Below are 144179 nucleotides of genomic sequence, written 5' to 3'. Positions count from 1 at the left end.
GCAAAATTTTCACACAATATGGTCTAAGCTTGACATTTTGGGTGGTCGCTTATGGGAGGTTTGACTGTAGGTCATTTTTTTACTGAAGTGGAATAATCATACTAATCTAAACTTGCTTGACCTTCTTACACATCAATAACTACAGTCCAACCTCCACTAATGGCCACCTCCCTACAACGGCTACCTCCCTACAATGGCCACCACCCTACAACAGCCACTTTTTTTCATCCCGGCGCATGGTCCCTCTATGTACTCTTATTTCAACTTCTCTACAGTGGCCACCTCTCCACGATGGGAACGGCCACTAAAGCGCATCCCAAACTACTAAGATAACCTCTCCACAATGGCCAGTTAATCAACTACTGACGAATGGTGTTTACCCAACCCCATGTTATATTGTAAAAGATCATGAAACTTACTCTGTACAGTGCATCGTTGGTCTCATTTTCAGTTTGGTTTCTGTTTTATTGTGTAAGGTATTTCTATGCTACAGTAAGCATGTTTTAAAGATTAAAATGTTGTACCCCCCCAGAAAAAAATAGCTGTCATATTACACCCCTACCTCCCCATAATGGCCACCTCTCTATAATGGCCACCTCTCTGTAACTGCCATTTTCATCTGTCCCCAAGGTGGCTACCCCTGTTGTAGAGAGATTGACTGTGCAGTGATCATAAGCTGGGAGGGCATGGCAACACAGCTTCTAGGTTTTTATGTTGCACTCTCGTCAGAACTGCTACTGCCCCATTTGCTGAATTTCTTGGATCCACCTCTGTAAATTTTACTTCAAGGGTGATTTAGAGGCTAGGACCACTTTAGGATGTATTTAAAGGAAGTGCATGAGTAAAGATGAGTAGCAATGAATAAAGTGTTGTTGTGCTGCTTTTTAAAATATTGAGTCTGTTGCGTGATGGGAAAGGAAATATTTCATCGGTATTGCTTTACAGCACACCCAGGGCAGATTGTATCTCCAATATTTGTTGTCCAAGGTTGGTAAAATAGAAATTACCTAGATACGCTAGTGTCTGTTTTAGGCTTTGTGATCTGGCTGCTATTGTAATAATTTGAAACATTTCATTTCAGTGTGTTTGTCATCTCAGGGAGTAGAGATGTTGCAGTGATGAGAGTACCCTTTACCTTCCTTCAAAGTGGGCTGGGCTTGATTGCGGATCAGAGTTGAGTTTGTTGATGGTTTGAGTGTTGTCCTCTAGGTACTCCCGTTTTCCTTCTTTCTGAAAAACCCACATTCAATAATTATTCAGTTCATTTCAATCACCATAGAGGACCTACATGAAAACCAACTAAGGCTGATATGGCTTCCTGTTTATATATTGTAATAATATTATTATATTGATTTACTTACTAAATATGGGCTAGTATATTTCTGAAATTATTTTATTTATTCATGCTGTTACAGACACATGTAGTCTACCCAGTTGCAACAGGTCAGGACAACATTAAGGTAATTTGTTTTTTCTAGGTTTGGTAAAAGTGAGGAAATTCTGTTAAATCAGCTCAGGGAAATTCTACAGTTCTTAGCAAAGCCAGGGAAATTTAAGTAAGATTCCTGTTGGTGTCATGTATAGTAACCATCTACTGATCATGCGATAAAGATAGTTTTCTGCAGAAGTGTTATCAAAGATCAAGATTTAGTGTAAAGCCACATGGGTCGCAACCATGGTTCCAGTTTCAACTACCTAGTCGACAATGTGCTTATTACATACTGTAAGGAAGAAATCACATGTTGATAAAAAATAAAATGAAGAGTCTTTCTGTTTGGAGTTTCAGTAGCCTTAAGGTTAGTGTGGGACTCTGGATCCAGCTTTCTGGGTTTGAGCCCTGGCTGGGGTTATTTTGTTTTGTTCTTGGGCAAGACACTTTACCCTCTTGGTGCCAGTGAATATAATGATGGGGTACTTTGCAATGGACTATCATCTTGTGCTGGAGGTGGGTGGGAGGGGGGGGGGGGGGTAAGGTGTAGTAATACTCCTTGTTACTTGATTCTATGGAAACCAGGATAAGCTACAGCAAAATTTAATTTGTCGGTGGCCCAATGTAGAATTTATTTTTCGATTAGATGTTTTTCACATATAACTGATAACTGATGGGTGGTTTCACCAACAATTATTACTGAATAAAAATACATCTAATTACCAGTGTTTTGATGAATTTTACTTGGAAGAAAAATAGGAAAGTTATTAGCTAATGAACATAATTGAACTCGTGTTATCATTTACAAGTACCGGTAGTGTTAAGTTTATTTAGGACAACCTCTTTGTGTTCATACATGGCTACAAGAATGTATAAAAACTTCCAGTCCTTTTAACTGTGAGGGAGCCAGGACTGTTATTAAGGTTTGAGTTACCTATTGCTTTGGTTTTCACACCTGGAACAAACTTGTTGTTTTGTAGGTGAATTATATCAATGACAGGTAAGCTCACCCATAACGTGAAGGGCTCATCAACTATACACACCCGTAACAGGTGTTATGGGTTACAGTCCTTAATTGGCAGCCATGGGAGCCATACATTCTATTTGCTGATTCTGTAGTTTACCTTTGTTACCCAACAACAGACAACCCAGTCACAACTCCTATCGTTGCTAACACCATAGAAGGGATTTGGTTGGCCTGCATTAAATCAAAGAAAGGCTTGAAAAATATCAACAGCTAAGCCTCAATGCCCTTTTAATCCATGTCCCACTATGACTGCAATTATTATATTTTTATTGCTAATGCAGTGGGTTTAGGCTGGGAATTAGTGTAAGAAACACACAGTGTCTACAGCTGACATTTAGTTACTTCTTATGAGATAATAGCGTGGAGGTGGCTCCATCGTTAGTGCTCTTGTCTCCGGATTGACTGGTCTGGGTTTGAGCCCTGGCCAGGGACATTGTGTTGTGCTTGTGGGCAAGACACTTTGCTCTCACAGTGCCTCTCTCCACCAAGGTCTACTTATGGGTACCAGTAAATTTAATGCTGGAGGTAACCCTGTGATGAATTAGCATCCCATCTAGGGGGGTAGAAATATTCCTAGTGGCTTCTGATGCTTCAGAAGCCGGGATAAACTCCAGCCTGATGGGCCACTTGGCTCGTATGCAGACTTAACCTATGATATAATGGTGCTGTATTTGTAGACAGACATATCACAGTCACCTTGCTTCCTCTTGTCCAGGGTTCACTGTGGAACTGACATATGACACCTGTCGAACCGGTTTGAATCACAGTGATTTATTTCACACCTGTCCCTTATTTCAGATTAAAGGTCTATATGTGCACGGCCATAGTCATACACAAAGGAAACAAGTGGAAGCTAAAAGTATGGATCAGGCCTTCTTTCTGTTATACAATGCTTTACTCGCCACGGTGTTGTGTGACAGAGAGAGGGCTAAAATTCGGTGAACATGTGGAAGTTGCTCACAGTAAACAGAAGGTATAGTAATATAAAAGCCACTTCAAATTTTATCAGTAATCAGCAACTTTAGTCACAGGTACTTGAAGTTCCTCAAAACATGTTACTGTAATCGAAGTCCATGCCGTGGAGAATAGTGAATGAGAAATGTCTTATCCAGCTAGTCCGTTAATAATAATGATAGTCAGTGATCTAATAAAGACCAGAATTGGTGTTACTTGAAAAAAGCGATATATGGAATAGGTAGGGAGAACTTAAAGGTAGCGCGAAACTACTGTGCTATAATCCCTTTTATTATAAACTGTCAAAAGGCTCATTTTGTTAATCAATTGAAATAATAGTATTCTCAAGTGGGAGGCGTGAATACTCAGGTGGGCAGCTCACCTGTACACTGTCCTTTAGACACTCATTGAGAGGAGGACAGATTACTTAGCATGTTTTTGTTAGAAACGTGATTATAAATGCCTGAATACCAGGCGTAGATTACTGGGTCTGTAAATATCCTTACACCACTGTAGTTTCTAAAGTCAACTTCGCAATTACTTTATGAGTAGCCTGGTTCACAGACAGAAGTACAAGTCAGGCTGCATCACAGGCCACGTTTTTGTGTTTCTTTCTGGTTTACATGACTGCGTTATTTTTAGCCATTAGAAACGGATTACAACTTCATTTTTTTTATTTTGTTAATCCTGTGGTTTACATTTTTCTGTTTATTTGTTTTCGCTACAAATCAGTTGTCTATGGCTGACTGGGTCTTTACCTTCTTGTAATGGTAATTCAAATCAGTATAATCAGGCTACCATAAATGATTTCTCTGACGAACAAACATTTCTTCATACCGTCACGTTCGTTTGTGTTAACCCGCTAACCCTTTCTATTTTTAGTCAAAAATTATTATTGCAGATGTATTGATTTCTTAATTTCGTTTAAGTTTTGTTTTTAGCCTGAGTTTTTAGCGTTGTCATACACCTTATTCAGCCCAATGGGGCCGAACTATCCGTTTGTGGCTGCTTATACTCAGGTTACGTCTTCGAAAAAATTACAATTACGCTGTCCACTTTGTTACATTAATGTTCAATGAAAGTAAAACAATTCACTTATGTCAATTACAAACTGAAAAAGCTAAAACAGCGATCTGATTGCACTAAAACAAAACAAAACTGAAAACTTAACTAACAATTTGACTAAGGTAAGAGAATTATCCATCTTGCTTGGTTGGTATTCTCTTTTCGAAAGCCGGTTAACGCTAACCCAGGGTTAATTAAAAAGTTAACCAAAAAAAGTTTTTGATTACTTATGTTTTGTGTAGTTTTAAAATTACTCTACAATTTAGCTCAAAAGTGAAGGACAAACAACTGAATAAATAAATATCTTAATTGATCACTTCCTCAATGAGGCTTTTCAGGGCCAATGGAAACAAACGATGAAACATATAATGTAAATGAACATAACATGGTTTAAAATACCAACTGGCAACTGACAGGAAGCAGACCAGTTAGCTAAAACATCTTCAGCCTTTCAACTCTCCAAGACCTTGAATTCGTTATATGGTCAGTGCAGTAACTCTAACAGAGCCCACATGCTTTTCCTTGTGGTTTCAAAAGCTAGATGCAACTTTGTGCACTTTAATGTGTGCTTTTACCAGACATCCCACGTCCATTGAAATCAGCTTAGGATGTGTTACCTTTACTCAGCTGCTTTCTACTACCTCTGAGGTAATAACAGGGCTGATCCAGAAATAGTTTAATCCGTCCTTTTACCATATGATGATATGCAGTGAGGTCAAAGTACCTTTTTTCTGCTGGTGACAACTTAACCTTACTTTCTCCGTGTTTTGTCTCTGAAATGAGTCATTGTTTTGGCCACATCAAGCCAACGCATGTTATGTCTTCTTATAATTCTTCTTATATTCAGTATTTCTGTGTGAAAATGGTGTGTCAGTTGTTATTCAAACCATGTCGACGACTTTTAGACCTCCCCTTATGTTATACCTATTAGTGAAAAATAGAAATTGCTGCGCGAACTTTCAGTGAAAAAGCGCGAAACTTTTACTGAACTCGCAGCTTCTGTTTCTATGGTAGTTACAAGTTTTTGTTCCTTTTCAGCATTGCTTGCAATGCTTAAAAATAACATCAAACAACTGTATTGATCAGCCTGGCGTGTATGCTAATCAGTAAGAACTGTTTTTGCAGGTTTGCGTATTGTGTTTTTTTAAAACTTCTTACACTGGGATAATTCCCAACCGGTTCAAAGAATACTGGAACTTATGTCTGTTTATTTAGATCCAGCAGCAAAGGCGCGCGCAAAAACCCCCGTAAAATTTAATCCAACAACAGTGGCTTTTTTGGGGAGAACGGTGTGTAAGAAATTAAACAGCTGAAACCATTAGAAAATGAAGATGGCAACCAAAGATAGGATGGAAAGTGTACTAGCCTGTGTACATTCGCCCCCTTCCCCCCAAAAACGGGTAGAGATTTTTTTGACGGGAGGGGGCGGCTGTACACAGGCTAGAAAAGTGATACTTTTATAACTGGCATGGATTTTAGTGACTAGAAAAAAAAAACATTCCTAAACTACAGGAAATCTAACAATTACGGCTTCATTGTGGAAAGCTGCACTCGACAATTGACACGTTCAGTTAGGATCGAAGTGAGGCTGGCTAACGATGGACCAAATGGTTATTAAAAGAAATCCGTAAAGCTGTAGACTTGACGCTCACGTTTTCAAGGATTTACTCAGATAAACTTCCCTTTGAAAAATAAACGATAAAAGATTCAAGTGGCCCTGAATTGTCGTTCACTTTGTGTTTCGTTAATGTTCTCTTCTGAAAATATTCCTCGAATGCTGACTTGCCTGGTTATAGGACTTCTGCTTATATCCCTCCCCAGTTATAAACCACCACCCACCACCCCCTCCACTGCTCCTTTCTCTTCCTCTCGCTCCACAGCATGCTTGCCTTGATGGTTCATCTCCAGCTGCTGTGATCTGCAGCAACGGCCTCCCAGCCTGTCAGGTTGATGTCACAAGCCTCGAGGCCACGCCTGCAAACCCCTTTTGTTTGGGAAAATGTGCATGTTAAAATCCACCGTTCGTTACATACAGCTGTCAAAACCGCGATGTCCAACCGAAACGGCACGATGCAAGTCTTTTCCTCGTAGGAAACAATTTTTTTTATTCACGATACTTAGGTTGTTTTGGCCTCTTAGTAATCTTTTGTTAAAAATGGCACAGCTAGTATCTTACCTTCGCGCGAACTGCCGAATACAGGAAACTCAGTTTTGGCACCAAATTTTAAACTTGAACAGTTTTGTTTTTAATTGGTAACAATCTTTTATAGTTTGGGGCATTTTAAATTCCACTTCCCGAATTTTCAATGCTATCCAGCGAAAAAACTGGCCCGAATTAAATGCCCGTGAACATATCTGACAGGACTGCATAGTTATTCCCTCGTTCCTGAATGCTGATAATCAGTGCTGATTGATTAATACAAGTTTTAGCGGCATCGGCCATATGCAAGGCCTGTGTTAGGCCCCTCTCTCCCCTGTCGGCATTTTTCCTTATCTCACTGACGTCCTTACAGAACATTCTACTGAAAATGGATAGAATGCCGAATAATTTTGTAAGTTCTTTCAACTGATCCGCCACCAGAGTCTTAACTCTTAAGTCGTTTTTTGTAATCTAATTTACCAACGGCTATTTATACCGCTTAAAAACCACCCCGTTCGAGTTTGTGACTCGTAGACAAACTCGGAGCACTGTTTTTTGACAACAAGTTTATCACAATAGAAGTGTGCTCTCCTTGTATAATCCTCCCCTCTCCGGTCCCTCCCCTGTTAAATCCAAATGTACAACCGAAAAAGCGGAACTAGTTTCGTCACCGGGTAACGACTCTATCGTTGATTTCTCCTCAGACCCGGAGAATAACGCTAAGGTGGAATGTGATGCCGGAGGACACATGGATTACTGTCGTAGTCCATTTTAACATCAAATGGCTATTTAGCAATTGAATTAATCGCATCGCTTAAGCAGTCGGTCGTCTTGCTCGAATAATCAACCCCGCTCTTGAAGTGAATAATAAAACATCCATATCCAACGCGCGGTCTTGGAATAATTGTTAATTATCGCCTTGGGCTATTGACCTAGGAAATATATCTCTGACGCGGAATTTTGCAGATTCCTGTGGGAAGGAAAAAAAAATCGTTTTCACTCGTGACCTCAGCTATTGATGCTCTGGCTTGGGAACTTTGAAACCATGCATGAAACAATAAATTATACAACAAATAGCTTTTGTTCAATGATACGTTTCTATTTCCGTCGGCTTTGTCGAAGAGCCCAGGAATCGGTTTGCAGTTGTTTCTTATAGAACCTTTTCATTGGTCCGTTTGAATTAGAAGGGATAAATCATAAAAAATCTTTATAAGTGATATCTTTTCTTGAGGTGCAAGCAGTTTTTAGCAAAGCGTGATTCTACAGCTTCGTAGAAAGTGTAATTAAAGTGTAATTACGGGTGCATTAAGATAATGAATAATAACTCTTCTGTACTTATTCTTTTGTCTTACTAACAGGAAATATGACAAATTTTTGCAGGCGTAATCTCTGTTGTATTTCTGGTTTTTTTTTGCTGTTTCATTTGCGCAATCAAGGCAACGTTTTACAAATGGTGACGCAGTAAAGCTATTGCAGTTATTCAGCTAATTTCAGTCATAAAGTCCAACTTTTCCCTTACTTGGCTTTGACTCAGTCATCTTCCTTTGCTGTTCGGAGGTTTTGCGGAACTTTAGCTCTAGAGCCTTTCGGATGAACATAATGAAAAGCCTTTCAAGCTAACAAGGTTAAAGCACAACGGTCGGGCAATTCAAGTGAAAGTTGTTTATGAGTACATTCGTGTTCTCTTACCTATTAAAGCGCTGCCACATGTGTAAAATTGTCTGAACGTTTGAGCCGCGGGCAAAAACCTACTTTAAACCACTTTACTGAAAGTTGACATATGGTAAATGTCTCTATACTCCTCATTATGCTCTTCAAGGGGGCGGATTGTAACGTGAAAGCTGGTGGATGAATTAGACTCGGTGACCGTTCACATGAAATGTTTTGAGCGATACTTAAACCTACATCAGCATACTGTCTCTGCTGGAACAGAGTTTGTTGATGACCCGATCAGTATTTTTTGACACACAATTACAACAACCTTGCGGGTAAAACATCAAATGGTAGATTTTTGATTCAGCATGGGTCATTCAAACGTGTTCTCAATTTTGTCATGCTAATAGATGCTGTGATTCAAATTTCAGGTCTTAGTACTTTTAGTACTTTTTCTATAATTTATCAACTGTCTTGTTTATTGATTTGGACTTGTGAATTTTCAGTTTCTTGAGTCTGCCTTTAAACTACGTTACCCGAATTCTAAGGGTGTGACCGCCTTGCATGTTGCTCGAGTTGTCTAATGAACTTAACTTGGAACATTTGAACACTTCTGTGTGGAATATTCTAGCGCCATCGCGTGATTCGTGGTCATTATCATCGTGCACACCATCCCTTTTCTGACCACTGATTACACCCTAAATGGTCTTGTCGATTTCACGGCCATTAAAACTATCTATTTCTGGAACCATAATTACTCCCATCCTGGTCTTTAACCCATTCTCTCACGTGTAACTAATGACCAGCGATCAGCAAGTCACGAAATGGATATAGCAACGTTATGTAAACACCGACAGCCTACATTGCTTGTTTGCCATTTTATTGTCACTAAAGAAGGGTCTAGGTTACCGAGACGAATTTAGGGGAGGTATTTCCTTCCCACAATGTTGATCAACTGTTCAAATGGGCCCGTATTAAACTGCCTTGCGTAGACATCCATAAGTGAATGACACAGATGATTGGCGCTGCACGCGATGATAAACTGTTTTGGCTTCAACTTACTTCGGGCTATTCTTTTGCTCTCTCAGCAAATGTTTTGTTCTGTTCACACTTCAGTGTCCTTTGAAGTGTTTTCGTCTATTCCGGATGCTCTATTCCCACTGTTACCTTAGTACCACTACTTAACTAACGTAAAAGCACTTCTGTTCGCTCACGAAATGTTTTTTCTCGCGCGTCATGCGTTATGACTTGTAAATGGACTTTTGGCAGTTCCGTTTAGTTTCTTTGCATTTAAAAAGAAAACACTTTAGAGCTTTCTCTTTGTACACCTTTAAGCTCCCATAGACAGGTCTGCTCTCTTGAAAACTCGTATTACCCGATTTCAGGTGAGATTAGTACAAAGTAGAGGGCATAATATGTTCACATCCTGCAACGCCTTCATTTAATTACTTTCCTAGTGAACTCTTTCCGGTGACTATAATAACCAGTTACATGAGACAAGTTTTGAGCTGCGCGTTACAAAAACACTGATTTTCCTTGTCCTACAACCCAAGTCAATAATCATCATTTGCAAGGAGTGTTAATTATTTTGTTTTGACTCCCACTTCCCACCCTATTATGCAGCATGTTTAACCTATGACTTTATCTATTAATTGGCATTGCTCGATCATTCACATGACTTGTATTACCCCTCTACCTATAATCTCCACGTATATGAACATAGTGGACTGTTTCTGTAGAGAATACCTCTTAGTATACTTCGTAATGAACATAATATTGATTGATTCCACGGGTGTATTCGATACTAAGCGATTTTTAGTGGTAACAGACTTCGAAGTTCTATGTTTAGGCGTGCAATCGCTTAAGATTGACGTCTTCTATCCTAGAGAAGTTTTCATTTAGCTTCCTTTTGCTTGATTCCATGGGCGTATTCGATACTAAGCGATCTTTAGTGGCAACAGACTTCAAAGCTCTATGTTTAGGCGTGCAATTGCTTAAGATTGACGTCTTCTATCCTAGAGAAGTTTTCATTTAGCTTCCTTTTGCTTGATTCCATGGGTGTATTCGATACTAAGCGATCTTTAGTGGTAATAGACTGCAAAGTTCTATGTTTAGGCGTGCAATCGCTAAAGATTTTCGTCTTCTATCCTACAGAAGTTTCAATTTAGCTTCCTTTTGCTTAATTCCTTGGTATATTCAATACTAAGCGATCTTTAGTGGCAATAGAATTCAAAGCTCTATGTTTAGGCGTGCAATCTCTTACGATTGACGTCTTCTGTCTTACAGAAGTTTCAATTTAGCTTCCTTTTGCCCAAATCAGTGGGTTTACTAGTTATGTCCAAGTAATGTAGTTATACTCAAATTGCCTTCATTTGTAATATCACCAGTTTATTTAACTCGGTGTTAAAACTCAGAGTGCTTTTCCCATTTGGATACTTGTTCACGTTGCTCCTCAAAGTGATAGAAATCTAAGAACAGTCTTATTATTAGGAAGTATTTGAGTACAATTCAGCAGTGATACATGTCCTATATGGTCTTTTTGATGCATATTAAAAGCTTATATAGCTTGAAACGTTTTACATCTATATCATCTTATACACTTTTATAAGAAACAAGACACCGAAGCAGAATCAATGTTTTAGTGATCACAAGATCACACTGATATCTTTGCTCAATCTTAAACACTGTTTTTAAAAGACTTTTAAATAGTTCTGCTGGTAATGGCCGGATTGCAACTAATGTTTGTTTCCCAGTGAAACGATTCTTATTCACATAAGCCGTAAAAATAAAATCTTAATTTAGAAACGTATCACAGCGAAATTGTAATATTCTTAATACTCTTAATTAATGCTAGTTTGCTTGAACACCGAAATTTATCGTATTCACCCGGCCTTTCCTTCCTATTGTCGGAACTTAAATCATCTAACGTGCTCCTAACTTTTAATTGTCTATTAAATTCTCTGACTTACGACCAGTAAGCATACAGAGAACATCTGAGCAGTATTTACTGTTTATTATACTGTATGTGTGACCCTTTTAAAGGAAACTATGGATCGGTATATTAATGTGGTGTTGTTTATTATGATGTTCGGGGTAAACTGTCTGCAGATGAAACCATAGTCCTTAGTCACTCATATGAATGGTATCAAGGAAGAGTTTCCGGCACATTGTGTTTAATGTGATGCGTCGCAGGGTGGTTCGACTTTTACACAAGGATTTACACATGACTTTACCATTATGTTATTGCTATGTTATGTTATTATTATATCAATGCTCGATGCTAAAAATCCTCAAAAGGCTTCTCTACTATGATCCATCATGCTCATAAAAAGCTAGCATTTATCCTTAACGCTTATGATATTGAAGAATGAGAGTCTCCTAGATGTAATCCTCTACTGGTCCCAACCGTCAACCAGTTTTTGTGACTATTATTCCGGCATAATGCTCAATTCTTTTGCCTTACTATTATACTCAAAATAATGCAGGCGTAATGTGTGAAACCCTATACTTCTAAATCTGAACTCCTAAGGTGTAACCATTCATATGAAAGCTAAAAGCAGTGCGTTTTTACATTTCAAAAACAAAATGTGTCTGTGAATTCATATCTAATGGTACTCTTCTCAGTGTTAAAGAAATATAGAACTAGAATTCCTGTCTTCAAACTTAGGGAAAGAAGAATGATTCTTGTCTGGCTAAGACAAAACTCTAAACTCCCTGAAAGGTCGTCATGGGTAAAGCAAAATAAAGGTCATGAATCTCTGCTGCTAGGGAGAATTTAAACTGTAGTGGTTCAACAAATTTAATTATATCATTTTCTTCATTGCTGCGATTTAATTATTTCCTTAGTTTTCTTAAGTTCTCTTCTAAAGAAAAGTTGAAGAAGAAGGGCGTGGTACATACGAATATAAGAATCTCTTTATTTCCTCAAAAAGGCTGCAAAGATGGGGGATGTTTGTAGGGGCATTTCACTGTAAGTGCTGGGTAGAAGTGATAAAACAACGCGATACTTTTTTGAAAGGCATGTAAGACAAACCTTGCTTGAGGCATTGTTTACACTGCTTGACAAATCTGAGTTCTGTTAGTTCACTCCTGGTAGGTCAGTCGAGCGTTGGCTTGGGTGTGGGAGGGGGAAGTATATTTCGAAAGTCCAGAGTAAAGTTAATTTCCCGGTCTGTCAGCGTGAATCCAATGGTTACTACGGGAACACAGAATCCTCGAAGTAATTTTCTTTTCTTTGGCTCTAAAGAGGCCTGATATGGTGATGTTTATTCAGCAATAAACATGTCAAAAATGACTTGAAATTTCTTTCTACAGACGCAGTGGAATAAATAGTAGGTCAATATTATGCATAATGTTAACTCCTTGGGAGAATTTGGTTTATCAACACATTTACTTCATGAGGTACTTTTAAAAACTTGAGATGAATTCAAGCTGTAGTGAAGTCTCCCTAAATTGAGTCAATTATACTTAGCTAAGAAATCAGCTTAGTTCATCTACCAGATCATGACTTATGTATTGAACTCTTCCAACTTCTAATTCCGTGGGTGATGTCATAAATTGAATTTAATGAAGTCCTATTGAGCTGGACGTTCTGGCGGCGTTCTTCGCGTTTCAATTTTACCTAACCTGAAATTGCAACTGATTTGTCAGATTTGAACTCTTTATAGGTCTGGTTAATGATTCGCTTAGAATTATCAGATATTCGACATCATTCGTAGTTTTCAAGAAACAAAACAAAAGAAATCTTGTGCCTAAACGGTTTAAGTACTTCATGCTATTCAACTTTACCTTTTAAATATCCTGTAGGTTCGGTAATCCCTCAATAATATTTCATTAAACACGATATTTTCTGTCATAGCTTTTGCTATCTCTTTGTTTCCTTTGTCTGTCCCAACAATTAAACATGTCTGGCAGTAAAAAAGATTTTGCTTTTTATAAGTTCCGAACTTTTTGAAATAGCCGCTGCTGGCGCCAGATAAGACTAAGATAAGAAACTTAGAGTGGTTTTAATTTGGGCTTTCGTCGCTTTCAAATCTTAAGACTGCTGTTGCAGTTCGTTTGGCGAGTTTTTAATCTTTTAAAGTGGAGACGATTTCTGAAGGGTTCTGAAATCAGTAAATAATAAGCTTACAAGAAATAACGGAGTAGCCGTTGTTTATGGCCACCAAAGTTTAAACTTTAACACCTGTGGTGGTGAAATCGTGTGTACACATGCCCAGAGTGATAACTGTTATGGAGCGTTGATGTATGTGTATGCCGTTTAGGGGCGCAGTTGTCAAATTGCAAAGCATTAAACATCAAAGACATTTTACATATTCTTTATGTATTTTTATTTCAATCGGTTGATATATTGTTGATATTTCGCTTACTGGTTCGCAGGCAAATTTTCTCGCCGACTCTCTTTAAATTTAACTCTTTATTTTCTGTGAATAATTTTGCTCTCGGAAGTCTGTAAGTAACTTTATCAATGTTTTTTTTTTAATAACACACTTTTAGCTTCTAATTGATCTGAAGTATTTACCTTTATCTTATCAGTCTCAAGCGGAATTATCAAATAAGCAGCTTAAGTACCTTGTTCGAGAAGATTAAACGTTTGTTCTAGCCGTAAAGGTTCACTTTTGGGTTGCTGAACAATCTAATAGAAGTCTTTATCCTATAAACATAATTTACTGGTTCTGGGTTTTGGCCGTAAGTTTTATCTCCTTTCTAATTAACTTAACATGAGTTTTCGGCTGTGAACTACATTGATCTGAAGCTATGGACAACTAAAGTCAGTCACTATTGAACACCTTGACACAATAAACTCTATTCCCAACAAATGTTTTCAGATGCTACAATTTTAAAACTAATGTCAGGGATTTCCTTTTTTCCACTGAATGGGCGCCTACTTAACATATATATAAACATATATCCAGACTTATGCTCACTTCTCTACTCAGTACATGTCACTAAATTTTCGTTTGCAGTGGTTAGCCCCGCCGTTACACCCACAACTAGGATGCAAAACCTTAGACCAATTTTGTTGTATACAGCTGTGAAAGAGATGCTTTTTGATAAGTTTTTGAATTGTCGGTTGATATATCCCTTGTAGATGGCTTATAACTAATAGACCGTGTGGTAAAAGATAAAGGAGCCTTTTCAGATGAACTGCGGAACACTTGTATTTTCTGAAACATCAAATAAACCGTTAACGTGACAAAAATTGGATACTTGTCAGCTCCAATTATCTTGATTTACCTTGAGTTGAGTTCTTCGTTCAAGGCTGCACGAAACGTACGCCTTTAAATAAATGTCAATCATAGAAAACGTTGGGAAACCGTTTGCAAAAAGTCCTCAAATACCACCAAGGCTTTTTTTCTTGGTCGTTTCTGTTGCTTTTGCATCACGTGGTTACATGGCATTTTAGAGGACCAAATACAGACGCTCGACCGCTAAAAGGCTTTTCAAGTATTGCCCTTGACATGTTGTGATCAAAACAAGTTCTAAACGTATTTTGGCTCCACTTCGTCACCCTTGACAAATATGTGAAGTGGATCCTAAGCCTGAACAATAAGGGAGCGCTCCGTAACAGTCTTGTGTTTTATTCTGCAGTTGAATCATTGCAAATAGCAATGGTTTTAGTAGTCTTGCGCGCAAAAAATTACCGAATCCTGGATTCGTGATGGCGCCGTGAAATAAATGATGCCAAGTGGATGATTGCATGTGTTCAATGTTTCATGACCTCTTTGAAGTGTGTCATGTGATTCTGTTGTAGCCAAGTCGCTGAGGCATAATATCAATGAGAAATGCATTGAAACTGTCAACCCATAAAACTTCAAAACTTCAAGTCGCCGTGGTCGCGGCATTTTGTACTAAAAAACAATGGTTAATTGCTCCCCGTCTCTCTTTCTTATGTTTATTCTTTCAACTGTTCCTGATGCAATGCGTTGCATTGTCTTGCAAGCTAGATAATATCAATTCTACTCCTAGTTGCAATTATTTTTACCAGCAAGTTATATTGATATCAAAAGGCTAAATATATGTTTCTTTAGTTTTGCTTACTCACTCTTGTTTACAGGTTTTGTTTTTAAATAGAAGGTTTCGTCAAGGAATAAATATCGGCTTCGGGCGATTAAGTGTTCTCGAGTATACTTTTATCGCTTGTACGTCATAGATACCCTGCTCGTGAGAACTGGACCACTTCCGTGAGCTCTCACAGGAACTGTGGCGCGGTATTAAGTACCGCGGTAGGGTCAACATCACTTGATTGCAAAATTTTCGTGATCATAGCCTAGGTTCCTCGCGAAGGTTCCGGGCGGGCCAAGCTTTATTTTGTCAATAAAACTTTAATTGAGGTTAGAGCAGTGCACATATTGAACTGAACTTTCCGGTTTTGGAGAAGCTTGCGTGCATTCTTTTGTAGATATAATTTTGAACTGCCTGGCTATTTTATTCCATTTTTTTTTTCTCGTGAAATATATTTGTCTTTTGGATGAGAGCAAAAAGAGGCCCAAATATTGGTACAAGGACGAGATGCTTAGTGGCGTTTGTTTTGAAGTTCACCTTTTACCTTGATCATTATGCTGACCTCGATTAATTTTTAGAGGAAAGATGCACCTTAAGCCTGTGAAAGCAGACGTTTTTCCTCCAATTCTTTGCCTTAAAGATTCGGCGATTAAACCGGCTTCTTTTGAAGGCTGGACTGATTACAACCGGTAGAACTGAAGGCGTTTTTTGGATTTGCCGACTTCTCGAGGGTAATGTCAACTATAACTAAATCGTCATTTTTATAAATAATTTTAAGAGGTGACGTCAATTTTCGTTTCAGTCCTATTTGATCAAAACCTTTCTTTGAAAAAATGGAAAACTCCCTGGTTTTCTCCTTGATTCACTAACGCTAATAAGACTACTGATCAAGAAATCATATTCCCGGTAAATTCGGGCTGATTTCAAGGTGTTCCTAGACAGTTCAAACTTGTAAATTAGAGAACAAATTATGTCCTTTAAAAGAGTCAAAAACGAGCCACAAATTGCGATATTTCGTTTGAAAGAAACATGCTATAATATGTACAGCATGAAGTGTATTACCAAGCAATTTGTTCTCCACGTCATGGCTAAATTTGTGATCCTAATATTTTGTAAAAATATTGCTCCCCCTCTCTCACTTTCATATAAATAGTGTTTGCTTGTTCTGCGTTCTTTTAGTTTTTCTGCCATTATAGTATATTTAGGAGCTATTCAAATAACCAAATCCATTCAGTTTCAGTACCGCGGAATTCACTTTTCAAGGCACTTTACCCCTTTTTATTCTAAGCTTAGAAGTAGGATTTACTTCGTGCTGTTTCGCTCATTTCTTAGTTATTTTTTTATTTTATTTTGTGTTTCCTTTTTGTGCATACCCATCGCAGGCCTCTTACGAAAAAGAACCAGTTTCTTAGTCCCTGTTAGAAACGGTGTTTAAAAGCAGTGACAGGTAACGCTATGAAATGCCCGTGTTGAAATGATCCATTCGTTTTAGCAGCGATACAGCGCCCTTTTCTGAAAGAGAACGCGTTATAACAGAAAACCTCTCGACCTTGAGAGAAAAACAACCAGGTCGGTGACGTATAAGTTAGCGTGCGATATGTACGATATTGACCGACTGCGCGCTCCTTCCCACGCCATTTAACTTCAGTCATTCTTAGACAACATCATTGTGTGTCAAGATACTGCGGAGCCCGAGCGATATTATCGCAGTCATGATATTATCTTAAGAACTTCAAGCAATAGATCATCGTTACCGTCATCGTAATCTCCAAACAATCAGTTCTTAAACAACAAGTGCAGTTGTTCCTCTCAAGCGATCTGGTTTGCATGGCCCTTTGAAAGGGAAGTCCATGTTGAATCAATATCAGCCGTATCGTAACCCACCCTCTACCGCCTAATTTAAGAAGATATTTCCGTTCATATAAAAGGCCTGCTTTCTCAGTCACAAACTATTTGTGTTTAAAACAGCTGTTGGTTCGTTAGTGCCTCAGTCTATACAAACGGACAGCTAAGTTCATTTGGTCTTCTGGTTTTTCCTACGACTGGTATTCGCTTCTGGCAGTCGAGCTTCGTCTTCTTTTCCGTGAGTATAAACCTTTAATATTGAAATTTTATTGCAATAGCTTATCGCTTCGATCGACCAACGAATTTTCTCTGATGTATCAGTGTAAGAAAAAAAAAACGCAAATATCTACAAAGGTCCGATTGCAGAGTAATCTCAGTTTATCTTTCCAGAATGTTCGTGTTGCGCGTGCCGAATAGCTGAGAAACATCCTATCATTGCCCGACATGGTAGCAATATATGCTAGCAAATATGGTAGAGATATTCGCTTTGTCTTCTAAGATTCTTAGGCTTATCTTATTTGATGTGCGTTTTTTGATTCCAATTATCGTCCGTTGTTTGCTTTGGCGAAAACACTGCAGGTTAGATCGGCTCGAACGGCTTGAAGATGCCAGTTCTTATTCCGACTGCAATATGCCCTCTCTTTCTCAATACACAGTATTGATTTAGCTGATGGAAAATCGCTTATTTTATTGATTAAGTACGTTGCAGACGTCTTTGTGTTCGGATGTATGGCCGGTATTATTAACTATTTTCTATTTATCACCCTTCTTTACGTCTTTCACATTCTAAGAATAACCTAACGTGGAAGGGAAAACACGGATAAAAAGAAATTCTCGTCAATTAAAATGAAACAGCCATCAACTTCACTATATAAGAACTTAAGGACTTTAATTTTCTTGCACAAAATGTTAATCACCTGTGTTTTTAAGTTAATTATACGGGATCATTTTCCTTTTGAAACGCACGTGGGTTATCTAGGTTCCTTAGAGTCAAAGAAGCCAATCTGGTTTTTAAAATAAACATTTCTTTTCTTCAGTTAGCACAAAGAAAATCCAGCCAAAAGTGATAGGAGCGAGCGATTTCTTTCTGCTGCAGTTTCGTTCTCAGAATTCAAGAATAGTGCAAACGGAGTCGAGATCATATATATTTAATAGCGTAGCTTTTAGCACAATAAGTATTAGCTTTTAAGTTAGAGCCGACCCTGCTGGTTTCTCATGAAATCAAGTCCACTGAACAAGTATATTAAACTCTAAACCGCAATTATTCAAATGACTCCCGATGACGAACAACGAAAACCACTTTTTAAGTGTTTTCCTTGTCCAAGTTTTACACCCGCGGAGTCATGTAATCATTTCCATTTTTGAACTTTTGATTTGAATTTCCTTGCCTTTGTCTCGACCTGTTAATCTCGCTCTCGCTTTCTGTGGCGTGGAGATTCCGTTATACATAACGGCCTGGTATATATGGCTGGTCTTCAATTTCCATTCCATTTGCCGCACCCTAATGCAATAACATTACTTATTTTTCTCATTAAACTTTAGACTCTTTCATAATACTGCCAGGACCACTTAAATTATAATCTGTCTTGCACGGAACCAAAATACGAATATGTGAATTTATTGTAAAGTAATGAAACAAATTGTGCGAGATTACTTTCACTAGCATGGGGCAAGGCATGAGTTTGACTACTTTAAGCAATTTACCACCCATGTGGCCTAACCGAGCAGAAATGTCGATTATTAAAGTCGAATTTTCGTGATTGTCCAAGACGCTGGCTTAAAAAAAGTGTTTTTTTTTTTTGCAAGGTGTACGTTTTGGAGTCGTCAAGAATTTTGACGCTGCCCTGGGCGAAAAATTCGAGCACACGTGTCTTAAGAAATAACGAAGACAAACTATAATTGGACGACCCGCGCGCTAAGCGAGCGCTCGGTTTTGTCTAATCTTCCATTCATCAAAGTGAAGACCACGGGAAGTCAATTTTGTAAGATCACGGAAACAAAAAGTATCACATTCGTAGTATTATTTCATGTATCATAATAAGAAGTCAAAATATAAATACAAGAGAAGGAAATCAGTTTCTCCTTAATATAATTAGTGGGACTGCATGTCGCGATCACTAACGGGCAACAATTATCTGTTTTTTTGACGTTAATAGCGAGTCACGACTTAGTTAATTGATGTAGCTGGATTTAGAACAGGGGTCGTCGTTTTGTGTCTTGGCCTTGGATTGAAGGGAAATGATACTCTTCTTCAGTTTACGATGTTCTAATCACGTAGTTAAATATATCTTCGTGAATTAAATGTTATTATGATGTTCTGTACGCCTCCCGCCGAGCCGCCACTAGGCCATAGGATCCTTGATATTAGTTTAATTAATGTTTAACATCGAAACTACGATTTTTTAGGGTTTTGTCTTCATCATATGTCTTCGCCAGACTGCGCACGAAACATGGTTGTTTATGTTGAAGGGTCGTACTTTTAAGCCGTCATGGCGACTCACATCATGAATAGCCGTTAGCGTGTTAGAACGATCATTAAAGTTAACCGTCTTGAAGAGATTTATTTTCGGTTGAGTTAATTACTGAGCCGTAGGTCACTCGATCACGTAGTTTGACGTTACGTTTTGCGGGAAAACCACCTGGTCGTGGCCACCTTGTGCACCACTCGCCTTCCCTCGAGTTTCACCAGCATCGGTCATACCCAGCGTAAAGGACTCTTTTTTGCACCCGGTCTAATACAAACAGCTAGCCGCCAAAGCTGTATTAATGCTCGCGTGTCGCAACATAACGCTATTGGGCATATCACTTGGTTTCCCGTAGGTGATCTTTGAGCACATAGTGGATGTGGGTCAGATGGAAATACAAATCACATGTTCAGCTTTCCTAAGAAATCTGTTGATTTAATACTGTGTAAACCTTGTTAAAGCCCTAACGGTCTGTCCTGAGTAATTTGCTATGAAAAATACTTCGCGTGATCGCGCGCTTCGGTGGTGATGCGTGAAAAAAATTACTTTTATTTGTTGTGGGAGAACTGTTTCTATTAGTATCATTAATAGACTGGAGTCATCGATAAGGCTATTTATCTTCCTAAGGACTGTCCTCACGTAAAGAAAACGTTTATACATTCACTATCGTCACAGACATGATAGCTTCCGATAAGGCACCATCTTGTGAAATAGACGAGGAATATGCCTCTTTCTATCAAAACAAGGTCGTTTTTAGATCAATCTTTGACCACGCTGTGAGAGTATTTCGCCAGCTTAAAAATAGTCTAAAGTTAATGAGATTCTTCACCACTCTATAATTACCGAATTTTTTTTTAGCTTAGACGTTTTCAAGAATGTCAGAATGAGGCCGTACCCGCAAGGAAATTGAAGAACGAATGGCAAGCAATTCACTAATTCGTTCTTGATTTGCCCAGCGCGTTCTCAGTCGTGCATGTGTACTCTTATCGTAGTCAAGTCTTTACGGCAATTTAGCTAATCCCGTTGAAATGCTTGTAACGGCTTAAAAGAAGGAGAAATTTGGTTGATAATACAGTGGGCGTATCGATTCTTAAATGTTAATTCAAACAAGCCCATTGGCACACCGGCTCGAGTCATTAGTACCAGCTATGACATTTGATTTAAAAGGGTCCCTTATTGTTCTTTATTGGAGTATATTACTGCTCCCAGTGGGATACAGCGTGCAAATGGGAAAGCTTCTAGATACGATGGATGCTTAACAACATTAAACCTTTTGTTGTTTAACATTACGGGCCATTGTCCCCGTACAAAGGGCTTGATAAGCTGAAGGGCTGATTGAATTGCATAATCCTCTGGCTGAATAGCAAGCGGAGCTCTATTATGTCCTATCATTTACATATGACAGTAAAAGCAATTAGGAGCGTAACAAGTGGTAGTTAGTTGTAATAGAACGGCTTGATATTGTGTTCGATATTTTGTCTAATTCCCAGTCTGTTTGTATAGTCATTGTTTAGAAGCAAACCCCCCGAGCTGGGGCTTTTATCTCCAGGTAGCATAGCACGCCCAAAAAACATTTGCCTATTGTTAGCGACTGAGTAAAGTGAACGGCTCGCAAGTTAATCAGCAAACGTTATCTGAAACGATACTCTGCCACTACTGCCGTTCAGAGGTTCTCGAGAGTGAAATAGATCCCATATCAGGCGAGGTAAGCAAATGGTCTGGTGTTCTGACGCCAGCACATTTTTCTAGATTCCACGCTATGTAGGTAAGAACATAGCGAAAGTAAACGTAACCGCGTGGCTGCTTCATCGGTTTTGAGTACAAACAAAGACTTACTTGAAATAGTTGGCCAAACATTAGGCTATCGGGTCAAGCACCTAAACATACAGCCTCGATGCTTCGTGTTGTTTCGCTTCGCCTCTAGTGCTGTTGCGTACACGTTGGATTAGAGAGCATTTACACTCCGGACATTTCCATCTCGAAGCCAAGAAGGATAAATCCACAGTGCTAAGTGAAATCGGAAGTCGATTAACTGAAAAGTATGTAAACATGGGAACATTTAGAAGTCTCAAGCAAACAAGTCAACCACATTTTTCGCAGAAGTTGTCGCAGGAAATGCAAGCTCGAAAGATATTTCTAGCGATGTCGTAAAGTCATGCATTAGGATTAGTTAAATGCCAGCTGATCAGTTTGAGAATTTTGTGAACACTTTTGGACAAAGCTTCCCCGCCCCCAGCTGATTCGTGCTTTATTTTACGGTCGAAAATTCTGTCAAGGTCGTCACAGAGTATTTGTTAGTTTTTGCTCCTCGATCCGAGTCGGTCTGCTGTAGTTGTCGCCTGAGACAAATGGCGATTTTGCATTTTGTCGAGGGCTTTGTAAATGTCGTCACATTTTTTTCGATTCACCTTGCTCAATATAGTTCACCTTCTTCACTAGATTGTTCAGTGATTCGCGTTTGGTATTTCGATTAATTTCGGGAAAAAATGTTTCTCATGCTCAGTTTGCTTTTCAACTTGGCGCAGACGGTTACCAATTACAGATTTCCACGGCTTTTCTTTCGTGTGGTTACCTTAGTTTCAAGGTACATCTTTATTGGCATGCTGTTCGAGAATTGTCTTTCGTGTTAAGATCACTTCAGGTCGGCATCCCTGACGTTTTTCCGCTATCAGAACGCGTGAAACCCTTCCTCGGTGTGAGACACGATCTATCTGTTCCATTACTTCGTCGTTCAATTTGGACATTAAACAATTGACTTTTGGCCTCAATATGTTCTCTTTCAGAAGCCAAACTCCAATTTAAAAACACTGCCATGAATGATTTATGAAAGCGGAAAACAACACAACAGTATGCGTTTTGAAAATTTGCTTGTTAGCGGTGGCGTTGTACTGAATGTTTTCCATGTACATGATTTGTTCATTCTCTGCAATAAGTTTTGACTTTCGTTATAGCTTATTTGAGTTTCGGCATCACCTATGTATCTTTTTAATTACTTTCCACATAACAAGAGCAAGCGAATTGCCAGATGGAGAAACATTGTTTTATCATCTAAACGTCTTAGTAATGTTGATGGCGTTGAATGAATGTGCCGTTCATTTGTATGTGATTATAATTGAAAAAAAAGAAAGTTGTGATTCATTTAAATCATTTTCATTACTGTTTGATGTGCTTTGGCGCTTTGGCAGGAACAAATTATGATTTTCTTTTAAGGTCTGCGCCTTCATGATCTCTACACAAACACGTGAATTTCGAATGATTTTTGTTGCATTTTGACCAAATCAACTGCAATTCTCTTGAATGTTTTTGCCTGCTCTAATCATTACAATTGCCAACTGAAAGAAATACGAAGCCAAGTTTTAGTTGTTTTTTTTTCGCTCGAAAGTTCTATTTCGGTTGAGAACAACATTTCCATGTGAGCCGAATGATTGAGTGAGTGGTGTGGTTTCGTGGATCACTGAGCGCTCAGGGGCTCCTGTTCTGTGCGTTTATTTGTAGTTTTCTGTCAATATTTTATCAAATGGTTTTAGTATCTAAACCCCTATTCAGGTCGTTTATAACACGCGTTCTTGTCATACCCATCTTGGGCTATGACCGCGTGAGAAGAAGTGCCAAACTCTCGGCCAGTGTCGATACTCACAACGGAACAAAGTCCGCTGTTGTATTTGCAATACTTTAGATCGATAAATTCGATCCGCTAGACAAAAGTTGGCAGTATAGTTATACCGGGAAATCCAACACCGAATCGAATATCGTGAAAGGCCAATCACGCACTAAAAACCGAATCGCCTTTTTAGTGGAGTGGATGGCGCACGTATGCAAATATGGCGTTCATCTCGTGTGGGTTGGCTGTCGCAATTAATTACTTTTCATTCGCAGATGACACATTTGGCAAATCATTAGTGACAATAATAAGGTGTTTATACTTTTAGGTCTGTTATTCGGTGAACCTAGAACTCTTCGTTATTTAAGTGACATTAGGACGACCCTGAATGCCAACGAGATAATCCTTGCGTGAGAGAAGCGTACTTTTTGGGGCAATTTTTTTTCCCGAGCTTGTTTACATAGACATAAAATGGTGTTTTGGCAATCCGGGGAGGTTACACAGCGAGTTCTAAATGGCACGGCGGGTCGGGCCAATATTTCTTTTCTCAATGAGCAAACAATAAACTGCTTATATTTGCTACCTATATCGAGCAAGGATAAAGCATTTCTCTCTGACGTAGTCAATACACGACTTTATAAACTGGGAAACAATGAAACTCAAGAATTTCTTTCACTCTAAGTGAGGTGGTGGCACCAAACAGATAGAGCTCATAAGTCTTGACGCGAAGAACGGTTGTCCGCTAATGAGCTTTCGCGTTTTTGTTTTCTTTCTTTGTGCAAATATATCAGAAAGTTAAACTTCGCAAATAAACACAACAATAATAATATGTTTGGCGACGTCCACTAAAGGGAAACAGATCTCGAACTCGTCAAGAAGAGATGTAAGTTTAAGATTTACTTTATGTATTTTTTTAGTTTCAACAGGCAATTTACTTTTAATTCCTTGTTTGCCATGATGCATTTTTAATGTCTAGTCAGATTCACAGCTGTGTACTTGCCCTTGGCGAAGCTGTGCGTCGGGATTTTGATTCCTCTTAGCGGGCGCAGCACGTTACCAATTGACAAAATCTCAAACCTGATTTTATTCGGGCACAGCTTAATTTTACGTTAATAGCGTAGGTGACACATTTTCAAAAACCATTTATCTAGGAACTATCGCTAAACGTGGCCATGTTAACCCGCTGTTCTGAAGCATGAGGAGACCATCTCTTCTGGAGATTATATTTATAACGGTGTGAGTGAATGACATGCAGATAAGCTTCGATATCAATACAGTATATTTCTTTACATGAAAAATAATTACTGCACCCAACGAGACGCCAGATTTAGGCATATTATGGCTCTGTTGATTGAAAAACCCCATGTTTGTGAAGCTATACAAAGTCACCGAAAAAAATCAATGTTCATAACAATCGAGTATTGTCGAGCCAGAATGTCGCGTTTTACAACAGTGTTTTGTCGTTGTGTACATGTAATGCTGGGGAAAAGCAATTAGGAGTCACTCAATTAGCGAGAGCTTGGCTCGCGGGAAAACAGAAAGACATTAGGAATAACCGTCTGGATTTCGATCAGTAGTCACAGCGTGCAGATCACGATTTTAGCTAAAGCGACTTGGCCGGAAAGACGGATAATGCGAAGTTCATATGTGGAGGCGTGGGCTAACACACACAACCTCCTTATGTATTGTTCGCACGAACTTTGGTTATAATCCATCGAACTCAATACGACAGATAAACGATCTTGTCACTCAAGGCCCATAACGTTTAAATTTCAATCGGGGGCAAACTTGTATACCTTTTACATTGTTTAGTTTTCGATTATATCAACTATTGAAGGTGATGAGTATTGCCATTCTTTGTCGTAGTAAGGGAATTTTGCTAGGTGTTATCAGCCCGCGAATCTCTGTATTCGTCTGACGGTGTGGGACGAATCTCTCAGAGCCCATCCCTCAGTAAAGCTTTTTTACGGTGATATGTGATTTTCTGCCCAACATCTGTCAGTGAAAACGATAACGAGAAACTTTACCATACAATGGAGGTTCAATTGAGAGGTTCTTTAATAACGCCCACTTCAAGTTAGATTTGACGCAAATTGAAAAGTTTTGGCTTAAAGGAAATTTTCTTGCGGTTGTTTTTACACTTTAGGCTTCACAACTTGAAGAAGTGTTATGCGATAGCTGTATTTTCTGTCGCATCTGCCCTGAACATTGTTTAGGCCGAGTTAATAACACGTTGCGGTAATGATTGACACCGTTGCCATAGCAGGCTTGTAATTAGAGCTTTGCACGCCAATCAGGTAGCTAGAGTTTAACAAACGTAATACTCGATCTTAGCGATAATATACCCCATGTTTCTAACCCTCTTGATAAATACTGACACTTTACAGAGACTTTACCACACCCCTGCGTTTAGCCTTAATAGTCGACCAGCAAGAAGAAGAACCCGTACACAACCGGCGTGATGTTTGCCCCACTTCCAGCCTTGAGCTTCACGCCGCAGCAGATCGCACAGGTCTGCGAAACTCTGGAAGAAAGCGGTGACATCGAGCGGTTGGCCAGATTTCTGTGGTCCTTGCCAGTGGCCCCTGGGACGCTAGAAGCCTTGAGCAAACATGAAAGCGTGCTCCGAGCGCGAGCCATTGTGGCGTTTCACATGGGAAATTTCCGGGACTTGTACCACATATTGGAGACGCATCGCTTCGGCAAAGATTCGCATGCTAAGCTGCAAGCGATGTGGTTAGAAGCTCATTACCAAGAGGCTGAGAGACTTCGAGGGAGACCCTTAGGACCTGTCGATAAATATCGCGTTCGTAAGAAGTTCCCTCTTCCCAGGACAATTTGGGACGGAGAGCAGAAAACGCACTGTTTCAAGGAGAGAACAAGAAGCTTACTTCGCGAGTGGTATCTTCAGGATCCCTACCCAAATCCGACAAAGAAGCGGGAACTGGCGCAAGCCACCGGCCTCACACCGACACAAGTTGGTAACTGGTTTAAAAATAGACGGCAAAGAGATCGTGCTGCTGCAGCTAAAAACAGGTAACAAATTTTAACTCTTACTACTTGCAAATTTTCGCTTTGCTTTCGCTCCGTCTGGGTCCAGGGTCATTTGTTGATTTTGCCATACTGCGCAAAGTTAAATATGGAAATCCTCTCAACGAAAATTCCCTTTTCGCCACCAAAAGCTCAAATCTCAGCACAGCTCAGCACGTTTGAAACGGAAACGGTCAAATTAGGATAAAGTTTAGCGGTGAAAATGCGATCCATGACTGCGTTTATGAGGGTTTCGCGGCCGCTTCCGTCACACAAAAGCCCTGCACTTCTCTCAAATTGGTTTAGGTGGTTTGCAGAATAACAGATGGGGTAGAACAACGCTTAATCCTGAAATATACACCGCACGGATAAGACCATTGATAGTCCGGCTCAGTGACAGTGTGTATATTTTATAGAAGCATGTGGTCAACAGATCGAAACAGACCTATCACTATTTGTTTCAAAGAGTCGCATTTGTTTTCCTTTATTTCGAAGAGTACTGTTTTAAACGAGAAATAGCCCCAATCCCATTGTACTCTATGGACGTGGCGCCAGAGAAATGTGTGTACAATAACACGCGCGCTTCGCATGTAAATTGTACACATGGTTTTCATCCGTATCATCGCCCTGCTATATACACTCGTCTGATGAAGGAAATTGATCGAGATACCGTTTCCCTTGAGATCTTCCGAATTGTGTAGCATCTCTTAAATTCCACTCTACCGTCATTTGTTTTCGCAAGGAATATTTGATAATTTTCTTAGGTACTTAGAAAGGATTACGAGCTGCATTTGGTTATTTGTTTACCGTATTTTCATCTAATAACTATTTTGAGGCATTATGAAGGCAAATGTATTATTTTTTCACGCGCGGACACATCGCTGATGGCTCGCCAGAAATTGTAATCCTATCTTTCTTAAATTGTTTTTAATCGTCCACGACGAAAGATACGAAAAAGTAAAAATTGGTCCGACCACGAGAAGAAGGAGAAGATGAACAGCAGGACTGTAATCGTTTCAACTTCCACACACTGATATTAAGTGTGAAGTGGGAGGCACTCGCACTGACCAACTTTTACAACGTGAAAAGGCGATAACAAGGTTTCGCATTTAGCAAGCAAACATTAAACGAAATGACATGAAAGCTTAAAATATTAATTAAACTCATTTGCCCAACGCAGACGGGGCGGATTGTGCGGTATTTAAAACGTTGCCTTGCAAATCCTAATATTATCTGTAAACAGAAAATGAGAAAAGAAAAACATTTCATTTTTCCTTCTGGACATTCCTTGACATGTAGGTAAACCGATGTGTTCAACTCAACCTTTTATCAACTGGAAGCTTTCTGTTTTCCTGTTTTGCTGTTGTGTGCTTGCAGTGTGAATGAGTTTAAGGTTATAGTAATCTCCAAATCGCGCAGTAAGACTGTTTTGAGAACTAATGAAGTATTTATTTGAATACAGTTTTACCGATACGAGCAACGATACTCAACTAGAGTTTCCTTCCTCTCATTAGGAAAGTGTCTATCAAGTTTTATTTTTTGCAACACTGCAGGTTTATAATTTGCGCTCCATTTTCTAATTTGTTGACTCGTTGAAGTTTAACGGCGAAACATACATCCTCAGTACACTTCCACAAGCGTTATGTAATCCGGCGGGGATCCAATGCGCCAGTTGGTTTTTAACAAATAGATCGTTTCTACGGAAATACGCTCTTCTTTTCCTTAGTTACGAAAATCGCGAGATAGCTTTGTTGAGTACGAGTGAAAATCATTCACACCTAGTTTAGGAATAGAGAATTAGCAAATTGAGTGACTCTGTACTGATAAGTATCATTAAGACTATTAGGCCTTTCAGGCATAGCGTTTAACGCCCAAACTCATAACTTAACAAGAAAAAAGTAGGCCGAGACAATGGTTTTAGTCCGGTTCATTGATAAACCTTGCGTTTGCTTCCTTTTCCTTCCCGGCAATACTTTCATTTGAAATTTGTTTTTGTCCGTGACTACTTATTTCCAAATCCAAGAGCAGGATCTTTGTGTAAAATGTTTTCTTCACATCCCTTTCTGTTATTTTAGTTACGTTTGCACTTTCGGCGCTCAAATTGTATTGTGAAACTGTCGAGCGAAAAAAAAAGTCATTAATTTATTTCTCCGGTTAAAGACACATGCAATGAACAACATCACTTCCCCGAATACTACTGAAAACAAGTGATAATGGGCGAACAAAACAGCGATATCTGTTTTCTGTGATATTGGCCGGGCGCGAGTAGTCAGAAAGTATCTCCAATAGCAATAGTTCTATTTTCGATTGCAAGTTTATTTCTACTTTTCATAATGTGATGTCCCATTTTTAACAATAAATGCAATCTCGAAAATGTACGTTGTTTTGGAAACGCAGTATACTTCTTCGCAATGGCTGTTTTCTCGACGCGAGTTCCATTGTTTATTAGTGGCTTTAAGAAATCAGTTTGGGTTATTAATGAACGAGGTGATTCTTTGAAAATAGCCTTTGAATGGCGGTTTTCTGCGGTTAGATGGAAATTTCACGGAAATATAAGTTTTCAACCTGGGTGTTCAAACTCCATGTATTCGTACAATCCTGACTGAAGGGGTTTCGAGTTTGTATTCGATCCGGCACCAAACTTCATCCCGTGTCAAATTTATAACGAGTCCTTTCAATTAAACACTTACTCTGAGCTTGTGGTCGAACTGGATTATTCAAACTGAAAACTCTGCTCACCCCTCAGTAATTACGAGCGCGCATTTAGCAAATAAAGTTGTTTGGGGTTGGAAGTTTTTATTTCATGTCTATTGAAGATCCTACAGCCTTTGAGCTTGACACAACTTGATGTTTTTATTCACCCCTCGGTAGAAAAACTCCTGCAAACCAACAATAGAGCACAATAAATTGTGTGATAATATATATATTTTTGTCGACCGCATGTCTAGTTTTGCTTTCTCATAAATGAAACGCCCAGAGGATCGCATCTCATTTCAGCACTCGAGCACGATACATTTGTTCCTTTTGAAGCCAGTGAAAGCCTATTGATGCAGGCGGCAGGCAAATCACAGATGTATACTGCCTGCAGCGATTGTATTACCAGGAATTATGCGCTGATTTCTTTCAATTTTCACCCCAGTGAAAACCTATGTAATCCAATGACTTCTCCTAAATCACTAACGATTTATTTCATTACTTCCCTTGGCAGAATGAATCAACAGCAAGGTCAACACCTATCGCAGTGCAAGGGAAGTTTTTCTCCAGAGGGAAAAGCTATGGAAGACTTTCGCGGGCTAAAAAATTCACCAATTTCCAGTTCAACAGACGACCTACGCAAAGGCGAGTGAATCTCAGAAGAAAAATTTAAAAACAACGCTTTCGAACAATCAAAGAGAGAAGCAGAGGACGACTGACTACAAGAAAAGAAAAAGAAATAACGAACGCTGTGGATGGCAGATATTTAATATTGGTTTGTGGAGCCAAAACGAAGCGCAACACTCTCTTAAAAAATAATACATGCAAGAGGAACACTTGAAAAAGCTACATAAAGTTTATTGCCGAATTTTGAATTGTTGTACAGAGAAATATCGTTGTAAATGTTCAAATATATAAATATAATATGCGATGGGCGCAGTTCTTGTAACATAAAATCTCTTCGTACCGGGCTACTAGATGTTGGATGACTTGAAAAAAAAAAAAAAGAAAGAAAAGAAATGCAACGCATCGTGGCTGACATTTTCATGTTTTGATGATGCGACGGATTTTAAGTCGCTATCATCAGTTTAAAAGAGAAGGATTGACAGAGAAAATAGTAAAGTTGTTCGAATACAATGAGTATTTACTGTTCTCTTGTAATCTATATTACAGTAATACGCGATCGGTTTACTGGATATTAGTTTTGGGGTTTCTTTTTGGGGCTGTAGCTTTTTTTTTCTTTTCAGCCCGCGCTAAGTGAGCTGTTTTGCGTTAGTGTCATCTCCCATTCAGCTGTTGTGCCTTTACATTAATGGAAAATCTTTTGTTCGTATCCATTGACACTATTCCTTGCTAACTCGTCTTTTCGAACTATTTTCAACCACTCGATTAGCATTTGAAAAAAAAGAAGAAAAAGAAACTCGCTAATAGATCCCTTTGTAGAAACAGCCTGAAAGTGACAGCGTGTTATAACGATTAGCACTTGGCCTTAGGGTTTGTTAAAAGCGCGCTAATTGCTTACTATTTCTATTCTTCTTTGCTACAAATGGCGTCCAAACAGTGCCCTCAAAGGACTGAATACCGTTTTGCGTTACATTGCTGTGAGGGTTGCTTTATCGATAAAGATGTCAAACTTATGTCAAATGCACTCTTAATGATTGCCACCCAACAATGGTTAATTATCATAATGTCTACGTGTAATACGCCTCAACTGTAAACAGAGCGGTCATCGTGAAAAGTTCGGGGCCAAAAATGTCTCTAATGGCTGCAATCACTTAGTGATGGCGGAGAATTAATCAAATCACGTTTGGCCTTTTCGTTGGTTCTATTAGCGGCAACTCCAAAAACTAAAATCTAGCCTTGAGAACTTATTTTTTGGGTAGCAGCGCTGAGCAGATGTTTCGAATCTCGATTCAAAGGTTTTTTTAGGAGATAACAGCCGAGTGAAAGTCTTATTGTAAAAGATACGCTATCAACGCTCAGAGAAAACCTCGGGTCAAAGTTTGTCAGGTGCGGTTTAGCTCAATAACTCCGAAGAATGCGGAGACATTTCTCGACAGGAGATTTAAGAAGAAAACACTTTAAGCTTATCGATCTGTCAGTTACAGGGCATCGTCCAAATATTTGCCAAACTGAAGCGCAGATAATGCAAACAGCTATATCTATCTTTAAAAGGTTATCTGCGTCCAAATCCCGAGAAATCTCAAATGGCTACTGCCGAGGAAAACTTGATAAAAATAAAATAGAACAGAACAAAAAGCTTTGCGCAAATTTCCCATTAATCGCCTGGAGTTCAAGGCTATGAAAATGTCTAGCCTCAGTTTTTGATGGTCTGTCGTATCGGTAGATTATCGCTATCTGAAAGCTTTTATGACACCTAAAAGCACCGGAAAAGAGGTATTTGCAGTAATACATCCGAAACCAAACAAAACCGATATGAACATAAAGCGCTTTAAATATCAGAATAAACAATTTTATTTTAGGAAATTCACACCATATCTGGTAAGGGTAGTTGCAATCATCAATTGAAAATTGCCTTTAGCCTTCGCAAAGCGAAATATTTTCTGGTGATTCTCACGCAATATTTGCATATGGAGTTGTATTTCACCGTCTAGTAGCAGATGCGTCGCATTTGGTTGAAATCTCAGTAATTACTGTCTATCACGTATCGTACCTGAAATCAGGGCAAAATCGAGGCTCATATTGATTTTATCTCGAACTAAGATATCAAAAACAAACAAGAAGAGCACTTACTTAAGTGGAATTTTTAGCTTTTGCGCCAGATATTGTTGCGGTTCCCAAATGGTCGCCTTTTTGCATTGCAATTAGTAGTTCTTATTATGCGCCCTATTTTAAGTTCGTTCGTGTGTGAACTTCAGAGAAAAACATTAAAGATCGGATCAGATAACTATTGAAAAATTGCCTTGAATCCACAGAAATTTTTGGTTTACTATAATATCGTAGAAAAAAGACCTTCCTTTAAAATAAGTAATAGTAAAAATAATACAACTAGAAATGGGTGTAAATTACAGATATTTGTTGAAGAAATCGGGTCATTTTTATTGTTTCCTGTCTCATAGGCCGGCTTTAGCTTTAGACGGTCTAAGATACATTAACCATCAGTCAACGAAAAGGCATGCTGAACATCTGTGCACTATAATTTGCGCACTCTCAGTCACATATTTTGAGAAAAAAAAGCTCGTCATTACTTCATGAAATATAATGAACACTTCGTTTTGTTTTGAAAATGTAACGAAACGTTCACTAAGATACAACGAATTGCGGACTGGTATCCGTCTTTTCTTAGTCTTGAGTCTAGTTAAGCCACCGAATGCGATGAAAATAAAATGGCTTTGCAGTTTTAAAACACGACACTTTCAAGAAGGTTATTGGAAACACAGTCGTCGATGCTTTTCAGGTCCATTCACGGTGAAATTACGGCAAGGGCGCCTTCGATATTACCCTAGAATTACCGACGATCTAAATGTGAGAAATCTACTCAGTCTTCATGATAATTCTACCAAGGCGAATGAAAGGAATTACTTGTTTTTCGTAAACTTGAGCTACAATAGATTTTTTTAAAATGCAGTTTTCTGAGCTGATGAAATTATGTTTAATGAATCCTTCGCAATTTAAACCTTCCATTAAGGCACGTGTTGACAGAACGTATCAAAAATCCTGGCCGCAATTCTCAGCCGTGGATCAGCAAAGCACGTCTCTCGTTCAAGCCATTAATAATACTTAGACGCAAGCCTAAGTGAAAAGGCAAGGTATTCAGTTAAACTCAACGGTGTGTTAGTGTAATCCACTTCTGTAGAGTACTTGGCTCTTGTTAGCAGACAGTCTTAAGTAACAGTTTCAGCTACGGTACGATGGCTTTTGCTGGAATTATTGAGACAGTTCACCTGCAAAAAGAAATGAGAGAGCTTTAAGAAACTACCGAAAACTGTTTTCTTCCCAGACAATCCAACTGAATCCTTCTACACTTTTTTTACATGGAACTCGTGTATACAAGAAGTGTTACTTAGTAAACATTGACGTGTGCTTTGGGAAGCGCTTGATAGGTTAAGTTCGTTGAATTACGATCAGTCAGAATAAAATTAAAACTAAACGGTCAGTATAAACGACCATGGAGGTTGAGTTGAATTTGCGATACTGCTGGCGGGCACGCCGAGGAAATGTGCACGAGCATGCATGCAGTAAAATATAGTAAGGAACAGAATTGCCAAGGGCTAACTGCTAGTGTAAAATATATACTTCTTGTACATTTGCTTGACCGGACAGGTCGAGATCAACTGTCACTCCCAGATGTCGACCGGGAGGACAAATTGTGGTTACCTTAGGGAGTTATGCGATCTTACAGAAATAGCTACTATTTGAAGTTGTAGAAGAGAAGAATAGAATGCCCTTGTTCAGGAGAAAAGATAAACGATAGTAATAATTGACTTAAACCCCTTTCGGCTCATAAGTGTAGGTTAGTGCGCATTGCATGGACAGTAGTTGCGATTTCATTTTTGAATTTTTCATGTTTGAAGCTATCGTAACTTAAGAAAACAAGCAAACACTACTACTCTATCTCCTTATTTGCTTCAGGGTTTTAATTAATTGGTCCCTGGTTGTAATTTTTAGTCCTTGACTTCCACACAAGATAACCTTCCTTTGTGGTCCTAAAAGGTGCATTTTTATCTCGATGGTTCCAATACTGATTATAAAAGACCTCAACATTTTTTCCCCATTGACCACAATGAGATGAAAATGGGTGAGGTAAATATAACATCAAAGCGGATAAGGCAAACATTTGGCAGTGTGAATAGCCACATACAGATGTTGAACAGTCTCACTTTGGGTGAAGCAGGTTTGTCTTCACGTCATTGTAGTCTGACTCTTCCTAACATAATATACTGATAAAAACAAAAAAACATTGTGGATGATTCTGTTTGAGTAGGCTCGATAAAAAATCGAGTGTAATTTAGGTCTCTTTTACCTCCTGTTCCTCCCCTTCAGTTGTATGGGTATTAGATGAGAATTTGCATAGTGCCAAACAGACTTATGAGCATGAGCTGGTCGTTGTTTCTATCAATAGTACCGAATTGACATTAACAGTACTGTTGGCCGAGTGAACCTGCTGCAGCAGCATCTAGCTTCAAATCTATTGAGCTGCAATGCTCCGAGCATTTCGCTTGCACACATACCTTGTAACTGCATGGTGATAGAATATCCGAGTTTCAATGTTTGATCAACATGCTCCGGATGGCCGACAGAATTATTTGGATGAATGCCTTCACCTAAGTCGTATTTTCAGCCCTGAATCATGATAGCCATATAATTTGTCATTTATCTGTGGGGAAATGAATTGAGAAGGAATTTGGAATTACTTGCTGAACTGATCAATATACATGCATGCAGCACTTATGGTATATTTGAGTGTAAAACCTCAGTACTCAGTGGTCCATTTGCTTTAACACAACTAAACAAGGCTCTTTAGCAGATTTGTAATCCTCAAGCTCCTCATTAGTTAAGTTAATATGCTTCAGTTGAACACCTCTCAATTCGATCTTAATCCAATTAAAAGGGAATGCTTCCGTCTGTGTTCTATATTCATGACTCGACTATTTTGCCGTGGCACTCAGGATTTGCGAAGACTGAAGCTCGTAGCTCCCCTATTTCCACTAGGAATCCAGGGGTTTGTTTGCTTGCAGTTGGCTTGCAGGAATTGTATCGTGTTACCCTTAAATGATCTCGTTGATAGTTTGTTGTACCCTTTTACAGACTGTGCAATGCCGGCAATGCATCACCCTCACTGTGTTGCTGCGGAAGTAGCTTGACAGTGCCATATATCGTGTTAGCCGAGATAGGCGGCTTTCAATTTTGCCAGTGACATGAACTTTCAGTTGTACTTGAGATGTATTTTACTTCAATACACCCGGCAATACAAATTTCTTATTATATGATGCAATGTTTTTTCCTCAACTTAACCGATGGTAGTTGTCTCATCCTTGGATTTTGAGATTTTTTCTGGCGATTTACTGAGAAAACTTGCACATCAGCACAGTCTCTTAATTTGATGTTTAAAAGTCATACCTTTATTATTTCTACATTCTTAAAACTGCACGTTTTGATTCTTAAACCTCATCTAATTCACTGTTGTCGTTTTTTTTTTTTTATTTATTTGAGCAATGCTTATAATTCCAATAGTCTCCAATTTATGATAAGAATCAAAACTTAATATCTTTTGCTTTGCTATATCACGTCCTAATAACAGCAAAATAAGAGATAAAACGCCCAACACGTCCAAGGCATGGAATTGAAATGAAATTAAGAAGAATACAAAATAGAGGTGACTGAAGCTACACTGTTCCCTACCACATTGTTCTTTCTGCAGCTCTGTTGTTGCCGTTCTCCAGAACGACGTCTACTCAAAAACACAAACACGAACTCTGAAATGAAAACTTGGACTCGATTTCACTTGGCAATGAACCTCTTCGCTGGTATTTGCCACTACTTGACCTTTTAAAGGCTCATTTATGGTTGTAGAATGCCATACCGAATGTTTCTATGATCTGCAACACGACTACCACCTTGAAAGCCCATAATGGGTTGGTCGTCTTGATTTTCATGTCACAAAGCGCAAGGAGCCAACTTTGCCAAGGATGAAATCCTTAGTGCACTTGGGTTTGGTCAGCTTGCTTGGCCTCCAGGTCTGTCCATCAACGAAGCATGTTTGACGTTTCGTGAGATATCGCCTTTACTATTTCCTTCATTTGTGGACTCTTCAAATGACACTTTGTTATCGTATATGAGCTGTGGGATCTGTATCTGTTGATAAGTGGCGTTATCTGACCCAAACAAACATGGCGTCGCTTACGTCGGTGGTCGTGGGCTGAGGAAGTCATTTAATAACAGTCATTGATAATTTCCGTGCTTGAAATCTAGCATGTAATCTGTATCAGTTTCAACAATGTCGTATTTGAATGCAGATCACTTGGATGTTCATGTAACACAGTTTCCTTTTCATGTACAAATTTGCATTTATCGTTCTTTCAGTCAGTTTTGAGGAAGCTTGCGCTGCACCGAAATCGAACCCAGAAGTACCTGACAACGACTACAGCCCCTCAGTCAAACATTTGTCAAAGTCGCTTTTTCGTTAATTGTTTTCGATTACTCTGTAGTACTTGACATCTGTACAGATTTAAATTGAGAGCAAGCAACTTTTGTTTTTTCACCTTCTTTAGAATATCTATACGCTGTTCGATTAAGGATAAATGAACGGCACAACAGGGTGCTTTTCTGGCTTGACGCTGTAATTCGTAAATAGTTGAATTAATTGTCGCGCAAAGTGCAAGATTTTTTAATTCAAGTTTGCCATGTGAAGAAAAGCATTTCTAACTTTCCGTGGGTCTTCAGTAATCGTAAGCTTCGTACAGCTTGTTTTGCGGCTTTCCTAATACATTACAGCGCAATATTTTCAAACATTCAGGTCGATTTAAATTTGGGCGGTCCTTAAAGGCTTACTCTAAGGATTGCTGTCACTTCAAATATGAGATTTTAATTTGACACCGCGGTGTATGCGGTAAATATTACTACCATTGTGTTTATTTCGCTCGCAGTTAGGGACATAAACGCAGTCCATTATTTGACTTGATTCTCTTGTTGACCTTTCCTTCTAAGAAGGTTTCTGTGTATGGAATCTTCCTGCAAATGAAACCTTAAGTTATTTGCAGAAATTAGTGTTCGAAGCAGCTGCATAGCAGGCCGACGCTTTTCGAAACAAATAGATTTGGCTCTGCTATTAACGGCAAACTAAATCTTCTGCTAACAGGATTTAATGGCGAAACGTTTCACGGCTTCAGAAAGCCTTCCCATCGGTAAATGAGATAAATTGCCAGATTATAAAATACCGCTTGAAAAGAACCGGTGCAGCCGCCAGTTTTAATGCTTTGATATTCAATATTATCGACTTTTTTCCGTTTCACTTATCGTCTTGAAAAGGTGCAAATGGGAGTTTTAACCAAAGTGTAGAATTGTAGCTTCTAACAGCCTTATTCATGAAACTCTTTTTGTCTCTTACAGTCTTTTCTGGCTAAACGCCGACAGTTATTTTCAATAACCCACACATCGAAAATTACCGCTGCCTTATTTATCTGCTCCTGTAAAAATAGTTTCTTTTGTTGTTTTATTGTCATTTTCGTTTTACATGTGTAGATCTTGCACCTGTCTCTTAATCCTTTGAATCCCAGTCGAAAAAAGGTCTTGCTTGTAGATAAGGTCTAAACTAGTTTGGTTTATTCTTGGCATCATGCAAGAATCAGTTACATTAACGTGGCAAACGATCTTTCGAACTTGAAAAATCTTACCGTTTGATCGTTAAAAGATGGCTCGCTTGCTAGCAAAGATGGAATCGGTTAGTTTGAGGCTCCAGAGTCTAAGAGGATTGAGTTCGTAAAACAATATAATATAATAACTTACACTAGAGAGCACTCCATGCTGCAATGGCCATGGATATACTTACTGACTTACATACTTGATTTTTGCCATAAAAGTATAGAACTGGATATCACTGGTCTTTGAAACAACAGACAATACTAGCTGTAAAATCTCGAGGTGTAATTGAATGTTAACATTATCTGTTTATATGTGTAAGTTATGGGCAACGTTGCCTATATAAGCCTGTATAAGTTAACCTTATATTCAAGTAGCTGAGTACCTGCACAACACAGAGTGCATCATTCTTTTCCTGAATTTCTTATCGACTTTAGGAAACTACAAAATACTATCGTAGAGACGTTGAGATAAGCCGCCAGGGAAGCAATCATTTATATTCATAACATGGATTGCTAAGATGGGGTTGATTTTAAAATGGATATCAAACTCACAAGTTGATTTTCTAAAGGTGTAATTTTTATGTCATTAGAATTCGCTATTTGTGTTCAAGAGCCAGGTTGTACGTACAGTCCTTAATATTTAGATGTCTTTTCATCGATTTTCTTCGGATGTCTGACATGCGCATATAAGATCTCCTTATCTGTTAAAAGCGACGCGGATGACGCTTAAGTTAACAAACTTCTGTACCTACACGAGTCAACTTTAAGAAATTTTATCTGTCGCTAATTTTCGTCGTTCCCGATTCTTTCTCATGAATGACGACAGTTTCGGGAAAGCTAAGTTCCAAGACGAAATTGCACTCAAAAGAAACATGTTAACCTTAAAAAATGGTAAACGTTTAGAAAACGCAAATAACTTATTCTGTTGATATAAAAACAGTGCTTTTTTTACTTGCTACAACGATGATTATAACATCGAGAAGGCTATTGATGCTTTTCAGTTTTGCAAATTCATTAAACCAGTCTTCCATTTTATTTCATCCAAGTCATAAGTGAGACCTTCAAATAACAAGACATTTTCTAGACATAACCTTTCTGATAAGAAGCCTTTCAAATTTTTTTCAAAGGCTCTTTTTTGGACAGATTAGTTTCAGGTTGGCCTATTGTCGTAGGGGCTTATTATTGAGGAATTTTGCGCTTCAAAGAAGGAACTTAGCGTCTGAAACTTTCTAGATGCACATAAGAAAACAGTATAGCTCGGTAAGCGTTACCATGTAAAAGAAATCCTACAGTCTCCAGGTGAATATCAAAAGTCTGAGATATTATAATGACATAATATTCAAAACAACCTTACAAAACAGTAGGAGCTTTGTAATCGCCGGAGAGTTGTATTGTTCTTTGAGAGCTAATGGGCGTATTTTCGGGAGACCTTATTATTGCATGGAAGGATATTCGCATCTAAGATTTGGAGGTATTGTATTTGGGTGGGCAAACGTGTTTTCGAGGCGGGTTTGTTGTCGGAATTGTCCGGTTAACAATTTCATGCTCCATGATCATTTTTGTTGTAGCTCTAACATCATAAATCTCTTTGCTATACCTTATTGCTGCACATAATACGTTGATTATACATCCTTTTTTTCGTGGTACGGTGCAAAAATTCTCTTGATTAATTTTGTTTTGTCGCCAGTTTTGTTTTGTTTTGCCTTCCTCCTAATCTTCCTCCACTGTCTTATTGGAAAAAGGCGGACTAAAAAGTATTACATATATCTGACTACTAAAACTTTAGTCTGATCACTCAGATATAAACTGCTTTAAATTATTTTTTGGGATTTCATGTTAGAGTCAGCCATACGACAAAAGATCGTACAACAACTTTTGATAAGTAGCTTATTACGACGCAAGGAGACTCGTTCTTTTAAGCCTGTATGTCTGCATACCACTTTAGAAGATACTTATTTTGTTAAACATGTTCCATGAATTAAACACGTTAGTCATTTCCTTCTTGTGGTACTGTTTAGTGCGCAATGATGATCGTAATATGGCATGATATCCCTGGAGTGCTGCTTCGATTACGTTCCTATCATGGCCAGTGAGCGTCAGTTTCATTCGTTTTCTCTTTACTCTACAAAGTGTTTAAAATATCTGAGTCTGCGAATGAAACGCTGTAGGTTACTATACTTATGAAAACTAGACGAAGTCAAGCATTACTTTTATATGGCACTGTTACCGATGCCTCGTAAAGCTGTTTTAATTTTAATCTGATTTTAGTTTTCTTAGTGCGTGGTTAGAGCCCTTTTGCGTTACCGTTATACGTAAAAGCTATTGAACACTGCCGTTTTATAACGTTCGAAGTTGTCCTTCAGCAGCAAGGTGGGTGGTCAAATAGAGGATTTGACCGAGTCCTTTCAGCTACTGTTGTTCTTTTAATTCCAAGTTTTACCGATCTACGACATTTCACAGTCCTGACGATGCCATAGATCGGCGAAAGTTTGGAAATGAAAGAACAACAGTTGCTCAAGGCCTCAGTCGAATCGTCTATTCAGTGCTTTTTAAGGTCGGGCTTTAACGTTCGAGTTTGTAACTGAAGGGGTCATTAAAGCCAATGTGGTGATACGTTCATTATGACGGTATATGGGGTTTCTAGCTTTTGAATTTGAAAGCGTAGAAAGCAGGTACATGTATTCAGATGAAAGATACTTTCATGTAGAATTACGGATTTTGCTTGGCAAATTGCTCTAGACTTTTTACTGGTTTTTCATTGAAATTGAAGGTTATGTTTAGAAGAGCTCTGATTGCGAGGTCATGTCTATTATACTCGAAGTAACATTATTTACGATGTTGTGGAACAATTTGTGTCTCATCCATGATTCTGTGCAGGAAACCCGAGAGGGCCATCGTTTAAATGGAAGCCATTGCGTAGCACTGTTTGTTTATTATGCTGTGGCAAGGTGTTTGTCACTTTCAGTCGGGTCTGTGGCCGAGGAAACCTTAGGGTGTGATTATTCATTAAATGAAGGCTATTAGTATTTTCATGCCGTTTGTTACACAGGGATAAGGCGTACTAACGTTCGAAATTGTTTCTGTTCGAAACAAAACTGTTGCTTTAAAGGCTCTGATAAGATTCTTTAGTGAACTATGACATTTGGACGTGTAAGATAATAAGTAATATATACGAAGTTTACTGATTCGCATTCTTAAAGCTGTTGATGACTGCACAATTGTGATACTGTTTCTTAGATGGGGTCTGACGGTAAACTTTTAACTTTGACCATTGAAAGCTGTTAATGAGTACGGTATCATTAGTATTGTGCGAATTTGCAATGTTGTGTAAGGTGCTTCTTGAAAATCTTTTGTGAAACAATTAAAACGAAAGTTGTTGATGAATATGTCCTTGTGGTAGTGTTTATTATGCTATGCCACGTTTTTCTAATGTTCTAATTTCTCGAAAAAACCCTTCAAGAAGGCCATTCAAATAAAAGTGCCTGGAGGACATTTTTTGTCTGTGGATGAAACTCAAATGTTCATTCAAATAAAGGCTACTGAACGGAACTGTAATATGATAATCTTGGGTGTGCTCCTCTAAAAGGAACGCGTTGGAATATAACTTTGAAGAACTTGATTTTTGAAATGGTCCAAGTGCCAAAGAATTCAGTGAGTCTCTAATGAAATCAAAAATAAAAACTGTGATAGTGCAACTAAAAGCAAAGGATGAAAATGGTTTTAACATTTCAAGGAATAGATCTTCGTGATTAGTTTTATAGCTGCGCTTGCGTCTCAACGCAGAGGCTTTAACCTGATCCATAGGAACTGAAATTATCTTGATATTTTGTGCAACACTAACTGATTAGTTTTTCAGGGGCGCAATTGAACTGTTTAGTTCTCTTAAGGCCATTAACATTGACTGAATATTGTCAATTTGGTTAGTTGAAGGTTTGTCCCCGATGATTCAATCTTATCGCTGTTTTTAGATTGGTACAAATTTACTGATTGTAAGAGTAGCTTTAAGCAGTTAATTCAGAATTGCGGCAAAATCTTTCGTTTGCAGAAGCGATCTCCGCCCTCAATTATTAGCTCACAATTAAATATGGAGCGTTCGTTGTCATTTCATTGAGATAAAATCTTTGCGTTCAGCCGCCGACTTGTCAAGCAATTTAAACAGCACACGTCGGTCCAAGCGATGTTTACTGACATAATAAAATGGTCTACGTACCTTTCATTGTGAATCATTGCCCAAAGGTTAATGTTACCCTTTAAGAACGGAATGCAGTTTGTTTAAAGGTAGTATTCGAAGCGTAGGAAGTGGACTGTTACATCATGATATGGTTTTGTTTCCTTTTTTCTTTGCCGAGTAGATTTTTGTTACTCAAACCAGCAACCTCCCGTGAAGAGAGAACAACTTCGCCGAGGGCCAACGAACTTAAATATTAACACTCAGATGGCATCAGTACAAAGTTTCATGCCCTTAAATAAAACACCACTTCATTACATTCTGTGCTAAATGGACGTTTTATTTGAGACTTGAGATAAGATGAAACAAAGCTAGTTATCTCACAGAGTCAATATCAGTTATGGTGTATTTTAGCAATGAAACGGCGTCTTGTCGTAAACAAAGTTCAATGCATATAGGTGTAAACATCATTTTTAACTGACAACTTTTACTTCAAAATATAGCCACAGTATAAATTAACATTTGAATGAAAGTCACTTAACTTAAAACGCTAATTACTTGCTTAATCTAAGCCTCGAATGCTAATTTTCGTTTCCATTTGATTGTATAAAAGAGATAAAACAATAACAATAATAAACAAAAGGGTCTGTGCTTCTTGCTGAAGAGGTCGAACGTATATCACGGTTATTTTCATTGTCCCATTCATTTAATACAACAGTTTCCTGCCTGAATATTTATGTTGTTCGACGTCAAGATCATTTTAATTTTCTCGAGACTTCATGGCGTCGTATCTTTTCTTTTGGCGACACAAAGGATTAAAAGCTTCTACATTCATGTTGTTCAATCCATGGCTCAATCAGCTCAATCCCTGAAATCTCAGGCAATTCAATTAAGGAGGTTAAGTCTAGGAATTAAACCCAAGCGTGTGACCATTCAAACGAAAGCTGTTGAACAGTGCTTCTGTGTGGTGCTTCTCATTAGTCGATATTTTGAGAAAAATGATTTGAGTCGTTCTTGTTTCTCAAATTTGCATTTTTGGTAATGAAAGGGTTAATTTTTGACCACCACTTCAGGACTCCTCCTTTCTCCGCCCATTGTGGTGTCAACTGGCTTCGACAAAGGCATGTAATACGTTAATTAGCAGCTTGAAATAAGCTGTGTTCGATTAGCCCTAGATTCACACATCAAATCTCTTAAGGGATTTGAACTATGTTAAAAGCATCGGGGGTAAACATAAAAAGGAATTTCAAGAAGATTACTTTCAACACTGTTTGTTTAATTCACATGTTGATTTGTTATTTGTTTTGGCGAGATGTCTGCCGAGATATATGCAATAGGATAGAAGGCTTATTCTCTAAATCCGGATGCTATTTTTCAAGACTGCATCCCAAATTTTATCATCGACTGCAATAGCGCACTTAATATAGGAGCATATGTTTGCATTTCAAAAGAAACCTCTACGTTTATTCAACTGAATTCTCAACTTCGGATGTACAATAAGCTCGTGTCAAATACATCGATTTCTCTTTTGTTTTCTTTATACAATGACCTTTTGTTTGCGCTAATTACGATTTGCCAATGCCTTCACTGAAAAATGAAGCTTTAAAACAGAGGTTTGATATCTGCTTTGGTATCTTCTTACAACAATAGCTGGGCCAATTTGATACGGTTTCATTTAAGCAGGTAGAAGGTATTTTACCAATGATACACAGACAGTCTTTTAAGCCAGGAACTTAGCATTTAAATAGATCACAATGAACACTACGATAATGAGTTCTCTACTAAGGTTTCATTCTATTCTTGTGGTCTTACCGGTATTAAACGCTAGAAGGGACACGTGTCGGCCAGCGTAACGGATGGAGAATGGTTTCTATATTGAATTAAGGCATCCCGTTTTGCTTTGGTGCCCTGAGATCTCTAGATTTTAAATCAGACTCTGGAATCTTGATAAAACCAATTCAGATTTTCGTCTTATGGCTGTGTCAATCTTCTACGGTTGAAAAATAAGGTCCTAGGCGTCAGTCTGGCGTTGAATGTCTAGTCCAATCATTCTACAGACAGGCACATCTCCTAGCTTATGTTCTTCGAGTAAAGCCGGTTTCTTGGCACATCATTTTACGGGTAGGTTGAACGGACAGCTTTCGCATCCGGCTACCTTTTGCTTTCCTCGAGGGATTTTGCGGCAAAAATGTCCAATCTCTTGCTTCGTGCAACTGATTCTCCTGCTCTAATTTATGGCGTAAGAAGAGAATTAAGTTCTGATTTTTTTCCAGTTGAAAATGTGGAAGAAGCGAGGTTATGCTTGTGAATTCAAGTATAGTTACCCGTAGCTTTCCGAGGGCAACTTTGCAGCAGGGGTGCCCTACCTGTATATGGTGTAAAATGTAGTTTTAGCTTCAATCGTATTGTCAGAACGATAACCTTACGAAAGTGATGGATTTTGGATCTCAAAACTGATTAAGCTAGTTTTTTTCCATCGTAATGTGCCGTTTTTAATGTTCTCTAGTCTTAGCCCTTATTGTTTCGTTTTGATTTATTGTCACCTTTTTGATTTCTTTATCACAGTACACTTCTTTTTGGCGTTTTCCTTAAAATGATTAGTCTTAGACTATTGAGTTAATCATATAGCGACACTCATGTTTATAAACGTTTTGCATTTGATGTAGTGCGCAAATGGCAGACACCAAAGCCTTGAAGGATGCAAAGTTGACCAAAGCGCAAATCCACGAGATCTCCAGTGCTGGTGGCTGAACTCGAAATATCAAACAGCTGTTAAAACATTACTTTGTTTTCAGCGTGCATTCACAACCTTAAAACACATATTCCATGTGCTTATAGTCCTTTTGTTAAGACTTAATCGTTTCTTTGCAGCCTTAAAACATGTGCTTAGAGTCTATTGTAAGTTTTGACTGGGAACGGATTCTGCCCAATTTGACACATGTCTTACGGGTTCCATCAGAGTGTTGAAAAGGTTTTCGAAATATTCTTACTAGTGTGAAAAATGACAGCATTGTGGTACATTCGTATAAGTATTGCGATGAATTCCCAACAGTCAAAGCCCAGCAAGTCAGTCCAGTGTCTACATAGGGGAGATGGGGTGGGGTCAGGGGTAGGGTTTAGTCTCAACTCTAGCAGAACGAGCCATGATGTCACGGAAATAGGTATACGAGAAGTGTTCGTTATAAATAGCAAACACATACAGGAGTAACAGAAGTTTCTGGAGCACTTGAGGTTCAACTTAGGTAGCTGTTTTTGCAAACTATTAGCGATACAACATTGTCAGAATTACGCGGTGGCAAGCCATACCTCGTTTACAGCATTTATCTTCAGACATGTTGCGTTTAACTATCTTTCTTTCAAATTAAGCGTCAAACAAGTGAATAAAACAGCCAATTTTTCTGCTGCTGATGTGAAAACTCACAGTGGTACAGATTTCAATGAGTTTCGCAAAACTGAAATGAGAGTACCCGTTTGATGTCAGCGAGAGTTGTTAATGAGTACAACCTATAATTTTACCAGCAGTCGAGTGTTCCTCAAGTCTTTCTCGTAATTTAGTTCCCCCGCCTGCGATAATCAAAAGAAGCGGTGCTATACTATGAGGCTACAGTGAACTTTTTTTTGAAACTTTGACAGTTTCAAATGGAAGTCTTTAGTTAATGTGTAAGTACAACTATTTATATAACGGCAGTTGATAAGTACATTTTGTGGAAGAGTTTATTACTTCTTAAAGTCTTGCCCAAACTTTTGATCAGTCTTTCATTTCTTGCAATCACCATTCTCAGGTGACTTCATCTTTGCTGGTAAATTTCTAACAATCAAGCACATGTTTTCCTCCCTGCTGCAGTTTGGAAAGTGGCTTTCAGCTTTCAAGAAAACAACTTATTGATGCTTGGGAATTCTACTTTTGGTTTGCATTATATGGCTTATGACGGCCAGAATATGAGAATTTGGTTGCAACTAAGAGGCAGTGCTAACTTTTGACCTTTTGACATTCATTTCTTTGTATAGGTGATACAACGCCACGTGATCCAAAGTACTCTGTTTTTTTTTTCTTACTAGAACTCGCTCGACACCGAAAGGATTTATAAGTACCCAATGTTCGCCCACTTGAGTTGCATTGGAAAAAAGAACTGTCACGAAAAACAATTATCCCACCTGCTACAATTGACTCCGAAGCCAACAAGTGACACAGTCTGGATTGGAAAAAAAAATTAAAGAAGTGAGAAACTTCCACAGATACATAAGCGTGGCGGGCACATTTAAGGATGCTTATATTTTTAGATCGCTAGAACTTATATAATAACAAGCAAAAAAATGTTATTTCTTCAAAATGAAAAGAAATATTTTCCTTTTTAGAACTCAATATCAGCGTTGTTTTTTTAAAGTGCTTTCTTCCCCAAAAAATGTTAATCGTCGAATGGATTGAAAAAGGTTGGGTAAACTGGGAACGAGCGAAGTTTGAATAACCTTGTACCCAGTTCTTCGCTTCTAAATTAGAATTAAGATAGCGCCCGTAAGTAACAGTGAAGTCAGTAATTCTGAAAGCAGAACAATTAAATTTTCTCTTGTCATTTTCTCTCGTTAAAAACCATTAAATTGTTTAATTTTTTTTATTTTTTAAAAGTCATGTAAAATGAGAGGAAATGTTTTGTTTTTTTAATTGCTAAGCGTATTGCTAGACAATTACAAATTTCCAGCGCTCGAATACGATATCTTTCGACATTTAAAGGTTTTTATTATCCGGCGGCCTTAAGGTTCACTTTCATAAAATCCTGCTTTTGCTAGTAATGAAAGCATTAGCCAATGAGTGAATTGATTCAAAGCATTTTTGCCTGTAAAGGTCCAGTCTTTTCATAGAGTATGACTGTTCTCCATTGTCCTTGGTGTACGCGTTCTCCTTTATAGCGTCAGTTCTGCCGCCGGCCGAGTTCTTAGTGGTAATATTGCATCGAAGGACGATTCGAAATTTTATCGTTCTCATCTTCTCTAGGACACAAAGAAACAGTTTACCAGTAACAACTGACATTCTTGCCTTAGGTAGTAGGTGATGGAGAAGCTGCTGTACCGGATTCTAGATTTTGCCTGAAAAAACCTAAAAGAAAAAAAAAATCCAAGGTGTTCATTTGTGCTTGGCATCCAGTAATTGTCCACGTTTATTGAAGTTTCCCCCAAAGAACAATAATTCACTCCTGAAGAATGGTGTAGGTCTTTTATTACTTTATTTTTTGTTTTACTTATTTATCTCTTTACTGAAAAAGGGGGGCCTAAAGCTCCCCCCGCCACGCCCCCCCCCCCAGACCCTTCCCCTGCGAGTTCCTATGGAAGACAGAATATGACATTATTCTGAGGGGAATTTTACTTGACTAGGCTTTCAGAGTCTTTTCGTAATCTGATTGTTCAATCCATCATCTCTGCTTCATCTCTGAATCTGTTCCACTTTCAGTCACCCTTGTTCTTCATGCTTTTGGGCTTATCATTTTAAAGCTTCGGTGATAAACAATTGGCTTTACGCGCTACTCAAATGCAAGGAGTTAGGTGAAGCTGATAAACAAATATTTTGAGGTAATCTTCGATTTCAAGAGTTCCAATATCGGTTGTTTTACAACTCGCATCAAAATAAATTCGTAAATATCAAAATTTGCCATTCACTCTCTTATTTGTATAGTACGCTTGTTTAATGGACTTAACGGGATTTTTCAGGTAACCGAAAATATCAACCCTGCTTATAATAACGACAAAATGAATTTCAGTTTTATATCAGTTTTCTTTTAGCGATTAATTTGGTCACCAAACAGTAAAATTATTGCGCCAACCCTAAAGGAGTAAAGATGAGTTAACGACTCTTCGAGGCAAAAAATGAAAAAAAAAAGGTATCGACCACGAAGGGACTCGAACCCTCAATCTTCCGATCCGAAGTCGGACGCCTTATCCATTAGGCCACGCGGCCAAACACAGAAATTTTCTACTAATCATCTATTTTTAAATCAAGTTCCTCTAGTCGTATACAGGTAATTGACTTATAATCAAAACATGTACATGCCACGCAAATATCTATGTTTTGAGAAAATGTCGAAATACCCAACAGGTGGACAGTTAGATTGTTTGACATTTTTTAATGGGTGTACAAGCTGTGAACCTTCTCCCATTTCGTTTATTTCATTTGCTTAGTAGTATACAGGCATGAAACCAACTAAAATGTGAGCGGCAATGAATGATTCTTGCGGATAGCCTCTCAATAACTGGGTTTCTGACTTGAAAGCTGAAATAGTAAGAAAAGTTCGACATTGAATAAGCCTAAACCTTTCCACATCTGTTATCCTTAGTTCCAGGAACTTGTTTTTAACTGGTTAAGATTGGCTTTAGAAACAGGAATTAGAAACAGGCTGTCGCAAAGAGGGCAATATTAGAACAAAAGCTTTCGATAGGGTGATTGTTATGTTAGAGAGTCCTTCAAAAGGACAGCTAAATAAAGGCAAATGACTCAAAAAAAACAAACAAACAAACAAACAGAAAAAAAACCCAGAAAAACAAAAAAAAAAAACAAAAAAAACATTGTTTATTTTCCAAATTAACGTACCATGCCTCCTTCCAGAGAAAATGACAGGTTGTTATAGGAACACAGGTGTCACTGCTATAACATGACGGTTGCTGCCGGAAGCAAATTAAACTGCGCTTATATTATGTTATATTATATCACAGACTCTTTCAAGTGGTTAGGGAAGCAGGTAGATTGCATTTTTTTTTTAATTATGACAAAGCAAGACTAATAAATGATTGGTCATTGCATTTTTTATTTTTTTGTCTCGAAGAGTCGTTAATTCATCTTAACTCCTTTAGGATTGGCGCAATGAATTATCTGCGTGGTGACAAAACTGAACGCTAAAAGAAGAACTAATATATAGAGATTTTTGCATTGGTTTACGATTCCTTTTTGTCATAACGCAGGACACAATCCGTCAAGGACAAATTAAAAACAACAACTTCAGTTCCGCCACTTACCTAAAACTTCCCATTTTCTAGGTGATCATTAAGCGGAAGTGAAGACGAGCAGATTAGATCCTTTACCTGTACATGTAAAACGAGAACACGATCGGCATACGCGTACAAATTATCCAGTTGTGTTTTTAGAACTAACTGTCTGATATATCTCACGAAAAATATAACTGATATATCTCACGAAAAATGATTTGGTTATTTTTTTTCTCAACGCCTTTTCTTTTGTTTCTTTTTTTTTTTTCAAGTATGAAGCTACACATGAACTTCAAACTATGAATCCGAGGAGCAGAAATTACGGAATGCTTGCTCGGTGTGCGATGGTCCTCTTTATTTCGCAAATAATAAAAACTGCTCGCACTCACGTTGATGACCGCAAATCAGTTGGAGACGGACCATTTCAGCGTGTCACGCTTTTCCGAGTTTTCATTCGAACAACAAAAAAATAGCCCCACCCTGGATTGATCATGCCGAATTTAGTAAATATGCTAAGTTTTATAAGAATCCGTTTTAAACTCACGAAAATATGGGAATCCAAACTTGCCAATTTTTACATAGAAATGTATGCCAAGGGGCCCTTATCCCCTGGCATACATTTCTTTGAAAAAAAAAAAAAAAAAAAGAAAAAATCGGCAACTTTGGGGTTCTATATTGCCATCATTTTGTAACGGATTCTTATGAAACGTCGTATGTTTACTAACTATTATACTTGGCATGATAGGTTTATCTGTGGAGGTGGAATTTTGTTTGTTACGAAAAATTACAAAAATGGTTGATATTGCGTGACATGGTCGAAGTGGTCATTTGAGAAACCCTGGTTTTCCTGGAAACGAATACCGCTCGAGGTTTCTTGGTGTCACATTTCACCATGCTTGTCAACAGCGTGCACTCGTCTATATTCCGGCGGCAAGTTAGCGCTTGAGATTTCGCCAAAGAACAGAGTGATTAGAGTCAACTTTGTGTTCAGAGTGGATGGAGCTGTTCTTTACGACTGAGTATTACTCTGTTTTAGCTCAAGCTTCTGCAAGGAACTGAGGTCAGTGTGAAAATTCAAGAAAATTATTTATGCCACTGAGTGAGCTTGTATGTTGCCAACTGTACGAAGCTTCCCGCTTGTATTACCACTCTATTGCGGAAACGTCCTAAGCTTCAAAGCGAAACCATAATTCTGTTTGTAAGAGTACTATACAACCGCGCTATAGAGAGCCCTGAGATTGGTAAAAGTGAGAGCAAGCATTGCAACATGGATAACGTACGCTTTGACTGATGTTTTCGCCGATTTCCTTGTGTGGTCGCCATGTGCTAAGCGGCTTCTGTGATTTACTCGAGAAAGATCTAAAGCGGAAAAAGTGAGTGGGAAAAGTGCCGAGCCTAAATCAAACCAGACACAGGAAATCCTGCAGGGTAAGGAAGGTGGAGGGGGGGGGGGGGGGGGGGGGGGGGAGAGGTTGGCGATGTGGAGTGAATTAGGAGTATAGGAGAATTAAGAGATGTTCACACGAGCTTACACGAGGGGTCTGGAAAGGGTTCATGGTGCTTCATAACTAAAATATCTTTGCTTTGGTTATGATAAGCTGATATTGCTAGGTGTTTCCCGTGGTTTTTATTCTATGGGTGGTCAAATTCTGTATAATTCTCTGTAATATTTTCTTAAGCCCCCCCCCCCCCTCCTCCCTACCCCCTCACTGAAGGTGTAGTGATGGACTGGAGACACATGGCTCCGAGACTTACGGGACAAAATTGCAAATCTTTTAAGTTTTTTTTGCCCATCAATTCCTGAAAGAGACTTGGATACGAAGAAAACATTACCAAATATAGAAGTTTGTTTGTCCTGAAAGCCTCGGAGCCATGTTAGAATGTTGATATATCGGGGTCTTTTGTCGACGTAAGACTGCATGGAATGAAGTGTTGACGTCAAAATTGAAAAAAAGAATTTCTTCTTAGATTTCCTTAGATTTGGGCTTTACACGAAAGGGCACAAATATTCATAAAAATCTCTAAAATACGTAGCAAATGGAAACATAAAAACTACTGTTGCTATGTTTTTGATAACAAAACAATAACAACGCAGTTACAGTGTAGCGTTCCTGTCAGCTCTTCTCTGGTGTAACAAAAATACAGTCCGGCAAGTGGCTTTGCAAACAAACAGAAAGTAATCACGTATTGAGATCTTTTGAATAGGCTTGCCACTTCCAATTTATAAGATGACAATTAGGGATAACCGCGGCGTTTTTAATAGTTAAACGAGTTGTTTTGACTTTTGTGAAATCGTTTCTGTCACCTCTAAGTATGTCAAATATTTTCGTCTCTGCCAACTGTTTTGGGCGTGCACCATGCCATCTGCAGGTGGAGGTTCAGAACAATTTACTATGAATAGAAGCTAGTTTTTCAGCTTTAGGCCTTTAGCTTTCAGTGACAGTAGCGATATGCTGTTATTCTGGAGTTTCTGTTTTAGTACAGCTTCATTAAACTTGATGTGGTCACTGTTAGAGTCCGCATGTTATTGAAAGGCGCAGTAATACTGCGCCTTTCAATAACATGCGGACTCTAACATCCAAAGTTCAACCGACAAATGCGTTTTTCGCTACCGTCAATCAAATGCTCGGCGGCTCCCCGGAAGCTGGGAGGATCCGCCGCCGCTACTAAATCATGCACTTAGCAGCGTAGTTAATTTCGTCAGTTTCAAGCGAGCGCATGGCGTGCAATCTCTGCCTTGCATGATACGCAAAACGTGTGCACACTATAAATACAAATTAAGGTTAAGTCGAAACGCTCTTGCAAAACAAGACTAACTCTAGGGCTCTAAGTCACCAGGACCTCGTCCCCTCGTATGAGCTACCCATTTTCGTCAAAATATGTTGTGTCGCAACGAATGTTTGATTGTGCGGTCCTCTCGTGTGTACTGATGGTGGAGCAAGTCACAAAGGGAATTAAAGTGCCCCTGCAAGTTGTCCCCGTGTGTAAACATTTCAAGGCTTCTCCAAGGCCGACCTTGAACGATATGGTCGCGGCTTCTGCTGACTATTTGTCGTTAGCCTGTAAAGAACACCATAAGTAACAATTACAATGATGAATGAATATAAAGCAGTAGACAAAAAAAAATTAAAAAAAAAAAAACGATAACAGAAACGAACGACTGAGCGCACGGCACAACGTAGGTAGTGTTCACACAGGATTCCTTGGAAGATACGTGTATGGTGAAGGAGCAGAAAGTTATTGTCAACTCTTACCTTACAAATCCCTTGCATTTTTTGACAGGAAGTAAACTATGAAGACGAAACATGAAAAAAAAAGAAGACTGGCCGCTTTTGACTGCATGCAAAATGTTACTCTTCGATATCTTGAAGGTTAGCCGGTATATACTGTTGACTAGAATACTCTAGAAGCTTAACCCTCTGAGCGTTTTATTTCTTTTCATGCTCTTTTGTGGGGCTTAACAATGGAAGGGGGTGGGAAGTTTGTTTCAATCATGGAAGAACATATAATATATATAGATACCTCACGATGATCTTTTTAATATTCGTCCGGCGATATCCACTTCTGAATGGGGATGCGAGGGACGCTTATGTAGACTATCGAGGTAATACAGGTGTGTGAGACTTGTTGGAGAAGCTGTACATAAACATGGTGGCTCCTTTTGTTAGTGTTTCTGCATTTCCGGATCACGTAGAAAAACAATTACGCTTAGATTTCCAGGATCTAGGTTGCTTAATTGGTGCCGCTGACGGTAAAAGACCGTTGATTACGGGAAGAAACAATGGTAAACATTTTCCCACTAGCAAAAGGAGACATCGTTCTCAACAGGGCTGCCATCGCATTGCCTTCTGTTGGACTGCAGCTGTGATGAGAATGGAATGGTAACAAGCTAAAGGCAATTGTGAAATTGTCTTCATATTTCTTCCTTCAATGTCGATGAATAAACTGCTGGACGATTGACAAGAACAAAGACGTGTCTACATTAGTAGTTTTGCATCTGACTTCACCACAATAGACCACTAAGCTGTTCACTCAGCATGTCTATTTACCTGATGTGCATATTGGCAAAGTTTGACAATTGTTATCCAACGAAACTGCCTTCCTTTAAAGATAGCGGCGACGTCTTAGAACGTATGATGGATAGACTAAATCTCATCTCAGCCAATCAGCTGTTATAGGTAATTCGTAGCCACTCAGCTGTGTTGTATTGGAAATCCGTGAAGCTGACTCGTTTTCTCGTCGTTTTCTATTCGCTGATAAGGAACGATCGCGTGCGCTGCTCTTGAAACTGAAAATTGTTCTTAATTTTGAGCGTAGAAAAATACTCAAAATTATAGGTTTTGTGCTGTGATCCTTTAGAGTGTCTACTAAAACAATTAGACTACTCGCTATTGTTTTCTATGAGTGATAATCAACTCGGCCACGCCTCGTTGACTAATCGCTCATAGAAAACGAGAGAGAGTATAACCTTTACTTTTAAACTAAAGAACAAGAATATTTTTCTACCGATTCTATTTTTTAGACCTTTCTGTAAAGTGCTTAATATTTTGACGGTCATGTTAATGGGCGGAATCAACAACTGGCTTTTCTAAGATAAAGTGACTCAGATTATTTGAGAGCTACGAGATCCTGCATTGTTGGTCAACGTTAACTTAATCACCGTAGAATTTATACAGATGTTGGTTGTCGCTATACTCAAGCGTCCTGCTCCGTCCGTCCGTCCGTCCGTCCCTACTCAAGCGTCGTATTTCTTGCAGAGCTACTTCAGAAGCTGTGGTAAGTTTCCTTGCTTGGTTTTGCTCATTTTCAGACATTCCGATGTTCAATCTGATAAGGTTTTTGTTTATTGAATTTTACTTTCAGATATTACAGAGAGAAACGCTTGGGTTTCGAGAAGTGAGGAAATTCATTTGTTATTGGCCTTAAAAGGTCCTTGTTTTCTGGATTTGATGGAAGAAATGATTGAAATGATTGACTTGCAGACCTGCACATCTCTAGCAAGATTGCAATCCTTCTTTGATGGAGGTGACGATTACAACTTCTTTTAAAGGTGCGTCAGTTTTGCTGTTTATATGTTTGTTGTAGTTGTTTATCTTCTCGTTTGCTATACTGCTCGTGAATTTCTTTTTTCCATTGTTCTAGGTTGAACCAGGTTGGTGCGCGATGTCTCACTTTTCATTCAGTTGTTAGCGCCAAGCTGCCTCTGATCCCATAACAAGATACTTGGACGTAGTATTAGTCATTTGTTTTTCTTGGTTTACACTATCGTTTTCTTTATTCTCCTTCTGTTATTTTAGTATTTTCCTTTTCTGCTTTACTATTCAGGCTATTCAGGCTATACTACTCAGTACAAAAGGTTCATGAGCTAGACTGGTTAACGGGACATCGAGGTGAAAGACCTGTTAAGTATCGGGATGAGCCTGAATAGGCTACTTGGCTGCAAGAAATGTTTACTGGAGAAATCATGTTTCTAAACAGGCGTCTTCAAAAAAGTAAAAGCGAGGAGAAGGGAAAGAAAGAAAGCAGAACAAAGCAAAGTAAAGGACACGACAAGAATTAAAGTAATACGGGAAATCAAAGAAAAATTCTTATAAGCTGTTGGACATGTCTCTTTTTTGCAAGGGTACAACAAGGAAGACTACAAGTGCAAACAGGTAAGATGTTTTTCCTGGCAATAGTTTTCACTTTAAGAATTCGTTAAAGCATTTTCAACATTTATCATTTGAAACTATGTAATTGTTTTAATGGTTTTGAGAAACACGACACAAATTACTTATGATGTTAATGGCGTTCATGCAGGAGGTGGACGGACCCCTATAATAAACAACAGCGTAAAAAGTATGCTTATGTTTTGTTGCTGCTGCTGTTATTGTTATTATTGTTGTTGTTGAAACCCTCTGTCTACAAATAGAAGTGAAATTATTGTGGTAATTGCTAGTAACTATGGACAACTAGTAGTTAATCCACCAGGAATCGATCTGACTGAATCTGGTCTGACGTGTTAGACCTACCGCTAGCAGAGACTGGGCCGAATAAGCGAACTTTTAAAATCTGAGGCAAACTTTCATTTTGTAAAAAAATGGGGTCTACAGGACTTTTGGACTACCTTCAAGTTAAAACCCTGAATTCAAGTCATGCGAGACCTGCACTTCGCCTCGCCTACTTAACTGTTATATACTTAACAACAACGTTCCATTTTGCCGTGCGTCTGTTCAGTAATATGTCACAGATGACGTCATTAATGTGTCATTGATTTTATTACCACACTTTGACGTCTTCTTTGGTCTTTTACTGAACAGACGCTTAGCAGCTTGGAATTTACCTGTTTTATATGATAAAAAAAAAACAAAATATGTTAATATTTGTCGTTCAAGAGATCATAGGTAAATGCGAGAATAATTTGACTTATCACTGATCTTATAATCGGCTTGTCAACGACACTCCTTATAACTGTATTCAAAATTTTCAATAATTCCTTGGCACGTTAACCAGGGATTTGAGATTGAGTCTCAAAGAGAAGGAGCTACAGTTGATCAGGTTGTGGGTGGTAGCCGTCTGTACCCGGCGGCCAGCAGCGGCTGAGTACAGAAGCTGGATGTAAAACTTCCGGCTATGAAGTATTACGACACTACTCCGGTGTATAGACTGATCAGTCTTAAAGGTGTTTCATATCAGTCTAAGCTGTTTATTCCGTGAACTTCCACTTTGTTGCGTCATGCACGTCGAGTCATGTCACTTTGCTGCGTCATTCATGCACAGAGCAGGGTCAAAAAAGATAGTCTTTTAGATACTTTTTACTTGTTAGACACGACGACATCGGCGTTGCTGTAAATTTCTATCGTGCTTTACCTTACCTTATGTTACCTTACCTTGCCTTACCAGTTTCCCGCTTAAACGCCAAATAACCGTCAACTTTGTTACTTGCGGAAGATCCAATGTGCTATTGTAGCTAAAGTTTAACTTCTTAGACGGGATCTATTGCTCTTTCATCTCAGAACTTAACACCATGCTATGCAATTTCAGTGATAACCCCTTAAATCATGCAGACGGAGCATAAACTTGTCTTTAATCCCCGGCCATCCTAACTTAGTGTGGGAGTGGCCACCGAGATGGCTTTTACAGGAGATTGAACTATAATGGCACCTTCACCTAGCGATGGATGGGATAAACTTTCTTGAGGTTTAATGTCCTTACTACATCGACTTTATCCAATTCAAGCAGAGTTTCACTGACTCGCCGGTTTGCCTCTTCCTTTGGAGATCCTATTATTATTTTCATTCAGGAAATGTTGAATATTTGAAATAGTTAATCAAGAGAAAATTGTCATGCACTTTTACAGTGAATGTGAAAGAAAATTATCTATAAAATCCAATCAAATCTGAAGGTATAGAGAAATAGGTGTCTAAGATAGATTAATAGCTGAAAAATGACTTCAGATTACCAAAGCAGACGATGATAAACCAGAGACTAAAGAAGGAAAGACTGGGGCAGATTAGAAATGTATTATAGAACGCAATATTTCTTTTCAATTGGGTCAGAAGAAAAACAAATTTAAGTTCTCCATAAAAGCCATGCAACGACGTTTATTGAAGTGCACAAGCGAGGAAATAATGTGTGCTACAGTGAAGCCCGCTCTATTATGATGTTCTCTTATTCAATGTTTTGTGCATTGAAGCTTAAATACGCACTTTAAAGAAATGTCAAGAGTCAAGAAGGGGATTTAAAGAAAAGATTTAGCGAATTTGTTCGGTTTATGTCGACGAACAGAAATCTGTGTAAGTTAATTTCCTTGAAACGTGGTTCCTTGATGTGAGTTTTACTGCTTAAAAAAGATGTCCGACCGTTTTGTAGCTGAGATTTATCAATAAATTCATTTTTCATTGTCACAGTAAAATTGCAGAAAAGCGATAGGGAAAGCGTGATAACCCAAACTTAAGCTCGCCTCTAGACGTCTATGGATAAAGTCTTAAGTTTTGAATATTCTGTTGAACAATACTGAGCTGTATGTTCATGTGATACTGTTTATTATGCTGCATGAAGTGGCTCTATCATAGAATGATAAGTTTTGTTTTTCTTTCAGAGACTGTTGGCATTTTTAATCGGGAAATGTTAAAAATTGAGGGCGATAATATGCAATTTTAATAAGCAAACAGTTATCTTGAAATCCAATTAAAATGTAAGAAAAAATATGTGGTTGTGGACGTCGATGCAGGTAACATGGGAAAAGATGAAAACGGACTACAAAACGCATACTTTCTTTCTGGGCTAGTAGAAATATGAAGTGTGCTACCCATAAAAGCCACGAAACGACGTTGGTATACTATGTTCACCCATTCAATTCCACAGGCGAACCAAACCTTTTGTGTGCTGACATTGAGCAGAAATGTTGAAGGCCAGACGAAAATGTAACTGATCAAAGCTGAGCAAGATTTTTAAAAGGATTGCACTAGGTTAAAATTGGTTTATTTCGCTGAACAAAAAATGAAAAGTGGTCTCTACTGGTGGTCTCGAATGCTTTCAGCCAACCTTTGTTCGCTAAGTAATTAATAGTTGGTCAATAAATTACATTTTTTGCGTGCTCATTTTAAAGTTACATCTCATTATCGAACGGGCGATGGCTAAGACTCCTTCTGGATTTACGGAGTTGACATAAATGGAATCCGAATATGTATTTTTTTTTAAGAATTCAAGTTAATGTTTTGATTAGCTCAAGTATAGCCTTAAGTTCACATTGTACTGATGGGAGAACTTGAATTCATCCTTTTACTTGAAATTAAATTGCACTTCCAGTTCTTGTCATCAGTTGTAGGTCCAGGTTTCGTTTGCATTCGGAAATATTGAATATTGACGCAAACATTTAATAGGGGTATGTCATGCTATTTTACGATGTAAACAGTTATCTTAAAATCCAATTGATCAGAGAAAAATAGAATAATAAGGTAGAGTTCTTCTTAAAAATACCAAAATGACTTTAAACCATTAAGAAAGCTTATGATTAGAAAAGATTAAAATGGATTGTATCGGTTTAAAATTGGTTCATGTCGCCTATGAGTTTATGAACCAGCTATTGATGCGATAACAGATCTTCATTATCACTTAACGTTTGCAACCCTTATTCCCCTAAGTTTGGATGAAACTGTTGGATAAAAGATTGTTGCTCTTGAAATGAAAGCGTAATGCCAGTATTTTTTCATATGGTACTGTTTATAATGTCTGTTAATGACAAGCATATGACCCCTCCAATGAAAGCTGTCGAAGGGTCCTGTTTGTTTTTCATAAGTCGCATCATACTTTTCCTTTCGAGTTTTGAAGTTTTACACTCGCTGAATTGAAAAGGTTAAAGGTAATATATAATCATTTGATCGTTTTATGTTGAAAAGGAAATACCTGGCGACCTTCAAATTTTCAAACAACTAGCATTGTCTCTTAACGGGTAGAATACCGTGGTTGTTTCACTTATTTTATAACCATACTATTGAAAACGAACTTCGCATGCCGTGTTTTTGCACTTTGGTAATTTAAGTGCCATTGTGCGGTTTTATGTCGTTTGGTGCATATACCGGCTGCAGACTATCAAAAAATATCCTTGCAAAATCCTCCGCGCTATTTAACAAGTTTGTTGTCTCAATTAGATCCTCTTAACACCATTTCTTACCGAGCGTGATATTTCCTCTTGATTTGGCTTGTCTTCTTCTTAGACTTTAAGTATACCCGAATGGAATCTAAGATGCTACTGTTGTATACTAACGTTTTAAATGGATCAGAAAATTTGGCGCCATTTTTTTTATTTCTAAAAGACGAAAGCTTAGGTTTATTTTTAAGAAAAATGTAGACGCGCTTGGTTAAAGAGATTAATGGTGTTTATGGGAGTCGTGTGGCTTTCTCGTTGGTGCCAATACCTCGGTTTAAGTTCCTATTTCAGTCGTGTCAACAATTAATGCTAATATTAAAATAATACGTCTGTAAATCTCATGGTCGAGGTCAATGTCTTCGGCGAAGAAACCAGGATACTGTCATGCAGGGTTAGGTTGATTTCTAACATCTCAAACGAGTTGATAGAGAGAAACAGCAGTGATACTTTGATTAGTAAGAGATCACTGGAGTCCAGTAGAGTCAAAGAGTGCGTGCGTAATTAATTCGCTTACCTCATCAAAAATAACTTTATAGTCTCAAACTATCCCCCGACCCCTCCCTCCGACAGCTCGCTAGAAAACGTTGTGTTTCGGTGGACATGTGCCAGGCACCAGAAGGCACAAAAAGGACGAAAAAAGCTGTGGCCAAGGCATTGTGCCTTGTGAGTAATTTTGCTGATTGGAGATCACTTACGATAGCGAGATTAGCATCTGATGAAAAAAGGACAAACCTCGAAAAAAGTTGAGATCTAATAGTGAATGTTCATTCTGAAATAATGCTGCAACATTGAATAGGTTTAAGTTGTCAGATAAGTGAGAACTCAAAACGTTACGTAATGAATCGAAAGGACGCTTCCTAAATTCAGAACAGTTTTGACTGGCAAGACACTTGTTGACGGTGCCCCTTTAAGACTGCATTAATAAAACCAATTAAAGTTTTTGTCAACTAAAATGGATTGTTAACTAGACAAAGGTCGTAAAGTAAGATTAGTTGTAAAGTAAACAACAGGTGTAAACCATACTAACCCGGATTAAAAGACACAGACATGATGAGGGTGGTTGCGCATGCGTGATTAAAGAATTCAGCTAAACGGATTTTGTGTTGGAAAATAGGCTGCCTGCACGAAAGCGTGTAAATTAACGGTTTGCGCCAACGTAAGAACGGCCAAAAACGCATTCTTTACTTTATTTGCGTCTATATTGTTAGCACTTGTGGGAAGATCCACATGCTCAAAGCGCGGCTCAAGGATCTAGCGGCACCTCCACTCCTTTGGTCAAGTTTGTCAGGTTTTTTTTTTTTTTTTTCAAAATCTTTTAAAACCGGAGTAGGGTTTCCATTTAGCTGAATGGTTTTATCGATTTATCGAGCATGACTAAAATAGCACGCGACTCACTAATGGTTAAACAGGTTATCGGTTTTGAAGAAAATGCTTGCATTAAACTATTGTTAAAATCTGGGGGAGGTATTGAACACGTTTAAAAACTCTGCATGAACATTTTTGTTTGCAAACTGGTTTTGTTATTTTCAGAGACAATTAAAAATACCATTTGTGAGCGAAACTTACGAAAATTTCGGATGACTCTAAGAGTTTTATTTACTTTGATAAGTGCTCGGTTTCTCTTTATGAATTCTGAAGATTTCTATCGTTATATTAATAGTAATTAACGCACGATGTATAAAAGACACATTAAGGGAAGAATTGATAAAAAAGTCATTAAATAAACGTTTACAAAGGAGGCGCATTAACTACAACCGTCTAGTGCATACAGTGAGGTATTCTGAGCATGTCTTATTTCATGCCAGGTTGGGTTGTTTGATTGCCGTATTGTCTTTCACTTAATGCAATTATAATAAACAACACAGTTAAAATCCGGATGTTCAGGATAATAGATCGCTCACGTCTCGAAGTGGCTTTTTCGCTTCCTTTTGACAATAATTGTTTTTCCCGATGCTGCTTGTCTTGTCAGCATTAATTTGATTACCTCGCCGGCTGGCATTCGTTTGAAAATTAAGGGCCTTCTGATTAATATTTCCTTAGAATGTTCGTGGGCGGGCTAAGATTCAAATGCCACTGAGGGAAAATTGGGAGACGAAAATATGATCTATTGCTACTTAAAGCTTTTAACCAAACAAGCGTATTTCATCAGAGTCACAACAGCGATACTTCCGATCTGGCCTAAGAATTTGTGAGAACAAAACAGCTCTTAAACTGTCTACCATGTCAAGGGATTTTTGCCAAAACTAATTAGGGTCATTTGTTTCTCGCCGAAGTCTAAGCAGGGATAAATGGTTTTAGAAGGAAGTCCTTTATTGGAACTTTGCCCCTAAGGAAAAATTCTAGAGAATTTTTTTTGACAGCTTTATGATCTCAAATAAAATTCCCTTTTGGAGAAACAGCGCTAATTGGGTATTGACAATCTATTTTATTAGACTTAAATAGATTTTGGTGCATTAAAAGTATCAAATATAACATTTTCTCACTTGGTAGGCAATAATCACGCATATCTATCTATATATATGTTTTCAAGGGCTCAAGGTTATTTGGCAACCATTCAATCCAAATAGCCGGGATAAAGCGGATTATCACCGGGCGGACCTCATAAAAAGTCCCTGTTATCCATATCCGGGACTAACTTCTGTATTGCCTTGTTTTTTGCCAGTATTTTCAAACAATGCGGCGGCCATTTGGGTGTTCCTAGCCTCGGGGGTTACTCTCAGAAAAACTGGGTGGAGGTGTGCGGCCTGCTTCACAAAACCCTTACCCTATGTAAGACTAAAATTTGTGATTTTTCGCACCCTATTTATGACCTGACCAAAAATTTGGATACCCAATTTAAGACCTGACCCTTAAATTAATACCCTGTTTGAGACTGCCTCATAATTTGTTCCCTAGTTCAGACCAATGTTAAAGGCAATGTTTATATGTTTTTATTAGGTAGGATAGCTTCTAAAAAACATACTCAATTCAAGACTAGAGTACAAAAAGCAGACCCTATTTGAGACCCTGAAGTGGCCAAAATCGATACCCTATTTCTGACCAAAACGGCGTAAAAAAAAAACGTACTCTTTGGGGCCGCACGTACCTATGTGGCTCATATAAAGGATGCCCCCCCCCCCCCTCCGGGGGTTCCCAGACAGTATATATCGAGAATATGCTTGAAAAAAACTCATCGAGATATAACGTATTTACCAAGGTAGAGAAATTACTTTGTATCGTACCTCTGGATTTGTTGCGTCCCGGCAACAAACGTTATTCTTCTTGTTATTATGATATAAATCGTGTTTCATATCACAGTCGTCTAGCTTCGTATGTTTTTAAATTCAGTCTCTGGGCTTCTCTGTGAAACTCGAATTCTTACTCTCCTCAATGATTGTCTGAGATTTCTTTTCATGAAAGTTTTTAGAATTGTGTGCCTAGAGGGGTGAATAACATTTATAACTCCCCTGGAGACGTGTGATTGAGAGATAATTTCACCTTGTAATATATCAATGCATTAGCCAAGACACAGACGACAAAAATAAAGAAGTAATCATTTTGGAGACATGACCTCTATGTACCGTCAAACATTCTAGAATGCATGAACTTTAATTACTTATGGTGAGTGATACTTTGAGCTTCGGACTACATGGTCCAAGTTGTGATTTTTAAATAGGTTTAAAAAAGGCAACGAAAACCTATTCTCATCTGATGAAAATTGATTTATTTTGTCATCTTTGGACAATGGAACTATTAGAGTTTCGATATGACACAACTTCTCATTTTACGCCATAACTTTTGTACTCCTCGCTTGCTAGGCTGTTCAAGTCAAAAATGTCTAGTTGTGTAAGAATCTCTTCACCTTCTTTACTGTTCCACTTTGTGATTAAAACTCGAAGCTGTTTATGTTTCTATTCCTTTCTAAACGCATCAATGACATTTGAATCTTTATTTTGATTGTATAACATTGTTGAAACTAATATTAAATTGCCAAGAGAAAAATGAAACGTCTAGCAAACTGAATTTAACACCGCCGTTGGGTTTTACCTTTCAAAGTTGGTATATTACAACAATGTACTGATATTGCTACCTTGGCTATTTTTAAATCTCCACCGAAATGATTTCTTTTCCGTTGTTTTTAGCCATCTTTTTGATGCAGCTTCACTATACTGATCCTATTTTAGCTGGCACAATACCCTTTAACTTATAAAGCCAAACTAAAATATCCATTTATTAACCGTGGTTAGTGCTTTTAACTCCACGAGCGGAACCCTAGTGTGTGACAAATCAAATGAAAGCTGTTGGGCAGTACTTTTAAGCGGTTACTGTTTTTATGCTTTTGTGGTTCTGAGCTTTTAAATCTGTTTATGGGAGCTGTTATGCGGCTAGTCAAATTTGAAAACGGGCTTTTGCGATACTTTCACGTGGTGCTCTTTGTTTGAGGCTTTTTCTGTGAAGATGGCACCCATGGGAGTGCTAGTGCAGCACAAACTGTGCTGAAGTCTTTAATTTATGTCATCCCTTAACGTTGTGTTTAAAAGCACATTAATTAAAACTGATTTCTGTGTACAGATATAAATCATACAGCCGTAGCTTTAATTATTGTCACAGTAAGCTTTTACGAAACGCGACACTACCCAACGGAAACCTTTCATCTGGTATTTTGTAACCAACGCAAGATTTTTTCAATTAAGTTTATATCAGCCGTTGCGCTGTTTATTTTTTCCTTGTCAGAGGAGAAGTATAAAATTTCATCTCTTATTAATCGTCAGTTCAGTGTCTTTTAAGTCAATATTCCGTGTTCTGGGTGTTCGATTTCATAGCAGTATTGTTGTAAGGTGGTCATTGTGAACTGAGACTTAATCACGTTTCGTGAACGAAAGATTCATTGCCACAACGTAATTGTTGAAAACTGATCAATAAGTTTTTCTTTTCGGAATTAAAAGGTAGTTGACCATAGGTTTGGAGTATTATCTAATTCTTCAATAAATACTTGAATCAATTTTAACTCCAAGAGTGGCCAAGTTGAAAACAAAACTACCATTTAGTTAGCATATAAAAAAGTACAAATTTTATTTTTAGAAAATACTAAAAAGCATCACTTTACAATATAAGATAACTTTCATTTGATCAGTCTGACACTACGTGGGAATTCTCTCTACCGACTTGAAAGATTGATTTTTTTTTAAAGTACCTCGCGAAAGTACTTCTCAGTAGCTTTCATTTGAATTTGAATGATCATGCACTAGGGTTCACCCAAATTTAGAACCAAGTTGTACAGCATAATAAACAGTACCACATGAAGATACGAAGCAATAGCTTTCATTTAAATGGCCACACACTAGGGTTTCATCTAAAGACTGCAAAATTTGAACGACTTTGTGCAGCATAATAAGTTAAACAGTGCCACATGAAACTACTTCTCAATAGCTTTCATTAGAATGGTCACATACTAGGGTTTCATCTATAGACTTGGCAGTTAAAACTTCTCGTATAGCATAATAAACAATATCATATGAAAAGCACTGCTCAGCTGAACCCTCACATACTAGGGCCTCGCCTATAGACTTGATACTTAGCCTCCTTGTATAGCACAGACAATACAACATGAAAGTAGAGCTAATCACCTTTTACTTGAAGGGCCACGTTGAAAAGTTGCAGGCATGCACTCAAGAGAAACATTAATTTTTTGGAGTTTTGAATCTAAGAGTGAGAGGAAATTCATTTAAAACTGCAAAATTGGTTTTGGGAAAAGACGTTTGACAGGGTGATAGCCTCCAATACATACATCCCTTTATGAGGTTTATTCACGATCTAATTTCTTTGTCAACGGAACCACTGCCCTTTGCACAACGTATAATGTCGAAACACTACTCCTACCTGTCTAAAGAAAAGGCGTTTAGTTTCATAAATACGGTCACCTGTTTCTCCATAGAACAGTATGATATTCATGTCAGCATTATGGAGGTGTAGGTGATAGCTATGAATTTTGGTCTCTGCGGGAACAAATGAACTGTCTGTCACATGAGCCGTATCTGTGAGTAGTGGCTTTACATTTTAGTGAAAGAGAGGAATAATTAAACTGCGCTAAACAAAACAAGAAGAATTACACCATATTTGTATCCAGGGAATACGAACGAGTGATAGATTTAGGGAATACCATATGGGACTAAAGGTGGCACTGAAAGTATCCTATTTTCACTTTCCTTATTCAATTTTACTCCCAAAGTCAAAATTCACTCCTATTAAATGCTTTCATGACCTCAAGGCGTCAATAATAAAGGCTCTGTACGTGACCATCCAAGTAAGTGTTGTTGTGAAGTACTTTCAAGCTAGACTGTTTGTTTTCAATGTAAAACAAAGTGAAATTAAAGGTCTTTTTAATCTTGAATTTCTTAACTCTGGTTTTCGAGACGACGCTCCGTCATGTTCAACGCATGGCAGTTTTGCCTTACGATGGTTTTTCGCTTTCTTGTTTGATGGCTTTCCGGGCTAGTTTGGCGTTTATTTCTTGTTAATTGTGCTGTATGTTTTATAATTTTTTTTTTTAACAAAGTAGTATTTAAAGGTGATGATATGTGTTTAATTTTCCGAAATATTCCCTCGTTAGTCAGGTTTTCTCTTACCAATACAGCTTATTTGATTTATTTTTCGATCCAAGGGCAGCGAGTAACTAACATTAGATTTACTCACTGAGTAATATGGTATGCTTAAATTTGAAGGCCTCTTGTGAAAAACACTGTTTTAAATTTGCATTCAGTTTTGTCGTTGAGGCGGGACTCTGGAGTGGTTGTCTGTCTGAAAACCACCTTGGCTACCGGCAGATGATGATAGTGCTACAAGTTATTGTGGCAGTCATAGCTAGAAGAAAAAGCGAAGCAGAAAAAGATTAGCTAAATTAACAGAAAACAGTCACTTTGACGTGGAAAGAAATTTAAGAGCCGCCGAACAAAGCGATACGAAAACCTGAAAACTTGAGTAAATATGTTACCGTCGTCTTGGCCTTTAGACTTTGATTTAAACATCACTTTGACGGTGTTTGTGATTATCTTTATTTTACCCAGTGGTAAAACAATAAACAAAGCTAACAACAAAGTCCAAGCGTTTACAGGGCAGAAATTAAAACTTTCGTTTTGTCATATTAACTTGACAGTTTGCGGGTAGTTTACTAATTTACATTTTCATTACCAAACGTTTTGCTGGTGACAGCGACAACTTTTTTTGACTGCGAAGACGTACCTCCCCTTGCCTGCCCACGTGCTAGTCGATGATGTTCAAAGAAATAACGCAAATAGTGAGATGACATAATTTTCGATGTCATTACCATTGTAAACTCGAGCATTGTTCATATTGGAATATCAAGACTTGATAACTTGTTTGGAAAGGACAGCCCAGCTTTCTTTTGAAAGCAGATTTGTTGTTGTGGCGACCCTTCTTATTTTCAAGAATTTTGAGCAGGTTAACTGACAGCAGTGAAGAGCCAGTGTTAAAGAAGTGCCATTGATAAAGCCTTTCTTGTGACATCTACTCCCGTCTGTGCTTGCCCACTAAAGGTGAGCAAAGCCTAAAGAAATTTTAAAGTGCCACCTTACAAAAAGAAACAGTTTCGCATTGTGTTTCTGTACTCGTTGGAAAGGAGGAGGGCTTCTGAACAAACAAGGATTTCCACTTTTCGAAAATTAAAGTTTGTTTTTCCTTGTAGTTTAATCGTCGAATGTGACACGTATTCTCTAGGAGATATGTTCTAATAAGGGTGGATGTTAAATATTAATCCATGTCTTTTCAACAAGGAAAATATACGAGGTCGCATGGCCGTGTTCTTTGTCTCTAATGAGATAGCGAAAAAATTAAGTCATCAATTCAGATTTTCTCTTTTGCTCTGAAATCACAAGAAGCGTTTTATACATTTGCCACGATCCAGATAACGAACTTTGAGCCGTGCAAAGTGACAGATCTCGAGGTTTTTCTATCATCAATTACGCAGTCATATTATGGCTGGGTGTCTGAATGCATTTCAGGTAATCTGTTTGAGCACTGGGCTCCTCGTTCAAGAGTTTTTGCATTGTTATATAAATAATGGAAGGCCCGTCAAATTATAACGTCAAGCAGCCATTGAAAAGCCTCACAAAATGAATTATTTTTTTTGTCTAGTGTTCAAGATCATTACGCGCTTGGGCCTTCCTTCCTTAAATGCAGTTTCAGGACATTTTGGATAATTTTACTAGTTTTTTTGTTCGAAGATTTTTAATATGCCAATTGCCGATCACATTGTTAATTATAATATTATTAAAATGTGTATTAAATAGAACTTATCCTACTTAAAAACCAATTTCTTTAGTGTGTTGCAAACAAACCTTTTAGTTAAGCATCCCTCGTATTGTATTTGCAATCATATTTCTTTTTCTATCACACACTCACCCACACGACTTGTACCGAAAGTCACTGGTTCAATAGACAGTCAGATGGGTCTTTTCAAGGCTTTTTTGTATCGCTTGTTTGTCCAAATGCGGGTGTCGTCTTTGTATCAATGGTTGCGCCTGAAACTGCGCGGCGTTTTATTGTGAAAAACTTTTCACTGTCATGTCTTCATTTCTTGTGCTGTGATTGGTTAGTAGACGCCAAAATTGGCGAAGTTGTCGCCTTTTAGTGTTGCCCCGTTTGCTGTTTTTTTTTTTTTCTTTAATACCATCCAGTCGGGCTATTTCTGACAACAGTGATTCGACGTTTATGTCGACGAGATGAACCGCTAACTTTTTGCCGTCACCTCGTTGTGTTACTCACCGAGATGATGTTTATCTGTGGTGGGCCCTATTCAAATCACGTCCTGGTCTTGAATATGTTCACTTAGAACGAAACAGTTGTCTGTCTTTTCGAGGTCATTGCTGCTATGTTGCATGGAAAACAAAAGTCTTAAAAAATCCCAAATCCTGTCACTAGTAGTATGTTTTTTTTTATCACACAGCTCTAATTACAGTCTACAGTCCTCTTCTGCTTCATTCAATCGTGCGCGATTGAGGTGCTCGTCTAAAACTTAGAATTGTATTCCCCTTAGAATCACGCTTTTAAGCTCAATTTTCTTCCGGTAATCTTTTGACTCATCACTATAACCTCACTTACACCTTCACTGTAAATGATTTTTCATTTGACATTTCTGTGAACAGTGCGAGCACCTTATTTTAAAACGGTCAACTACAATGAGACTAAAGTGATAAAGTCTAGACTGCAAATGACTGAAACATTCTTAGCAACGACTGAAAAGCCTGACTTTAGGAGTGAATTACGCCGATTGATGTAAGTCTTTGTCTTTTCTTAGCAATTCTTACATTGTTTAAAGCTCGCTTTAATATTTGCATGTAAAAGAAAATAGTGAGCTTTTAATATTTAATATTTTGCACGGTCTATAAGATGTTTTTTCGCCTTTAAAATAATGTGCTGAATTTTTATGATTTGCTTTTTCTCCTTGTTTTCCCCGTAGGAGCGCAATTTCGCGTTGTATCGTACGAGACAAATTCACTGCGAGATGTTAGCTTTGCGGAAAATTTAGACAAACAGGACACTGTTTGAAATTCTGTTTGCTAAGACGGTCAGGGCAAAAGAAAATAGGATAAAGAGCAATTTCTTATTGAAGAAAGGTTTAACAAAAGTAAACATTTACAATTCGAAAATGGCACTTGTTCGTGGCCGAAGATGAAAACGGCGTTTTGTTTTTCCCCGTCACGGCGTTTTTATCGGCTTCTTGTAGATCTACCTAGAAACAATCCGGATGTCGCAATAGTACCTTGTCCACAGGAATTTCAAAGTAAATACCTTGAAAGAATTAATCGAACTTGATGAGAAAAAGCCGTGTTTGGACTCACCGCTTTTTCTCTATTTATTTTTTACGCCGACAGTAATTTGTTATTGTTTTAAGCCGAGCTTAAGACGAGTTCCGCTTCGTTGACAAAAGTTCACTTCGGGATTCCTAAAAGCACTGTCGAAAACAATTCAAAAAGTTCCCACACTTGTTTTAGTGTATGACATCATTACTCCTCGAGGGTTCCACGCACGCATTTTGAAGACAATACCATCTTGGTAACCACTCTTTAACAAGGTCAATAAAGGATGCACTATGCAAACTGGGCGACTGTCTTTTTACAGGACAAAAAAGCATTAAACGTTTACTTGAATAAACAAATGACCATGAACGCCAAATGTATGTTTTTCTTTCATTTTCTCTGGGCTTAATTTATGTTATTGGCTTGGGAGGCCGGTTCCGCTGCGGTGGAGTTCGTGAACCGCATATGTGTATTAGCTCTTCGCTTATCACCTTGTGACATTTGTTTGTTTGTGCGATGGGGAGAAAGGATACTCGGATTACAGATATGATCATGTGGCTTTCTTAGGCTTCCGCTATTACCACTCAATTGAATACACAAAGCTTGACTGGTTAAAAGCATCGGGTTACCGTAACTTTAAAATCCAGACCTCGGGCCTCCCAAGAATAAATTTCCTCGTTTGTAAGGAAACGAGGGAAGGTTTCACAGTAAGTCAGCGCTAGATAAAAGTACGCGCATGGTTTCTTCCTTATCACAGACTCAGCTTTCCGGCGTGAAGATTTTTGTCTTTGCGTGGGCACAACGGAAAAGGGGACAACTTCCTATGAGCTACGTGGTTCGTTTTGCTTTTTCAATCAATCGCTCGTGATGATCACTCTTATTTTCGAAGCTGGCTTTCTGTATGTTTTTCTTCCGCCCTGTAAAAACATTTTACCTCGCGGTCACACAGCGTCCAACTGTGTAAGCATCAATCGGCTCGATGCTTTTAATTCTTTTCACTCCATTTTGCTTGCATCAAAACCTAAAATAGTAGCTGCTGTTAACATGTGTTATGACATGTGCTTGGTGGATGAACGCTATTCAACGCGTACAATGCATCTTTTGTGATTTAATTGCTTTATTTAAAGAGATGTGAGCCTCAAACAAAAGCGCTGGATACATGTGAATTATGGTGCTTTTGTGTTAAAATGGACGAGACAAATAAATACACTTCGAGAAAACGGCGCGAGATAAAGAAGTGTTGTGGTTTGAACCTCCTGGGGGCTAACCACATTTTCACTGGCTTAGCGCCCATCTTCTGTCGTCGCCGGCGATTTTGACGCCTGATAAAGCGAGCTCTTTCAAACCCCCACGCCCAAGTCACGAAACAGAATTACGCGCACGGGACAAGCGGGCGAGCGATCATTCAAAATGCGCGTGGTTTACATTTGAAAGGCTTCCCACTTCTCGTCTAGTATCAGCCTTTTGTGCAGACAATAAAAAGATTGCTTCTGTTGTATAGCGCTGCTTTCCTTTCTTCTCTGCTTGTTGAGTTTGTAAAGAGAGGGCGAAAGGTTGAACCGTTTCCTTCGCGGCGCCATTAATAGCGCGAAAGCTCTGTGCTCGAACCCAAGACCTTGAACCCTGACAGAAATCATAACGCGTAAGGACGGGAAACCCAATCTTTTTATTGCCCAAATTTCCTTCTTAAGCACCGCTCATTGTGATTTATTGTAAAAATAACACAATAATGGAATATCCTTAACACATCGACCCAAGCCGTATTTTCGAATTCAAACTTACAGTAATCTTTCAATGGGCAAATTAATTGATGCGCACTTCGCTAGTTGTCCGTGCGACGTTCCGCAAAATATATTCCTGTTGTTATCGACGAGGAAACTTTTAACTTACGACTACGAGCGCTTTTAAGTGAACTCAACGTACTTGAATATATTGTGGGTTCTCCTTAATGGTTTTCAATTTCCTCAAAGTGATATGGCGATATTTGAGAAGATGCCCGCATGTAAAACGAGAAACCACTGAATATATTTAACGGAAAATACGAAAACTTGTCGCATGAGAGGTCGCGCTGGCTTGGCTAAAACACTACACGTCTTGGATTCGACGGGAGTTTATTTCCACCCTAAAATTATAGAGTACAGTGAAACCGTGTGCCTTTTCACAGGGAAGGGACAGTGGCGTTCTTCCAACTTAGTCGCTCGTGAAACAGTACTGTACAAGATTACATACGGCAGTACATAAGGTGAAATTACTTAAAACATGAATGCAAAGAAAACATTTGCTTTTTACACTTAATTCTTTCAAAGATACGTGAGAATTTTTTGCGTTAGTATTTTTTGTTTTTATCTTGATACGCTTTGAGCAAAAGCTCGTGTTGTTTTTTTACCGCGTACACAACTGCGCGAATGAATGAACCATTATTCAACGGTGTCTTGCGCCCTCAAGTACGAACCAACTATGATGTTTTGTTCATCGCCGTGGCTAGCTTTATGTTGAAGTGTATTTGAACTACAAAACTACGATATACATATATACGTTATGCTAAATATCTTAATAAAATAAGACTGAGATGCTTTAAAACTGTGGAATTTGCACGGCTTTTGCCAAAGGAGGGAAAAACACGAAGCTTTTCCCCCAAGCTGTTAACTCATAACACACACAAGTCAAAGAATGGCGTAATGTACAAGTACGTTCGATGTGTCTAGAGTCCTACTAGAGAATTTGTTAATGTGGTCAGCATGTGGCTATCATGAAGTCCGTGGGTAAATTCAGTCGCCGATACAGGCGCCATCGACTCGTGCGCCATCCCGGGTCCCGTCATCGCAGCCATTAGAGCAGGGTCGTCCACCTCGAGCTTCACTGGAACGGGAGTGTGGGTAGCGGGCATATGTGCTCCATTCATACATTGAGAAAAGTCGGGTATACCACACTTTTTCACGTCATTCAGCATGGCCTGCTTGTCAGGGTTCAACATCTGCTTGGTTCTGATGTCCACGGTTGATTCCCTGCTTGAAATCACGCAAAGGCAACAATTAAGATGATAAACAAGCGCGTACCCTTTCTACGTAAATGCGCTTCCTGACTAATCCTTGTATTCTTTCAATGGCGCATCACTAAGCTCCCAACATACAGGCATTTCGTGCGAGTATTTCACTCCTAGGTCGATCACAAGTGCAAATTTATTACGGTGAATGATATCTAAGAGCAATGGCTCAATCATACAGCCACGGCTTGGCATTCAGCAGAGCTTGTCAACCAGGTTGTCGATATCAACACAGACTGCTTCGGGCTGGCTGGTTGTTTTTTTAGAACCTTATCAAGAAGAGGGTCAAATCAACTCTCTCGTATCCTCCTCTCTTTGGCTTGGGTATAAATCAACTAGCGAATGCGGAAATCCCATTTCATGTATATTTTTGCGGTCATTTTCCCCTCGCGCACGCGGTTGTGTATATATGTCTGTTTGATGTGTGTTGAAAACGATCCCCCTTCTTTACTAAAATTTAATTTGCATGAAATGAACAGCTAGTTACAGTTTAAGTCGCTAAATCAACTTCCGACCCTCGAGCAGCTCAATAAATTTTCTAATCGAGGCGATACTGAAAGGAAAAATTTCGCCCAAGATTTTACCCACTAGAATTGATTCTTGCACGCACGGGCGAGTTTGCGCTAATATGAGCTGGCTAATTTAGTATTGTATGTCAAAATAAGCTTTACAAAGTGACTGAGTTGAAGGTAAACGTTGGTGAGCTCAAGCCATAAATAGGTGGTCATCTCATGAGCGAAAGACTAACCTTATTTTTGCTTCCGCGGCGCGGTCTCGCTGTCTTCTGTTCTTGAACCAGTTACTAACTTGTGTAGTGGTTAGACCCGTGGCCTCTGCTAGCTCCCGCTTCTCTCGAGGCGATGGGTACGGGTTATGCGAGTACCACTCTCTCAATATGTTCCTCGATTTCTCCTTGAAACAGTAGCTAGTTTCCTCGCCGTCCCAGATCGTCCGCGGGAGAGGAAACTTGCGTCGAACACGATACTTCCCCACCGCTCCAAGCGGCCGGCCGCGAAGTTTCTCAGCTTCGATATAGTGCGCTTTTAACCAGAGGGACTGCAGCTTGGGATGCGAGCTCGGAGAAAATGTGTTGTTTTCCAGTATGCGGTACAGCTCCTGGAAGTTACCCTGGTGAAAGGAAACCAATGCCTTTGCTTTTAGCACGCTCTCGTTCTTCTGGATGGTTTCGCATTCTGGAAGGGACCACAAAAATCTTCCGAGGCGTTCTATATCTCCGCTCTGTTGTAGGACTTCACAGACACACGCGACCTGCTCCGGCGTGAAACTGAAGGTTGGCAGCATATTCTGTTGCTGGGGTGCTGTACAACGCCGTGTACGGTTTATCCTTTCACTTCTTTGTATTGTCTATTTGTCTGAACTTAAGACGGTACTCGCTCTTTATAGCTGCTTGGAATCAAATTGCACACAGTTAAAAAGAAAATGTCACCCACTAGCGCTCAGACTAATTTTCATTCACTGGCGTGACAATGTCATTATTAAATTAAGATTAGAACTTGAACCCTGCTCTATGATTGGCCAATGCTTGCCATCCAGATGGTTTATATTTTTTCAGTAGATGTTAAATCAAACACCATAGAAACAATGTCAATCGCTTTCTTTGCGTCTTCAAAAATTGCCACTTCCGCTGGAACATGGGCCCTTGAGTAGAAAGACTTACCGACAAGCCTCAAACACAATTAGCTCGCTCGTCGTGTTCTGAAGCCATTAGTGGATTTCAAATTAAGCCTGCTGGAAGAGCTTGGCAATTTTGAACTCTGCAACTTCATGGCCAGTGAAATGTTGTGTTTGTAATAGAATACGCGGATCGTGTTTCTTTTCCAAGGCGCTGTTTGTTATGGCAACTTTGCAAAACCGAGGCGCAAAAAAATAGTGAGCGCTGAATTGTTTACATCAAGCTATTACCCAAAAGATGCTAATTTAGAAGGCTAATAATGTTATGAGAGACGGGCGCGAACAAAGGGAGTGTTTATTGATTTTGCGAATTTATCGTTGTCGAAATGTCAGCCAAGCCATCAGCGAAATTCGTGTTAAACAATGGCCCGTCTTCCTCGGCTAATCCAGGTGTTATCCAGATTGTCTCTTCGTCTTCGCTTTTAAAAAACATGTATAGATGTTCGTTTTGTTATGAGAGCACGTTTCAGTTTACGATATAGCTTTTTTTTTTTAATCAGAGTTCATTCGTTGGTTGGGATCCGAATAACCTTCAAGCGATCCAGTCATTATCGAACAGTTGTAATCTACGTTTATAGTATCCATGTTTTGCCCGAGGGAGCTGAAAGAAGGAAGAAACAAAACGGAAACATTCCTTTGAAAAAGGAATGCGAAAAAAATAACCCTTAACTCTCTTAATGACATTCGCTCCGAACGCGTGGAGGTTTTCCTTGTATCCTTGACCAGCTGATGTTTTAAGATGCTATATTTTAATACTGCGCTCGATTTGCTCGATTTACTTCTCACAGTATTCACCAAAGTATTCGTTTTTTTCCAGTATAATTATGGACGTATAAACTTTACTTTGAAAAGATGCAAGGTTTAAGATGGCTCACCCCTCGTAGATAAGAAATCAACTCTTAAACAAAAATTAAGTGAACAGACAAACATTAAAGATGAACGCGTGAACATGTAAAACCTACTGCCTTGTACCGGCTAATTTTCGTAATACTTTAAGCACCGAAAACACAGAATGGCCTGATCGAAATTCAAACAGCCGAACTAAGGCAAATTCACCTTCTATTTGGTTTAATTCAAGGTAGTTTCCATTGAAATAAATAGGCGATTGGCTAGCTCCAGTGGCAAGTTGAACATCAGATATGCTTGTTAAAAAGCAATCTGCCCTAGACATGCCTTGGGTATTGATGAAAAACATTTCGAAACCTTTAAATTATTGCTGTAATGATGCGAGAAATTGAACCCATTCGAAAGTACACAAACGTTCGTGTTTAATTCCACTTGCACATTTTCCTGTTTTGAAAGAGAGCCATAAACCTTTGAAATTTGAGACGTTTTATTCTTACTTGCTAAGTGTGCCCGTCCATTAGAGAAAAAAAAATAAGATGAATAATTTATGAAATATTTGACAGCCCATTAGTGGGCAGGTTGTGACAGTGTGAGCGTGTGCAGGGTATACCTTTCTAACCCGTTTCAATTTCATTTTGTTTTAACTTCTTTGAAAAAAAAATAAACCTCTCTGGTTGTTTTGAAATCGTATACATCCGCCATGAATAACGAAATTCCAAAATTTCCTCTCCATTCAAGATTTACCCGCTATTTTTACATTTTTATTTCCAAACAGTTGCCATCACAATACGGGACTGTGTATAAGGGGATCTTTGTCCTGCACATGGGAAATACAAACAGTTAATTTTAACTCTCGTGTTTACAAGATTCCTACCATGATATAATTATTTTCGACCAAACATCAGGCTTAAAATAATTTGAAACCAGTGGCCAATTCTGCAACGTGCTGCCAGTTTCTTTCTTTTAGGCCCACCCACCAGATTTTTTCCTTTGTCCCATTCATTAAAAACATTTTCTATTCCAATTAAAAAGAAACTTGAAAGATCTTGTCAAGTTATGTCGGTTACTTTTTATTAAAAATGTTTCTGCTTCTCCACTTTCGCACCCATATGATAATATGTTGTTATCCCCTTCTGAATCTATTGTTAGAATCCCTGTTCCTGAAAGGCACGCTTAGAGGTTATCTTCCTTCGAACGCCCAAAGGAAATTCATCTATACGATAGTTATTAGTGTTTTTTCCTTTTGTAGGAAGTCGTTCTAAATGAGATAAGCACACAACGCAGGGTATTATCTTAAAGGAATTACACTTTGATACTAATGCTTGCATGATAAATAAGTATCGCAAACCCAAAGACCTGTATCAACAATTCTTATTCTTTGCTATCGGTTCACTTTACAGACGTCCACACTGTTCGTCGCTTGCGGAAAACGTGTCCGAATTTTTAGATCGCTTTTCTTGCCAGACCCCCTTTCATCAATGCTATGGCTTACTCCGATTATTGCTTGTGATAAAGTTGTAATATTATTTCCCGGCTTGTTACAGCCTGAACGTCTAGTTATTGTCTTCTCTGACGTGTAACGTGAGGCAAAATTCTCGTTTTACATCCACTGCAACAAAATGACACAAGGTCTCCCTTGCGTTTTTTGATACAACCGGATGTTTAGTTTCAAAGGCGCAGGTTGTGTTTTTGAAAAACGTTTCCCTGTTTTGGCGTGGCTTGTGTAGATTTTTATTGCTGGGGGTTGTTTTGGACAAAATATTTTACTCGGGCCATGTAACCTAATCGACTCAGTAGAGGTAGAGAATTTGAATAAAAGCGATAAACCAATAAAACATCCATTCTTTTCTGAATACATGTACATCAGTAAGACATTTCTAACGGCTTCCTTGTTATGCACAGTGATGGAGCTGGTTCCATTTAGAAATTAAATGGCTTCGTTTTCCTTTGCTCTAAAATAGAGAAATTAACCTTCCATCTTAAATTAAGCGCCTCGGGACAACAAAGAACTGAAAATGTGTTACTAGACTATGATTAAACACTGTGAAGCGTCTTAAATTTATACTTAGGTAAAACAGGTTGGAGAGAACAGACTGAGTCGTTTCTTGTCCAAATGGCGGGTGGCCAATTTCTTCCTCGCAGGTGAAACTCAATTAGCTTTTAATGCAATGCGATGGGTTGCTTTTGTTAGTTGCTCAATTGTGGAACTGGTTTTCAACTCAGTGTCGAGAAGGAACTTTGAAGAATCCAAAAACCGTATTGCTTTGAGCAAAGTTTGGATCAAATCTGTTAGTTCTTAACAGCTTTTTACTTCATCTTCGTCTGTAACTTTTTCCTATCATGGGCAATTTCTACGACAAATTCTTCTGAAATTTCTACACCAGAGTGACCCACTCCGATGTTTGGACAAGTTCAAACTTAAAACCAAACTCAGAAATTTTAAAGCGGGCAGCACCAAGTGAAGAACGCACTCCTCGGCAGCAGGTTGCACTGAATTGCTTTGAGAAATTGAAAGTCAGAGGTGAAGCGACATGAGGATTGACTTTTGGAGTGGAAAGTCGGATCACAGATACTGTTGTTCCACAGCAAGACATAAACATTTATTGACGACTTATTCTGATTTGCTTTAGCAGTATTGTGGATCTCTAACAGCGACTTGTTATTGACAAAAGAGCAGTCATTAAAGACTGAGGAGTTGATTATACAAATTGACTTTTTCAATTACGAACGGTTCTTAACATCCAACTTACCAAATGAAAGTTAAACTTGTGTCTTTTGCGAAGGGTCACATGTTACTTTTTATTATTAACGGATAATGTGTGCAATACCATACGCCCGAGAGACTTATTTACGAAGAAGACATTTCTCTCACAATGAGTTTACACCAGCTTTTGTTTCACAAGGCACAGAGGTTATAGTTAGACCCGTTTCATGACTTATATACTATGAGGGGCGTTGAAACTGTGTGGCTTGTGGTTCAAACAAATCTGAAAGGGCTTTCGAGTTGAATGCTTTCAAAAACTTTTGATAAACAGCAACATCTGAGAGTTTTAGAGCCGCGAAGCTATTTCAGTCGAAACTTTTAATTCTAAACACTACTAAACAATACATTCCAAGCACCTGTTCTTGCTTGATAAGATACTCGGTGTATTTAAATAATCTAATTTACTGCTAATAAACAACATAAAACGTGACCCGGTTGTCCTGGGCGTTGGAATAAAAAAAAAAACCTAGTTTCAAATTTGCCCTCGATAGTCATCCTTTTCAGATGGAGGTGAAAACCTGATTGGTGATCGTAACAACCCCACATTTGCCAGCTCTTGTACCCGGGTTTCTAGATGTCTGACAACAATCTTAATGCGATGTTATTTGATCAATCGCGCCACAAAGTCCCATCTCGTTTTCAGTGTCCTAGTTAAAAAGCTAGTGACCAAACAAAGTTGAAAGTAGATTGAAGAACAAACTGCGGGTCGAATCGGAAGTGTAATTCAACCTTTTTATCGACTTTTAAGTTTCTTTAACGACCCTCGTATCTTTTTCCTCTTGTCAATCGATTTTGAAAATCTGATATCCAAATTAGCCGACTCTGAAAACTTGAGAGTTTCTCCCACATTTAAATCAATTTTGATATCGGAAATAAAAATGCTAGGCATTTCCATATTTTTTGTTGTTTTTAATTTTAATCACCGCTTGGTTGTTGGAAATAGGATTTCCTTAAACTCGCCAGACAAGCTTTAGGCTCAGTACATTTTCTCAATCTTGAACGGCTTTTGTAAGTTGTAACATAAATGATATCTTCCGGTAATATTTAAATGGACGCACTTTATTAAGTGCCGTCCTTGGACGCATCGCTCGACACGATTGGGGAGTTTTCTGCGAAAACGCAATTCATTTCTAAATAGGCCTTTAATTAAACGACATCGTGAAAGTTGTCTCATCGATGTTTCAACCTTTAAGCGGTACGAGTCAAAGGAAGTGTAGATAAAGCTCCTCCGCAAAAACTTGTAACCGTTTGATAATTTCAGTGATAATTATGCGATAGCATTTCTGAAAATAATACGAATGCAAGACTTTTTTCGTAAGGTCTTGTCACGAACCGGTGGAACGTCCAACTCGAATTAAGAGGAAAAAAGCTAGCATGATTGTTATTACTCTAACATCACACATGTTTAACATGGATATTTATTCTGCATTTTGCCTGGACCATATGCTACGCCAGGCCGCCCCCGTGTCTGTCAATGCAGCCTTCCTTATAGTATTTCGGGTCGTGATACTATCGATATAAAGTTACGTCGAGATCATCTCAGATGTTATCTCATGTGTGGGCTGCGGAGGCAGGATTTCGTTCATTTCCAGTTTTACCCCTGATAGAAAACTTGCCGTTACTGAATTTGATAGATCACAATCGATATGTTTATTTTAGTGAGTTTGCTTGGTATTTTTTCGATCAGCCCTAAGTGGCTCCACCTCCGATTTCGCTGGTATCTCTCGCAAATCTTACCACCGGGTGAATGTCAAAGATGCAATTAGGTCGGTCTGCGTGTAAACCAAGCAGTGCTTTTGTCTCCATTTGGTTTTATTCGCTCTCAAATACGTTCAAAAACATCACTTTCTTTTCTCTTTGTGTTCCCTGGCGTTGAAAACGTGCTTTTAACAGCAAGTATTGAGTTACACAAAAAGAGCGCATTACTCTTTGATATTTTGTTTCTAGCGAGTCGGTGTATTTTTAAGTTGGAAAAACATACTTCTCTGGATTTGACTCGCGCAAGATTTATTTTAAAAGCGTGTTAACGTTTTCATAATCCTTAATGCTGGTTTACGTCCTTCTGTTCTTTTCTTGTCAAATCCCATAATAAAATGCTTTCTGCTCAACAAGCTTAGGCCTTCGTTAATCCGTTTTTTGACTGCTCTTCAAATTATATATCATAGTTTCATTTTTTGCACTTGTCAATTTACGAAACCAAATTCCAGTTTCCAAATGTCAGTGAAACGTTTTATTACCACAATGTAATCTTCTTAAATTTCAGGGAACTAAGGCGAAAGTGTGGAATTGCATACATAACTTGAGGAAAAAACCAATCTTTTCCTCAAGTTATGAGAAGTTTGTTATGTGCGATGCAATTCATCCATGCACAAGTGAGGAGGGGTATCTGTTAATTTTCTGTTTAAGAATTTCCCCCCAAGACGCACAAAGATAACCTGGCGAATGTGAGTTTAATATAAACTTGATGGCGTGTTATTCTCAAGCATATTTAAAGCGGTCAGAGATATATTTGCCAAAGAAATTGTGATTTGTAAATTACTTTTCTCACAGGCGTTCAAAACAAACGTGTTCTAGATCATGCTTAGTTATGTTGTAAAGTGATAATTTGAGATACATCTAGACGCAATGAAAAGATCGACTCAACATCTGCAGGATATGGGAAGAGTGTAAACTAAAGGTGGAAACAAGAGCATATGTTGAGCAACAAAATCGATATTTTTTCCTCTTGTTGATTGAATAAACAAGAATAGATTTTATTTTATGCGCTTCTTGTGTGCAACTGATGTTTTTAATCGTATCATTCCGGTATATAATGCTATGACATTGTTTCAGAGGTGAAGATTAAAAATTATTTTACCCACGTTGAGAAATTTGTTTACCAAGTTTTGAATTTTTACTCAGGTGTTGTTGTCGGTTGCTCAGTGGCTTCTGTTGCGATGATTTTATGATTCTTTGGTTTCTTTACCTTAAGCTCGCCTACTTGAAAACAAAATGATAGCGAACACCAACTCATTAATTGTAGGTCGAATTTGTACAGGCTCTTCGCACGCTACAATTCCCGCGCAATGGCCACCAGTAATGGTAGCAGTAATTGATTGAAGGCGTCGCAAGAAGGCGTCACAACATCTCACAGACCATGGTCAGTGCTCGGAAAGGTTCCATGAATGGAACCATGAAATGCAATTTTGGTTTTTAAAAGATAATTGATGCTAGGTAATATGTGCAGAGTTCTGAAGGCGACAACAAGTCCCGGTGATGACCGATATAGTCATGAATTGTAAACAGGATATTGGAAAAGGAAGTGTGCAGATCGATGCACTTTTCACAAACGGCCTATCTTTCTTGTTCTTCCATGCTACCTGACTATTCAGATTTTAGTTACGAAAATGGAAGGAAGACAGTACTGAACTCATTTTTAGTCGAGTTTAAAACCCGCAACATGTCCGTATCCCGGTAACATCACCCTTTGACGAAAATTCTTTCACCTGGACCTAAAATATCCCGGTTTTGGTTTCTTCCCACCAAGAGAAAGGTGCTTTTCAATCAGCCTCTGAATTCTGAATCGTTCCCATTGGGCATGAGGTAGCTTAGGTTTTTGGTTTGCGTGGCTAATACATAAGTTTGAACCGTGTAAGGTGATGTTGAGTCAGAAACGAATGACGCAGCTTTTAGCTAACCTAAAATTACCGGAGAAGACTCGAACCTGAAACGGACTTCTCAACTTTAAATTGATGATAACAAGGTGAAAAGAATACCAAGTTCTTACCGTTTGTGATTTTCCGTTTTGGCAAATGATATGATCGGTCGCCTGTAGCTACTAGCTCCTTGTCCTGGCGGGGAGGCTGGCTGTGTGCGTTAAGTCCCTTTGATGCGCCCGTGTCACCTGACAGCTAAAGAACACCCTTCAATCAACGTGTTGGGATTTCAAGGATGGCTCGTGGAATTAATTATGCCACGTACAAAGGTGCGAGTTTAGTCTGATGTTCCTCAACCATTTGGCCTTAAACCTGCGCAGCGTTTGACTATTGGAAAATTATTAAAATTCAGTGTAAAGTGAACAAGTCTGCCGTTTTTGGAGGGGTCGTATATTTCTTTATTAGATTACACGTAAATTTTCAACGCGAAGATCTTGTTTCGACTCACCCATAACAGACTGTATCTGTTTTCGTATCGGGTAGCTCGCACATTAAAGGCAAACTACGGTCTCTAAACGATTTGGACGGCTCAGCATTTATTTTGGTTGGTCCATAAATCGAATAACAATACGGTTAAGTTTTCAAGAAGTGCTAAAAATAGCACAGGAGGGAAGTTAAATAATCGCATGTGATGAGGCGAGCTGGAGGCGTGAACCCACGCAACATTCCAGTTGTAAAAATAAGAACTTGGAAGTGAATTTCCACCATAAAATTGCTTTTCACTTTTCAGCAAGTTCTATTAGGGCCCCGAGTCGTATTTCAAAACACGAAAGACGATTTGACGTGAGCCATGATTTGAAAACATAATGCCCAATGGAAATGAGTCAACGTGGGGTTATCAAATGGCTATCTACAATTTCAAGCGGGACATTGTGTCTCCAATAAAGAAGAAAATCTGTCAGCAAGCCTTTGCAATAAACGTTTGTATCAGTTTATAAATGTCAAATAGCCCTGAAGGGAAATACCACAAAATTTGATACCCTGGAAGAAAAACAGATAAGCGGCCTTTGGGCATGTGATCCGTATGTTTCTTTGGTGGTCGATATTTTCAGATGATAAAGGCCGTATCAGCCCAGAGTATAAGGGATGTATTTACCGCTCGTGGGGATATGATTTTCTTGTACGCTGTTTTACTCCATGGTGATACATATTGTTTGTTTTTTTAGTCTGGGACATAAAATTGGCGTGGATCACATATGTTTATTTTTTTTCTCCTGTTGTTATGTTACTGACCAACGACATTGATCTTCTAAACAAATCGAAAAAGAGAACAAACGATAGATTGGGTGACTTTGAAACTGAGTAGGGTTTTCGCTGTCAGGTCTGTAAAAAGTCTAAAAAATCGACATGTCTAGTCTGAAATTGGTTCAGGATTTCAACAAAGCCGTATGGTACCTACAACCCCTCGAATTAAGCTAAAACATCTAGAATTATAATAATCCCACATACTGAAATGGCTAACACAGTTTCCTTTGTCGATTTTTTGTTATTTGCTTTTGTTCACCTACCTGAAGGAACAAAAAGCTTCACAGTTTCCTGTTGCTCCGTGTGATTCTTTTAAAGAGTTTTGTCGAGTGAGCGCAAATCAAATTAACACACGCATTGTCAAGATATTAACCAGGCATTTCGTGTGCGTAATAAATATTTAACAAGCTAAACGGATTACCTAGTCGTTTTGAAGTAAGAATCAATCGCTCAGGTGTCGTGGACACCTCGTTAGCATTTTTGATTTCATATTTATGGCACGAGATGTTTTTAAAAATTGCCAGAGATCTTAAGTCGTGGTAAACTTTTCCTCTTGACAACCAATAATTTACCATTTAAAATAAATGTCGCGGGACGCAATGACCCGAAACAATTTAATAATGTCTGGGTCCGGATTTAACACAAAAAAGAAAGTTGGCTTCCAACGCTTATATGTCTAAAACGCTCTGATTGATTCCATGCTTGAACACGAAATTTTAACCCATTTACTCTCCTGTGAGCTAAATTCAAAACAGCGTAAAAAGGCTAAATTTATTGTGCATAAAACAAACAGGGCAGCATGAGAATACTGTTCAGTTAGCTTTCTCTTGAATTTTCGGATACTAGGGTTTTATTCACGAGCTTTTAAAAAAGTTAACACCAATACCGGTACAGCTTAGTAAAGAGTACTACATGAAAGTGCTGCTCAATAGCTTTCATTTGAATTATGGGCACACACTAGGGTTTTATCCAAAGGCTTTAACGCTATATTCACAAGCTTAAAAGTTAGCACCAATAAGAACAGTGTAATAAACAGAACTACATGAAAGTACTGTTCCATAGCTTTCAATTGAGTAGTCACACTGGGGTTCCACACACAGGCTAAGACGACAGAACCTGATTAATAGTTAGAAGGTGCGACTGTAGGAGTGAAAACCGTGGTAATACAATTTTCGGTGGCGTTATTTGTCCGACCGTTCGTGCCAAACCCAACCCTGTACGGATACACTCACTATACGAAGCGTGTTGGCTCGCAAAACTTAGTCAAATTAATTCACATTCCAAAACTAAAGGCTTTGAAAAAATAAAATGGTGGTGTATGTATGTATATATATATATATATATATATATATATATATATATATATATATATATATATATATATATATATATATATATATATATATATATATATATATATATATATTGCCCAGCGACTGTCCGCTTTTCAGGCTTGCTAGTACAGATATCGATCTATAGCATGACTCGATCCTACTATTCCATTTCATGTTGTGACATTTTCTTAATCCCTCATGTCATCGAACTTCATCGATCAAAACAGACGGATGTTATTGTTAGGTCTAAACTGAACATTTAATTTTCTTTAATTTTTGTCGCAAGGTTTTAAATGCTGCTAGTAGAAGCCATGTTTGTTTGATGTCGGTTTGCTTGCCGGCTTTTTTCCTGTTCGGTGATTGCTTTTTCCACCTCGATGTTCAGCGTGTCTGTGAGAGGCCTTTCTGATAAGAAAGGTGCTCTATTTGAGAAGAATATGGGTTAGGTTCATCTCATCCGACCTGGTTATCTTCCCTTAGCTTATTTTATAAAATTCGTGGTCTTTGGCATCTTTAACCGCCTTTTCGGCCTTTCCAGCGATTTAATGCTACTCCAAGTTTGAAGAGTGTCATTCACTGAAAACTACAACGTAGGAAGCGATAGCCTTGTATGTCCGGGTCCTTTCAGGTTACAGTGCTTTGATTCAGAACAAAAGAGCGAAAGATATTTCCATTTCTAAATTTTCTGAACATCTGTCATAGTTCGTGTTTAAGTGCACCACGTGAATTTAGCGGCAGAAAGAGCATCATTTATTATTAACCACAACAACGACGAGTCCTGTTTCATCCCTTTTCAATTCCCTTTTTTTCCACACGAGGGCCAATACTATTTTTTTGTAACCAGTTGATGAGTTAGGTTTGCATTGTTTTATTCATTAGAAGCGTTTGAGCTCACATATTCCATGTGCGACAATTCGCTTATCTACATGTCCTCTTCGTTCTGCAAGCTCCGTTTATCATATTTTAGAGTTGCCGACTTGTTGAGCTCAGATATTTTGATTCAAAGATGTATGCCACTAATTTGTTTTAAATAATTACTTGATTGTTCCAACATAATGGAAACATTTTCCCCGCTGGGTACTAAGTTTTCCTCCCTTTCAGTGCACAATGAAGTTTATATAAAATGTTTTGAAAACATTTACACTAACGTGTTCCATGGCGCAGGAAAGATCGACGATAGTGATGATGAATCTCAAGAATAAACAGTCCTTAATTTTTCCATGACAAAAGCAGGTGACCAACGTAAAAAAAAAAATAGCGACAAAGAACGTATTGTTTTCAACCGATTTGCTACCATTTTTTCCGGACTTACGTTCAGACAAATGAATAGCACGTAGGTAAGAAAAAAAGTTATATTTCGCTTTGAGAGCAATTTTAATTTTCCTTTCTTTTACTACCCAAGAGTTCCAGTACTTTACTTTCTTGGATTTGCAATTCCTTTCTTCCTGTTTTTGATATCATGTTTCCTCTCATTAAAACATTGCTTCTTTCTCCATCCTAACCTAACGTTTTTTCATTTGGTGACTATTTTTTAATCCGGGTACGCCTTCATTTTCATAAAAGTAAGACATCACCCCTGTTTTGTGCTGGTTGCCGCTGAATTTTTTTTCTTTTTCAAGTACCTATTTCGGGAAACGGAGCTTTACACGGAAGCAGGTAAACATAAGAGATTTCTGAGCCGATATATATTAAGTGCTACCACAGAGGGAACTTGCAGTTTTTATTGTGATCTTGACTGCTCCCTAATCTTTTGTTTTCTCCTAAATGTGCGAGGACGTGTTTTGCACTCTAAAGAACTAAAAATTTGAATAATTTTTTTCAATAGTAAAAAATGATCCATTAAGTGCATACACAGAAAAGTTTTTCTTTCCTCAATTATAAACAATAAAAAGGTGTGAAGTTAAGAGTACCAGTACATAGCCAGACCATGCTGTATCCTTAAGTGGGAGTCTGATTGAATTTTTATGGGACTAAGTGAAAGTTAAGGAGAAATGCAATAGGGAAAAAGACCAGTGTGAAATCCACCGGCAAATGGACTACTTCAAGCACGAGAATACTTCAGGTAGGGGGTGGTCTATGCTGACACCCATTTATCAATTATTAACCCCCCTAAAAAAGCTAATTTTCAGTCTACACTAAATCCTTATCCTTCCTTTTATAATTGAAATCCACAAATCCTCGCTTTCTTCTCTTAACAAGCATAAAGAATTCTTCAAATTTTATGGAACCTGAACTATAAACCTATTGGGGTAATTTCAGATTGCATAAGAACACAAAGAGTTAACAAGAGAATTGGTGCTAAAAAGTATGAAACATTTAGCATTCAACCGTAATCCTTCTTTAATTACCAGTTTTTCATTTCTGTTTCTCTGCCACTTTTAGAACTCTATTCTATCTATTTTGGTATGGAAATTACTTGATGGCGATCTCCTGTTAATTAACTGGTAATTACGGAGAATCAATTGTGTAGCTTGAGAGTGAAAAGGGTTAACGTCTGTTAAAATTGTTCTCCTGGACGGAAGACATTCGCTGTTAACTCATAGCCTGTGCTTTGCCGCGCTTCTAGTAAGAAGCACTTTGTCATTTACTGATAATGTAGCTAGAATATGGATGCTAATGGCAGTTAATAACTTTTGGAAATAAAAGGGTTGGCAAATTATAACTCTTTTAGTGTTTTGCAAACCCCTTGCACTCAACAGGGTGTCAAATATCCCCAAATTTAATTTTTCGCATTAGCAAAATAGCAATTACAAAATACTGCTCACTAGCTTTTTGTTCCAATGGTCATCATGTTCTTCCACAGCGTGAGACAGCCTTAAAATTAGGACCAAAGCAAAATCTACAGCACCACATGAAATTTTTCTTCTAAGACTATGTACAGTTAAAGACTGTTGAATTGTTTTAAATTCAAAGAACATTTTTGGCTTAATTTCATAACAGTTGATGAGTGGAGTAGCTTTCTGTTGCGGCTTGAAAAAAAAACAAAATCTATTGCGAAATCGGCGAACGATTTCAGTGGACAAATGTGATGAGAAAGGTTCTTATGGAGCGTATCTTAAGAAAAGTGATAACCGTTTAAATCTGACAATTTTTCGCAGCGAATAAAACGAGATGATGATTGGGAAACTGAAAATGGAATATATTATTGTTTTTTAAATTGTTAAGACTGACAAGCCGTCATCAGTTCCTGCAGTCTCTACATAGTTATGTCAACAAGACTGTTTAATTTTGTGTTCAGCTTCAGGTTGGAAAGGCAAAGCTATATAGCGATTTAGAAATTGGATTGAAATGTTTTCATCTATCGTTTCTTCCTTTTAGCAGCTGTTGACGACTGCCTCTTAATATATCCGACCTTTTGGGATCAATTACTGTGGCTCTGTTTATGTCTTGGTATGAAACGCTAAATCAGTGGCCATTGAAATGCGACAGGCTGAGCAGTATTTTCATCTGGTGCTGTTCTTATGCTTGAAAAGTTGGTTCCTGAAACTCTAGTGAAGCCCTTATGTCTTTTTATTTCAAATGAAAAAAATCGATCAGGGCTCGTTAACTGATGCGGTGATTGTTTATTCGGCGAAATTTCAGATTCATGTTCTCAATTTTGGTCAAAGCGCAATCAGGTTTTAACTGAATCTGTAGGGTCATCTGTTAAAAGAGGGAATGTAGACTAGTGATTTGCGAGATGTTAGATAGTAGCGACGTATTTTCAATTCTTTACCTTGCTTTGAAATGAAATACGGCACGTCAAACGTGCTCTTATGGAGACAATTGAGTAAAAGAATCAAGCCCTGAAGCTCCTCGATAACTTCATTTCAGCCTGTCCCACGGGTGCCATGGCTCTCAAGTTAAATTTCCGGGCATTCAATTAACTGGTCGTAATGAACTTCAAAACTGGACAGATCTTATCTCCTGGCGAGCTAAGAACCGTAAAACAGGTAAACTAGAATTGGTTATTGCTGAGCTCTCAAAAGCACGTGTCTTGAAGTGCTTACCTGCAGGTAGATAATGATATTGTTTTGATTGAAACTGTTTCGTTAGAATTTATCAGAAAGCCCTTAGGCCATCCACGAAACCAACGACTTCCTTCTTTAAAAGGTGCTTTATTTGAAAGTCATGCTGGTGGTAAAACGTTGCCCCTTTCACTGACGACTGAATGAAATTATCTATCATCTATCTGCGTATCAGTTTTACCAAGTAGTCAACCAGCTGATATTTCGATATTCTGCGTAATGATAGAGTTAGTGTATTTATAATCTTCTCTTGGGGTGTTTTTCATATTCCAGGGGGCACTTCCTTTTACGGACTATATGAAGCGGGTTTTTCACGCTAGAAAGGAAGGGATTTCAAAGAGATTTCAGGGTTGGGAAAACTGCTGTTCATGAGCTTGAAAGGCCTAAACAAAACATTTTGGACAGACACACTGAGACACTGAGTCAAAATCAGAGGACATATAAATTTGCATTGATTTAAACTTAAGTCTAATGAACTAATTTCACTGAAAATTTCTATACAAGTGCACTGAAACGATAAAAAAGAGTATATATATCTCTTAATAACCGAGTTAGATGTCACTGCTGTAATTTACAAGAACGAGCTGATTCCCCTTCAATTTATGCCCTAAATACGAAGTACGTGGGAAATGAATCGAAGCGGAAAAAACGAGGATCCGTAACTTGCAACTCTGACCGAGAAGACGGGGTTAGCAAGATATTTATTTTCTGTGTGTCCAATGAGTTCGGGAAACGATTTGTATTCACGTGGGACGTCTTGAAATTACTGACGCACGTCGAAAACAAAACCAGTCAATTTGAAATCGTTGTTAAGTCTTTAGTACGTTATAATACACAATTTAAAGTAAAAGAAAGTTTTAATCACTTGCCATGAAAGTTTAAAACACTTTGCGTTAAATCAAGAAAGATTTTGGCGACACAAAGAGCTTTTAAGTGGTTGCGGGCCGTACAGCACAAAACGGCCTGCTAAATTGACTAATCACCGCGCGTGCAATAATTGAGGGATATAAAACCAAATACAATCATTCATCAATTTTCATCTTGATGTTTTGGGAACAATTGAAGTACTGGCGAAAGTAACTAGTCATAATGTTAGCCCCTATCTGACCAACGATGCAGAAACATCATCGTGACAGTGTCCTTTTAAGAGGTTTACACTATCCAAAGGTGTATAGAAAAGGGATGCACTACGGTATGTAATGTAGGTACATGAAAAGGCTACCTTTCCTGTCAAAAATGGTGGAGAAAAGTGTCAGCAGGGTTTGCACCACTGAACAGAGCCCCCATAAGAACCTTTTTTTAGGTATCTCGGTGGGAGGCGCGGTGGCCTCAAGGTTAGTGCGCTCGTCTCCGGATCGAGCGGTCCGGGTTCGAACCCTGGCCGGGGACATTGTGTTGTGTTCTTGGGCAAGACACTTTACTCTCACAGTGCCTCTCTCCACCCAGGTGTATAAATGGGTACCGGCGAACTTAATGCTGGGGGTAACCCTGCGATGGACTAGCATCCCATCCAGGGGGGAGTAGAAATACGCCTAGTCGCTTCATGCTACAGAAACCGGGATAAGCTCCGGCCTGATGGGCCACTTGGCTCGCATGCAGACTTTACTTTTAGGTATCTCACCCGAAAATTCTGGATGTTCGTAGTCCTGTGTAAATCTTGGACGTGATGCGGCGTTGATCAGGAAGAGAGACTAATTTTTAAATGCTGTGGGTAACCTACCTTCAGAGTTAGTATCATTACTCCTGGGTGAGCGAGGGAGGAGGGTTAATATCCCTGCTTTCGCTGCGTTAAGGTGATCCACTTTTACAGGTTAATAAAGATAGTTTAGAGACCAAAAAACCGAAAGAGGCGAGGGAGTTGAGGTGAAATTATATTGTAGAGTCCAGTCAAACTATCACATAGTAATTCTTACGAAATCAAACATTTTGTTTTGTCGAGAAACTGATAAAGAAATTATAATTTATCAAACACCTTTAAATAAACCTTTAGACACTGAGAGTTTCGTCATGAATTCGTTTATGTATTACAAGAATAAGCAGAAGCATGAGAAGCTTATGTGTTAGTGAGGAGGGTTGCTGTCATAAGCATAAGTGTTGTTATGCTTTTCGTTACAAAACTGTATGTTTATATCGCGGTTATGTCAGTAGCGAAATGGTCGGCATAAGCATAAAGTGCTCGCTGATTGGCAGGATGTCTTTCTCTTATGCTCATGCTTATGCTCAAGCCCATGCCAACCATGTCCCCACTGTACATAAGCATGACGAAAACACAAGCTTAAGACTTTTATATTCTTATGTTTATGCTTATGTCCGGCCGTCCCCACTAGTGTATAAGCTTCTTTTATGCCTATGCTTATGCTCACGTCGCAAGTGAGAACCGGGCTTTAAAGCCGAATTGAATTATTTTAACTGCAAATGGGAATTTAATATGCTAAAGACCATCGCCTTAATGCTTTTCATGTGTAAATTCTTTCTCCCGCATTTCAAATATATGTCATTTCATATATTTCACTTGCTTAACTTCACCTTTTACGGGTACATTACGAACTCACAAAATGCCTCTCTCCCTTTTGAGGAGATTGCTCAATTGGTACTGCACCAGTTTCACAAAGGATGCTGGTTGAGTCTGTTCTTTGTAAGCTTTGTGTCTTTCTGAAATTCCGATCACTTCTTCTGAGCTGAATCGAACTACAAAAACATCTGAGCGAGCAAAATTAAAATGGCATTGTTTTTGTTACTTCTGCATGGTCCAAGTTTAATTGACCTGTTTATAATTTGGGCTCCACGTGGAGACCAACTTGAAAACCATACTAAACGGATGTAAGAGAAATTCTATCTTTCCGCAGATTGGCCCGCAGAAATTTCCAAAACACATGTTATATTTCTTACCTTAAATGTAACTTATGGAGGCAGACAGGTATCGCTTGTCGTTTTGCTTTTTTACTGCTTTTTCTGTCGTCTTAGTGCTCAAGGGGTTTTCCAGGTGGACGGAGACCTAAAACGCAAATAGATTTTTGATCTGTCCTGTTTCGGTTCCGTTCAGTCTGGTGGTTTTGTGCTTTCAAGAACCGAGCATAATTTTCCTCGCCCCTATTGTGCATTTTGTTAAAGGCATAAAGCTGTCAAATAATGGAAGCAATTGACCCTTTATTTGAACTTAATAACAGCCCATTATTTTGTTTTTACCTCCTTTTTAATCGCCCTTAACTTGCGCGTAAATTTAAGTACTTATAAACAGTCCGACCAATAGATATTTTAAGGCCCACTTTAGTCTCTAGCAATTTTAAGTGTATTTGCCAGGTGAAGAAACATTGTATTTAAACAACTACTTTAAGCTATAGAATTCTCATGCCTTTAACTGCAATATAATATCGGTGACGTAATTTTGAATCATTGACGGACATTATGAAGTTCTATTCCTCAACTGATCGTTAGAACTTTCGATTTTTCGATTCGGTAAGATTGATTTCCTGTGTTCTGACCACGAGTGAAGTATTTCAATAAATCTCTTTGTGTGCACTTCCTTGTCAAGAAAACTTTCATTAAAACACCAAAGAGAAAGTTATAGAAGAATAAATTTAATAACCATATGTTTAAAGAGTATAATATAGTTTACCAATTAATGCTTACTCGTGAAGACCACACAGGAAGAAGAAAGAACAATGGAGAACAAATTTCAGGTCTTCCATTTCGAAGAGCCCTTTTGAATGAAGTAAAATAATCGTCAAGTTGTCAACATTTTACGTTTCAAGTAAATTGCACACGAACATGACTTGAAATGGCGGGATAAGGGATTCTCTCAAACAGAACTATCATCGTCATTTTAACTCCATTCAGTTTTAGCGTTAGTTGTGTCCTCTTAGATTTGGAACGTAGCTCTCCACTGTAGTTGGCATGACAGTGTGTTACAAACATTTGCCCAGGTTTGGGCCCTTGCATGTCGCCCCGTCTCAATAAGAGAATGATCACGGTACAAGTAGTCGTTTCTGATCTTTTTTCCATTTTTTCCGTCTTCCGCTGAGATGAACTGCTCTTAAAGGTCAGTCGGAGTGTTGCGTTATACAGTGCTGACCCAGAGTGTATTACAATAATAGCGTTTTACTTTTTTTTGTTTCCTACAGGAGTGGTGCTCGTTTAAATTTAACGCAAATTAAACGAATTTGTGTTCGCACTGTGCGAAAGTTTGGTGTACGTTAAAAGAAAGCGAAGTGATGAATTGTGTGAAAAATGCCTACCATTTTCATGTCTTCTAATTATGAAAGTGAAAATGAAAACGTGTACCAAATATCGCCTGTTCCAACGAAATTTGCTGGCGACTAGATTGTAGGATGCTGTTGGAGTTCTTGGATAAAACCCCAGAATGCGACCATTTAACAGAGAGCGTTTGCGCAGGACATTTGTTTAGTATGTCTAGTCATTCACCATTTTGCCTAAAAAGATGTTAAAAGTAAAAGCTTTATTGCATGTGAACATTCAATGGAAGTTTTTCAAATGGACATTCACTTCAAGTGGTACTGTTTAAAATGTTGTACAAGGTTCCGTGCAGTGAAAAACGTTTAATGCAATTAATCGTCGAAAATTGCACATTAATGCTCAGCCGTGCTATTAGTGATAATTAAATCACGCATAGTTTGCTACGTGCATGGTTTGAACTCTAGTATCTTTTACATCATAGGCATCAAGATGGGAATATGTTTTATGCCTTTAAATTTCATCCTATTTTTTCATGCCGAAATATGGTTGACGAGATTAGTTTGGTGCTCCGATCACCTTCCCTTTCTTAGGATATGACATTGACTTACCCTTTCTCTTGAGAATGACAATTCTATTTAATATATTGTTTGCGGTGATTTCTTTGTCTTGTCGTTGAAGAGTTCTAGAGTTTCAAGGTCGTGCAAATGTTTAATTTCCCGATGCCGACAGCTCAACTGAAATTAAACCGACTGGCAGAAGTTTAAAAGCTGAAACCATTTCCACTTCTTTTTTTTATTCTCTGTTGTTCCCCTCCCTCCAGTATTTTAATGTTTAAAAGGTCTCAATAGGACAGATGATTGTTGTTTCGTTTTTACATCGTTTCCCTTCGTAATTCTAGATAAAAACTATTCTGAGACTGTTCTGAGTTCATTCATTTAGTTGGCCAGTATTTCCGGAAGGATCTTCAAACAATTGCTTAATAACTCTTGTTCTTTAAGATGATTATAACTCGTGTTAAGAGGAGAAATAATATTGGCTTAAGAAATGAGCATCCTATACACAGAGAAAATAAAATAATCATAGTATGGGTACGGTAAACCAAGCCTTTGTGATGGCCACGCCTATTTTTTGTCGTTCCGTTCACATAAAACTCGTAAGGGAGGAAGGCGTTTGTTGTGTATTAAAATTATTTGTATTTCAGATCTATTGAGAATTCAGTAATTACTTCACCCTGGTGTATACAAACGGAAAGCAGTGGACCGGAGTTGTTGAACAACCTACTGATTCTAACCTTCTATTAATCGGGAAGTACTGTTTTTCTCCTGCCTGCACTATGTCACAGAATCTGGGATTTTATTACGACAGGAATGAGCTTCCAAGCTTAAAATATTTTTAACCCACCTCGACCCTGCATTCATTTGGATGTTAAGGATTCCTTTTGTGTGGGATGTCTTGTCTGTAACATCGATGTAGACTTGCTGTAAATTGTTCTAGGACCTAGTTTTTCAACCCACTTCTTACCAAAGCCAACATCGGCAGGATTATTTTACGGTGTAACTTTTGATTTAAGTTGGAACTCTCTACCGGTTACCACAATGAGACTAATTTTAGTTAAAGTTTTAAAGTTATAACTAGCCAATGAACCGTGGTCATGCTTTAGTTATTTGCTGTTCTTGCATTGTAACTTTAGTGGTATAAAGTTGGTGCAGAACTAAACACATTCGAGTTAATGATACAGACTGCGCTGTCTTACGCTGAGTTCAACAGATCTTGTCTGTGAACATAGTCGCATTGGAAAGTTCGAGAATGCAAAATTAATCAATTCTAATTACCTAGAAATTTAAAGAAACACTCCAAAGAACATTGCAACTCTGATGTGAGGTGGACTGAAGCGAACGAAAATTCAGTACTGAAAACAGCAGATCGGATAACAAAAAAAAAACCTCAACGAATGTCAATCACTGATCGCAGCACTGGAAGCAGTATTTTCAGTCACGTCAAAGAACATTGAGTTGGGTCCTTTTGTCGATGTCGTCGAGCCCTGTTATTTACACCGTACGATTGACCATTGAGAGTGTCTCTTGCATTTCTCATTTGAAAAGAACTAACCACGCCATCCATGAAATGCCTTGAACCCTGAACTTGAGTATGCGTATGAGATTCTGCAACAACAGTATGAGCGTCTTCGTTTGGCGTTATTGTATGAAAAGGATCATTTTAGAACAATGTATAAAAACGTTTTAGCTTAATTCTATTACGACTGAAATACAGTTATTCTTTGTTGTTTTGCTTTCAACATGTTGTCAATGGCCTATCAGTACGAGCGAGATCTTTCCGAACTTTTTTCATTGAATTATTAGATTTCCGTTTTATTGGTGACGTTTTCGAAAGCAAAGTGTCATCTTTAAAGATCTTTTGATTAATCTTATATTTTAATTGTTTGTTCCTTTGCAACTTCTTCGTCGTTTTCACGGTTATACATTTTAAATCACTGAGAACTTAAAAACTTTTGAATGCGTTTTCCGATCATTACAGTAAAAGGACTGTAAAACTGATTCACATCTCGATTGTAAGCACAGAGGACTTAATCATCGCAATGACTTTTTTCCTCTCGCGTTGATAAAAGCGGGAAATATGAATGGCAAGGTCTCATCATAAAAAAGTAAATTGTTATTCCTTGTCAACTTCAATAGCAAGTAATAAAAAGGTTCATAACGGCCATGAGATAAGACTACAACTGGGTTGCAGCTCTTGTATGTTCGTTGAAGATTTCAACATTTTCCGCCTCTCAATCTCCAGTGGTAAATTGGGTTCGTCTGCAGGATTAGAGAAGAGCGAACTTGAAGGGCATCTCAAAGCGGCGTTTTTAATGAATTTGTATTTGCGTGGTGCATGTAATGCCCCAATTGAATTTTTTGGAACTTTTTTCTATGTGTAAGGAATCGAGCAAAGCTTACGATGAACACGATATCGAAGCCTTTTTTCATAGAAATTCGTGACGTTACAGCTAAAGACATGCAGATTCAGCGCGAAATCATTTTTCTGTAAAATGCAAAGGACGGCGCAAACCCGGCCAGTTCTTTTTTTAAACGACTGTCTCAGTCAGCAGGGATAACCCATCATATGAACACCTGAAAAAACACCACCGCTTCCGTGCGTTTGTTCACCATTTTCATAAACGAGAAGAATTTTCTTTTTCCTTTTGTATACACGTTCTTTGTTTTGCTTTCTACAGTCCTTAGTGTCGTACTTCGGCGTAAGTTTGCAGTGAATGGAGAGAAAAGAAAGGAAAAAAAGAACTTTCTAATACAATGATTCTTGCTGTCAAAAGCGCTTTTTTCTTCCTTTATTGTTTGAACTGAACAATCTTTTTTTGCCCTGTTACCGAGAAAATCGCGCTTAGTGTGTTTCTGTTGCTGTGACTATAAAAGTTTAAAGTGTACCAAGAAAATACTAAGTTAAATTTTCTAGTCTGTTCCTAAATAAAAGATTTTTATTTGTACGAAGGCAATAAACTGTGCACGATAAACATTAATTGACTAAATCTCATTAAGAAGTCATAAAAAGATGTCTGCAAAACAAACTTAATAATTGGGTCAGAGTAAACAAGAAAGGCGTAATAGGAACATGATGGTCTTAGTTCTTGTGCTCCGTTTCTCAGCATAAGTATTTTCTACATATTTTCTTTTACTTTTCCTGTGCGAAATTTGCTGCCAATCATGCTTACGCAAAAGCAAACTTTTTTCCTTTAATTTCCGCGGAGGCCCTTTCACATCCTCTTTGGCATCGAACGAATTAAAATATGAATGAAAGGTATCGGGTAACAAAGTTCGTCAAGGACAACAGTTGTCTTCGCTGAGTAGTAAAGAACTATTGCTTTAATGCGTGTGTAACTTTCAGTTAAAAGATTTAACTTGTCAGATTCAAGGAAATTTATGCAAAATCTAATTTCCTATAATTCTAAACAATTTGGCCTCGATTATTTGTCGCATTGTCCAAAGAACTTAAATGCAGTCGCTTTTAGGTCATGCAAAATGTCGTGTGTTCTTTGTGTTAGAACTTTTGACTAACCGAGTGGAATTTGGAATTCAGTCTTTAAACGTGTAAACCACTTGATAGAGCCGGTCATTGGCGTCCAAGTAGGAAAAAGTACTGTCATTTCTTTAAAGGGACAACTTTTATTCATAGCAAAACCGACCTCTATGTTCTGTTATTCTTTGTTGGGTGTTCTCACTTTCTTCGTGTGTCGTTTGGAATCGACTGAACGAATTTCCACCAGAATACCGGCTGGTGAATGCAGTTTCCATGACGAAAAATCTGAGAAACGTTAACGTTGTCTTGTGCGGAAGAGAATTAAGGTGAAACTTTTTGAAAGTTGAATTTTCTGCTAATTTTCCTTCATCTGGTGAAAGTATGTGGATTTGACCTGTAGTGGCTTCGCGAGATCACCACGCAAGACCCATTAGACCCCTGTGTTGCAATGAACACAAAGTAAAACAATGCTTAGAGACTTTTTACACTATTTTAAGGACTTGCAAATTATAAACACTTCATGTTGTTTCTTTTTCTTGCTCAAGTTTGTAATTTTAGTGAGCTGTTGATGGGTTAACTAGTACTCTAGTTTACTCATCAAAAGCTTTCATTTGAATATAGTCACTCCACATCTCCAAAGCATGACAAACAATAGGTTACTGACAATACCTCGCTAAATTACAACTTCTGCAAGTATAAATCTTTTACACTTATCAACGGCTCATTCAATCTTACAATCACAAGTTAAAACCACCTTGAACAGCGTGAACAAGATTATACCGGCCACCATTTTCTATTTGAATTGGCTCTTCACAGTAGGGACACAGAATTCGTCTTTGTAGTCAATGTGCCGAAATTACCAAACGCTGCAAGGCTCCATATGAATTGAGAATGGCGTGAACTTCTTTGTTATTCGCATATTGTGATTAGTGTGGTATAGTGTAATGCGATAAAAACACCTCGCTCTTGTAGCTAGTTTAAAGTGATTGTTTATGTATCAGAAATAACAACACTAAAATTAAACCAAGTAAATCGCATTTCTTGTTGAAAATTGCGATGTTGACGAGGAGTGTTTGGAAGGTGCTTGAGTGTTTGTGAAAGCAGTTGTGAAATATTGGAGAAGTAGACTCATCTGGGAATCTCTCATTCAACTTTTAAATTTTTTGAATCAGAATTGACCAACTGAAGTCATTAAACTTTTTACTGCCTTCAGTGAGTTAAGGGTTTTAAGACCTCCTTTGAAATTGCTCTTCGAGTGACTGGTAGACCCCAGTAAAAGAGTGTTCAATTTGAGAGCTTGCGATGATAAATTAAATTTAAGGATGACATCTATTGCTGCTACCCAATTCGATGAACTCTTTTCTTACAAACTTGAGCTTAACTTCCCTTTTGGCACCTTAAGTAATACGTTTCTGCTAGCGATCATTTCCAATTATATTTATTAATAACTCATTCACGTTAGATTATTGTTTTGACAAAGGCAAATCAACTGGATTAAAATAAGAATGACTACGAAAAGGTTAAAGAAATGGCCCTTTTTGTGTGTTTCTAAAGCGATGAGTTCTCTCTACATGTGTTTTCTTTTTTTCCTTTAAATTGCGGGCGACCCCTCGTGCTCAGCTGCCTGTCAACAAAGATTGAGGCATACGTTAGTTGACATAAATCCAGGCCGGGAAATTTTCTCTGAACTGTTGGTTGCTTAGCCATGGCTCAAACACTAGCAGAACCGATAAATGATAACCTTGGGCTGTATTTTGTCAGCTGCACTGATGAATAGCAAGATAAGGACAGAAATTGAAAGTTATTTTATGAACTCAAGCATGCAAGCATAATAGGCTTTGAAAAGGTACTCACAAAAAGTACCCCAGTTTTCAATGCAGTCCAGTTTAAATTCTAACTTTTGTTCCCCCTGTATTCCACCTTGAAAAGCATAATAGACCGTGTGACAAAGCCGAGAAGAAATTGAATGAATTCAGGACCGCTTTTACAATGTCCAAGGATAAAGCCGTCTTATTCACCACAAACAGAAATTCCAAAGACTTACGCTGATAAGCTCTGCGGTTAATTTTCATTTCGTGGACGTTTGTTACCTCTGCTGTCACCTAACAAATCGGACTTTTCTTGTAGATATTCGACTGATAATAAAATTTAATAGCAATACTATGTACTGAGAACTTTATAATGCTGATTTTTCACTGGAAAAGAACGTTTTCTAGCTCCAAACAATTTGATAAATGAGTATATTTAGTAAAATAAACATTTCCAGACGTTGATCGCTTATGTTATGTTGCAGGTTCGCAGAATGGTCTTTCTTTACATTTTTAATTCGAAGCTGTGATCCATTCCCAATCTTGTAGGGCTATTTTGAAAACGATTCAAAGTGGGTAGGTCGCGGAAGTCAACATCTCACGAAAGTAGTTGACTTGAAGGAAATTCCGGTTCTAAGGAAAGAAAGCATAATTTTCCTTGATGAAATATCTTCCCATAGCCCTACCCTTGTACTGCGAATGTGGTTTTTATTGAGATAGATATCTTGACGTGTTGTTAGGAAGTCATCGAGTTATCCTTTTTTCCTTTTTGACACCTTCTTATGCCCTTCATGCTTATCCAAGCAGAATATTTTAACCCTGCTGGCTAAATAGGAAAGAGGATCTCAATTTCCTGCAGCATAATCAATGCTGGCAGCCAGCTGTGAGGTCTTTCAACTTTATTTTTTTTTCCTTCCTTGATTGCGTATGAGTGCTTCTGTGCTCGTCGTTGTCATTTCGTAACGACTTTGACTTTGTCATGTATTCATTTTAATACTGCGTTTTTTCCTTCAGTTTTTACGATGGGAATAATTTAAACCTCGTTCGAAGATGACCTGCTTCTGTTAATTGGAGTGAACGGTGCTGACGTTAATTAGTAAAGGTGAAGCACTTTTATGTACGGCTAGCAAATTTCATGAAGCGTGTTGGATCTTTAATCGTGTTGTGCACTTGCTCTTGACGAAATACGAAAGACATTCTTACAAACGTTGCCCTCTTTTAAACTATGGACACTTTGACTATACATTGAAAGCAGACGAATTTATTATGTCTAAAAAAAGAAAGCAAACTCGTTGCAAAATCCTAGAGCGAAAGTAAAATTTCATAATGTTGAAATTAGAGTTTGTAAAGTAAACTTGAGTCATGTTTCATGGTACAAGGTCAGTTTATCTTGTTTTTGCTCGCAGTGAATACAAGGAAAAGGGTTTTTCCATAAAAAAGATTGCGTTTTATACTAAACTATATCTTTGATTCCATGTAAAATGGATTCTACTCCATGTTTCTTAAATGAGCTCTGTGAGGGATGGTGCATCTCAAAAGTGCGGCGTTAAGTCAGTTTTTTTCTATTGTGGGAAGGTTTAAAGTCCTTATGAAAAAGCCGGAACTAGCGATAAGAAGTAAAACAGAGGTGGTCCATTTGCTCAACAGAAAGTCAGAATATAGCCTGACCCAAGAAAACACAAAGCGTTTTTTCAATTAGGGTCATCGAAATTTTTACGTGATTGTTCAAAATTGAACGCAATTGGGCCTACCAGTTTTGTCAACACTCGCCGTCATTAGGGCAATTGATATAAAGTGATTTAAACAGCGACAAATAACAAGTCATTTAAACGCAAAGCTGATTTATTGCTAGCACGGAACAGCAAACACAGCTTACAATTTTTTTCGTCAGATCCCTACAGTTCCAGCGAAATTTCGCGATTATTTTTAACCTTGCATTCGTTTCTGAAAGAATTACCTTCTTTTGTCTTCGTTCTGGTTTATACTTAAATCATTAATGTACATTAGTTGTCTGAACAATTTTTCAAGACGTTTGCTTAAAGAATAAATGGCGGGTGAACCATCAAAGGGCAACTGAGAAACCTGTGGGGAAAATTTGTCCTTTTTTAGCTCGTTTTTAAACACGAATATTCTCTCTCTCAAAGTTATTATAGATTGTTCCTTTCTTCGTCGTTTTAATCCTTTTTAATAAAAGTTTAATTCACAGTCACCTGAAATGTCGAGCTTGACAAATGATGTTTGTTTAACGAAAACTGGATAATTTAAAAAAAAATTATTCTCGGAGATTATCGCTACGTTTACTGAATCCGAAGTTATAATTGGCAAAACCAAAAGATGCAGTTTCTTGCTGTATTCTAAGCCTTGACTAATCCTTGACATGTTATTTATGTAATTCTTGCTTTAAATTTTACTTTTTGGATAGTACTTTCATAGTTACCACAGTCGCCTGAACAATTTTTAACATTGGCAAATGTTTGTGTAGCAAAATATAAATAATAATTAGGGGAAAAGCTCTTGTTTTTATCTGTCTCTCAGAAATTAAGGAAGACTGTTACAAAAGTTAAACCAGAAAGTTTCACTGTAAGATGTGTAAATATTTTTTACCTGTATATTTTCTTATTCCAGACAAATTTTAAATTTTACGCTTTTTGTCACGTTGAGAAAATTGAACTTTTCGGGTGAATGAAAGAAACTGAAAGTTTATTTAGGACCGCCGAGTAAATAGGGGGAGATGACTTTATTGAATAGTTGATTAAATGCTAGCTTGCTTCAAGGCAGAATTCAGCTTTTAAAACCCTGTTCGTTCAGTAGCGACGAAAGGCATCTGTTCAATTACTCATTTTTACACATCAGAAATAATTCACTCATACTGCTAAATTAACACACTAAATTTAAGAGTATATTTAAGTCCATCATTTCGTATTTCACAAGGTAAACCTTGTAAAATCGCTCACAGTTTGGCAGAGTGATGTTACACTCAGTTAGCTATTTTACTTCTAATAAGTGCTTATGCTTAAAAATATCAAATGTCGTTATAAGTGCGTCATAACAAACAGCGAAAGAAGTGCTCAATAGCTTTCATGTGAATGGTCACACATTAGGTGTTCATCCATAGATTGAAGAACTATAATCACATAGTACAGCATGATAAACAGTAGCAAATGAAACTCCTGCTCAATAGCTTTCACTTGAATGGGTTTCATCCACACACATTAAAGTTAAGAACACAACAATTTACACAAGCTTTGACTTTGCGAATGAAAGGATCGAGCTTTGTCACCGTATCTTCACACAAAACTTCCAATAAATGTAGGAAGTTCTTTTTCATGTCATAGATCGAAATTCGATTGTTAAATCTCGTCAGTTTTGGATTTTTTCTTTTCCTGGTGGAAAATTGACGTGAGTTTGAGGATTCCCATGAAGGCCAAATTAAAGTGTTCAAAAACATTCTTTTTTAAACTTGCTTCATAGTGATAGATAGTAGCCGTATAATAAGAAACCGTTTAAAAATTCCTCGATCTAATTGTTGCATCTACCAATCCTCAACATAATTGTATCATTGTATCCCTCCTGTTGAGACATTTTGCTTCATAATTTTCATAGAATATGCTGAAATTATTTTTTTACTAATCGCATATAGATGTTTCCTCAGAGTGAACTACCGAGTTATAGAAAGGCAAAGCGGAATTGAAAATACGACTTAGGTCCCTGTCTGAGCGATCCTCGTGAGCTTTGAATATGTAAGAAGCGTTAAAATGCGAAAAAGATATTTAAAAAAAAAGGTTGCCATCGTGGTTCATTTTCTCCAAATAACGCAGAATTAAATTTGGGCATTCCACATTGTTCTTTCACAGAGAACGTGCACGTGCATGGCCATTGTTCCCGTTGCCGTTGTCATTGTGGGTCGCTTAACAACCCTTATAAACAATATCGGATCACCACAAACCAGATTTTCGGACGTGAGCGAGTTAACCTGAGTTTATTACAAATCTGTTTGGATGGATCACTCCAGTTACCGGGATTCGACGACAATGACTTCGGGAAGTGTTGCATTCGGCAGATTTTTGACTTGAAGAAAATTTATTGTACCAACCTTTCACTATCGATAGATCTATATTTGATCCGATTTTCCCACAATTCCACGGAACCTCATCTATTGACTAAGTAAACGTTTCCAACGTATCCTTCTTAGTGTTTTTTTTTATTTCAACACGAAATTTCCGCTATGACCAGTTTTGCTGAAATGATAGTGAACTGCACCCCACAACATTCAGGTAAATAATCTCACTGGCATTTTTTAATACTATCAATGCAATGAATTAAAGCTTCAAATTTACGCGCGATACTTAACAGTATTCCAATTAGAAGATTTGTTGTGATCCTGCATGACTCAATTACACTGTCGATTTGTTTGTATCCATTGTGATAGCGTTAGTTATTTAAAATTATGACAAGGTAGTACTGATTAGTCAGTGAGCAGGCTACAAATCCTGGACAGTGTTTTTGAAAGCAAATCCTTCCCCAGTCTTCGTTTTCGTTTGTGTGACTACAACAATAAACATGGGGGGATGGTCTGAGAGCAAAATGCGCTAAACGTTCAAGCCTCAATCAAAAATTAGCTTAAATGTGACCGCGTAGTAATAAATAAATGTGCCAGGTTGTATTTCGTAAGAAGACTATTACTTTTTACAATTGCAAGCTTTAAGTACAAAATCTGAGGTGAAACATGCGTCAGATGATGATATTCAGTCGTCACAGTATGCAGAGTTTTTTTTACAATCGAAAGCTTGATTTTTCCCAGCAGGACCAATTGGTTCGTTCCAAACTTTACAAAATCAACCACTTCTTCCTCTTGGTCGATTTTCGGATCGTTTTCTTTGAAGTTTTTGATGTTTATGCTCTGCTCATATGGCAGGATTGTCATAAACTTGTGGCAGATCCCCCTTTAAACATAATGATTTAATTTCATCTAATTTAATCTGAAAGGCGTCTTGGCTTCTTAAAGTGTGAAAGCCCAATAAACCTGCTCATAATAAAATGTGGTTATCTCAAGGTCATTCAAATCGTTCAAAATTCAAAAGCTTATACAGTCAAAAGAGACTTCACCAGTAGATTCTACGCAGATTCGATCATTTAACATAGCAAAGGACGTTTCCCCGGAAACGGTAATATGCTAAAAACGTATTGGCAAGGTTTTATCCCTGCAAAATTCCTGATTATGTTAAGACATAGACAACTACAGTGTTAATAAAAAAGTATTTATATATTTTTTAATCGTTTGTTCTGGAAACTTTGAAAAATCTACGAAAATATTGAAGTAGAACTGATGAAAGGCGAAAAAATACGGCTGTAACTGAAATTTATCTGAGGCTGTATAAAAAGTAAAAGTGGACATTATTCAGTTTTTAGCTGGTATCTCGTAATAACATCTTTTTGTATACCGACCTTGAACCTAGAGAGCATAAAAACGTTCTGCTAGTAAACAATTTTCTCGATAACAAAGCAAATGCTTAATTGAGGAGGTGTTAAGTTCCTGTTTTGTAGAGATAAAAATGAACCAAATTTCTGTTCCTTGGACATGAAAATTCTACGAGCTTAATTAGTGAGGGGTAGGTTTTAAATAGGACTGAAACTGAATACTAAAATAAAGTAGATTGTAATATATCGATAAAAAGCGTGCTCGTTTTTCACCAAGACAAAACTAATACATATATTTATGCAATCAGATAAATATTTTCCAGAAAACAACAAACCGCAGCACTTAGGTATATTGGAAATAGATGGGCATATTGTATAACTCGCGCCTACGACAAACACATTTGAGCTAAAGGAAAAATCACATGCGTCCAATTTCAAAACACCAATATAGGAGCACGTTCGTTTGATTTATTTTACGTGAGATGCACCTTTTTCTGCTAGTTTTTCTGTGCGCTTTTTATTTTGTAAATGAGCTTTACGAGCGAAGATTTTCATAAACTGATTGCTTTTCGTCAGCTACTTGTATATGGAAAAATAGTTATCTGTATGCATTGAGAAAGATTTATGATTTTTGAATGTTTCTTTTGTCGGAGGTGTTAACATTTTTCTCTTCAGTTTCATCAAAAATTCATCGGTTTTGTCTCGTAATTGAAAGTTTAGTTGAGTGAAAATTTTACTCTTCATTTTTGAAATATTTTTCTGCTCTTTTTACTTCTTTTTTTTCTTTTCGTTTTGCTATATAACACGTTTGTCGTTTGGCATTCTCGCTGTGAGCTTTCTTCGAAACTCCTTACTTTTACCCGAGTTTTGTTCCCTTTTTTGGTCTGTGTTTTGCGAGTCAAGAAATAGTCCATTGTCTTTTTTCAGCATGTTTTATCTCCTCAAATCAATTAACTTTTCAAACGAATTTAGACACTCTACGTATGGCTATGCCCTACACTATCGCTCTGCCTATAAACGAGTTTTTTGTGAAAGTGAGAATTTCTTTTCTTAGTTCGTAAAATGTGGAGAATGTCTGTCTCACTTTAATGTTATTGAGTTAAGCATGCTTGTAATAAACCTTAAGCCCGTTTATAAGAAGTTTACAAGCGGGACGGGTTTATCTGTAAAAGATATTTTAATGTTCAATGCTGAACGTTCTTAGCGGAAGTTTTGAAGCTTCGTATCCCCGTTTTATGTCGTGTTTATAATCATCAAGGATTTTCTGTATCTGTGAGAAAATTATCGTTATTTTGTAGTCTAGGAAAGCAGCCGGACTAATTGTCTGCTTTTTCTTTAAAATGGCGCAATTTAACACTTTCGGAATAATGTGATCTTTTTAACCTAGGTAGCGAATCTATATTTTCTCTCTTACAAAATGCGTGCAGTCCTATAAGTAATTATTTTTCTTTGCACAATTACTTTGGATTAACTGAACAGGTCGTTGTCGCCTCAACAAAGCAATGTGTCACCTCTTTGCCTAGCTAATTTGCAGATTAAAACATTTTAATGATACATTCAATTGATGCGAGTAGCGTTTTTTCGACTCGTTTTACACACAATACCTTGTCAGGCTTAGGAACTCAGATTAGAGGTTGTGACACATCTCACTCTCTTAAAAAGTCAAGGTTAAAATATGTTCCACCCCTGCCCATTCCAAATTCACACGAGTTCGACAAATTTTCATTGAAGCCAGCCTGGAGATTTTAATAATTTGATATTATACATCAAAAGGGTTTGTGTCGGGTTGCTCCGGGAACCCATTCAAGTCCTTGGACCCATTGTCTGTTTTGTTGACAAAAGCAGCAGATGTACGCTCCTCTATGGACAGCAAATGGCACGTTGTTTTTACGCGACCTGCCATTGTGCACGGTAGTTTTGAAGTATTAATTCGACGATTTTTGAGCAAATACAGCTGTATGGGAAAATCAAAACAGCCCTCCTCGGTAAAAATAGGGTTGAAACTGTGAATATTTTCGAACTGACGACGTGTTTAACTTTCGGAAATTTGTTCGTTTATTCGTCACAGATGATTGTCAGTTTTAATTGGCTTATTTCCGTATTACTTGAAGTAAGATTGCATAAAGTTGTTTTTGTACGAAAGTAAGCCCTGCGTAGTAATTGAAGAATGTGTTTGCTACTTCTTCAGACTCGTTCCCTTTCTTTTCCTTTGATGTGTTAAAGGCGCTAAGGATCATGCCGAATGTTTGAAGAGGAAGTGTAGAATTCCACCCATAACGTGACAACTGCTTTTCTTGCTGAAGAATTCTGCGCTAAGTCAAACAGGATGGTAAAAGTGACACTGCGAAGGGAATTCTTTGATTTATTTCTCGCCCCCTGAATTGAACTACATACATTGAATGGAAACTTGTTAGATGTTGATTAAAAAGTCCGTTCTTTGTGACTGGTTATTAAAGTATCGAAGTTACAAATTGAGAAACAATGGACGAGTTTATTGAACATGATCGCATAAAATTTTGCAAAAGTGGGAAACAAAAAATGATTAAAAATTCGAAATATTCTTCATGGCCAAAGCTTTCGCACTGTACACATTTTGAATACAAAATCTGAAAGGTCGGCAATTTGGTTTCAATATCTAGCCACAATTGAGCGCTTAAAATACTGTTTGTTCAGGCCACAGATACTCAAAATGAAATAGGCCATCCTAGATGCTTAAACAAACAAGTTTGTCTGAATCTATTTCATGCTAATGACAAACTAATTGAAGGACTGGACACTTGATGCTATTCTGACGTCTACACTAAAAGGGGTTTTGTTCAACTTATGGCTTGGACAATATCATTTCAAAAGCGGGAATGTTTAGTTTAGTCAACAAAGCTTCCAGCCAGCGTTGAAACAAAATCGCTGGCTAATCACGAGATAGGGCTCTATTTAATACGGGCGTGCAAGGCGGATTGTCACATTCGAGGCAACAATCGCCAGAGACACTCGCTAAGCTGAGGTACATCCAGCGTCCATCAGTAACATGTTTCCGTGTCCATTTTCACCAGGTCAAGTTGCGAAAGTGTGCCAGTTTCTTCAAAATAACGGTGAAATAGAGCGCCTCTCTCGATTTCTGTGGTCTTTACCCGCGGAAATAGACAACGATGCCAAAACAACCGAGACAATTCTAGTCTCAAAGGCTGTTGTCTATTTCTACCAAAACAACTTCAAGGAGTTGTACGGCATACTCGAGAGCAACAAGTTCTCTAAAGAGAACCACGAGCGACTTCAGTGTCTTTGGAGGACGGCGCATTACATCGAAGCGGAACGCCAGCGCGGCAGACCTTTAGGAGCTGTGGGCAAGTACCGAGTCCGGAGGAAGTACCCTCTTCCACGGACGATTTGGGATGGCGAAGAGACCACTTACTGCTTCAAAGAGAAGTCGAGGAATATTCTAAATAAGGCGTACACCGAGAATCCATACCCCACACCTCGAGAGAAGTACGAGTTGGCAAAAATGACCGATCTAACCGTGACACAAGTTAGTAACTGGTTTAAGAACAAGAGACAACGGGTGCGGGCTGCAGAAATGAGGAAGGGGTAAGGTTTTGCTTTTTAATATGCCATTCAAAAATTATGTATTGAAACATTAACGTCCCCAATTCTTTTCAAAATAAGCCATGTTTCAATATTTCTTATATTATTTTGAACATTTTCTTACCTGCGAATGGGGTGACTTAGTTTCCTTGATGTAATATGTTATTTATATTTACGGATTTCGTGCCTACATTTCATTGTTGAAAAGCTATGGGAATAAATTTATTCCCGGATCCAGGTAAATGAAAACAGTACACACAAGACCTAATGATCTTGCTAATAATTTTAAGTTTGGGAAACACGAAGCAACGCGGCTTCCTTTTTCTCTTCGTCGATTGAAAATTATGTGTGACTCGCTTCCAAACATCCAGTTATGTTTTCATTTCTTGAATTGTGATCTTCTCGCTTTTTTAAGGATTATGAAAGAAATCTAGGTTACATATTATTTTGAATGCGAATGCTAGCAGATATTACGAAGAGGCAATCGACGGTTTAATTAAACGTACATGAATTAAGTTTGCTAATAGTGGTATCATAAATTTCCGAGTTATTTTAAGGTGTACATTCACTCTTCTCGACTATAATTCGTGTATCAGCATATATATTCTATTGCTGCGTCCATTGTAACGAGCGCGAAATTACGGTGAATCCTTTCTCTGAAAGCCTGTTTAATAAGGAAATTATTGGTTAAGTTGTTATGCTGCATTAACACTCTATTTCGTACGATTACTTGTTAATAAGGCACGATTATCACCGGAAATTTTGACAACAAAGAACTGTATCAGAAGCCCTTCATTACACGACAGAAGAACTAGAAAAGCGCATTCTACATCTGCCTTCATGCGAACCTTTTAATTGTAAAACGCTTTCATAGTGAAATCAATGAATTATACAAGAGGTACGTTTATTTATGGAAACAATTAATTCGACCTGGTATAAGGACAAGGCTTTTTGCCAGTAATCAATTGTACCAAAGAAAATCTATCCTTTTCACAATACTGTAAATTTGCTCTTGCTTTTTTCTGAATATTTCATCGCACGAGTTAAGAGAATCCTTTGCGATTTACTTCAAATTGATTTTTTATACAGTATAATTGTTTTCCTGCTCAGTGAAGACAAGAGGAGGAAAAAGTTAAAAATTTCTGAGATGTATAAGAAAAAAATTGAGAATTCGAAATTACATCGGCTCAAAGGAAAGTGCTTTTCTACAAGTTGTAAGATTGTTTTTGTCAAATGTTTAATGAAGATGTCATTCTCGAATGTGAAGTCGATTTATAAGGTAAATTATCATAGAACTTCATCTACTTAAACTTAAGAACTTGAATTCCGTTCAGCAAACTTTTTGGTAAGACCAAACGGCCGTTTTCTTGAGAAAACCTTATGGTACATATAAACTCAGCTCGATTTCTTTCGCTGTTGTCTCCAGAAAAAGGAGGATCAAATTTCATATCGATGTATAGCGCTGCTGGGTAAACTTGACTGGTATTTGTATGCGGGCAGCAATGTTATCGCTGAATCAATACCTTTGATACATATGCTTCAATCATTTACCCGGGCCAAATGGAAAAAAGGTTTTAGTGATGTTTACTTTTCATTTTAAAACCTCGCGGCTATTTATGCACCTGCGCGGTGAAAAACCAACCGAAAATATTAGCTAATGGGCGAGCCGTCATCAGCACGAGATGTGATACCGATTAATATCAAGACCGGTCAGTCTTCATGTGTTTACAGGCGTATCATAAATCACCAACGTTTACCGACTACCTTGGGAATAATGCTTTGACGTTGTCAGTTGTTCTCAAGTTGTTTAAACGAAAAGTCATGCCCGATCGTCTAACCCTTTTGAGTTTCACTGATATTCGAAATTATTTAGTAGTTTCGCTGCTGACGTTTGTCTCTCTTCAAAATCAAGAAAAATTATATTTATTTCTCGTACCAAACAGAATTCTAACAACATTACCAATGTACGGCTTGATATCATCTAACATTCAAGCCAGAGTGATCCGTATCCATTTTCTCCTCACAATGTCTATACACTGCTGTATTCGTGTAACGAGAACACAGAAAATCAACATCTTAAAAGGAAGTGCCTCATAATTACTATGAAGAATTAATAGTTCAATGTAATCAGGCATGCGGTTTTTTGAGAATAAAAAAAAGCCAATAACCAACTGAAAGAAAAAAAATGTCTTCAGTTTGCGGGTTTAATTAAGTTCTAACTTCAGCGCAATAAAAACTGACGAAGATCAGAGGAGAGAATTAATTTTGCATACTCAGGTCGTGTGATTTGATGGAGGATATAAGCGAGAAAAGTTCTTATTTGTTTCCAAAAACCATGATGTTTTTTAATTTCACTAGAGGCAGGCCAAAAATTCTCTGTGCGCGGAATTTGGCTCCAACGTAACAATGGAAATCATTTCAATGGACACTTTATATCTTCAAAAATATCATTATTAAATAGATTTTATCGGGGCAGTATTAATTAAAGGCCGCATCTGTTCTAACCATTACGCTCTAGATACTTGAATATAAATTGATACTCTTCTGCACTATATAGCCTCGGGCTTCCGATGCCACATAGAAGCGTTTTCTGTCAGTTATACAGGTTAGCCCTAAACAATGGTTATTTACATTTTTTGTAATTATTTTTTTCTATTTTAGCTACTAAAGCTTTAAATTTAGATAGAGACTATTTGCCAATGACTTTTCATTTCAATCGATTTTCTCTGTTTTACTATATATATCGTCTTCCGAGATATCCTAAATAAAAAGAGGGTGGCCTCCATCAGCTAGTTCATTTATCTTTTTATATTTATTTTATTTTTTGGAGTCAAGCCATTACTTAATTTGTTTTTCTTCAAACCACTTGTGGGTGATCAGAGCAAACTAAGTCACAATAGCAGTAATATATACATTTCGCCGATAAGAGTAAAATAAAAAACTTTAAGGTGAAAAGCTGTTAAAATTAAGAGTCTAAACGTTTTCGATCTGTTTGATCATCATCATCATCACTCTGATGATGATCAAACAGATCGAAAACGTTTAGACTCATAATTTTAACAGCTTTTTACCTTAAAGTTTTATAATAGCAGTAATATACTTTTGTCCTTAATTATTTCTAGGCTATGAAAGTAACTAATGCACATACAAAGTTCAAGTTACGTTGTTGTAGTTTGTAAATGGTTGTTGCTAAGTGCTTTGAGGAAGGCAATCAGTAAATTTTTAAACCGAAAATATGTAATCCCGCTATTTGCCATGATTTACCTAGGGGCCTGGAACAAGACGGGATGTTGAAGATGAAAGGGCCTGGACGCTCCATGATGTTCAGCTACGATGAACTGCGCTCGCATTTTCCCTACCTCATTCCTCAAGCTCCGGTATTACCGACGCCGCAGCCTCCTGTGTCAGCGGCTTATCTGCAAGAGTTACAGGCGCACGCACACGCGCAGATTCATCATTCGTATGTGCCTCTTCAAACATACCCAGCATACGTTTCGGGAAGTCCTCATCCTCGCACAAGCACGTGTACAAGCACGCATGCGCAGAGCAGCACGTTGAGCCTGTCTTCTGAAACGAGTGCTTTCGAACCTATTTACTCTAATCGACTGGCATACGAAAACTTGTAGTCTGAAACTTTAATCGGCAGTCCACCGTAGGAAAAAAAGATGGCGGCTGTACATTTAACCACAATGCCTTGCGAACCTAACACAGCCTATGAGGCACTAAGAAAGCCAAATGATTATAATATTTGTCCCTATACAAAGGGCATTGAGTAGCCTGGGTTTAAAGATGTTATAACGTTTCTGTACGTTTTTGTAAACGTTTTTAAAGTTGTCGTGCGCTAAGAACTGTGAGTAAATACTAGTCGCCATCTTTTTTCCCTCGGAGGATTTGAATACCTTTTGTAAAGTGTTTACCACTCCGAGAGACTGTATATGAAAAAATGTCGAAATAAATAACGCTATATCGAGGTCATTATTATTTAGATTAACTAGTATAATGCGGTTAGTTTGCAAGTTTGGATAGTACTGACAATATCATGCAGGCTACCTTAATATTGTACACGAGCGTGTTTCTACATTATTAGATACGCACTGTAGCAGAAATGTAGTGCTCCCTCTTCTATGGAAACACTCAGTATCAATTCTTGGACGAGAAAGTCACTTGAAAATTCGTGCTGTGGGACAGCTTGTTTTTAGATGTTATTGTGGAAGCTTGATGGAGAAGGACTTGCCAGAGATTGAGACGTTTAATGGGCCCATAAAATCATTTATAAAGAAAACGAACAAAGTAGAAATGAAGACCTTAAAAACCGGTCCATTATATAGCAAAAGGAAAATGTATTACAATAAGAACACTAAATCAACTCTAATAATAATGATAATATATAACCAGGTCACTCACTCACTCATGCCCTTCACGCCTAAGTGGCATGTAGGGCAGCAACATGTTCCCTCCACATCTGTCGGTCCCTTGCCATAAACTTGATGCCTTCCCAGGTCTTCCCCATCTCCTTGATTTCCTTCTCCACCGTCCGCCGCCATGTGATCTTAGGGCGGCCCCTCTTGCGTTTTCCCTCTGGCGTCCAATGCAGAGCAGTTTTCGCAATTGAGGCTTCTTGGCGAGCGACGTGGCCAATTAAACGGGTATAAGGACAAAATCCCGCTGATGTTGTGGATAATGTTTATAGTTCTGTAAGGGTTGTGTAATATTGCCTGTTAAATGCATTTAAGGAATATTATGTAAAATATAACATTATTTCTTCTGGAAATAAAATCAGGTTAAGTTAATATTTAGTTGTCATTTTATTTTATTTTTTTATTTTTTTCTGGCTTTGTGTGCATAATAATTTGAGATAAAATTGTCGATAACACTAATTGTTTGTTTACAATGACAACTGCTCAAGAAAATTAGAAACAAGTTAAAACACACACACACACAAAAAAAAACAAACATGAATGGTATAGTCGCTAATAGTTTGTTAACCGTATCGATAAGATTCGCTTTTAAATTAACAATTATCATCACAGAAATGACAAACTAACAATCTAGGCGGGAAGTTCTGCAAGCTATTTGGGGTGTGGCTTTCCGACCTGGTAGCTGTATCCACTCACCGCTGGTTTCGCCTCTATCTACTGTACCATCATGGACTGAAACCACCAACTGTGGCTGGTTTTTAGAATGAGGCATTTTTGAGGGACACTATTACATGCATACATAGCATTCTTCTTGAGTTTTGACTACAATGCCATTTCCATGTTGTAGTCTTTGGTTGAAAACTTAGACCGTGTTTATATTGTTACAAGCCACTTAACGCCAAACGACTTTGACTTGCCTAATTGAAGTGCTTCAATTAAGAACTTTTCCCACCCTTTTTAAGGGCGTGTTCTTTTGCGATAGACCGTTTTAGTTGAGAGTTTTTCGTGTTTTATTGAGAAAAAACTGTTTTTGGTTTGTTTGGCTGAAATGATTGCTGAATCAAAGATCAACCGTTTTAAAAAAGTTATATTTGACGTTTGTAAAGATTGATCAATCAAGTCAAGCGTAAACCAAAACTGGTTGATCCAAGGAGAGGATTACTTCTGATGTTTCATATATTATCAATACAGGGTCGACGAGACAAGAGAATCACTATATTGTCTTTGAGTATCACAAAATTGCCTGAACCATTATTAAAAGAGATTTAGAGCTACTGAGTTAAGCTCAACTCGCGTTGTGCTAACTGAACCACACTGTCGGAACTTATAGCGGCTTCCGTAGCATAGAATGACTAGGAGTCGAGTATTTATTAATTCATTTATTTTATTTATTCACTCAAATGCAGTTACACAGATGATCAAAACAAAAACAAAAAATTAAATATAGTTACAGGTATAAAACGGAAATATCTGAGTAATTAGGCCAGTATTGGTACTCCCATTAGATAGTATATCAGTTCACCGCAGCTTAGCGCGCCTACACTTGCCATCTTTTCCTTATTGTTACATGTGCCTTATACACTTCTGAATGGAAGGAGGCACTTTATTGCTTACGAACACAACTCAATAACCCCGGCCTTTGCTGGAACCCAGGTCACTCGATCCGACGTCCAACTCGCTGACCGTTGGGCCACAGTGTAAATTATAGGCTCGCAGTTCGTACAAAATTCTGAAGATGTGCCTCGTCCAGTGAGTCGAAAAGCGCGTTTCTCAGAAAAATTTTTTTTTTTGTACAGCATTACTTTACTGATTGGTCCCGCGTAGGATATCACCTTTTCCTCATGAAAGCCCTAACCATGGGATTACCGTGTTTTCTCTAAAGGTTAACTTTGCCACGGCACAGTCTCATTGATTGGCTCGCATTGCGTACAAAATCCTGAAGCTATGTCTTGCCCAATGAGTCTGAATTGTTTCTGTCAGAGAATTATCGTTTGCAGAATTTTCCCTGTCACTTCTCATAATGATTTCACTGTAGTGGTCATAAATTGCTAGTTCTGTAAAAGGGGTATGGTGACACTGGCAAGACATTTTCAGCTCATGTTGTGCATGACAGATATTTAGATCATTTGAGATTATTCCACATTATCAAATGGCTTGTGTTTGTAACTGATGCAAAACGCGCTCTGATTGGCTAGCTCTAAGGCATTATTTTCCCGTAATGCCCGCGGGTTGATTACGGGCCTGCTAAAGCTAAGCAAAAAGCCATGTAATAAACAACTTGTTAACCTCGAACGTTTGTCTTTACGAGAAAATTTCGGCCTTGCCGTATTGACCTCGCTATCGCTCGGCCAATACGGCAAGACCGTGGTTTGAGATTTTCCCGTAAAGACCTCATTCTCGGTGAATAAGTAATTAGTATAAAATGTACCAGCTCTGTTGAGAATCATAAAAAAAATTTAACTTGCCCATTTGCAAGCTTTATATTGTGATCCTCAAATTTTACAATAACAAAATTAAAAAGAAAATGGTCAGTTTTACAGTTTTTGTTACTTTTACTTGACAAATTGCCGGGTTCACGAAGAAAAGCCGGTCCCGTGGCTTCCGAATTGTTTTTTCCGATTTGTTTTTCTAACAGTGTGCATTAAACGTTTTCCCGTTTTGATGGGAGGAGACATTTGGTTAAACTTGACTTAATTGAACATGCGCATTTGCTGAGAACAGATACATGCATAACAATTTGTTAAGCAGGCTTACATAAGGCGGCATAACGCTTTTTCTGCTTTTACGGCTCCGCTGTATAAATCCATGCCTTGCTAAACCGCCTGTCCTGCTGGCAAACAAAACATTGGTAAAATTGGATCACAATATTCTCTTGTTAAGTTAAAACCAATCTCTTGGTTGAGAAAGAAATCAAAATCGATTCCTTTGAATCGCTAAAAGTTGCTTCTTTGGATTTCGGTCGTTTGTAATTGCCGGTGCATGCTGAAGCTCTCAGATCCATTATTTTTCTTTCCACGGAATACAAGTAATGCATATGTCATAAAATGTTGATTTATGTGGATGCGGTTTTCGAATTTCCTCACATTTGAACCTCGAGAATAGAAACTTAAGCTAGTAAAGTTATTTAAACTGAGTATGGGCAAGTGAAATCAATTACAAATACTGCACTATACAAATAAACACAGCCAAAATATTGATTTCGTTTCGGTTGTCGGTAACGACGTCGAATTAAAATTCAACAAAATAATGCTTTTGTTCGGCTTTTCGACCAGCTGGAATAATTTCTTCGAATACGACAAACGCTCGAACGATTAAAATCTGACCCATTTCGACAATTTTCGGAAATTTTCTTTGATTTTAATTACAGCATAAAAGTTCGGCGTTTTATCCGGCAAGGAATCAAAGTCTTCAAACCAAGAGCTAAGATCACAGTATTCTTACGCGTGCGTCTACAGAACGCCACGTGGCCTTATTTTCTCGCATGCAAATTTACTTCGGACAACAGATTTGATTATAACTTCACCTCAGCTCAACATGGGCGAAATTGCGTGAAACGAGCAATTACACGGCGTTTAAGAAAGAGAAGGACTGTATTGTGGCGTTGAACCACAAGATCACAAAATCTTGGTGCTGATATCTTTTCTGCGAAGCGTGAATGTACCCTGACGATGGACCATTTAATCGTAATTTTCGTCTTGTGTTTATGCTTGGTACCAGTATATGGCCGCCATCTACAGTTTCAACTTAGCGGCTTTGAATGTTTCTACGAAGACCTTGTAGAAAACACCGAATGTTCGCTAGAATACGCGCCGATCACCGGCGTCGACCCGCGCATCGATGCGTACATACAGGATCCAGAGGGCAGCTTCGTTTACAAAGAAGAAAAGAAGGATTACGACTTGCATAAATTTACCACTGATAAAAACGGAACGTACACTATCTGTTTCAGCAACGTTTTCGAATTCTCCATCGGTGAAAACCTCGTTTACTTCGATTTGATCAAAGGCGACGAAGACTACATGGGATATGAAGGAGTTGACGGAACGCAAACGGCCCTGACGTACTTCGAGAAGTCCTTCCTAAATATTCACGAGAACTTCAACTTGATCGAGAAATATCAGAACTATTACAGACTCAGAGAAGCAAACGGTCGGTTGGCTGCGGAATATCTTAAACAGCGTGTTCAGTGGTGGTCCATTGGACAGTCTTGTATTATAATTTCTGTTGGAGTTATTCAAGTTTTCTTGTTACGTAGATTTTTTACTGTTTCAAAAGAGGACCTATGAATACAACTTTCAAAAGGAATAATCATTAGTAAAATTCAGTCACAGATTATCCGGTTTACCATAGCTTGGTTCTTGTTTATAATTTCTTTCCTTCTCTGCGGATAAACAATTTCTACTCGATCTTAAAATAAATGGCTCTCTGCCAATAAATGCCGAAATCAAAAATTTTACTACATGGGTAATGGTCCCAGCTAGTTTAATTGCCTAGTTGGCTATTTGATTGCCAAGCTTTAGAACTCTCTTGTTTGGTTACACTTGGAGTTGTTGTTCAGTTTGGTGATTTTATATTTATTGTCTGCTCTAGAATATAGTTTTGATGAACTGTTATTTAAATGAAAATATCTGTAATGATATATGGGAAAATGATGTACATTGTAGTTAAATTATTTCTTTGAATTTTGTTATTCGACGGCGCTGGGTAAAAATAAAGAACTTGTTAAAGCTTAGGAATAATATGTTAGTCGGAATAAATTCATTTCTTTCGTATTGAGTAGGTAGATAAAGTCTGTATACGAGCCAAGTGGCTCATCAGGCCGGTGCTTATCTCCAGTTTCTGCAGCATGAAGCGACTAGGAGTATGTCTATTTCCCCCGAAATGGGATGCTATACCATAGCAGGGTTACCCCCAGCATTAAGTTCGCCGGTATCCATTTATACACCTGGGCAGGGGAGAGGCACTGTAAGAGTAACACAATACAATATCCCCGGCCAGGGCTCGTACCCGGACCGCTCGATCCGGAGGCGAACGCACTAACCATGAGGCCACTGCGCCTCGTATCGAGTGATCCCGGCCTGGGCTTGAACCCGCCTGCATCTTTTGATCTGAAATCCTACACACTAACAAGGCTCCCGCAAGACATCAGTCCTGGATAAATTAACCTTTCATATTCCTTTGGTCGCCGTTAAGAAAGTTGAATTACAATGTATATTTCACCATTTATTCCAAGATTGTCATGCAACGAGTTTGATTTTCAATCAAACAATGAGTTTGTCTGGTTGATAACAAATTCACGTGATTTGAGGTCTGAATTAACGTAAAACTATTCTACAAGATCTTCAATTATAAAACAGTGATACAGGTTTATTTTTCAAAGAACCATTTTCTCGATAGGCCGCCATCATGGTTTTCATATTATAATGCAAATTAGCCATGCTATCTTTCTTTGCGTAAAGATTGAAAAGAAGACAATTGTCGGAAAAAGGGGTTATCCCAATTGTAGAGTCTCCGCCTTAATCGTATTTAAGAGCTAAATTTTGTAAACAATAGCTTCCATTTGGCGCGAAAATATGCTCGGAAATTTGTCCAAGGACATTATTTGTTCCGAGAAGCAAACAGTTTTCCGAGAGCGAAGCTCGAGGAAAACTGTGAGCTTCGAGGAAGAGATAATATCCGTGGACAAATTTCCGAGCATATTTTTATAGTCAAATGGAGACTATTGTGTTTATTGTACTTCACAAAGTTTTCGCAACACCCGGGATCTGAAAATTAGGAGATATCACTCGGATATTCCCCAGTTTTAGCTGGGGCATATTCAGTCACGTGGCGCGTTTAAACCAATCGCGAGCGAGTGAAAATATTTGATGGATTATAAAGAATAGTAATTTCATCACTATAGAAAGTTTGGAATAGACACTCGATATCTTCACTTGTTAACTACATTAGCCATTTCTTTTTATAAAAGAACCCATATTGCTTATAAGTTGCCATAAATTCTGCAGCAAAAATAAAAGCATAACATGGCACGAAACATTTATCAGTAAATGATAGAAAACAGTTCAAAATTTCGATTTTTCAGTTTCCATTACATTGTGGAAACAAGCGTGGAAGCTTTTGTGCTGGTGAGCCACTCCATATAAACTAACTTGGAAATTGAACTTCCAATGCTCGCTTCTGCAAGTAACACTCAACGTATATGGAGCAAAAGTAGAAGAAAAACTTTATGAACATACTTCCAGAAATGTACTATTGCTTTATTTTTAACAATTACATACAAACATTTGATCTATATTCATAAATATGTTATTATATTTTTTTTTCCGAGAACTTTTTTGTCCCCAAATAACTAATGATTTTCCACACATGATAATAATTGAAACCTTTCTAGTGAACAATTAAACCGATTCTTGAAGGTACTAGGCCACACAATTTTATTTGCTGTTATTTTGAAACATACATACTGAACGGATTGAAAACCAAGGGAAACTACTTTCTAATGGTAACAAATCACATAACAAAAAAGTGAAAGATTGAATTTATCATAACCTCATGCCGAAAAGAATCAAGATTAGGTCGATTTCTGTAAAAACTTGCTCCGAAACTCACCCTATTGTTAATTGGCTAACATGTAATTTCCAAAAAAAAAAATGTCTTATTTGTTAAATGTTACTTTCAATTTCAAGTTCGCAATTTGATTCAAAAAAGCTTCATATCAACTATTGCTATAAATCTACTAGCGTTCTATCACGAATATAGTTCCCTTATCAGCCAGACTACTCAATATCTACTTTGTTTTAGTATAAATCTAATAGCGTCTTCACTAATTGGCTACGCTACTCACTATGTATTTTGTTGTAGATAATGACTGAGTAGCGTAGCAGTGAGCACTTGTTAACAAACTTGCGGCCGCTTTGCGTTTTTGAAATGTCTTTGAAGAGGATTGAGATAAAGTTTTGAACGACTGGTAGATTTATTCTAAAACAATTACATTATTCGCTTTCGATTTCTATGCCTGATAGTCGACGAGGGCGCAGCCCGAGTCAACTAACACGCGATATAAATCTCGAGCTCATAATCTAATTGTTAATTAAGTTGATTAAGTCGAATGTGAGTAGCTTAGCAGTGTGCGGCTGTTAGCAAAAAAGCGGCCGCTTCTATGCATTTTTGAAGTGGCTGTGAAGGTTTAGGCAAAGTTTTGAACGACTACTAGATTTCGATTTCTATCACGCGATAGAAATCTTGAGCTCATAATCTAATTATTCAATATACATGCATCGAAAATGTCCTCCACTGTGCTACTGTATTTGTTCACGTTTTACAATCCAAGGTTGGTTAGTTAGCTCCATCAAGTTCGACTGTGCGTTTTCCTGTGAAGAAAGCAAAGATGTAAATCAGATCTCAGATACCTTCTGTTCAATTCAGCGAAAACCATAGTCATTTTATGGAAGGATTGGAAACCTTATGAACGACGATTGAACAAAGAATAGGTTTGCACTAAATCAATTTTCATATTCACGACTAGAGTCCTTTTCGTTTTCTTTAGTAATGGTTCAACAAAATCAAATCATTATTGATGCGCTCCATATGATCTCAGTGTGTTCTTCAACTTCGCAAAATTATGCTAAAAATACAAGAAGTCACATGACTTTATAAAATGGCCTGGTAACGTCAGGGGTACCCAGCAAGGTCAGGTGATCATACCCCGCCACAAGACATGGTGGAGGAAGTGTAAAATTCCAGGGATAAGTCGTGTAAATACGTGCTGTCCCAAGGGTATGGTTTCATAGCGTTTTCTGGCTCAGAACCGGTATAATAGATTAGTGTGGATAATCGCATGAGCCGCGTAGTAAAATTGAGAAGTAATATCACTTGTATTTTCGGAAGTTGAGGAAATTTCTACAACTTCCGAAAACACAAGTTATATTTATCCTAATTTTATGAGGAATCATGTGATTACTTGTTTATAACAAAGAGGGCAAAATTTATTTTTAGAAAGCCAACAATGCAGGCTGTTGCGTAATTTCGTATAGGAAACCATTCCAGTGTTCTGTAAGCGTCAATTAATCGTAAAACGCACAAATCAGCTGAATGAAATTTATTTTTGTACAACAACGCCGCTGAAAAGCCTTCGCCATTAATTCGAAAACAACTTTTAGGCAAAGTTTTGGTCAGTTTATATGCCTGTTTTTAATGTTTTGAAGACGTTCGGAAGTTACTCGGAGTTGAATTTCTCAGTGAAGATCCTCTTGTAGCCTCTTGTATGAACCACTCTTAGCGCCGCTGAATTCTTAGTGAGCTTTTCAGTCTCAGCTAACTATTGCAGCCGTAAGAGGGCCAGGAGCACAAGAAGCGACACAAACTGTATTTTTTTAAAATAAGCTGTGGACTACTCTAGTGGTTATTTATAGCTGGCTCAAAATACTTGCTGGATGCGGAACACTGTTGTCAGTTGTTGTTGCAATCTTCTTTCTCGTTCGCCCCCTAAGTCGTAGCCGTCAAGTCCTTGCGCTGATGTCAGAGTGGTCCGTAATGTTATTTATTTTTTACGTACTTCAGGTCACCGGATCTCTTTGTCACCATAGTCATCCCAGTTAGCGCTGTGGTTGGTAACCGCTTTAGAGTATTCGTCTTTAAGTGGTGAGTTTTCTTCATTTTCTTAATTTTAGTTTCGATGGTAGTTTTGCGCATTGGAGTTCTCTTAAGTCTGGTTCTCATATCCCGCCGACCTATCCGCAACTGACAACGTTCGGCGATCTGTCCCAGTGGGTCTCCGGTGCATCTGCGATGGATGGCCGACGTACTCAAATTTGCACGAAATGCAAATCGAATTGCGCAAGTTTCAATCATTTTATCCCTAAATATGAATCGAATCGTCTTACTGGAGTATGTTGCGTCCGCAGATGATGTTCACATAAAATATTTTCATCGCCGACAACCGCCGACAACCGCCGGCCTGCCTGCGAAGTTGAACTCAGCTCAACTTCGCAGGCAAGCCGGCGGTCAATGCCTGGGATAGAATATGATTCGGCGATAAATGTTCACATATGCCGTAACGGTGTCCCAGGCCGTGCCGGCGGCTATGACAGATGATCGATTACGCAAAGGCAGACCTGGATTTCTTTCGGTTGGTTTTCCACTTCTCCACTACATAATAAAAGTTCTTTCAGTGTTTGTGTGTTTTAGGTTTACATTTCCGCTTATTTCCCTTTGCTCTTTGATAAAAAGACCTTTTCACGGTTTCTAACGCCATCTTGCTTGGGGGCCAAACACACCAAAAAATTGAGGATATGTGTGGGAAAAGTTAAAAGTTTGATGTCCAATAATTTGAGAGTGAATGATTTTCTGAGTATTTGATAAATTACAAGGAAAAGATACCTTTCAGAAGGCTTCTTTGGTCAAAGTTGAAGAACATAGATTTGCTGTGAGGCGAGGAATTGCACTTTTTAATGTTTTATACAAATGTCTCTAAATTTTCCCGAGAATCGCGATTCGGATTCGCGGACAAACGTATGAAAAAATGGAAACCTTAATTGAAGCTTTTCTAGCGAGGCTTTTCCCCTTAAATGAGATCAGTGAATTCTTTTACCTGGTAACTTTAGTTTGCAATTCATAAATACTTCAGAGCTCGAATTTTCGTGAGTAGTTGAACATTATATTCTTTATTTTTTCCATAGATTTACTGTAATTTTTGCCGTGTTTGCCCCCCCCCCCCGCCCCCCGCCACCCCTCCAAATAAGATGGCGCCAGAAACCGTACATGAAAAGATCTATTCATCGTCAATATTCTCGATACGAGACGCCTTTGTTGCTCAACGACATCAAAGCAGTTTTCTTCGCCGTTGCGTAGGGACCTTAGAGCCGATCATTTTGAAGTAAAAATGCTCTCTGTCTCGGCCAAAATGAATTCAGTAATACGAAGGCAGTTATTTTGCCCTCGGTTGTAAGGTTTGCGATTGCACCCCAAGATCAAAGATTGTTCGAGCACTTATGTCAATATGTACAACAAATGCTCCAAGCTGTATTACAGATATTTCTTATAAACATCTATATTAAGATTCTTAAAGGTCAGCACACATTTGGGCACACACACATGTTGCGGGAAGCTGAAGCGGAGACAACCTCTTCGAGGGTACGCTAGAACTAATGTGGCAGGGACAGCATGCAAACTGGTGGACACGAAGCGGATAGTGCTTCATTTCTATGTTGTAGCGGGGACAGTGTCCAAGAGAAGTGCACACGAGGCGACATTGAAAATTGAGGTCATTTTGTCTCAGCTGAATTTTTTGCCGCCCGAATTTCATGCAACTTGTGGCTTTGGGATAACATTTTGTCTATGTCTAACGAGGAAAACTGTCGCTGCAACATGTCCCAGCATCTTGTTCTTGCAAAATGTTCACTAGAGTGTGTCGACCTTAATCTAACTTAAATCTTATGCATTCTTCAATTTTGTTAGTCTTACCTAAATTCTATGCATTCTTCAACATGCTTTTTATTGCCTCGTCTTTAACAGTGTCCATCAGTTTATTTCCCTCTGGATCCTCGCCGTCAGGATCTGCGCCCTGCAAAATTCAGTTGGATAAAGTAAGTAGTCGTAAAAACTGCAGCGCCTGCATTTGGTTAACACTGAGGATCAGGATGTAAGTGGATCCACAATTCAATGCAGCTTTAAGGCTTACTCGTAATGATGTATCCTTATTAGAAGACTTTCTTAGTTCAGATGGCCAATAACTTAAGTCAGCCAATCAGATTGTTCTATAGCTGGTCTGATATTTTCTATTTACCATACCCAAATTCGCAATTAGCCGATGAGAACCCAGGGTGCGTAAACGTGCATTTTTAATGACGTACGCAGAAGAGTTAGCTAATAGGGCGTTGAAGGTGGGAGCCACTAGTGGCCTTTGGGGCATGCCGCCCCCTGCCCCCGCCCCCTAGCCCCACAAGAAATTTATATTTTTAGGAGCTTGGAAGCCTGGCAATGCAATTTCCACGTTTTCCAGGGGATTAGAAAGGTGCGGTTAGGTGTAAGTATTCGACCGGGTATTGTCACGAGTAATCTTTGTAAAACGCTCTCTTTCCCTTTTTCTTTTAACCTTTTTTGTTGAAACGTTAAAACTGCTCGCTAGAAGTTCACGGTGTCTTTCCAGTCCGTCATAGAGAGATTTTTTCTAAATAATCTCTCAATAATTAACTATCCTTATTGGAAGAATATCGGCTCTTGGTCATTTTTGAACGGACCTCGCTGCGCTTGGTCTGAACTGTCAATACTTCGATCTGGCCGATATTCTTCAGGTGCGGCCCTTGTCCTTTGTTACTCAGATGTAAGTACTTTTTGATAGTTGTGTGAGATGCAGTGGCATAATGGTTGACCCTAGGCCTTTCGATTTCTACATGTACAGTGCTGTCCTAAGGTAATGCAAACAAAATTTGACGAAATGTAAGAACTTCGGGGCTTTTTGACACATATGAACAAAAAGTTTCGGTTCGAACAAACATTCGGAAAAGTCAATTGTTCCTGCTGATTCGAAATGTCAAAATTTCCCTTGGCTCGGTAAAACTTTTCAACGACCGGTTCTCGCCTTGAAAATTAAATTGAAGTCTTCGAAAATTCATTCGGAAGCTCGAACAACATTTCATTCTTAACGAAATTTCACTAAAGCGTTGTGTTTGTTCCAAACCTCAATTTGGTTGGTACGAGATCACGACCGAACAATTACTAACGGCAAACAAGTAAGTGAAATGACGCCAAATAAGGCCCAAACTTCTCGTTGATCAAACGTTACGTCCTATTAGAACACAACTAGCATTGATTTTACTCGCCATTTGAAGCAAATACTCGACAAGATTTTTGTTCTCGTTCAAGACTGCATAGTACAGCGGAGAACATTCATCTTCGTCAGCAAGCTGAAAAATACATAACATCAGTGGTCTTAATACTCTGCAAAAGTTCTGAAGTGTGCTGCATTGCAGACATTGAAAAGGGGTGGAAGGGGCAAAATATATGAAAACTAACAAACAAAAAGTTTCAACAGTTATGGTAAGGTTTGTAGCCTGAAGAGCTAAGTTTATGTACAATCCAAGAATGTTAACCGTTGTTAACCCGGACTTAGAGGGGAGGATGCTACCGGCCAACCGTTTTTTGTTTTTGTTTTTTTCAATTTTTTTTTTTTAAAGGAGTTTGGATTCACTCTTTTACGCTGAAACTTTAAGTAGCAGTTCATTCATCCCTTGGTGAAGTTTTGATGTGTCAACTTTTTCTCCTTGTCATTTTAGATTACCATAGAGACAGTATTTTGATTTGCAGGTCTAGCCAAATGTTTTCTTTTTGACAAAATTCTCCGTTTTTACAGTTTTCTTGAGCAGCATTACAGAATAAGCAACCTCGTTGCAGAATAAGTACCTCTCTACATTTTATCATCATCTTCGATTCATCAGTTTTCCATCGGCTGATGTTATTTTCTGAGTTTTTGAGAAAATAGTGAAATCCAAGATGGCGTCATGGCGTCATTACCAACAAAAAATATTTCATCCTCCAGAGCTAGTCTATCAAATTCAAAACAGTTTGGTATGTTCTTACAACGAAAACTCAAACGGGTAATTCCATCCAGCCTCCTCTCTCCCCTCTCGTGGATCGAGGAGAGTATGGGTTTGTGTTTACGTCCGTTAAACTTGATTCGGTGGACTGTAGCGGGCGGCTATTTAGCTGCCCTGTTCTCAAGTTAGCCCTCGCCAACATTGAATTTTGATGTGTTCTTTAGCTGACGCGGTCATTTGGTAAATCAAGTTCATATTTCCACTAACTGATGAGGGGAAACTATAAACACGGAAGTCATAATCGTAGACGTAAAATTGTCATTTAAATGTACTCTCTGCTTCACATATCTCCGACTTTCATCAACAGGCTAAAAAGTTAGAACCACCTTACACTGTACATGGCTCAAGAGAGCATATTCTACAACTTAAATATTTCGTTGTTACAATGCCCGAGGAAGTCAGTTTTTTGCCAGACAATTTCATTCCGAGAATAAACAAATAAAAATTGTCTTGATTTTCCACTCAATTCTCAGAGCTTTACCTCGGGGAAAATATATGCAAACAGTTAAGAATTTTGTTTTGTTCCGAGTTAGAAGGATTGAGGCGTTGATTACTAAGTCAATAAAAAATGTTCGCATAGTACGTGACATTGTGCATGTGCACAGACGTATAAATTAGGAGTCTAGTGCAGTAGGAATGTTGTGGTAATACCGAACTTCAAAGGCTTGCGGAAAAGCTAAGGTTGAAGTAAATATCGCAGGAATGCAATAAGGAATTTATCTATCATTTACTGCTAGATGTTCACCTGAGTTAAATGCATCGCCAAACAAATTGAGGTATTTTAATTTGGTATGACGTCATCTTAGGGATACAACGCTCAATTAGTTATCGTGCACGATAAACAAGGATTTCGTATTGATCATCACTTAACCAATCACTGATACAGACTAAATTAATTTCCTTGCTTTTCTTCTGCTTGTGGATAAATAAGCATGATAGCGGTTTATTTAAACTGAAGAGAGAATTAAAAGTGACTGTGACAGCAGATAGGCGTGTAGGCTTCCTTGCAAAGGTCGAAAGGTCTTACGTGAGAAATAAAATGCAAATTCTGTCTAATAGGCGTCGAGCTGTCAAACCAATGGAGGAGAACACTGATGTTTTTTTTTCTTCCCATCGATGTTTTCTTTGCATTCAACGCATCGCTTTATTTTGCCAGCGGGACACCTATTCAGCTATCAAGATAGACTCAATTCATTAACCAGCCAGTTGAACGAAAAAGCGTGTCATACACGACATTCAGCTGAAGTGGTTGCTATTGTCTTGACTCCGTATCTCTGAAGCCTCGTAAATGAACTCAAGTAAATAACTTACGTTGACATCGGCTCCTTTCCCGACAAGGTATTTCATGACGTCCAGCTTCTGTGCTTGGACTGCAATGTGAAGTGGGCTGCGTCCATGCTGAATGGGAGTATTGACCTGGCTTCCCTGAGCGAGGCAAGAGGTTTAAAATCATACCAAGGTCTTGTTTAAAATATTTCGTATTCTCATAACTTGGTACTTAGGGACTCCATAACAGCGCCTGTATATAACATCGCGTTAGTCAGACTATCTGTCGCTTGTGTGAGACAATGACTTTTCACCAGGCTTTACGTGCAGTGATACATACTTTAAGATCATATGAAGTAAAATCTAGTTTCACCGAAGCAAACACCGCTCTTAAACATAGACGTAAAGATGTAGGGCATTTCGTCCTAAAGCTAACTCGCTAAATCCACCGTAAGCTTAATCAAGACATAACTTTGTCGCTTCTAACCGTTTTTAAAACTTTAAAGTAATTCAAAAGGAAACTTACCGGTCGAGAAAATTTCTCCTTCACGACTTCCAAATTACCTGACCTTATCGCTGTTACTAAAATGCTCATTTCTGTTTTAGAAAGTCGTTCGCTCTTCAACAAACCACTTGTGGTCAAATCCGCGCGTCAAATTTTTGAAGACTTTAAGTACCACGTCTATATATATGCAAGGCCAGCCCTGTAGTCACGTGAAGAGAGCGAGCGCGGGAAAACTAGAAATGTTTGATGTCATGTGCAGAGTATCTTAGGATAAAGTGAAAAAAATGAAGCCGGGGCAAGATTTTATCTGAGATACGAATAACCAGGAAATATGTTGTCTTATTTTATGGTGAAATATGGGAGATTGGGGTCTTTAACTGGAAATACGATTGTTTTAAAATATGCCAAACCAACACAGGATGTCTTCAGTAGAGATTTCCGGTTTTCGAATTTATTTGGAGGTACGCCTTTTGACGTGTACCAGTTTATATGTCTTTCTTGTAAGGTCTGTAGCCCACAAAGAAGTAATTATTACAGCGTATTTATTTTAGTATTTGGAACTTACCTGCGAAATATCTTAACAACAAAGCGCTTCCATTGATGTATGATTGTTAGAAAACCGGAGAACATGCCGTAATATTCGTAATACGGAGATATCTAAATATATCTTCGAATCTCTGTAACAAATCTCCGCTTCACGGAAATATCTCAGGCGGGGACTTCGATATCACGACATGACTAAACTTGGCAAGAAAATACTTCATCCTTGCTAAAAACGAAAACAATCTGACGCAACTATTTCGTAATATGAAGTTACATCGTTTCGAGTCTCGTACGTGCGCAAGGTAACGAGTTCGGTATTTTGTATTTTTTAACCTTTTTTCAGGGTCCCAAATATGAAGGTAATTTATTATATATCTTCTCGTTTATAGCTATCACCTGTCTGCTTAGCATCGTAAGGAGAGATCAGTTTTTAATCACTTTCGTAAAGCAAAATGTTACCATATTTTTATAAGAAAATACACACTCTTATTAAACTCCTAAAAAAATTCACGGAGACAACGCCAGGCATTTCCGCCTGACTTGTAGCTTGCGTCAGGACCGCAGCTCACTTGCCTCAGTCATTTTGTTTGGTTTTGTCTTCGTTTTTGTTGTATATTGTCATCAAAAACACCCTAAATTCCTAGGAAGAGAATTTAACCATAGATATTGCCACGCTTTCATTGCATTGATTTGTGAACAAAGTGGAAGCAAAGCCTTTGGAAGCCTTTTGAAAAAATAAGTGTTTTTTATGTCTGTTTGTCGCGTTGTTCTTTAACTGTACTTTTCCTTTTTTAAGAGCAAAATTTATGATTTTTAATTCCTTGAGACCCTGTTGCAGACTTGACATAACGAAATGTGTTTTATCTCTCTCATCTGACCTATTTTTTTTACGTCTGTACGCTATACCTGGTAACACGAGGGGAAAAAATTCACCAATTCTTCCGAGAGGAATAATATAAAATCGATTAAAAAAAAAAACAGTTTGGGTAGTTTTGATGCGGAACTTATAGAAGCTACGTCACGAAGGAGGGAGATTCAGAAACTTATGCTTTGAATACATTTCTGCGAACTGAGATGTTTTTATCCTCAGACAAACAAGGCTGTAATCAGTTTTGCCTTGAAATTGTATCCAGTATTTTAATCTTACGAGACGAACTGTGCCAAGTGAATGAGGCAGTCTAACAATTTTGGTTGAAAGAGGTTTAGCAACTGTCTCAGGCGGTCATGGCCTACAGCTAAATTGAGCTCAAACACAAGACAGTCTTTTTGTGATAAACATTCATTTCACCAGCCTAATTCTTTCCGCTTTTGCAGTTAAGAAGCTTACAAAAACCGAAAAAGGAAGAAAAAATTGTTAAAAGCCATTGAAATTTTAAAGATGTTTGACTTAGTACGATCATAAATATACCTTAAGAAAATATTAATAGCGCATTTAACTACGCAACAAGAAGACAGCAATTCAAGCTTCGGCTATCGTTGACTCACCGACTGAGGGTTAATAAAGGACATTTTATTTTACCGGTATCTTCTCAGAAGTGAGTTAGGCCAAAGAAAATGGCGCGTTGTGCAACAGAAGTTTATTGAGTAAGACTGAGTAGTCTCAGAAACGGTCTAGACGACACTTAAGCCGCATATGCGCAGGCCAATTTTGTCTCCACAGCATAATATTTCCGGTACTTTCAATATTTATACATTTGATGTGTTTATTTTTAGCATATGTCTAATAGTCACAGTGATAGGTTCATACCCACTGCGTACTATTTTAGTCGACGCTTGAAGAATTAAGAAATCAGATATCATGATAGTATCTCTGTGATTTTGGTTCTTTACTGAAGTAAAGCACCTTTCTTTTGCCTCTTTGTGTGTCGGCTATCGTAAGAAGGCTGCACCTCTTTAACCCTATTCAGACGCGGGGTGAGAGAGAGGGGAGAGGGATGTGGAGGGTCTTAGGTGGCCCTCTCCAAGCTTGAACGCTCTTAAATTTAAAAGCATTGAAGCAGTGAACTCTGGACGTCAGTGGCGACTTTTCCTAAAATGTATCTACGGACAATTTGGTTTGACCTGTCATTAAATAAAAAAAATTTAATTATAAAATTTAGAGAGGAAGCCACGTCAGCCTTAGCTGGTTTTCATGCGGGTGCTCTATGTTGATCGACTTGGAATTTTAGAAATTAATGTTGGTTTTTCAGGCGGGAGGAAAATCGGAGAACCCGGAGAAAAATGCGAGAACCAACAACAAACGCAACTTACCGATGACATCGGGTGGGAATAGAACCCTGGCCCACATTGATGGGAGGCGGGCGCTCTCACCACTGCGCCAAGCCCGCTCCCTTAAAGGAGCAAGATGGTCGAGGAACATGATGTTCCTATGTCATGTTTTTCAATTTTTCAAAATTTTAATGGATCGTTAATACGACCAATAACTAATTACTTTTGCGGCTTCCAACCAATGGTGTAACCATTCCGACGGAGGCTGTAAAGAATTGCATTGATGTGTTACTGTTTAGAAATTGGTTCTAGAAGGTGACAAATGTTGAGCACACACACAGCATTGCATGGTGTAGCGGGACATATTTCCAAGGAGAAAAAAAAAACGGCAAAATAATAAGGTTCCTTTCTGCTGCACTTGTTTTTATGGTGCTGATGGTAGTTGTTCTACCACACTGCATAGTGACCCTTTTCTTGCATTTTCTGTTAATCCACACTTTTTTTTTTGATCATATTGTCGCTTGAATCAGCCCTGTGTTCGCGGCAAAGAAAATAAAAATTTTTCTCCGGAAAGGATGCTCATTCGAAACATTGGCATCTACCCGATAAAACCCACTAGCCACTGCGCGCGCGTCATTAGCAAATGGTGTATTCTTTAAAAGCAGTTTGCTTTATTTGACGGCAAAAGCTTCCCCGTATGTGCCCCAAAGAGCCAATTTTAGGAACAATGTTCGACAACAATGTTCTGTCAATCTGCACCTCTTTTGTTCTTAGGACTAGTGGAATTGTTTTTGTTTTTTATCTTTTGTTTTGTTTGGTCTATTACAAAGAACATTGTAGACGGTGCAGATCGCCCCACAATGTTTCTTCGTTTACGGTGGCCTTTCTGTTCTCGGAATTTAAAAGCCAAGCATTGAGGAAAGCTTGTCCTTTTTCGAGATAATCATAATAACGTGAAATACCAGGTCAGCCCGTTGATGTGATATCGAAAGATGACAGGAGAATGGTAAAACATCTGATATTTGGATATGGAAAGCAATTCTGTTTCAACGAACCCCTCCTACATTAAAGAGAAACGCGTTTCCTAATTTTTGTCTCAAACCACCCACGATAAAGAATAAAGAATCTAACCGTCTGTTATAAAGAAAGTTACGACTAAAAACACATATCCGATAATAATCAATTTATTGATAAAACTTAATGATTATTATTAATGAAGTAAGTAATTGATTCTTAATCACAATTATATAAATATTCCTTAGCTTCCTTAGTTTTGCTGACTCGTTTGCAGTTCGTTACTCAGTATTTACAGATACTGCAAAGCCAAATTTTTTCAGTCAACTTCTTGATTGACATGCTTTAATCACTAAGCACGCTCCTCATTAGAGGACGGACACGTTGAGAAAAGAATCTCTAAAATAAAAGTCTAGTCACTGATTATGAGCTCGTCTGAATTAGAGGAAGTTGGCTGTACTGAGTAAAATTATTTGCATGCTTAAGACCATGGAAAAATCCACTAAAAACATCTTTTTCCCTTTACACCATGTTAGTTTCCTTTAACAATCCTTTACAAATCTTTTAACAAAATGAACTTTTTTTTTGCACGCTTCCAGACATTTCTAAGGTAGCTTGTTAAATTTTATTTGATGTCAAACCAGTTTGCCTCAAGTGATCAGTTTGTTTATCCTTACAACTTCCTTACTTGGCTTTGTACTAATTTCTAGAGGAGAAAGTAGATTATGAATTAGTCACACAGGAATTTGCAAAATAATTTTTCAAATAAACTTTTGGTTTAATTTAATGGTAATTTTAGTCGTTTTTTGATTGTCTCTTTATTTTAATTTAAGGGAGCTAAGTCACAGCATTTTGAGTTATTTTGGTCGCGTACAAAATTAGTTGAAGATAATAGTTTACTTAGAAAGAAAAACACCAAAAAGATAAAAATAAGTCGTTAAGCGGAACAAGGATGGAAAAGATTAACACGGATTGTAAACGACGAACTTGAAAAATTTAGGTTGACCTTTTCGAGATGCGCAAATTGTGACGCAGCTCCTTTCAAGTGCTGACCAATGCGCGCTCTGAATCATTATCCTGTCAATTATTCGAAATTACAACAATATGAGCATTTTATTCCCATAATCCTTCATTGTACCTCAAGAATTCACATGCGCCCCTGGCGGAAGTTTCAGTATGATGCTATCCGCTATTAAACGAAATGGAACGAACTCACTATATTAAACGCTCACTGCGTCGAACTAAAAGTTTAAATTCTCTATACTTACTACCGTATATTCCTATAAAATTAGATCTGAGAATTTTGTAGTGCATCTTGTTGCTTGACTATTCTCTGTATTCTCATCGTCCGTCATCTTGAAAATCTGGTGCTTCCTTAAGGAGAAACTAGATGCAATTGCAGTTTCTATGCGCTTCATTTTTTTTTTCAGTTGCTTCACTTCCTGAGTTTGAAATTGAGGCCATAGAAGCAAAATACCAAAGGGCTTTTTCTACCATTTTCTACTGATGTAAAAAGAGATTTTGAATGCCGCCGATGTCATTCTACCTTAAAAACTATGTTGATGACCTTTGTGTACTAATGCAAATCCGAAATATGTTATTGTCATTAAAAATTTAAATTTCTACTTTACTGCGAACAGTTGAAAAGTCAATCCATTCCCCAGACTTGTCATTCAAAGACCACTGGGTGTTTCACTGAGAACTTTTCCACAATGCGCGCAAAACTTGTCAAACATGTTTATCTTGTAACCACACCTGCTACAAAACCGGCTTATGCCAAGTCCACAAGGCCTTTCACCTAGCCTCGGTTCTGCCCCATAGGGAGCATGCGCCATAGGGGAAAACTTAACTGCCATTTCCGGTTTAGGCTTCACAAGAAGTGGCGGCGGAAGTGGCGATGGTGGGTAAATCGCCGATGGTGAACATGCATGAGTACTGGGCAGCGGTCTTGTGATGACGTTTCGAGTCATTGGGCCGTGAAGGAAAGGAGAAGGGTGATTGGCCGGAGGAAAACCACAGCCACCCAACGCCATCTTGTTGCCTCTCTGCTCTTGGGAGGACAAGAGAAGTTCAATGCTTTCCACGACGCTGCCATTGCAACTCTGAAGGATGAGTTCCAACGTGCCCCTGTTGTGATGAGGAAAGAGCTTGCCGAGTAGTTCCATCGGCGGGTGTCTCAGGGACAGAGCACTTATTTCCTTCGACAGCCTTGGATACCTGAACTCCTGAGACCTATCATGAAGGTTTTCCGGTAGATATTTGTTACTTGAATTGAGAATGTTGTCGACGGAGTGATCTGGAGATTTTCTTGTCTCAGGTAAACTTTCATGACGGTCTTTTTCGGTGTGCTCACGCGGCTCCGCTTTCACGTGGAGGTCAGGAGACAGAGCGATTCTTTTGGGGCTTGTGCTTTCCTCTTCGTCGTCTTCGGAGACTGAGTTGCATCTCTTCAGGGATTCTGAAAATGATTCCGAAAAAGACATTGTGAATGGCAATCACGTGACAAAGAGTCACTTGTTCATCCTAGGTACATGATGTAGAAAGACCTTGGCAGAGAGGTTGAACTTGGGTCTACCATGAAACAATTCCGGCTTGTTCGTTAGCGGTTAGAACGCCACTTAAGTTTGTGACCTGCGAATTGCAGGTCTGTCGGCCACGCTGCCTCCTCAAAAGAGCGAAAAAGCTCTGTTTTGAGCTTGGCTGTAATGTTTGGTAATGCTTACCTGATAATGGCGTGATTTCTGTTATCCTTGGTTCAATGTGGCTCATGTCTGCATGAGGGTGCTTATGATAAAAGTGGTGTCGATGATTGTTTGGGAATCCTAGGAAAGCATATAACAACGCTATTGTTAGTACCAAATGGTAATTAGACATGCAAATGTTACCATTCGGGAAACAAAATTGTAAAAGGCTTTACCTGCTAATCCGTTTGTTTGGAACACCATGGAGTACGTCAAACGGGCGTTTTCCAATTCTCTTTGATACTTAGCTCTTAGTTCAGCTCCTTTGCGTTGCTGTCTCAGTAACGCAACGCGTGCGGCTGTCACGCGTTGCCTTTCAGTGATCAGCTGGCATTTTGTGCATGTGCAGTCTCTCCAGCGGCAGTAGTGTTTGTGGCCCTTCAACCATGATACCGTGCCATGTGTACGACAGCGAGCGCATTTTGGGACTCTGTGGTGTAGTGAGGGGGAAGTGCTAGTTTCCTCTTGGCTGTCAGACTCCTTCGTTTCACTCATGATCCTGAATCCAAAGAAACAAGAAAACTGAGGGATTATCATAGATAATAATTATAATAATGATAATGATAATGATAATGACGATATTGATAATGATAATGATATTGATAATGATAACGATAACAATAATGATATTGAAAAGTTTGTCGTTTGTAATCTGTGTTAATCTTCTGCATCCTTCTTCCTTTAGTGTTTATTGTTATCTCTTTGGTGTATTTCTATCTTAGTAAACTACTATTTTCAGGTTACCTTCAATTTAAATTTGTATTTGGTTAAAATAACTATATTAATATAATAATAATAATGATGATGATGATGATAATAATGATGATGATAATGATCTAGCACACTTAAAGCAATTTAGAAAATAGCCCGATGAAAATACGCGCGTCGATTGGCTAAAAATCATGTTTCTATTTAACTATTAGATTATGAGCTCTATATTTCTATCCGTGATAGAAATCGAGAGCGAATAATCTAATTGTTTTAGGATAAATCTATTAGTCTTTCAAAACTTTATCTAACTCTTCTTTACAGACACCTCGAAAACGCAAAGAAGCAGCCGTTATTTTGTTAACAAGCGCACACTGCTACGCTACTCACCATCTACAACAGAATAGATAGTGAGTAGCGCAGCCAATCAGAGAACGCCATTCTTGATAGAACGCTAGCAGATTTATACTAAAACTTGGTAGAAACACAGAACTAGCACACGCTGTTGACGTAATGATGGCGCGAGCAAAGGTAATTTACATTTTGATCATTAAAGTAAACAAGTTCTATTTTTTTCGTCGCGGTATTTTATAAAAGAAATAGAAATAAACATGTTTTCCGAAAAAGCTGTGGAAACACTAGCCTATCGACCCGTGTTCCCAAAGCATTTCTTGTTCTCCCAAACTCCGGCTTTTAGCAGTTGCTGTATTATGGCAATTTCGTCACTATTAAAAATACTATAAGCTTCAATTTTTATTTTCTTGTTATAGTGTAATTTGTTCCTTCGCAGCCCTTTTGCTCTCAGAACTATGGATGGCAGTCGAAGTTTAGGTTGAAGACATAGTACAGTAGGTTAGTGTGTGACGATTCAAATGAAAGCTATAATTGAGCAGTACTTTCATGTGGTACTGTTTATTATGCTGTACAAGGTGATTCTAACTTTTTAGTCTGTGGATGAAGCCCTAGTTTGTGACCAAATGAAAGCTATTGAGCTGTATTGTCATGTGATTCTGTTTACATTGATGTACAGTGAATGATATTGTAGTCTAGGACCATTAAGCTAAAGAAAGCTACTGGGCATCCAAATTCTGTTTATTTTATGGTACAAAGTGGTTCAACTTTTAAACTAAGTCTGTGGATGAAATCCCAATTTGTGGCAATTCAAGCGAAACTTCTGATTTGTAAGGCTTTTGTATGATAGTTTTTTGTCTTAATAATGAAAATTGGTCAAAGAATTTCTATTATATTAGAAATGAAAATGAAAAGCAGCTATTTCTTACCAAGGCTTCTGACAGAATTTCAAAGGGATCCGAACTTATCGGGATCATTAAATTAGTAACTGTAACCCTCAAAAATGTACCCATATATCATAACTAGCTTCCTTCTTTCAGACCAAATCAAGAGATTCTTTATATCCTTTCCAAGACTAGACCTCTCAATATATTTTTCTTTCGACAGGAAAATATTGTTTAATTGGGCGTCATCGTGTCCAACGACTTTTTTGGCTACCACGGGCCTTTGTTTACACCCGATGAAGGATTTTCCTTCGTCCACTCTCTATTTCGATAGTGTGATAATGTATATAAAATAATGATATCGCGTTTTGAGTTACATTTCTTTGCTAAACCATCTGAAAATGCATTCCTTGATTACCCACATCGTGTCAAGATCACGAAACGTCACAAGGAAGAGAACGAACATGACGAGGCAGTAAAATAGCAGGTTGTAGGAAACACGATCCCGGCCGGGAGCAATCGCATGTATTCTCCGGAAAACAATGAAAACAGATGTTGTCCGCCATATCTTAGAAAAGAACTGTTTTAGTAGTTTCACAAGAGAAATATTTCGCCGAGACTCAGTTCTTTTCCTCTTGCAAAAAAATATACAATTCGTGTGTGCATATCGGAAACCTTTTTACTTTCGCTGTTGTACCAATGAATTCATCGCTTTTCTATGTTCAAATAATGAAACAAACCGTTTACAGGAAGCTGGGCTTTGTTCAGTTGCTAGTTGGTGAAATTTTCACCCACGAAATGGAACCTTTTTTGCATATCTCTATTTTTTTGCATTTTTTCTTCTTCATCTATGTTTTGGGCTAAGCTCCAGTGAAGATTAACAACTTTTATTTCACGGCTTTGCCTCTAAATTTAAAGATTGAAATGTTAACAGCAGGCAAACAGTTCAAATTCAGATTAAGACTAATATCATTACCGAAGACAAAAATGTCAAGGCAGCTCAGTTTACGAAACAAAACACGTCCGGTTCCTGCCTCATATAAACAAAAGCTCATTTCCCAGGGTCGAATATGAAGCAATCTACTACGGTAAACATGCAAGAAACCCCTACACCTCGTGCTATTCTGCGACAATATTAACTCTGCTTGGATGAAACAACTGATTTGTTTACTCCTAGTAATTCCAAAAAAATGACATCTTCCGCAAAAAAATTGTTATTTTTCCGATTCAAAAAATAAACTGCATGATGAGTTCGCTTTATTCAGGTAAACTTGAAGTTCATTGTTAGAGTTTCTTGACAAAACTTCAAAATATGATATTTACAATATGTTTCTATTTAGTGTAGATGCGTATCCTAAGTAACGTACGGTATACCTAAATTGTCGCATAGTATAATTTTATTGAAAAGATAATGATGTTGTCTTTGCCGTAAAATGACCAACCTCTCAGATTATACTAAATTTTGTAGCTTGCGAAGAAAAACAAACAACAAATGAGTCCAATTTTGTCGACAACTGAGAGTTACAATTTGATGAGGCTTTTACAACCTTAGAGCATGTTACAATCAATCTTCAATGTATGCCCGGTTTCAATTTAGTACTTACTAAACTGACGATACCGACATGATTTTTTATACAGTGAAATAAATCTAAGCGACAAAGGAGCGAGTTTGATCTGTGCATTTTCTGCCAAGAACGTTTTGGCATTTAACTAGGAAGAGAACGAAAGATTACAAAATTCCTTGACAAAGCAATCGAAAATGCTATTTTAGATAGCAATCGATTTGCGCTGAATAAGGCAAATTTATGATAATTTGAGGACTGAAATCTCTAACATACCTGAATTCTTGAGTAATTATTGAAGTAACCTTCAGGCAAATGGGACACTAGAGTTGAACCACGGAACGGTCAGTGAAAATATTGTCGTCGTGAAAGCAGAGAGTGATTTGAACTCAAATGATATCGTTCAGTTCTTTGTTATGTGTAATGTAGTTACCGATTCAGCGGCCAAATATTTTGAGGGAGGGGCTTTATCCATTAGCGCGTACCAGTAGATTCGTATAGGATTACCAACCAACGGTGCTTTTAAAAGCCTTTTTTAATTTCAATGCGACATCTGTCAACTTAAAAGTTACGAAATTGAAAAGCTTTGTGATATATTGTTACTCAAATTTACTGTATTCCGCCGTGCTCGCGAGAAGCTGACTAGTCATGGGGAAACTTCCCGTACATCTGGTAAAGAACGGAACAGGAACTCGAGACACATTTTTTCAGATTAACGTAACAAAACTTAACTGTCACCATTGTCAGCATTTGGTGTAAAAGTTTATTTTAATAGGATTTGTAGGTTTGCCTTCTTGTCATTGCGTTCGCTGTCCTTCTGTTAAGTTGTTCAATTTCATGGGAAAGGAGCTGGGCTGTTGTATTAAAATGAAATTATGACATTTGAAGTGAAAACATCTGCTATAAAAACAAAACAAATTATTGTCCTAATATCACTAAAAATATAATTTGGACGCACTTTTAGCCACTCGGAAGCCATTTTGGCGCCATTAACTCTTTTGTTTTCTAAATAAAACGGCATATGTTAAAAATTTGTGTATTGGTCCGCTAATTGCTGGCGCTGTTAAGACCCTGTTCACATTCACGAAATACAGGGTTTTTAGTTCGTTGAAGGTAACGGCAATTCAATTTGCCGCTGTATTAGTAGTTATTTTACAATTGCCCAAGGCTTTGTTTCAAGGAAATGATGTTTGTAATGGATCGTAAGTCTCTTTGACTTGTTTATGGAAATGGAGGCAGGTGCAGTTTGTCAATGAGAGAGACAACTTCAAAGTGCCTCTGCGCCCACCCGTTATAATAACATTGAATAATTCTCCTGTGCTCTGGTTAAGTGCCCTGAGATGAGGCGTGTATGACTGACACTGCATTACCATGACAATCGCCACAAGCAAAGCTTTCAACAGCTTCGTCGCCAAATCAGTCTTTAAGTTCATCAATTTTAAGCCACTTTCTTTTGCTGTCGTGGTTTCGATAAAGTTATTATGTAGAGGTGTGGAAATTATGTGAAATATTATGACATGGTTAGAAAAAAAAAAAATTAGCTTACCTGCGTTTCTTTTGTAATTATCAAGAAACACGTACGTGTAGTTATAAACACTGATACCGTTCAGTTACTCTTCAGAACTATTTCAAATACACACCGTGGCTTGTATTGCATCTGTTTATTTCATCAAAGATATCTGTGTCAGATATTGAGCTTTAAGAGCTGAACAACCGGATTTATCTCATGAACGAGTACCACAAGTGATTGCAGAGTGAAAGGACGAAAAAGCCATATACTTGTGATTTTATCTTCAGCTTAGACTGTCGTCTGTCTTGTACCTTATCGCTTTAGGCGGCCTTCCTTTCCCCCTGATGGTTTCAATGAATAATAGAACCGTCTGGTACAACTGCAAGGGTGGGAAATGATTCTTCCAAATTAAAAACAAAACAAAACAAAACAAAAACAAGCGTCCAACAGAATTTCATTCAAATTTCTTGGGTTTCGCCATTTCTTTGCCAAAACCCATGTTCATTTATCGTGTAAAGCTAATGGAAGTCTTAAGCCCCTTAAAAATATATTTGTCTCTTCGTCTGTACTAAGTCTCGAATTTAGGCGTTGTACATTTCAGTGGATAACGGCGCCAGTCTTTAAGTTGCACCGTGACAACTGCACCCGCGGCAACTAAACTATTGAACACAACAATAGCTGCGCCATTACGCCAAAACATTGTTACTGCTGCTTCCGTTCTGGAAAGCTGCACGTTTGTTGTGTACGAGTTCAGATAAGCATTGAAGTGCTAACATATCCTGTTACATTGTTCCAACTTCTACATTCACCCGGTTGCTGTGTTTTATTATTCTGCTATTGCGGCCAGCCAAGTCGTGACAAGTGCTGCTATAGATCGCGACTAGACTCCAGAAATCTTTTACAACTACCACCTATAATTGGAACAATTCACAGGCGGCGTTAACTCAAGCTAGTTGTGTGCAATGTTCATCTTGCATGGCAATACTATAAGACTTTGTGTAGGAATATTTACGATCGGTTTTATGTGGTAGAAATACTAGAAAACTCTATCTTACGAAAACCTAGGAAGCGATAACTGGATAAAATCGCTTCGAATCAGCAGAAAAAGTGAACAGACAAAAAAAATAGCCATTCATATGAAGATGTACCTCTTCAAAAATTTAGGTTTCTCTCTCTTGTGTCTAAAAGTGTCCAATTTCCACTGTTAGAACTCGAATCAAAATAGTTCGTACATCCATGCGAAAATGTTTCGTCGTCTTTGGCAAATTAAGAGAAGATACGTACGACACTTAAGCAAGCCTGGTTCTGTGGTGATTAGTTTATTAGAACTCCAGGTTTTATCGCATTTATGGACATATGCTCAGCTTTACCGTCTAAATCGTTGTCCACGCCGGGGTTTTACGAGGTTTTCTTTTCTTCTGGAGATTTGCAATAATGGGCATTTATTAGAAGAACCTTTAAGTAGACAGAGTACTAGAACTAAGGGCGGAATCGAGTCCGGAAGCGACGCCTTGTTGACCAGGAAGGTGAATCTTTGTTTAGCTAGTTATCTCTCCGGCAGATAACTCTGTTACTGCACATATAGCAGGGGTGTCATACAAGCCAATTGGAAATTAATTTCTGATCTTATTTATATCGCAGTTCTCAATTTAAAAGTGTTTTGTTTCTTTTAGATTCGAACCCTTTAGCTGTAAACAAACGCCTTGTCGGTTCAGGGTGAATTTTGAAGACGGGTGGTTTTATTCTAGTAATCGAGAAGTGTATTACTAAGTCAGTCATACCCGTTGCATTTAGCTTGCGCTAAAAGCAGCACGTGGTCAAGATATTTCCTTCATTTTGTCACGATTGTACGGCGTTCCCTTTGTTCGATTTTCATTGCGAAACAAAACACAAGAGTTGGAATGTTATTAGCAAGGGTTTACACTTCGAAGTAGTATTGAATTTCTCAGCGAAAAGCTCAAAAAAATATTCTTTTGTTACTCAAATTTTTCTGTCTTTACTCAAACATTTCAGTTGATGTTTAGAGACTACCATAAATTTGCTTTGTTGTTAGTTTTGACAAATTTCTTGCTGCATCGAGACAATGTGTTATCCCAGCTGACAATTTTCCTCTTTTTAATCACCTGTCTCAGCCTTCATGAACTACTGTCATATTAACGAGAAGTTATTACATGGAGAGATAAGTGATAACGTCTTAACCGTTTTCTTCGATAAACGAGCAAGAACAAGGTAAAACAAGCCAACCTTGGTAGTTTATGAAGTTTATAATTCAATTAAATTCTTTAATAACTTCCTTAAAACGCAAAAAATTCTCGACGTTAATAAAGTTATCAAAATGGGTCAATATTCGAAAACACATTTTCTTCGAACAGGAGAAGTTGAAGCGAATTTGTTCTCACGACAAACGGATAAATGTTAAGAGTTTTTTAAGCAAGGAATGGAGACAATTTTAACGAAATTGCGAACTTTTAATGACGCGATGCAATTTTTACTTAAAAGCAAACTTGTCATAATAAAACATGTGTACACCCTACGCAGTTTTTACTTTATTTTTCTTCTGTCAATATCTCTATATCCATAAGCGATATATTTTTCGTTTTTGGTCGGTTTAAGTAAACGCTTAAGGCAACCGGGAAATTGAAATATCCGGAAATTTAAGGCCATAAATCTTCTCCTGCGAGGTGAATTATTAAATGTGATAAACATCTTTAGTGTTCGGAGGCTTAACTACATGTCTGGATGACATGAGTTAACCCCTCCTGACTTTTGTTCTGGCTTAAGTAAAAACATGATAATTACACGTAGGAAAATACAGCAGTTTTTGTTTGGTCACTGCATTAGGAACCAACACAATTTAAAACAATACCTGAATAAACTGATGTGGCGTTCAGTCGAGTGCTCGTGTAAAACACCCTGACATTAAATGGGTTCGCTTCAAAATCGTCGCCTAAGAGAGGTTACCAAAATTAACTCGTTTAACCTGACAACGTTCAAAGCGTTCCAGTGGTCCTTGACATTCAAAGACCGTCAGAAAAATCCCTTTGAACAACTTCAAACTTTAAAGGAAAATCGATTTTCGGACTGGTTTTCGGGGATGCAAAAGCTGCGCTTTAATGAATTTCGCGTGCATGTGGTTTTAACGCATTACGAAACAGACGCGCAAAAGATAGAAAAATCTTCAGTAAGTCATTTTTAGGCGCCTAAAAGACGCCTTACCTTCTGGAGAAAGCACCCGAAAGAAAGATATTCGAACTATCTTTCGAATGAGGTAGACAATGTGTATTTTAAGTGGAGTGGTTGCTTTGAAAGCCGTCCAAAAATAATTTATAATGTATTTCTTTTCACAAAAGGTTGCAATTGACTTTTAAATTTAATCTTTCTTGTGTACGGAGAAATCTCCATTTTATGATGCGTCTTGGGTATGTAAAGTTCAAGTTCTTTCCTAAAACAGAGTAAAACACAAGTTCAAGAAATCAAGGTTTTTTTATCACTCATTCAGCCCACATAACATGCAGTAGCTAGTAATCTTGATCACAGCCAGACATCTACATACAGTAATGCAAATTATCAGCTTCAATATTAAATTAAAAGAACTCTTTTGGGGGCAAACTGTGTACATTTTGGTGGGATGAGATGCGACAAAACGCCTAGAATAACACTTAACCATGCAGATATAGATCGAATCTTCAGACAGCGTTATAAATACGATGAAGTGAACGAAGAAAGAACACGCAAACTTCCAAGAAAACCTTTCACGGTAAATATCAGCCTGAAACGAGAGCTAGCAATTAATACTCGCGAGGGGATTATTAGAAATAATTTTTATTTAAACAGCTTTGCTTGTTGCCCCCGAGAAATACGAAAGTTTGTTTTCTCTTTTTTTCAAAAAAAATTGCTTGCAAAGGAGCATTTCGAGTTGAGTACAAGCAGTGAATATGCGAGAAGAGTTTTCTCTGTTAAGACATCAAACTCATTCACAATGTTAAGAATGCCTGGTCGAGCGAGACCTCGAGAATCGCAAGTATTTGTAAAATGGTTGAGCAAAATTAACTTTATGCAAAATGCGCCTCTTTATTGTGATCCGCAAAAGTAATTGAAATTAGTACGTCGCATTGTCAACGGCTTAAACAACCATCGCTCGCCTATTGCCTTTCGTTTTATCGCGGATTTTGTTGTTTTCTTTCCGGCCTAGCGGCTAATTCTCAACGCGAGCAGATTAAGTACACATACATCGCCGCTTTATAGCAGAGCACAAATCATTTTATTACAAGAACTGTTATCTTGTTTAGAGATCCTTCATGATAACACTCACGAAAATTAATTATAAATTTTGACCACTCGACTTTTGAAAGCGACTTTACGCTAAAGAGCGAAAAGTAGCGTGCTTTATTCTGTTTGTGTTCCGATGCGCATAAAATCGTGGTAATCTAAGGCGTTGATTAGTCATATTGTGAGCTGTTTCCTTTATATTTACGCAAAACAAGCAAATTTCATGCGTAAATTTGTTGTTTAATTTTGTCACGATGGGACAACTGAAAGAATACAAACACAGTAAAGTAATGATTTTGAACAAAGACCGCCTTTGCAGCTCAGTCCAGCCGAACCGCTTAAAATGCAAGCGATTGGAAGGTTTACGGCCAGTTTCGCACGATCGCTAAACGAAATCGCAAGTTGCTTTTATTGATGGTGGCTGAGATACTTAATGGTGTGAAATATCGTCACATTTTGAATAGATAAGTTTACATTGCTTCTAGTCTTAACAGTAATATCTGAAAATGATTAATTCTCAATTGACTTTTGGCCATTTCTGCGGCTTTTAGCTCGGTTTTTATTGTCCTCTCAGCACGCAAACTTTATGCCGTCTTTTTGGGACTAAAATATACAGAAGTCACGAAATTCTGTTCTGCCGTGTTAGAAAGAACTCTTTTAAAAGTCCAAAAGTTAAATGTTAGACATGACATTTCAAATGTGTGCGATTTTAGTTTTTTTTTATGAAATGTACATGATAGAATTTTCAGGAAAACAGGATTTCGTTTATAATTGATAATTTAAAAAACTTAATCTGGCAATTATTGCAAATTATTTCTTCAGCAATTTGTAGCCGTTATTATCTCGCAAGGTCTTCGCAATTTTGTTGCGTAAAGTAAATCAACAGACTACAGGTGTACGAATAAACTATTTTCTATTCCAATTGGGTTGGAAGTGAAATAAATTTAAAATAGCTTTTCTAAAATCTTAGCTATGGTGTGCTTGGAATAAGAGCCACTTTGATCAAGTCGCTTTTCCTGAAATTTTGAACCAAGACAACTTGAGTCGAGACTTATCCAACCCCTTCGTGAAAAGGCAATTTCTAGAAAAACTACCATTTGCTAAATATTTATGAATGTGTAGTACTACAATTACAAAAAGTTGTACTTTGTTTTTCCCTCAAATAGGTTTGAAACTGATCAGTGGAAAGTACCTTGCTGTTCTGGTTAGAATCTACACCTTCTCTTTCTTGAACTCCCCTTGAATTGAATTAGCGACCGATGTACGTGCGTTCCGCTAAAACTTGAAATAAAAATAATGTCATTAATTGTACTCATTGCAGATGACGATCAAGATCATGATGAATCGATTGTAAAACGTCCTCACGCGCTAAGTCACGACATGGCAGGGGATTAATCGATTGAACAATTTTAGCTTACCTCTTTCAATAGCAGCTGCGCAGAAATCCCGCCAAATACCCAGTGAGAATAGAGATGCACACGCTAAAGGGATAAGAAAAATTGCACAGTGTTCATGTTTCGTTCACGCCGGGGCAAACGTACTGAATAGTCGATGTGTGTGGCTTTTAATACGTTCCCGCCTTATTAGACCGCTGGCTGGTTGGATGTAGTAACGTTGGCGCATTGATCTAAAACAGCGCTGTTAAGAATTCATCGTAAAGACTAATAGAGACAATAGGTATGAAAAGAGCCTTTAAAATGGCTAATCTTCGCTTGCTTGTTAATGCGTTACTTTGCTTGGCCGAGAACAGTAATGTCAACCTTAGAGCGAAATTTCATTAACTTCGGAAGCTGGATTTCTGTAATAATTGCTTTCTTAATAACTTAAGTAAGTTGATTGTCAGAGCTGTCGCGAAAGAGACAAAGTTTACGAGCAGGTGCCAAGAAGATGACAACTCATTCATTTCTATTCTAAATTTTACGAGTGTTTAACAAAAACGCGCGTTATCATTTTTTCATCGATCTAACACAGTTGCCTCGACGCGTGGTTTTGTTGCTACAGAATACTAGCCCTGCCTGTACCTGAATTTTATCTTCGCGGAAGTGAAGTTTGAAATTGAATTTACTGCATTCGCAGTTAAGTGCATACGGATATTTGATAGCTATTTGGCTTTTAAATATGCCCGTTTATGGCTCGGCTATTGTGTTTTTGTGTAAGTCCATTTTCGAAGTCATTCGAAACTCAGTTAAATCAGGTTAAAATGTCCGTTGTTCAGAGTGATGAAAACGTATTTTCTCCCTACGAACCCAATACATTGCCAAACAGACGGCTTATGAGAATAACGAAAATTATCAACTAGGAGATATTGACCTGATTTATAACCATATTCTCAGTATTAGCATTAACACAAATGTCTGAAAAACGGTAAGGGGAATTTACATTTCGAGCTTAGACTAAAACAGGTTCAAATTCACCTGTCTTTGTATCTGGAAACAAAAAGACTGAAGCGCCTCAACTGAATGTATATCTCCTATTTTTCTTTGATGTGATAATTACCTCAAATTAGCCCTCAGGGGTTTTAGAATTCGTCAAACTTGAAACTAAAACTGAGACGACAATAATTGCTCAGCACATGGGCCAGAGCTTTCAGCTGACATTCGTTGTTCAGTTCTTGGAAAGTTTTCCACGGCGTTTTCGGTGTATTCGAATTTGTCTTTGGATATCAACCGCATCGACGAAACTAGCGTTCGTTTTGAAGATCTTTTGCAAATTTGGAAGCCGATTGAACAATGAGCCGGGAAATTTTTATTGATCAGTTAAAGTTGAGTCTAGTCCGATAAGATAGGGGTAGAAAATTACGTTTATAAAAAAACAATAAGTCATTTTGAAACACTACGTTCAAAAGAAGATGCTAATAATTTAAGACGATTTCACCTCTTTATCAGCTATGTTTATAAAAAGCCTCTGTGCTGCTAGTATCGTTAAATATAAATTAAGACATAAATAAAGACCTGAGAGCCGACAGGCCTATATTACCACAGGCTTTGTAGAAGAAGGCGATGTGCGGTAGATATAAAAGAGAATATGTAATTAAAACTTGTAAATTAGAACCTTTTTTTCTGAATTCAAGGAAACCATATTGCCGAAGGGGTTTTAATTTTCCTACTTTGTAAACTAGAAAGCGGCATTCGCACCTTTTTAAAGACATTGTTAATACGAGTTAAACAAATGAACGATGAATGACCCAGTGTTGGAGTTTCTCGCCATACCAGTCAAACCTGAAATTTGGAAGTCGCAGAAATTATTGTAACATCAACATCTGTAAATTTGAAGTGATCTAAATATTCTCAAGTTAGGCATTGTGAAGAAAGGAAGAAAAATTGTGAAAAACGATAAATGATGACCAAGTTGAATTTAAGCCTATAAAAAAATGCTTCAAATCCGGAACGTTTTGTTTGGATCCGCAAATTGAAAATTATCGTTTGTTTAGTCAGTAAGAACTCTTTTAAAAATAATTTAATCCCTATGATATGATCTTCCGACAAACACATGTAATTTGATTGGTTTCTTTACGACATTTATTTCCCTTTACATAAATTTTCTCATAATGGTTTAAAAGCAAAACAGTTTTCAATTTCTTTACGATGTTCTCAGGAACGGGCTCAATAAATGAGCTTATTCTTAGCCGATATCTTGTAAATACAAAGTGTCAATGGAATAATTGCCGTATTTCATGCCATGCGTGCGACACGAGAAATGTCACAAGCGAAATTGTAAAATTGCGTTTGTTCAGCTAAGGTGTAACGAAACAAAAGGTGTAAAATTGTTTCCACACTTTAAAAATTCAACAATAAAGCCCATTTAACGAAAGCAATAAAAATTCTTCCTAACTCCGCACTTATCACTCAATAAAGTTCCTGAAGATCGCCTTTGTCGTATGGAATTGACTGTTTTCTTTTTTCTCAGTTCCTGTTCAGAATAACCTGAGTGAATCGAAAAAAAGCGAACGACTCATGGCATGAAACAATAACATGACAGAGTGCTTCGTTTGAGTTCGGTAATCTTGATGAAGATTTGGTAGTTACATTGTAAGCCCTTTACATTGTCCGACATACACAATACAGTGACCCACGTGGTCCATTCGTGGTCTAAATTAAAGCCGGATAAAGTCAATAGTTATTCTCCTTTGACTGCAATGAAATACAATGCGTTGAATTCT

General features: G+C 38.1%; 5 protein-coding genes, 2 long non-coding RNA genes, 1 other non-coding gene and 1 pseudogene across 23 annotated transcripts in view; 3 read left to right on the top strand and 6 right to left on the bottom strand.

Annotated features, from left to right (window-relative positions):
- Positions 1 to 17211: 17211 nt before the first annotated feature.
- On the top strand, positions 17212 to 30045 carry LOC110044552 (homeobox protein SIX6-like). Of its 3 annotated transcripts, none has more exons than XM_020750115.2 (3): positions 17212 to 17356; positions 25572 to 26220; positions 29423 to 30045. In XM_020750115.2, the coding sequence occupies exons 2-3, from the start codon at positions 25646 to 25648 to the stop codon at positions 29559 to 29561; spliced, it is 714 nt and encodes a 237-aa protein (XP_020605774.1). In that variant the 5' UTR covers positions 17212 to 17356; positions 25572 to 25645; the 3' UTR covers positions 29562 to 30045. The 3 variants fall into 3 exon arrangements, with proteins under 3 accessions (XP_020605774.1, XP_020605776.1, XP_020605775.1); XM_020750117.2 differs by lacking the exon at positions 17212 to 17356 and adding an exon at positions 21135 to 21288; XM_020750116.2 differs by lacking the exon at positions 17212 to 17356 and adding an exon at positions 23729 to 24067.
- Positions 30046 to 31365: 1320 nt separating this feature from the next.
- LOC110044553 (uncharacterized) lies at positions 31366 to 35704 on the bottom strand. Of its 2 annotated transcripts, none has more exons than XR_016209426.1 (3): positions 34350 to 35704; positions 34101 to 34246; positions 31366 to 32813 (listed from the first exon to the last, which is right to left on the bottom strand). It is a non-coding gene; the product is annotated as an uncharacterized LOC110044553 (long non-coding RNA). The 2 variants fall into 2 exon arrangements; XR_002296122.2 differs by having other exon boundaries at positions 31840 to 32813; positions 34342 to 35704.
- An 11567-nt stretch (positions 35705 to 47271) lies between these two features.
- On the bottom strand, positions 47272 to 47344 carry Trnar-ucg (transfer RNA arginine (anticodon UCG)). Its single transcript has one exon. It is a non-coding gene; the product is annotated as a tRNA-Arg (tRNA).
- A 17135-nt stretch (positions 47345 to 64479) lies between these two features.
- On the bottom strand, positions 64480 to 67469 carry LOC149107144 (uncharacterized). The gene is made up of 2 exons (XR_016209328.1): positions 66331 to 67469; positions 64480 to 64837 (listed from the first exon to the last, which is right to left on the bottom strand). It is a non-coding gene; the product is annotated as an uncharacterized LOC149107144 (long non-coding RNA).
- A 1969-nt stretch (positions 67470 to 69438) lies between these two features.
- On the bottom strand, positions 69439 to 81434 carry LOC110044512 (homeobox protein six1-like). Of its 4 annotated transcripts, none has more exons than XM_020750065.2 (4): positions 81340 to 81434; positions 79903 to 80026; positions 71583 to 72238; positions 69439 to 70799 (listed from the first exon to the last, which is right to left on the bottom strand). In XM_020750065.2, the coding sequence occupies exons 3-4, from the start codon at positions 72134 to 72136 to the stop codon at positions 70493 to 70495; spliced, it is 861 nt and encodes a 286-aa protein (XP_020605724.1). In that variant the 5' UTR covers positions 72137 to 72238; positions 79903 to 80026; positions 81340 to 81434; the 3' UTR covers positions 69439 to 70492. The 4 variants fall into 4 exon arrangements, with proteins under 4 accessions (XP_020605724.1, XP_020605723.1, XP_020605725.1 ...); XM_020750064.2 differs by having other exon boundaries at positions 79903 to 80158; positions 81340 to 81430; XM_020750066.2 differs by having other exon boundaries at positions 69439 to 70796; positions 79903 to 80158; positions 81340 to 81428.
- A 2971-nt stretch (positions 81435 to 84405) lies between these two features.
- On the top strand, positions 84406 to 110238 carry LOC110044574 (homeobox protein SIX6-like). Of its 3 annotated transcripts, none has more exons than XM_089296567.1 (3): positions 84406 to 84472; positions 104920 to 105451; positions 108717 to 110238. In XM_089296567.1, exons 1-3 carry the CDS (start codon positions 84442 to 84444, stop codon positions 109072 to 109074), a joined length of 921 nt encoding a protein of 306 aa, XP_089152693.1. In that variant the 5' UTR covers positions 84406 to 84441; the 3' UTR covers positions 109075 to 110238. The 3 variants fall into 3 exon arrangements, with proteins under 3 accessions (XP_089152693.1, XP_089152692.1, XP_020605799.1); XM_089296566.1 differs by lacking the exon at positions 84406 to 84472 and adding an exon at positions 100649 to 100725; XM_020750140.2 differs by lacking the exon at positions 84406 to 84472 and having other exon boundaries at positions 104598 to 105451.
- A 3115-nt stretch (positions 110239 to 113353) lies between these two features.
- Positions 113354 to 114605, top strand: LOC110044568 (transmembrane emp24 domain-containing protein 7 pseudogene; annotated as a pseudogene). Its single transcript, XR_016209432.1, has one exon. The product of XR_016209432.1 is annotated as a transmembrane emp24 domain-containing protein 7 pseudogene (transcript).
- A 2313-nt stretch (positions 114606 to 116918) lies between these two features.
- LOC110044570 (uncharacterized) lies at positions 116919 to 124409 on the bottom strand. The gene is made up of 5 exons (XM_020750137.2): positions 124252 to 124409; positions 123771 to 123884; positions 121686 to 121769; positions 120328 to 120427; positions 116919 to 117236 (listed from the first exon to the last, which is right to left on the bottom strand). The coding sequence occupies exons 1-4, from the start codon at positions 124318 to 124320 to the stop codon at positions 120335 to 120337; spliced, it is 360 nt and encodes a 119-aa protein (XP_020605796.2). The 5' UTR covers positions 124321 to 124409; the 3' UTR covers positions 116919 to 117236; positions 120328 to 120334.
- Positions 124410 to 128149: 3740 nt separating this feature from the next.
- LOC110044540 (doublesex- and mab-3-related transcription factor 3-like) overlaps positions 128150 to 144179 on the bottom strand; it is a 36236-nt gene continuing 20206 nt past the window's right edge. For 3 of the 7 annotated variants that reach the window (XM_089296421.1, XM_089296419.1, XM_089296420.1), the window contains exons 3-7: positions 141439 to 141501; positions 141213 to 141301; positions 130913 to 131235; positions 130719 to 130817; positions 128150 to 130453 (exon numbers count right to left, since the gene is read on the bottom strand). In XM_089296421.1, the coding sequence (XP_089152547.1) occupies positions 129669 to 130453; positions 130719 to 130817; positions 130913 to 131231 (1203 nt within the window). In that variant the 5' untranslated portion in view covers positions 131232 to 131235; positions 141213 to 141301; positions 141439 to 141501 and the 3' untranslated portion in view covers positions 128150 to 129668. Of the gene's footprint in view, positions 130454 to 130718; positions 130818 to 130912; positions 131289 to 134517; positions 135615 to 141212; positions 141302 to 141438; positions 141756 to 144179 lie in introns of those variants that run through there. The other 4 variants (XM_020750096.2, XM_020750097.2, XM_089296422.1 and 1 more) reach the window with 4 other exon arrangements.

This window comes from Orbicella faveolata, unplaced genomic scaffold (genome assembly GCF_042242905.1).
Source record: "Orbicella faveolata isolate gen_17 unplaced genomic scaffold, um_ofav_v1 contig_27, whole genome shotgun sequence".
NCBI classification, from domain to species: Eukaryota; Metazoa; Cnidaria; class Anthozoa; order Scleractinia; family Merulinidae; genus Orbicella; species Orbicella faveolata.
The sequence above is the reverse complement of the archived record's forward strand: the minus strand, read 5'-3'. Positions and strand labels throughout refer to the sequence as shown.

Excerpts from the sequence above, each read along its gene's own strand:
- LOC110044552 (XM_020750115.2), top strand. The coding sequence starts at position 25,646 with ATGTTTGCCCCACTTCCAGCCTTGAGCTTCACGCCGCAGCAGATCGCA. Across the intron at positions 26,221-29,422 it reads GCTGCTGCAGCTAAAAACAG|AATGAATCAACAGCAAGGTC; the intron begins GTAACAAATTTT and ends TTCCCTTGGCAG.
- LOC110044512 (XM_020750065.2), bottom strand. The coding sequence starts at position 72,136 with ATGCTGCCAACCTTCAGTTTCACGCCGGAGCAGGTCGCGTGTGTCTGT. Across the intron at positions 70,800-71,582 it reads GCCGCGGAAGCAAAAATAAG|CAGGGAATCAACCGTGGACA; the intron begins GTTAGTCTTTCG and ends CGTGATTTCAAG.
- LOC110044574 (XM_089296566.1), top strand. The coding sequence starts at position 100,677 with ATGACCAGTTTTGCTGAAATGATAGTGAACTGCACCCCACAACATTCA. Across the intron at positions 100,726-104,919 it reads CTGCACCCCACAACATTCAG|GTCAAGTTGCGAAAGTGTGC; the intron begins GTAAATAATCTC and ends CATTTTCACCAG. Across the intron at positions 105,452-108,716 it reads GCTGCAGAAATGAGGAAGGG|GGGCCTGGAACAAGACGGGA; the intron begins GTAAGGTTTTGC and ends TGATTTACCTAG.
- LOC110044570 (XM_020750137.2), bottom strand. The coding sequence starts at position 124,320 with ATGAGCATTTTAGTAACAGCGATAAGGTCAGGTAATTTGGAAGTCGTG. Across the intron at positions 123,885-124,251 it reads AGGAGAAATTTTCTCGACCG|GGAAGCCAGGTCAATACTCC; the intron begins GTAAGTTTCCTT and ends TGCCTCGCTCAG. Across the intron at positions 120,428-121,685 it reads TCGAGTATTTGCTTCAAATG|GGCGCAGATCCTGACGGCGA; the intron begins GCGAGTAAAATC and ends TGAATTTTGCAG.